This window comes from Homo sapiens, chromosome 10, assembly GCF_000001405.40.
Source record: "Homo sapiens chromosome 10, GRCh38.p14 Primary Assembly".
In the NCBI taxonomy this organism is placed as follows: Eukaryota; Metazoa; Chordata; class Mammalia; order Primates; family Hominidae; genus Homo; species Homo sapiens.
In genome coordinates this window covers 50,772,472-50,916,650 of record NC_000010.11, presented here as the reverse complement: position 1 = coordinate 50,916,650, position 144,179 = coordinate 50,772,472, and the positions used below count along the sequence as shown (strand labels likewise).

At 37.2% G+C, this 144,179-nt stretch overlaps 1 protein-coding gene across 14 annotated transcripts, besides 1 other annotated feature; it reads left to right on the top strand.

The window, feature by feature from the left end:
- Positions 31,024 to 117,242, top strand: A1CF (APOBEC1 complementation factor). 14 transcript variants are annotated; one of them, NM_001198819.2, is made up of 15 exons: positions 31,024 to 31,070; positions 52,571 to 52,618; positions 53,670 to 53,762; positions 56,666 to 56,809; positions 65,844 to 65,986; positions 72,529 to 72,663; positions 74,659 to 74,789; positions 80,339 to 80,577; positions 88,356 to 88,520; positions 96,002 to 96,099; positions 100,372 to 100,645; positions 102,589 to 102,794; positions 105,475 to 105,611; positions 106,609 to 106,757; positions 109,771 to 117,242. In NM_001198819.2, the coding sequence occupies exons 5-15, from the start codon at positions 65,864 to 65,866 to the stop codon at positions 109,920 to 109,922; spliced, it is 1,809 nt and encodes a 602-aa protein (NP_001185748.1). In that variant the 5' UTR covers positions 31,024 to 31,070; positions 52,571 to 52,618; positions 53,670 to 53,762; positions 56,666 to 56,809; positions 65,844 to 65,863; the 3' UTR covers positions 109,923 to 117,242. The 14 variants fall into 14 exon arrangements, with proteins under 14 accessions (NP_001185748.1, NP_001185749.1, NP_001185747.1 ...); NM_001198820.2 differs by lacking the exon at positions 53,670 to 53,762 and having other exon boundaries at positions 102,613 to 102,794; NM_001198818.2 differs by lacking the exon at positions 65,844 to 65,986 and having other exon boundaries at positions 102,613 to 102,794.
- Positions 66,596 to 66,796: a silencer, noted in NCBI's record as "peak944 fragment used in MPRA reporter construct". NCBI's record gives its function as "represses an SCP1 promoter by STARR-seq MPRAs in K562 erythroleukemia cells {active_cell/tissue: K562}" and the evidence as "EXISTENCE:reporter gene assay evidence [ECO:0000049][PMID:32103011]".

The window sequence follows — 144,179 nt, the reverse complement described above, 5'->3', positions numbered from 1 at the left end:
AAGGTATCGAGGGAACCAAATCGGTCCTCCATGAGGCAGCCGTGAGTATACTGGCTGCCCACGCCCTGCAGGTGCACACCTTTCCCAAGGACTTTAGAATAAGTGGCGGTCATTCATGACATGAGAAAACACTTTCATTTCTCACTGCCATTTTTCAAGGAGAGCTATGACTGTCCTTCAAAAGTGTCTCCAACATATACTCAGAAAGGTGTGTGTGTTTGAGAATCAACATTGAGTAGAATATGACCTTTATTAAGAACAAGACTTGCAGAGTTGGCTGGAGAGAAAGAGGCCCACAATTGTTCCTTTTATAGTGGACTTGCTCTCCTATCCACCAAAGACCAGACTTCCTGCTACAATTATAAAAATAAGTTACAAAATTATAAATAAAATAAAAGGAAAATATAAACAAGAGCTATATCAACACAAAGATAATAAGTTAATTGTAGGCTAAAGTGGTTGGTAGAAAAATACACTGAACAAAATAAGTGCAAAAAAGATTATCATTAAAAAGAAAACAGGAATTGGGACAAAATTCAATATAGAGAAAGAAAAATAAAAAATTTAAACAAATAAAAGGTAATACAATATCTCAGATTAAAATGAATAGTGAAAAGGAAAATAAGTTATAAATAGAGATCAAAAAGATAATATGAATCAATAAGAAAACACTATTTTTAAAAGCTCTTTTTCAAAATAAGGTGTACCAAACAATGCAAAGCTCTAAATGGGGTATGTGTGTGTTAAATAATAGCAATACCATTCTCAGTAAAGATAAGGAAAACATAAACAACTGAAGGAGGTAGCTGGAAGCCCTCAAGAATCAAACCAATTCCTTTGTAGGAAGGTGTAGAGAGAGCAAAACAAGGACCATCTATAACATTCCAGGACAGTTATCTTTGTCAATTTTACCTAATTAAGATAATACACTGTCTCAGAAAACGTAACCCCAGAAATTAGGCAAGTATGTAGTTTTCTTATTGCTGCCTTTGTTGTTTTTGGTAGCCAAATACCTTTTCTTGAGCCCCTACTATATATACGTTAATATGAGTCTCATCATTTTCATATTGCCTGTCTTATGTAATTTCTTCAACAAAACTGGCCAGGCTTAGTGGTCCTCAAACACTATCCATACACTGTGTATTAGTTTCCTTCTGTTTCTATAAAAATGACTTAGTGGCTTAAAACAATACACATTTATTCTCTTACCATTTAGGAAGCCAGAAATCTAACATGATTCTCCCATAGCTAAAGTCAAGGCGTTGAGATAGGGCTGGCTCCTTCTTGAAGCTCTGAGAAATAAACTCTTCACTTGACTTTTCCAGCTTTTTGAGGCTGTCCTCATTTCTTGGCTCATAGGCTATATCACAATGCCTTTTCTCCTTCCACTTCCATTATCACATTGCTTCTTCTCTGATGCTAACTCTTCCTGTGTCCGTTATGATTATAAGGACCATTGTGATTACACCCAGTCACCTGGATGATCCAAGCAATGTCTGCATCTCATGATTCCTAATTTAGTCACATCTACAAAGTCTATTTTGCTGTACAAGTTGACATACACAGGTTCTGGGATCAGGATGTGGACATCTTCAGGGGCTGTTATTCAGTCTGCCAAAGACTAGTCATGTCAGAATTTCCTGAGGAGTGAATAGTTAACAATATTGCACCAATGTTAATTTTCCAATTTTTATTATTGTATTGGGATGATATAAATGGTTAACATCAGGGGAAGGTGGATGAGGTGATACATAAACTCTCTACAATTTTGGAAACATTTCTGCAAGTCTAAAATTATTTTTAAAAAACAATATAATTGAGGATATAAACAACAACAAATAATTTCCTGGGGGTTTTAAAAGATTTCCTGGCTCCTCCCAAGATTATAGAATCACATTCACCAGAAATGGAGCCTAAGATTATGCATTATAGACAAGCACATGATCCTGTTTCACAGCCAGGTACAAGAACCGCTAACTTGTTATCATGCTAGTGTTATTCAAAGTGTGGTCCACTATCAGCATCATCTGAGGTCTTATTAGAAATGCAAATTTTCTCAGGCACTACCCAGACCTACCAATCAGAATCTGTCCTAGCCACAAGGCCCAGGAATCTTGGGTTTTAACATATTGTCCAGATGAGTCTTCACACTAAACTTTGATAAGCACTGGATTACACATATTTTAAATCACAGAACACAGCTATTGCTATCTCATGTTTGAAATCTGAGGCAACTGAGGCTGTTAAATGAGATACTCAAGGTAACATGGCTAGTAAATGCCAAAACTGGAACAAAATTTCAAGTTTGATTGAATCCTTCATCAAATTGCCATTTAATTCTGATATTTCACCTTTAGGTTTTATATTAAAGTATCAAAGTCTTTCCTCAAATGAAAATATATTAGTCTGCTGGATAAATCAGTAAGACATTAAGAATTAATAAAATGACATCCATTCATTAAACATAAATAAGGTGATCTGTTACCAGCAGAGACTTGAGGGAATGAGACCCAGAACAGTCAGCTTGACAGCCAAAGCAAAATCTTATATCATAGCCCATGAATATATTGACCCAATCATATATTTCAAAAATGTCAGATCTAGTCCTTTCTTTAGTTATTTTAGTCTATAGTCTCTATATTCATATTCTCAGATATAACTTCCAAAGAATGAGACTCAGAAAATATATATCTTACATATGGAGGAGTAGCCAAGGAGACAGGTCCACATGTGTACTGGGAGAAGGAACCTATCCTCACTCCCAACCCACTCCCTGCATCTTGGGGACCAGTACATCCAAAGGCCTAGAGAGCAAAAAGAGGCATTTGGTAAGGAAACTCAAAGTAAAGAAAGAATAGGACACAAGGAAGCAACTCTATGATGTTGGCCATCATAGCAGAGTGCCACGTCTGATTGTCAAGCTACACCTGGAATCTGAGCATCTTCCTCAGTACGTCCTTCACCCGGGTCCACACTGCATAGAAAAGATGAAACTGAATGACTGACAGTTGACACCAGAAAAGAGGCAGGGCAAGAGAAGAGGAGGTAGAAATGTAAAAGCATGAAAAAAAAAAAAAGCAAGAATTTTCCCCTAGTGACATTGGCAAAAGTAGTTAACTGAAAGCGCCCTGTGGGATAGGGATTGTGAGTGGCCCACACTCACTGTGGGTTGGAAAAACTAGCGGAGAAAGAAGCAGAGCCACTTCTACGCCACCTGTGGATTCCATAGAAGTGAAAAGATAATAACTGAACCTGAAGGACTTTTCAGTTCATTTTTCTGGACTTGTGTGTGCTTATCCAGTTGATTGTAAGGATGCTTGATGAGTTGAACTACTAATCTATTTGCAAGCAGTGATGAGCTCTGAGAGAACAGTAGAGCAGGCACAAGATTGAGGGTTTGAAGACCTGAGGGAGGTTTGGTGAGAAGAAAATCAACTTGCCCTTTTCAACAAAATTGACAGACCGCTAGCAAGACTAATAAAGAAGAAAAGAGAGAAGAATCAAATAGATGCAACAAAAAATGATAAAGGGGATATCACCACCAATCCCACAGAAATACTAACTACCATCAGAGAATACTATAAACAGCTCTACACAAATAAACTAGAAAATCCAGAAGAAATGGATAAATTCGACACATACACCCTCCCAAGACTAAACCAGAAAGAAGTTGAATTTCTGAATAGACCAATAACAGGCTCTGAAATTGAGGCAATAATTAATAACTTACCAACCAAAAAAAGTCCAGGACAAGATGGATTCACAGCCGAATTCTATCAGAGGTACAAGGAGGAGCTGGTACCATTCGTTCTGAAACTATTCCAATCAGTAGAAAAAGAGGGAATCCTCCCTAACTCATTTTATGAGGCCAGCATCATCCTGATACCAAAGCCTGGCAGAGACACAACAAAAAAAGACAATTTTAGACCAATATCCCTGATGAACATCGACGCAAAAATCCTCAGTAAAATACTGGCAAACTGAATCCAGCAGCACATCAAAAATCTTATTCACCGTGATCAAGTGGGCTTCATCCCTGGGATGCAAGGCTGGTTCAACATATGCAAATCAATAAATGTAATCCAGCATATAAACAGAACCAAAGACAAAAACCACATGATTATCTCAATAGATGCAGAAAAGGCCTTTGACAAAATTCAACAACACTTCATGCTAAAAACTCTCAATAAATTAGATGTTGATGGGACGTATCTCAAAATAATAAGAGCTATCTATGACAAACCCACAACCAATATCATACTGAATGGGCAAAAACTGGAAGCATTCCCTTTGAAAACTGGCACAAGACAGGGATGCCCTCTCTCACCACTCCTATTCAACATAGTGTTGGAAGTTCTGGCCAGGGCAATCAGGCAGGAGAAGGAAATAAAGGGTATTCAATCAGGAAAAGAGGAAGTCAAATTGTCCCTGTTTGCAGATGACATGATTGTATATCCAGAAAACCCCATCATCTCAGCCCCAAATCTCCTTAAGCTGATAGGCAACTTCAGCAAAGTCTCAGGATACAAAATCAATGTGCAAAAATCACAAGCATTCTTATACACCAATAACAGACAAACAGAGAGCCAAATCAGGAATGAACTCCTATTCACAATTGCTTCAAAGAGAATAAAATACCTAGGAATCCAACTTACAAGGGATGTGAAGGACTTCTTCAAGGAGAACTACAAACCACTGCTCAATGAAATAAAAGAGGATACAAACAAATGGAAGAACATTCCATGCTCATGGGTGGGAAGAATCAATATTGTGAAAATGGCCATACTGTCCAAGGTAATTTATAGATTCAATGCCATCCCCATCAAGCTACCAATGACTTTCTTCACAGAACTGGAAAAAACTACTTTAAAGTTCATATGGAACCAAAACAGAGCCTGCATTGCCAAGTCCATCCTAAGCCAAAAGAATAAAGCTGGAGGCATCTCGCTACCTGACTTCAAACTATACTACAAAGCTACAGTAACCAAAACAGCATGGTACTGGTACCAAAACAGAGATATAGACCAATGGAACAGAACAGAGCCCTCAGAAATAATGCCACATATCTACAACTATCTAATCTTTGACAAACCTGACAAAAACAAGAAATGGGGAAAGGATTCCCTATTTAATAAATGGTGCTGGGAAAACTGACTAGCCATATGGAGAAAGCTGAAACTGGATCCCTTCCTTACACCTTATACAAAAATTAATTCAAGATGGATTAAAGACTTAAATGTTAGACCTAAAACCACAAAAACCCTAGAAGAAAACGTAGGCAATACCATTCAGGACATAGGCGTGGGCAAGGACTTCATGTCTAAAACACCAAAAGCAAGGGCAACAAAAGCCAAAATTGACAAATGGGATCTAATTAAACTAAAGAGCTTCTGCACAGCAAAAGAAACTACCATCAGAGTGAATAGGCGACCTACAGAATGGGAGAAAATTTTTGCAATCTACTCATCTGACAAAGGGCTAATATCCAGAATCTACAATGAACTCAAACAAATTTACAAGAAAAAAACAACCAACCCCATCAACAAGTGGGCGAAGGATATGAACAGACACTTCTCAAAAGAAGACATTTATGCAGCCAAAAGACACATGAAAAAATGCTCATCATCACTGGCCATCAGAGAAATGCAAATCAAAACCACAATGAGATACCATCTCACACCAGTTAGAATGGAGATCATTAAAAAGTCAGGAAACAACGGGTGCTGGAGAGGATGTGGAGAAATAGGAACACTTTTACACTGTTGGTGGGACTGTAAACTAGTTCAACCATCGTAGAAGTCAGTGTGGCGATTCCTCAGGGATCTAGAACTAGAAATGCCATTTGACCCAGCAATCCCATTACTGGGTATATACCCAAAGGATTATAAATCATGCTGCTATAAAGACACATGCACACATATGTTTATTGTGGCACTAATCACAATAGCAAAGACTTGGAACCAAGCCAAATGTCCAACAATGATAGACTGGATTAAGAAAATGTGGCACATATACACCATGGAATACTATGCAGCCATAAAAAATGATGAGTTCATGTCCTTTGTAGGTACATGGATGAAGCTGGAAACCATCATTCTCAGCAAACTATAGCAAGGACAAAAAACCAAACACTGCATGTTCTTACTCATAGGTGGGAATTGAACAATGAGAACACATGGACCCAGGAAGTAGAACATCACACACCAGGGCCTGTTTTGGGGTGGGGGCGGGGGGAGGGATAGCATTAGGAGATATACCTAATGTTAAATGACGAGTTAATGGGTGTAGCACACCAACATGGCACATGTATACATATGTAACAAACCTGCACATTGTGCACATGTACCCTAAAACTTAAAGTATAATAATAAAAAAAAATCAACTTGCCCTAAGCCTAAGAGAACTCAGTGGGTGAGCCTACACCCACACTGTGGGCCTCAAGGCCAGGCCATCCTCTTTCTGTGGACTCCATAACTTTGCTGTCTGTATTGTGTGGGAAGGTGCCTACTTCCTGCTCAGAACATTTCCAAATGCTAAGGACCCTTCAAAAGCTCATTTATTTCAGATCCTCACTTTTTCAGGCCATAAAAGCTTTTGGTATGGCGAAACCCAGTTGACTTTTGAAGGGACAAAGGTGAAGAAAATAAATCCTAGAAATGATTCTGAGCCCCGTTTGACATTGGTTCAACGATTTCCATAGTTAACATCTGAAGCTTGATTAGAATGAATTTTGAAGTGCTTTGTAAAGCATTCAAGTACTTAGTGGCTCTTGCTTAGGAATGAAGTCTGAACGCCCACAAGCAGATTGGGAGGGAGGGAAAAACATGCACTACCCTCTCTGAGCTATCCTGACATGCTGGCTGCCTTCCAGGCTACCTGATTAAATCAGGACCTAAATTTGTCACTGGCCCTTTTTCGCATCTCTGGTATAGACAGTTAATGTAAGCCCAATGCTCTGTGAATAATTTTTGTGTGAAACTTAGTGTTAGCCCATTCTATTTTCCTATCTGAATCTTGCAAATGGTGTCCTGTGATTCTAATTATTGTCAGAAGTGGGTCATGACCTAATTGTGCAGGCAAAAGAAAACTGGGAGAGGGCCAAGCAAAGGAAACAAGATTCACCTCCACGAATGACCTCTACGAAGGGCCTCACACACTTGCTACTACCAGATGCCTGCTGAAGACACAAAAAGCCAAGGAGAAATCAGAAAATAATTGAACTTATTTCTCCTCAACTGGTTTCAATTCGACATTTTTGAAATGTCATAGCTCTGCACTGATATTGAGAAGAATTCTCACCCCAGTATCATTCTAGCCACTTGAGGCCGAGAAGCTCTTTGGTCCTCAATGCCTACAGCGCTAGAGCAGGTTATATAAAAATAAAACACTCAGCTCCTGGCCTCAAGGAATATATCGTCTAGTGGAGGAAAGACAAGTAAACATATCTGTGAAACAGTGTGGTAAGTGCTATGATGGAAGTGAGCCCTGCATTGTAGGAGTGAGAAGATGGCAGCCAACCCACAATGGCATGGCCAAAGAGCAGAGAGGGAGGAAGAGAGGGAGCTGGTAGGGGAAGAACAATGAACCTCTTTATTATTTTGTGTGTGTGTTATCCAATGAGGCGTCTTTTTATTTGTTTGTTTGTTTGTTTGCGTCATTCCATATTTTCAGAAGACAGGATCAGGGAATAACTCTGTTAATGCCTCCTGGGTTTCCTATCAAAGACTAGGCCCTAAAGAAGACCTGTCTTTCCCTTAGGCATCGAGAAAAGGAAGAAGCTTGAATGAGCTGATGGCAACAGGAGTCGTTCCAAATGAGAAAAATTGTGTAAGACAGTTTATACACGTCACAAACCACCAGAGAAAAACAATGTAGAACACACAACCAGACACTACTTTCTCTAACTAAATTAACCTTATTTTGTCAAAATTTCCCGTAACCATTTTCTACGTAGCTTCTCTCCATACCCAGTGAAGTCCCTGACTCTGATGTGTCCATCTTCACAATCTCCCACCCACTCCTATCATTTTGCCTATGCTCTTGCTTGCATAACACAGTCCAGATCCTGTTTACGTCTCTCCTGGTGGTCAATAGTAACAGGCTCAGAAACTGCTCACTCCAGTGCAAACCACCAATGCTGCCAAATGAGTATTTGCAAACTATGGCTACTGCCAAATGAGTCCTCTGCTTGGTGTTTCTGCATTACCTCCATGAAAGAGCTTCTTCGACATTTGAACCCAACATCACCCTATGCAACAGCCAAACAGACATCCATGCTATTTTTCTCTCAGGGCCTGACTCAAATGCTCTTCATTTTGATTGTTGTTGCTGCTTTTAAAATTTATTTCCTAAAATTCTATAGGTACACATGGTAAATATTCAAACCGTACAAAGGATATGAAGTTAGAAAGTGTGTCTTCTTTCACCATTGAAACTCACTCATACCTCCCTGAATTTCCCAGAGGCAACAATGTATTTGGTTTCAGGGTCATTCATTGCACCTATAAGCATGAATATATATATATATATTCACACACACACACACACACATACACACACAATATGAATGCATAGATCTATCTATATATGTATATATACACACACCATATATATACACATATACATATATATGTGTGTATCTATATCAGTACATATGTATAGAATTCCCTCATCCTTCTTAGCAGCTGCATAATACTCCATTATAAAATATGTCATAATTTAATCAATACTCTACTAACAAGTTGATTAGTTCACTCTTTTGCCACTAAAAATGGTGCTAAATTATACATTCTAGCTCTAGTCAGAGAAAGCAGAGAAAGATTTTTATAATAAAGCTAATGGTGCTCAAGCTCCAGGGTCCCTCACTTATATAGGCTCATTGATATTTTTTTCTCATAACGAGGGAACAGCAAAATTATATATGGGTCAAGATACACAGAACTTAGATCAGCACCTGGATGTACTATAATTGTTCTATGACAGCAGAGTCGAAGTATATGTGTATTTTACATTTTGAATAGTGTTGCTGAATTCCAGAATCATGTCTGTAATCCATGCTGATGAAAACTCCCTTCCCTTCTTTAGAGTTTCCATGGCCTTCCATTGCCATTTCTACTAGGATATATCTCTTTAGGCCTTGTATGTTATTCAGGTACTCATCTTACCTTCTTCATGCAGTTGTAAGCACCTTGAAGTCCGCACTCAATTGTTCTGTCTCTGTATTCTACCCCGTGCCTACCAAGGTGTCTTTCTCATAGTAGACTTGTAAATATTTGTTGAGTCTGCTCGAAGTTGTTTTTGGATATGATGGATATATAGCATAATAAATCCATTAATAAAATACTTATATGGAGTGAAAAAATAGACCACTTCTACACTGCCTTAAGTACAATTTGAATTTGGATTTATCCATAAGATACCAGCTCTGCCACCTTTGCAAGTTTAATTGCTGTTCTTTCCTTCCATCATTAAAATCATGTAAAAATAGTATACAGCAGTGGCCCAAGGCCAAAGGCCTACAAAATAGTACCTAATTTGTTCTCTTCCCAAAATTTCCAGTTAATATTAAGCAACTGATAATACAGTCTAAAGATAACTTTGTGCCCAAATTTGCAAATATTAAAAATAATCAAAATCTTATTGAAGCCTAAATACACGCTGGCCACTGCTTTCTCCAGTAGAGGCAAATTTTACTTGTTAGACATAGTTAGTTCTTTACAAAAGCAGTGCCAGGTACTAAAAAGCTTTCCAATTTATGTGCAGTGTTTGCCAATCAGTTCAGAGCACTCAGCTTAAACTCATCAGAATACATAATTGTTAAAATGAATGGGATATGTAATTTCTCATTTTAAGCAATACAAAGTATAGCAATGTTGGAATCACTGCTAAAGACATAGTTTTTCCTTGATCCAAATAAAAATTCAGAGTCTCTCAGAACCCCAATTCAGCCTTATCATATATTAATCTTAGCCTTTTTGATAGTCAACTGATATTAACTTGATTCTAACTCTGCCATCCCCTCTATGCTTCCTAAAATCTCTATTTTTTTCTCTCTTATTATTCCTAGTAGTCCTCTCACTTTGATATACATCATGATCACCTGAGAAGTTAGCTAAAAACACAATTTCCCAGTCCCATCCCTACTACAGTGTCTGATCCAGTAATTTCTCAAGAATATGCTACTAAATGTATGGTCCCTGTGACATGGCCTTGACATCACCTGGAGGCTTGTTAGACACTCAGAATCTCAAGCCCCACCCCAGCCCTACTAAATTATAATCTGCAATTTTAACAACATCCTAGTAGAGTCATACACACATTAAAGTTGGAGAAGTGCTGGACTATCGCCCTCTTCCTTCCCATCTTTTTTCAGTTTGTCTCCTTGACTCCATCCCCTCTTATCTACTTAAAGACAATAGTCTTCAAATCACCTTCTCGTTTTCTTATATCTTCACTGTACCCAGTGCTTAAAATATACCAGTGAATGAGTCCAACAAAGCTCCTACCATCATGCAGTTTATGTTGTCTTTGGGAAGACAGACCACAAATAAAATCAACAAACGAAATAAAAACAGGCCATGACTGGAATAGGTTAAGAAAGAAATAAACACGGCCGGGCGCGGTGGCTCACGCCTGTAATCTCAGCACTTTGGAAGGCCGAGGTGGGCGGATCACGAGGTCAGGAGTTCGAGAGACCTGACCGTGCAGCCTGGCCAGCATGGTAAAACCCCATCTCTACTAAAAATACAAAAAAAAAAAAAAAAAAAAAATTAGCTGGGCATGGTGGCACACACCTGTAATCCCGTAATCCGAGCTACTCGGGAGGCTGAGGCAGAAGAATTGCTTGAACCCGGGAGGCGGAGGTTGCAGTGAGCAGAGATCGCGCCACTGCACTCCAGCTTGGGCAACAGTGCTAGACTCTGTCTCCAGATAAATAAATAAATACATAAATAAACACAGTAGAATAAGGTAGGTACTATTCTTATTTTACAGATAGGGAAACTAAAGTTGGAGGTCACACAATTAGTTGAGGGTCATGTAGCTGGTAAGTGGCAGAGATCCAAGTCTCTCTAATGTCAGGCCCTATGGTCTTAGTCACTCTGCTAAAAGGCCTTCATTGGAAATCCAGTTGGGATTTATCCACAGCCCCTCTCTGGTCACCTGTGAGACCTCTTCTCTTACATTCCCAGGATTTTTGAATTCTTTGCTCCCAGTTTCAGACTTTTTTGCTCTAATAAGTTTGAACATATTTCAGAAGCTCTGATCCTGGCACCACTAATACTTAGCCCATCCTGAGGCTCGTCATAGTGATAGGGAAAACAACAGTGCAAACTTTCTTTGCCACCCTAGAAGCTCCAACTACCCCCTCTTGGTTAATGAAATTAGACACTCCTGGCCATTTTGTCCATAATTTAAGAATTTCATCATCTTCTCTCTTAAAAAAGAGGAACATATCTCTCTGTATCTACAAATTACCAGTAGTTAGTGTCTTCTCATATCTTTTCCAAGAAGTAAAGCAGATAATAAAACATAAGCCCAGGGTGTAGAACAGATCTCATCTTTTCTCCCCAATCCTGAAAATGGCAACTATTCTTTTTCCAAGGTCCTAGGTTACAAAGACACTCAGTTGATACCAGTTAACATTAAACAAATATATTCCCAGAGAGCAGTGTTTAATTTTCTTATGTACTATGCTAAAATATCCACACTGAACTTTGATTCCCTGAAATGTTGATATCATTTATGTTACAACAGAAATATTCAAGTACTAGAGTATTCTAACAAATAAGTCTGATATGCTTTGTACATATTTGCTTCAAAAATATTTTATAGTTTGCCCATATGCATTTCATTTTACTATTTTATATTTTAATTTTTGTGACTACATAGTAGGTGTATATATTTATTATGCACATGAGATATTTTGATACAGGTATACAATGTGTAATAATCACATCAGGGTAAATGGGATATCCATCAAGCATTTATCCCTTGTGTTACAAATAATCTAATTATATTCCTTTAGTTAGTTTAAATGTGTAGTTAAATTATTTTTATTATAGTCATCCTGTTGTGCTATCAAATACTAGATTATATTCATTCTTTTAAACTATTTTTTTGTACCCATTAACCATTCCCACTCCCTCTCACCCGCATTCCAGCCTCTTGTAACCATCATTCTATGCTACATCTTATGAGTTTGTTTACTTTTGGCTCTCACAAATAAGTGAGAACATGTGAAGTTTGTCTTCTTATGTGTGGCTTATTTCACATAATGTAATGACCTCCAGTTCCATCCATGTTGTTGCAAATGACTGGATCTCATTCTTTTTCATAGGTGCATAGTACTCAGAATATTGTTATGTACTACATTTATTTTATTTATTTCCCATTGATGGACACTTAGGTTGCTTCCAAATCTTGCCTATTGTGCATAGTGCAGCAATATATATGGAAGTGCAGATATCGCTTTAATATACTGAATTCCTTTATTTGGAATATATACCTAGGGGTGGGATTGCTGGATCACATAGTGGCTCTATTTTTAGTTTTTTGAAGAACCTCCAAACTGTTATTTTATAGTGGTTGAACAAATTTACATTCCTACCAACAGTGTACAAGGATTCCCTTTTCTTCACATCCCCGCCAACATTTGTTATGGTCTGTCTTCTGCTTTCCACAGTGGCTGAAAAATTAATATTCCCACCGAAAGCATAGCATTCCCTTTTCTCTGCAACCTCACCAACACCTGTTATGTTTTGACTTTTAATAATAGCCACTCTTACTAGTGTCAGATAGTATGTCATTGTGGTTTTGATTTGGATTTCTCTAATGATTAGTGACATTGAGCATTTTTCATATATTTACTGGCTGCATTTATGTCTTCTTTTGAGAAGTGTCTGTTCAAGTCTTTTGCCCATTTTCTGATGGAGCTATTTGTCTTTTGTTTGTTCAATTGTTTGAGTTCCTTACAAATTCTGGATATTAGACCTTTGGTGGATGCATAATATATGAGTATTTTCTCCCTTTGTCTTTGTGTTGCCTGTTTACTCTGTTAATAGTTTCTTTTGCTATGCAGAAGCTTTTTAGTTTAATTAGATGTCACCTAATTAGATCTATTTGTTTTGTTACAATTACTTTTGGGGACTTAGTAATAAATTCTTTGCTACAGCTGATTACCAGAAGGGTATTTCCTAGGTTTTCTTCTAGGATTTTTATAGTTTTAGGTTTTATATTTAAGTCTTTAAGTATTCTTAATTTTTGTGTATGGTGAAAGGTAGAGATCCAGTTTTATTCTTCTGAATATGGCTAGCCAGCTTTCTCAGCATCATTTATTGAATAGGGAGTCATTTCCCTATTGCTTGTTATTGTCAACTTTGTTGCAGATCAGAGAGTTATAGGTGTGCAGCTTTATTTCTGAGTTCCCTATCCTATTCCATTGGTGTATGTGTCTGTTTTTGTACCAATACCTTGCTGTTTTGCAAATAACCCTATTTTCTTTATAAATTACCCAGCCTCTGGTTTTCCTTTATAGCAATACAAGTGAACAAATCCATTTCCATATCTTGGCTATTGTGAATAATTCTCCAATGGAAGTGCAGAATTTCCACTTTAATTTCTTTTGATATATACACAGAAGTGGGATTGCTGGATTACATGATAGTTCTACTTTTAATTTTTTGAGGAACCTCCATACTGTGGCTGCACCATTGGACATCCCACCACCAGTGTACAAGGATTCCTATTTCTCCACATCCTCATAAATACTTGTTTTCTTTTCTATTTTTGATAATGGTCATCTAAACAGGTGTGAAATGTTATTTCACTGTATTTTTGACTTACATATGTCCAATGATTAATGATACTGTACAACTTTTTATATACTGTTGGCTATTTGTATGTCTTCTTTGGAAAAATGTCTATTCAAGTTCTTTGCTCACTTTTAAATCATGTTTTGTTTTGCAGATTTTTTCTATTGAATTATAGAAGTTTCTTACATTTTGCATATTAACACATTACCAGACAAATTGTTTGCAGAGATTTTTTCCCGTTCTTTAGGTTGCCTTTTCACTCTAATTGTTCTTTTGTTGTACAGAAGCTTTTGGATTTGATGTGGTCTCACTTGTCGATTTTTGCTTTAGTTGCCAGTGCTTTGCTATCATATCCAAGAAATCACTGCCAAGACCAATGTCAAGAAAATTTTCCATTAGTTTTTCTTCTAAGAGTTTTATAGTTTCAGGTATTAAGTCTTCAATCCAGTTTGAGTTGATTTTGTGTATGGTAGAACATATAAGACCTATTTCATTCTTTTGCATATAGATACTCAGTTTTTCCCACAGCATTTATTGAAGAAACTATCCTTTCCCCATCACATATTCATGGCACTCTTGTCAAAGATCAGTGGATCATATACACATGAATTTACTTCTGGGCTCTCTATTCTATTTCATTTGGCTGTATGTCTTTATGCTAGTACTATACTGTTTTAATTACCATAGACTTTGTAACATAGTTTGAAATCAGGAAGTGTGATGCCTCCAGCTTTGTTCTTCAAGACAGATTTGGCTATTCACAGTCTTTTGTGGCTCGCTTGGGAAGTTTAGGATTGCTTTTTCCATTTCTATAAAAAAAATGCCATTAGGATTTTTCTGGGATATCATTGAAATCTACAGATTACTTTGAGTAGCATGGACATTTTAACATTAAGTCTTCAAAACCATGATTACAGGATGTCTTTCCATTTATTTGTGTCTTCTTCAATTTATTTCATCAATTCTTTATAGTTTTTAGTGGTTAAGTCTATTCCTATTGTTCCATTTATTATAAATTGGATTGTTTATTGATCTTTCTCACATATTTCATTGTTTGTATATAGAAATGCACATGATTTTTACATGTTAATTTTGTATTCTACAACTTTACTGAATTTGTTAATTAATTCTAATAGCTTTTTTGGTGGATTCCTTAGGCTTTTCTACATATAATATTATGTAATCTGCAGATAGACACAAAATATATTATATTTTGTGCAGATAATTACCAGAAATTTTGATGCTTATTGAATCTAGTAATCGGAAGAGATTTAGGTTTCAACAAAAGTGATAAACTTTAAAAATGTGCCTTGACACTATTAGTTTAAACAAAAAGAGAGAAAACCATCGTAGTGGACACTATGAGGTTGCCTTTCAACATTCTTTCCATCCTCTTCCCTTTGTGTGCCAGCCCATGTAGTTTTCAAATTGTATACTGATTAATCTTAATCATTATATTGTCATCCCCTCTTGCCAATAATTAAAGAAACGAGATGTAAGCCAAGCAGCTTACAGCTTTTTCCTACAGACAGAGGTTATAGGAGAATGGACCCATGAAGATCTCTGTCTTCCTCTGGACCTCTGTATAAGGATGCGAGGCCTGAACCAACCTAAGCATGAGGCTGACACATTAAACCAAGAGCATTGGATGGAAGATGAAGCCAGAAGCTCTATAGCAAAACCAAAGCCTGTGCTACTTGAGGACCTGCAGCTACCATATTTTATCAAATCTAATACACTACAAGGGTAAGATACCCCTTTATGCACCAGTAAGACAAGAAAAACACTGCCCCATGACATAATGCTTTCTTATCCCTTAGATTTTTAAAAAAACTTTCTTGCTGAAATAGCTTCTTTAGATTTATTTGGATATAGATTTTCATTACATATGCTTTCATACATAATAATAAGGAGCAGATGGAAAACAAATTTAAGGTCATCGCAAAACTTCTCACACTCAGTCTGGCTCTCCTTAGGTCTAGGTTTCTCCACATACTTTCCCTCCCTGTGCCATCAAGATGGTTGAATACACATTTTTAAAAAGAATCACACACTGCTATCTTCAGGACTTTGTTCCAAACCAGTGATAACTAATCCTTCAAATATTGATGTGCATGCCCAAGTAATAACATCATTATATTCACTATTTGGCCGATAGTGATTATAAGATGCAGTCTGAGATATTAAAATATGGAAAATGCATATCTTAGAATTGCTGAAATACAGTATGTATGCCAATAAATGTCTTTATTTTTTATTACTTCAGTGGACCCTATCCACATAAAAACATGCCCCCTGAGAGGCTACCCTGCCTCCTGTCATCATTGCTGAATTACGTCTTTAGAACCATGTTGAACAACTAGAGAGCTGGAGCCAAGGAAAGTGTTTGAGTTGAAGGATTTTGTAAGGCAACAGCGATTTGCTGTTTGGATGGCGAATTATTAGTGCAACTTTCCGCATTATTAGAAAGCAATTCTTGAAGAGGATAGAAACTGGTTGGCAGTAGATATCACAGTCATGGCCATATTACAATTCGTGGTCCAACTCACCCAAACTGAGTAATATTTGACATTACTTGTCTTAATACAAATTTAAGTTTGGTATTACTAGTTTAAAAGAAAATTTTCGAAAGTACTATGTAAGTACAGTGAGTGATGATCTGTGCTCTGGGTCATTAACAAGGGGGTGGGAGGTAGGTTTTTCATAGACTATGAGGTGTGGCAGTTAACTAGAGCTTGGAGGCTCTCTTTATAAATTAGAGAACAAGTTAAAAGTAAACATATTTCAGTTAATAATATTATTTTTACAAAAGAAATAATCTTATCTTGAAACTAAATATTCTTCAAAACCAGTTGTGTACAGCAAATGAGTTTTCAGCTTGAATCTCCTGATATTCCATAACAGTCCTCCATGAAAACAAAACATTATTTAAACTCTCAAATACATTTTGATCTCTAGAGAAGACAGAAGACAATGACAGCAGTAACAAAAAATTTTTTAGAAGGCTATGTGACAGGCACTGTGTTATGCACTTAATACAGTGTCCCATTTAATCTTCACCTATGAAGTGGGCAATTTTAATATCACCATTTTATTAAATATAAAAGAAAAAACTGAGGCTTGAAAGTACTAGAGAACTTGCCTGCAGTTCTTCTGGGAAATGCAAAGCTGTGAATCAAACCTGGTCTTTTAATACCCTACACGTATTTGCTTTCCTTTATACTTCATTACTTTTCAACATCAATTTCTAAGGTGATATAATAAAGCCAAGGACCTCTTCTAGGTCTTCTCAGGCAGATCAAAAAGGTACTTTACCCAACTCTCTCCAGTGTGTTCAGTGAGCTAATACTGCTTTAAATATATGACCTGCTCAAATTTTTTAGGTCCTCCAGCAAACTGGGATATGGGAGAAATGTTTGATAGGTGCATAACTTAGGCACTGAGTAAAGGATTGGCAACATTTAAATATTTTCTTGAAATTTGTGCTGACTTTTGGGGTCCATTTTTAATAGACAATATCTGGTTGTATATAAATATGGAGAAAGAGAAAAAGACAGAGAGAAATAATGATAGAGGTGGTTATAGGCACATGGATATAACTTTAGGGTCTTGAAAATCCATAACGTATTTCTCAATACCAATATTCATGGCCGCCTATGGGCATAAGGTTGGGCAATCCTAGGTTCAAGTTCTTGCTAACTGGCTGAGTGACCCTGGGCAAGTTACTTAACTTATCTGAGTTTAATCCCTTCATCTATCAAATAGGGAAAGCATTATTAATGCTTTCCTTTGACAACTGTTTTGAAGTTTTGGAATGGTATACGTAATGTGCCTTACACAATGTTGATACATTCTTATACTCATTCATTCATACATTTCTCCACTTAACATTCACTGAGCATCTACTACACTCCAGGCACACTTCTAAATATTAAGGATAAGGTAATAAACACTCAAACAAAATAAGATACCTACCGTTCCCCCATAAACTATATGATTTTGTGAGGGGAAACTACATTAAATTTGAAAATTATACAAATATATGTAAAAGTACAACTGAGATAAGTGTGCCTGGATGCAGCAACTAAGGGGACTGAAAGAGCTCCCAATAGCCACAGCTGAAACAATTTGAATAATGAAAGTATTATTGGGTTATAACCCGAAGTGTAAAATAAATATTCATGAGTCAACACTGATTTAAATAAATAATTAAATAAATAAATAGGGGCAAAGAGACAAATCTCCCATGCAGAAGAATTCCAAATAATATATGCAGATACTATACCCAAAAGGAGAATGAACATAACTTTCCACTTCTTAGATGTGGGCTATGCAGAGCGACTTCCTTTCAAAGAGTACAATGTGGAAAGGGAAAGGAAAGAGTAATTTTTCAATGGAGAAACCTGACAAACACTATTTCATCTAGATGATCAAAGTCAACATCAACAGCCATATATCACGTTGCTAGAATATACCCTTGATAGAATGTCATAAAGGCAGCATTTTACACCTGTGATCTTCCTACCAAAAACCTGTAACCCCAGTCTAATAATGAGAAAAACATCAGATAAATTCCAATTATGGGACATTGTGTAATATACTTGATCAGCACCCCTCAAAACTGTCAAGGTCTTCAAAAACAAAGTCTAAGAAACTGTCACAGCAAAAAGAGATCTTAAGTAGACATGATGAATAAATGTATATGGTATCCTCGATGAGACGCTATGATAGAGAATATGAAGTAAAATCTAATGAAATCTGGTTGAAGTATGGATTTTGGTTAAAAATTAATAACCATATTGCCTCATCTATGATAACATGTGTACTGTGCTAATGCTATATTAATAATAAGGGAAACAGGGTGTTGGGTATATAGAAACTGCTCTGTCTTTACAATTTTTCTGTAAATTTAAAGCTCCTGTAAAAATAATGTTTATCTTAAAGAAACAGTTGCAAAAACATCTAGAATGTACTTGTCCTACACCTTAATAAACATTCCTTCAAAAGTTAAAAAAAAAGTTCCCCCAAAGAGAGGAGTAGGGAAGTAGTAGAGCAGGCAATTGCTAGAATTGACTTTTGTATGTGTAGGTATATAAATGGCTTCCTGAGGCAGTCCTGGTGAAGCTGAGTTAAGACTCATTAAAGAGTAGCTACTGTTTTTATTCTGATAAGCTTTGTTTGTTTAATAAAAAAAAGGATCTTTGCCTCTTTATCTATAAATCTACACTACTAGAGTCACTCATTGAGTTAGCCTAGCAAAGGACCATTGCCTGATTGCCTGGGAGAGAATAAGGTATATAAGTGTGAGTTCTCTCCAAGACACCACCATTAGCCATCAGTCTACAAAGGAAATCAATGTGTATTAAATGCTTATGTGCTCAGCAAGGCAGCAATCTTTACATAGAGTATCCATCTCACTCTTTGTAGCACTCCCGAAGATAGGTATGAAAAACCCATTTTACAGATGAGGAAACTAAGGTTCAGAAATGATGTGGCTAGACCTGCCAGAGCTCAAAATTAAATCTTTGACTCCTGCTTTTTCTATACCACCTATAATAATTTGTTTATATTGTATGCCATGGAGAGCATAGACCTAATGAGATAAAATCATTTTTAAAGGCTTGCCTTGGTCACAGTTACATAAGAATATATATATAAGAATATATAAAGTTTATAGGATGATAAAAATGTCAATCGACTATTCTGCTAATTTTTTTTAAGTATAGTAAAAAATAACTCCTCTGGCATAAAGTCAGCAGTCAGATGTTTGAACTCAGAGGAACTTAGCAAAGTAGGTCTTGCTGATTTAAGTGTGCCTTTAATTGGTGCTTTGGTTGAATGTCCTTTTTGCAGCAAATGAATCCACAATAACTATCATTAACAGGAAGCTCATTTTCCAACTGAGTGAACAGAACTGGGTGAGGTTGTAAAGTGTGGTTGTTCCATTTTCAGTGGTGCTTCATTGTGTGAAGTTAATGCATTAGAAGTAATCCATGTGGACAGGCCAAAATATTTCCAGCAAAAAAATCAAGAAACATTTTGGTTGGCCAAAGCAAACACAATCTGGGATGCATTTTAAACCATGAGATGGCTTCCTCTCCAATCCTCCTACTCCAAGATTTAGATATAATAACACTGTCATGAGCTCCAAACATACATTTAAATTTATGTTTTGACACAAACTCAATGTACTGTGAGCCCTTTCACTTTCTGTTATATATCTTTGTCAGTAACAAATAAAGGACTCGCTCCTTCTTCTCTTATTACTAAATCCTTCTGAATAATGAACTAATCATATTATTGGAACTCATGTTTTACTTAAATAATTTACAGTTAACATTCATTGAATACTTACTGTACACCAGACGATAGACTAAGTGTTTTATAGAATTATCTTAATTAATCCTTAAAATACCCCCATTTTATTTAAAAAGAAAAAGCAGTTAAGAAACATGGAGAGCAGTTTCAGACATTTCAAAATGCTTTAAATAGTGGATAGAGTGTACATCATGTGAATTACATCTCAACAAAACCGTTTTAAAATAGATCTATATCTATCATCTATCTATCTATCTCTATCATCATCTATAAGTGAGATCCAGAAGAGAATATAGGGAATAGTGCAGAGGCGATAGTAAAGAGATAGCAGCTGATCATTTCTAGCACTGAATAAAGTCTAAGTTCTCTTAGAGGAAGCCCTAGATACACTCTAGTGAATCTGCAAAATAGTGAGAAAATTTTAACAGAATGTATACATTGGAAGTCCTCCTTTATCTATCCCCTCAATCCTCTTTCACAAACCACTACTAGTAAAATTTGATGTATGGGAATACATATATAACTATATATTTATGCAAATACATTATCCAGTTTGCTATGCATGTGTTTTTGCTTTCTTTTGAATTATTAAAAGGTATCATACAATAGAATTGCTGTGCAATTTTCTATTTTCCTGTAACAACAAACTATGAGGATCTTGACATGTAATTCTATATGAATTCAGTTTTTTATTTATTGTAAGGTTTTCCATTTTTAATGCTATTTAAAATAATTTGTTAATTTTTGTCAAATTCATAGAAAAATAGAGATTTTCGTGATCCTCTCAAAAACAAAACAAAACAAAAATACTCCATTTTATTTTATTTATTTATTTTTTAAATACTCCATTTTAGAGAGAAAAAAATTTAAATAATTTCATCAAGATTTCACAGCTAGTGAATAGGGGTTCTAAATTTGAAGTAAGCAGGAAATCCAGCTTGAGGGCCCAAATGCTTAGCCCCTGCACCTTCCTACCAGGTACTTAGTAGTGTTACTACTCAGCATGTCTTCCCAGTGCACTCCAGTACTGACCTCCCAGTTCAAACCTAGAACTCACCAAGTTCTAATGTCAGAATTGAAGTTTAGGAGTTTCTTATCTCAGTTCCCTATGTTCTCCTCCAAACTGATCCTTTTGCCAACCCGTATAGGTCATTTCCTTATGAGACTCAATTACCTCAATTACTGAAAGAGAGAGTCAGACTAAAAACTTTTCCAAATCTCATATTCTCTCTCTTTTCCTGTTCATTGGAACTTCTGATTTGATGGTCCACACAAAAGTTCACTCTGAGCTTCCTACTTACCAGAACTTTAACCTCATCAAGTGCACCTGCCCTCTAGGAGTCATGGTACAACAAGTTGGTAGAATCACAGTCACAGAATGAAAGAATCACAAGATCTTACCACTGGAAGGGAAGTTAATAGTTACAGGGTGCCGATGAGTACCCAGGTGATGAGGGGCAACACAAAAGCAGAGGTCAGTAGCCCCCGATGCCATTCCTTCCTAAAACCAGACTGAACTTAGCTGCACATCAAGGCATTTATACCCAAGTTCTGTTTCTTTCCCTGATTATTTTAGTAGAACAAAATGTAAGAAGGAGATTGGTGAACACTAAATAAAGATTTTAAAAATGAAAAAGAAAAGAAGGCAAGAGAACATCAACTGCCACCACCCTACCGGCAGAGAGTGAGGAAGAAAAAACATTTGCCTGCTACTTAAAATATGTCCATTCTGCTCTATGCACTGTAAAAAACATTCTTTTAAAAAAGAACAAAAAGTAAACAGTCACTCTTCAGCAGCCTTCTATATATATATATATATGTATACATATATACATATATCTATACATATGTATACATATATATAGAAGGCTGCTGAAGAGTGGCTGTCATATATATGACATATATATGACATATAGATGACATATATATGAGTATATATGTCATATATATGAGTGCTGAAGAGTGTCATATATATGTCATATATATGTCATATATATGAGTGCTGAAGTGTCATATATATGACATATATATGAGTGCTGAAGAGTAGCTGTCATATATATGTCATATATATGTCATATATGATATATATATATGATAGGTTAAAACAAATGGCAGTGAGCAACCCCAGACTTCTCTTTTTTTTGACCCAACTCTGTTCCTACACACCAAATTCAATTGGTTTAAACATCTCTTTACCAACCACTTTACTTAGCAACCTCATCACCAATAGCAGTATGTAGATTTAACTTTTTAGAATAATATTCTAGATACTACTGAGATGTCTTACTGTCAAAATTCCAATAATACCGAAATGAATATATTTTTAGTTGTCCAAGATTTTTCTTTTATAGTAACCTTTTTTAAATGAAGGCAACTTTCTATCAAATGTCTCTGAGAATAATTCTTTGACAATCTACCTTCAGAATTTGTTGCTTCTGTTTCAGAGTTGCTGTTTTAAAAATACTTATTAATTTTGTCTGTTCGTTTCTTAATTTATCACCCCTGTTTGATTACTGTCAAATTTCAAATGTAGGTTTTATAGTAGTCTGCTTCCAGCAAGTGTGTGTGTGTGTGTGTGTGTGTGTGTGTGTGTGGAGAGAGAGAGAGGGAGAGGGAGGGAGGGAGGGAGGGAGGGAGACAGGGAGAGAGAGAGAGTGTGAGAGAGAGAGAGAGAGGCAGGCTGTGTGAGGACTACTGAAGTTTGCGTAGTTCGTCCTCTGTGTGCTGGGGTTCCTCATGCTGCAGTCATAACCTACCTGGGCCCGTTTCCCACTTTTCTAGTGCCAAAAATCACTAACAAAGTGCTCTTAGTGAGGCTTTAGAGAGCAGTATGCCCAGCTCTATCATTTCACCTCTCCAAGTGATTCTCATCATCTGTAAAACAGGATCAGAAGACAGTCTTTCTAGACTTCCTTTCAATTGGAATATTCTGTGATCTAGAAAGATGTATTAGTCAGGGTGCTCCAGAGAAACAGAACCGGCAAGCTGTGTTTATATGTGTCTCTCTGTGTGCATGTGTGTGTGTAGATGTAAAATGTATATATGTATATGTGCACATATATATTTTACACACACAGCTCACTTATGGTACAAACACATAGATCATTTAATTATTTTAAAAAATATAACTTGGAGATTAATAACCCTACTTTACAAATAAGAACATTGATATTCAAAGACATTAAGACACCTTCCAAGGTCTCTTAGAGAGTCAAGGGCCAAAGCCTGTATGCTTTGCTGTACCCCAAGCTGGTTCCTGGTGTGACAATACTTTGCACAAAACATTTAACCTTATTATCTCATTTTCCTCCTCTTCTTCAAAACAGAAGAAATTGCACCCCCTGCTCTAACTACTTCCCAGAGTTGATGTAAGGATAAAATACATATAACAACGTCTTAATTTCCACAGTGATCTATGAAACTCAAAGCATGAAGCTCAAAACACTCCACAGTGTAAATACATAATGTTTTTAACCAAGCCATGCAGATGGGCTTAGACCTTGTGACAGAAAACACTATGGTTTTCAAAGCAGTGTATTTTGAGACTACATAGAATCACAGTTTCATTTTTGTTTGCTAGGATAATGGAAGAAATACAGTTAATGTTGAAGACTCCTTTTAAAACTGATTAATATAAAATTAATATAGGTGAATATTTTTATTTCTTGTTAAATAAGGGGTAGAAATGCAGTTCTATTACATGAATATATTGCATAGTGTTAAGTCCGGGCTTTTAGTGTAACCATGACCCAAAAAGTGTATATTGTACCCATTAAGTAATATTAAGTAGTAATATCTCATCTCTCATCCCCCTCCTATCTCCCCACCCTTCCAAATCTAGGTAAATATTTAACATGAATCTGTCACTAGACTAAGCACTTGCCAACACATCTCTCCTCTGAGTTTTATGGGAACTCTATGAGGTGGGTGCTATTATTATCCCCATTTCTAGATGGGAAAATAGATGCTTTGAGAGTGAGATGACTTACCTGAAAGCAGGTAATCAGTGAGTAGTTGATTCGGGATATTAAAAACCCAAGTAACTGGGCTGAAAACCCATGCTTTTTAACATTATACTCTACCAGCTTCTAATACTGACATGATTGTTGTTAAGATCCACTGAAAGTATAATGGAAACTGCAAAGCACATTTGAAAGGTTATTTTCCATTTTGCATAAGCTACAAATAACACAAATTGAGAATTCAGCTCCTCAAACATAACCTCAGTTTTGTTTGAAAGGTTAATATTCTTTTCACAAAAATCTTGCCATTAGTTTCAGATTTCTTTTTTTTCCATTTGAAAATGTATGAATGCATACAATTAGCATTTCAGTATTCCACTTTTGTTACTCTTAACTCTCAAGTTTTTCTTGTATTTATTAAGAAAATCAGAAAAAAAATGCCCTTTTTATTTTATTGATAAATGTTTTCTACTTGGATATAGAAAGTATGGATTTGACGAATTAGTCCTGATTTAAATTCTGGAAATTATAGTGGCCAGATCTAGTTTTTATTGTGAAAAAAATGAAAAAATACTGCCTAAATTGACGTAGTTAGCTTCTCAGAGTCATTCGTTAGTCATCTGTCAAATGTTTGTGTGGTGCACACACAAACACATGTGTATACTTATTTTAACTTTGCTTCCTCCAGTGTCCCCTACCTTTTGAAAAGAATATATCTCTTTTTATCAAAACTTAGTAAAATTAACTCAAAGAGATAGGTAATGACATGATCATTAAAAGAGAGGTTATGTGATAACTTTTTCTCAGGTCATTGTATAAAAGCGAGTGCAGATTTTTCTATGAGAATTTGTTTCTTTACAGTAAAGAGAATGGAGCAGATTCTAGTACAGATTAAAGACCCGATGATCTGTAATTTTCTAACATGACTAAAGGAATACACCAGATTTGGTAGCTGGATTTCTTTTTCTAAAATTGCTCTTTTACACAAAATCAGTATTTGCTTTTATGTTGGTTGAGCTAAATAATATTTCTTTTTTAAAAAAATAAGAAGACCACATTTAAAAATTCTAATTTCAAGAACACTCATTAAACAAAGGAGTAAGGATGAAAAGGAACAAGGAAAGGTGGGAGGTACTTAACTCAGGGTGAAAGGTCAGGGCCAGGCTAGCATCCCATTGTTACCATGGTTTTTAGATGTAGCCAGGGCTTTACATTAATTCTTAAGTTCTCATCAGATCCTACAATTATGTTATACTAAAACACCATTCTAATGTGCCAGGAGAAAAAGATGCAATTTCCTAAAGCACAAAATAAAGGAGAGAGAGAGAGAGAGACAGAGAGAGAGAGAGAGAGAGAGAGAGAGAGAGAGTGTGTGTGTGTGTGTGTGTGTGTGTGTGTGTGTGTGTACCTGTGTGTGTGCTTAATCAACTCAACACTAGATGGCTCCAGTTACAAAACCGATACATTTTCAAAAATCTAAAACTCTGGGATATGACATTATGCAAACAGATGAATTCTAACCCACTGAATCAAATTCTGCTGTCTTCCAAAGTCTTGCAAACATTAAGAATAGCATTGAGCATTTAGGTTTGAAATGTTATGAATCTCCAAAGGAACAGGCATAAATCCTAGAAGTTCTTATTTCACAGATCAAAACAAGAAGTTGCACTGACATCACCTCAAAGGCTACAGATCTAATCTGCTTTGCAATCATCCCACTCTGTAAATACATGGTATTCTATTATTTTCAAGTCATTTTTACATATATCAATTCCCTTGACCCTCTCAACAATCAGTGAGGTAGATCAGGGATGTAGTTATTTTCCCCATGAAAGGCAAGGACTCAGACTCAGAAAAGGGGCAGAAACTTCCTCAAGGCTAAGTAGCTCATAAGTCATAGTGTCTTGGGATTGAAGTGCTAAGGTCCCAACTCCTGGATCAGAGTACTTTCTAGTCAATAGGCAAGGAAAGAGAAGGAGGCTTTTGCACTACTCAGTGTGCCTGATGTGGCCCTTCAATTCTTTGAAATGCTCCCTTCCAGTGAATTAAACAACCCCACCCACACACCCACCAAACACTCAAAAATAGAATGTTGAATTCCAAGGACACTGAAATCAATGAAGAGATTTTTTTTTTTTTGAGATGGAGTCTTGCTCTGTTGTCCAGGCTAGGGTGCAGTGGTGCGATCTTGGCTCACTGCAACCTCCACCTCCCAGGTTCAGGTGATTCTCCTGCCTCAGCCTCCCGTGTAGCTGGGATTACAGGCACCAGCCACCATGCCTGGTTAATTTTTGTATTTTTAGTAGAGACAGGGTTTTGCTATCTTGGCCAGGCTGGTCTCGAACTCCTGACCTCATGATCCACCTGCAAGAGATATTTTTATTGAGCCAGGGCAGGGAGGATGGTGGCAGGGAAGGAAGCTTCTTATTCTTGGTAATCTTTGACTTTTAGTTATATTTTGTTTTTTTTTTAAGCTTTACGTTTTGCCTTCACCAGCAAAAATTAATGATTTTTACCTAAATGTACTCTGATAGTGAAAGCAAGATTCGTTAAAATCCATAAGCCAAATATTTCATGTATGAATGATTGATCATTGCAACCACCGAATGAGTACTTACTATGGACCTGGTATAGCCTATTTTTGTAAGTCTCTTCTTTTTTGAGCATTCTCATTTCAGCAAATAGTATCACCATCCAGCCAATGGCTGCATTCAGTAATTTGAGACTTGTCCTTTAGATGTCATGCCCTGCTCAGTTCCCATATCCTCTTGATGATTTACCTCCTACACATTTCATGGACCTTGTCTACTTTTCTCTTTTCCCAGAGCCACCACCCTAATCTTAACTACCATCACCTGCCACCTCCCCTCTTACTGGTCTCTTTTAGATGCTTTGCCTCCTTCAAGTTCAAATCACCAACTTACTTGAATATGTACAAGAGTAAAATTATTCTAAGACAACAAAAAAAAAAAAAAAAAAAGGAGAGAAGCAGGCAGTGTTATCCCATGGCAATTTATTCTCCACTCTACACCCAGAATCTACACAAATAGTCCAAGTGGCTCCCCTTCTTCAGATGCTTCCGTGACTTCCTTCCCATTGGCCCTGGATAATGCTGGGAATCTAGTGATGGCCCTTTATGAATCGTCTGACTTGGCTACCTACTCCAGTCAATTTCCCCATCATTTTCCCTCTTGCCCTTCACAACCGACCTTCTACCAGTTTTTTGAATGTGCCTAACTCATGCGAACTCAGGGCATCCCTATGAGCTATTTCCACTCACTAGAATGCCCACCTCCCATCCACACATCCTTCAGGTCTCAGCTTAAATGTCTTGTGTTCTGGAAGGCTTTCCTCAAGTACCTCCCAACCCACCCAGCCCTACACAAGGTTAGGTCCCTATGTTTTATGTTCTGTTTAGCATTCTGTACTTCTCCTTCATAACACTTATTACAACTATAATTAGTTAATCATTGGGGTATATGCTTAATGTGTGTACCTTCCATCTGGTCTGTTAACCACTGAATCCCTTAAGACTAGCACAGTATTTTCCAAACGCTTAAAATTGTGATCCACAATAAAAAATAAAGTTTACTTCATAACCAATACACACAGATAGATACATAATTAGAAAAAAAGTTTCATAAATAGTATTACCCCTTTCTTTTTTGTTTTTTGGTTTTTTTGTTTGTATTTTTTTTGAGACAGTGTCTCGCTCTGTCACCCAGGTTGGAGTGCAGTGGCCCGATCTCTGCTCACTGCAAGCTCCGCCTCCCAGGTTCGCGCCATTCTCCTGCCTCAGCCTCCCGAGTAGCTGGGATTACAGGCACCCACCACCACGCCCAGCTAATTTTTTGTATTTTTAGTAGAGACAAGGTTTCACCGTGTTAGCCAGGATGGTCTTGATCTCCTGACCTGGTGATCCGCCTGCCTCGGCCTCCCAAAGTGCTGGGATTACAGGCATGAGCCACCGCGCCTGGCCAGTATTACCCTTTCTAGATGCAATTCACTTGATATTTTCTGTTCTATTTTAATATGTTAGATACAACCCACTTTATTGATTTTATAGCCTACTAATAGACTCAAATCTCATTTTAAGTAATCACCTTTCTAATGCAACACTTAGCAGAGAGAAGTTTCTCAGTAATTGTTTGTAGAATAAAGTAATAGAAAATTCACATTTACCAGCCACTATCTAAACTGGTTTATTTTTACAAAGTAAAGGCAAATCTTGCCATCCTGGGTACAGTTAGCTCTCTTGATTAGACTGATGAGATCAAGGTCATAAATTTGATCTCATTCTGATGGATTGGTTTCTCTGTCCCAGGGCCAGAGACTTTCTCTCTAAGTACCCCTCAGAAAAAGAAAGGCTGATCCATTGTTTTTATTTTTATTCCTGATCAGTGTATTCCTATCCTTGTAACAAAATGGTTTAAAAAACAAAAGCAATAAAAATAGAAAGCAATAACCTAATAATTCATTACTACCAAATTCATTACTACCACTGGCTGTTAGGAGTAATATATGAATTGTCCTACGGAAATCATCAGATTTTGGGTTAATGCGATTGTAGTCCTGCCCTGTTGAATGCCAGGATCCATCAAATAAGCAACTGACATGTTTTTAATAACTGGTTACAATAGACTGAATGTTTGTGTTTCTCCTAAAATTAATATGTTGAAACCCTAACCCCCAATGTGATGGTATTTGGAAATAGGTCCTTTTGGAAGTAATTATGGTTAGAGTAGGTCATGAGGCTAGGTCCCTCATGACCCTCAGGACCTAGGTCCCTCATTTTAAAAATAGGTGCCCTTATTTTTAAAAAGGAGAAGACATGAGATCTCTCTTTCTGCATGCATGCACCAAGGAAGGCCATGTAAGGACATAACCAAAAAGAGGGTCCTGCTGGCACCCTGATTTTGGATTTCCAGCCTCCAGAACGATGAGAAACAAGTGTTTGTTGTTGAAGCTACCCACTGTATGGTTTTCTTTTTGTTTTCTTTTGTTTTGTTTTTAGATGAAGTCTCACTCTGTTGCCCAGGCTGGAGTGCAGTGGCATGATCTTGGCTCACTGCGAACTCCACCTCCCGGGTTCAAGTGATTCCCCTGCCTCCGCCTCCCAAGTAGCTGAGACCACAGGTGTGCACCACCATGCCCAGCTAATTTTTTTGTATTTTAGTAGGGATGGGGTTTCGCCATGTTGGACAGGATGGTCTCAATCTCCTTACCTTGTGATCCACCTGCCTCAGCCTCCCAAAGTGCTGGGATTACAGGCATGAGCCACCACACCCAGCCTTGTATGGTATTTTATTATAGTAACCTGAATGGACTGAGACTCTAGTTAATATCGTTCCTTTTACCTGTTGTGTTTTGGTGTTTCCATCAGATGCCTAAAAATCCTAGCTTTCCTTTCTTCATCTCCACTTATCACCATCTAAGCCCCTATCACAAAAAACAATAAAAGAAACCCTCTCAAAACTGTCCATCTTACAACATCAACAGTTCTTTATTGGACTGGGCAAACTCAAAGAATTCCCCACTCAATTGGGAACCATGCAACCCCAGACTGAGCTTTCACTAGGAAACCATCAGGGCTACTTTGTGAGGGAATCCCTTCCCAAGAAGGAAGTAGAGGGATGTGTCCCTCATTCAGCTATCTAGCTGGGTGGGGCATAAATGCTTTCTCTAGGTCTAACATCAGGGGAGCAATTCTGGGGTAAAACAATTGTTCCTGGGGTGTTTTTGTTAAACTCTATCATCCATTGCTATGGGAAAATGGTAAATCATTTCATGTTTGAGAACTGAAATAATTCCATGTTTGAGAACTAAAAACTGTAAGCAGAACTAGCATTCCAACAGTATCTTTTATCTCTTCTCTTACATATTCATAGATGTGCTTAATTGATGGATCTTCCTTTGCGTCTATATTATAGAAGGATTGCTTGTTTTGTGCTTTTCTATAGACAAAAATGCTCTCTTAATAGTTGGTTCCTAGAAAATTAGACTCCTTTTACTAGAACTAAAGGCAAGTAGGGGTATCCTCTAATTCTAGTTTTGGAATGTGTGGTTTCCAAGCTCTTAAACCAAAATTTACTCAAAATTAGGAAGGTTTTGGTTCTTCTTCCTTTTTTAAATGTGGGCTTTATTACCCTTAGGGATTTCTTCTGTAGACTACAGCTCTTACCAGAGAACTCAGAGTATAATGTTTGTATTTCTGAAAGCACCATTTCTCTATTTTTCAAGAAACTCAGTTACCACTGAGATTTCAGGCAATGAACAATAGCATCAGCTATCATATAACCCCAGTATGTAGCTGATTATTGTGCTTCTCACACAGTGGCCTCCTCTTAAAATCTAAATGAGCAGCTTGTATACAAAGAAGTATGCTTTCCCCAACCTGATCTGGCCTAAATCTATCTACTTTGTTATATAAATGCTTTGTGTATTTTCTGTTTGTAAGCCAGCATTTATCTACGTACTTGACCTAAAACTCCACACTTTACTCCATGTAATATAGTGATATAAAAAGTGTAAAACAAAGAAATATTCTCCTAAATTACCTTAGCTATAATATCACTTTGACATAGTAAAAAACAAAGGAAGTAACATAAAGGAAAGCTTAGGTATCCAATTGCAGTGAGTTTTTACTTTTTAAATATATCGTATAAGCCAATAAAATATCTTCAAAATAATATTTACCCCAACATTTTTACAACATTTATTTTAATTTTATAAACAAATAACAAAGATAGTTTTAGTAGATTATATCTGGGCTGTAGTGACCCAATTATCTGGTCAAAGGGCTGCATGGATGCAAGAGACAGGGTGAGTTAAAGTTTAACTCCCAGGAATTGTAAACCAAACCTAAAGCCACTGAACCTTTGGAGTTTGATATGACGATTAGAGCATAACCCGAGTGACACGTTGAATTCGCCATAATCAAGGAAACCTTTTCCGGGTGGGGATCTCTGAAATTACTCAGGTATGATCCATGTGTTTTGCTTTTTTCTATTTCAACTCTGTGAAACTGTGTATTGTGGTATCAGTGGGAATGCAGTGAAAACAGCTTTTACCCTCTTCTGTTATCGAGCCTAATTCAAAGAATTATCTAGCTTGTTTTTAGACTAATGAAACAACCAGAAAACAAAAGAATATATTGGAATTATTATATAATCTCTAAATGAGATAGCTGCCAGGATTTAATAAATTTCTGTAGACTTACCACGGAGGGTTCAAGAGTGGAGCCAATGTTGTGAGAAGTTTATTTAGCTCTAACCAGACAGCAGGGAGAGTTGTGGTTGAGTGCCTGTCCCAATCCTAGGACCCTGAGAAACAAAAATATAATTAACAAAAGAAATAGTATTAACATCACCAGCAGATTTTGAGTTCTGTGTGTGGGTCATAATTCCTATCATACTTTAGACTTCATATATTCAATTATCTCCAGAGCTACTACCACCATAAAAAAGAAAGTCTTGGTACAACTCTTGCGATTCCGCCTGCCATTATCTTGCTAACCAAAGGAATGTTTAAACTATTCACTTTTGATTCTGACCAAAAAAATATTATGGAAAATGACTGGTTTTCAGTGTGTTAAATCTGAACCTTGGAATGGCTAATTATTATATTGTTTCCACAATTTGGGCAACTGTGCTGAGGTGGATATATTTTCACATATTTTTTTTGTGTACTCCAAAAACATTATAATGGTATTTTAGCTAAAGAAAGAAATCAATCTGGACATTTACCAAAAATATCCCATTTTTACCAGAAACCCCCTAAACTCTCTGACTTTTTGTCATGATTACCTATGTAAATTCCAAGAAGAAAGGATTCCAAACTAAACAATTTTATTTACTATAGGACTTTTCAGATATGTATTGTATATCTCCAAGAAGATGAAGAACACAGCATTATTTGCACATTGTGCAGGATTAGTGTTTTATAGATCGTATTTTGGCAAATTCAGCTCTAGTTATAGTTTAGGAGCATCAAAAAATGTGTTGGTCTGCTCTGAAATTTTCTTTATAACGTGTGCTATGGAGCATGCAATGGGAGCACAGGTCTGGAAATGACAGTGATATCACTTATTTGTCAAAGCAGTAAGGTTTTGCCCTGCTAAATACAGAGAAAGAGACAAATGACTTATAAGGTTCATACTTTCTGGAATAACATTGACTCTGCCCATTTCAGACAACTCTTAACATTTTACTGTTCTATTTTACTATTTATCGATTTCAAGGGAAAAAAGAAGACAGCTGGCAAGGAAAAGAAATATTGTTGTGGGCAAACATTATAAAATGACATAATGGATATTAAAACACTATAAATACTTTGTTCTTATTTTCTACTGCACTAATGCCAAGGTGGTTTTATGTCATTTCAAATATCAACATTTCCTACACTATATTCAGTGGATGTTAATAAATGTGGCTCAAAAGAAAAGCAACTCCATTGTCAAGTAAGTTGAGGAAACAGTGTTAGAAAAGTTATAGCAGGTTTTGTTACCACATGAGTGTTTTGAGTAATAATGATAACAAGCATCTGTGAAGCACTATATTATCGGGTCTACTTCTAAGTTCTCTCCATGCATTATCTCATGTTATTCTTGGAACAACTCTATGGTGTGATACTATTATAACAGTTTATAAATGGGAAAATGGAGGCACAGACAAATTACCTAACAGGCTCAGCTACTCAGTTAGCAAGTGGCAGAGCCAGGCTCCTTTGTCTGGTAGTCTGATCCAGAGCCCAAGCACGTAACCATTATATCATACGCTCGAGCACTGGGGACTCATGACACATGCAAATATTGTCATTTATCACAACTATCTAAGAGAGTAGGCAACGTTTTGTTTCCTGGGCTTAATTTACAACAGAACATCTTCTTTCAGGAACATCTATCAATATCTCTCAAAATTGGCATTTCTCAGAATACAGAACAAGAAAGACCAAATCGCTTTTATAGCCCATGTCCAGCATTCAGAACAATCAGAATCCATTGAAATAATCACAGTTGAAAAATCTAAAGGACTTTAGAGTCTAGTCTTCCACCAAATAGGACTATGCCTATCTGAGAAACTTTTAAAATTAATTACGGAAAGAACACTAGGCTTTGTGCCTCGACACAGCTAAGTGGAAACGCCTATTGTAAAACTCCCTAGGTTTGTGACCTTGGGCATATTGTTTGACTCCACTGAATCTCAGATTCCTCAAATGTGAAATGGGGGTAAGATCTGACCCATAGTATTTTGTGAAGTTTAAATTAGATGATAAAGCAAAGGAGAGAAATGTGGTCCCCGGTACTTAAGAATTCAGCAAAAACCCCACTTCCCTTTTCATTTTCCTATTTGTAACAACCTCCAGAAAAATTTTCTAAAATTGCCCAAGTATACCTATTAGGCCTTGTTTTTCAAAACAATACTAATAAAGTTGAAATCACAAACTGTACATAAAAAATTTTGATTAATCACAAATAGTAGCACTATTCCATTTATTCAGAGAAAGACAGTCTGTAAATTTTTTTAGTATTAAAGCACACACACAGAGTATATTTTTATTTTAGAGATTATTGCTGAAGAAAACTCTTAGTTATAAAACCCCAACACCTTTTCACCCAAACCCATGGGACACCCTGACACAGTGCATGCTCATTTCATCATGGAGGCAGTTGATGTTAAAAATCTGTTTCAGTAACTGTCTTTTAAAAATTGTCATCCCTTAGAAAGCTGAGTAGTACTGTGGGTACTATTGCACAATGGTTTTCATTACCTTATGTGTCTCTAAAATGACTCAATAAGTTCAAACAAGACAGTATTGATCGACAGAGGATAAACACCATTTTATCTTATTCACAGAAACAGTAACCAGGCTCCTGCAAAGTGCAGCTCTCACAATCCAACTGCCCCCAGGAAAAGCATCTGGAAAAGGAGCAGCACTCTTGCGGTGACATTCTGTATTAGAAATCTGTATCCCATCTGCTCCTTGGCCTGATCCTGTAAAATCTGGAGAGTTATTAACAAATGTTTGCTGCTGATTCAACCAGGAAAGCTAGTTCATCATTTCATTTCATCAAATCTACTCCAACTAGGTTATCAGTTTTTTGTTGTTGATGATGGTTTGTTTGTATGAGATGGAGTATCGTTCTGTTGCCTAGGCTGGAGTGGTGGTGCAATCTCAGCTCATCACAACCTCCACCTCCTGGATTCAAGTGATTCTTGTGCCTCAGCCTCCCGAGTAGCTGGGATTACAGGCACACGCCACCATGCCAGGCTAACTTTTGTATTTTTAGTAGAGACGGGGTTTCATTATGTTGGCTAGGCTGGTCTCGAACTCCTGAACTCATGATCTGCCTGCCTCAGCCTCCCAAAGTGCTGGGATTACAGGCATGAGCCAACATGCCCGGTCTAGGTTATCAGTTTTAATGACCACTTAGAATTTTTAATTTAATAAACTAAAATTTTGTATTGAATATTTTTGATTGATGCAATCCAAAAATTAAAACATGCCCTTTTGTAAAAAATCATCGTCCTGTATAAGATATGCTGGTATCTTGAGAGCTCTAATTTGATTTCTTTTAAACATATGTAAGCTAAGATTTTTATCCTATATAGATTTATATGTGGAGTTTTATGCATATATGTATTAACAATCACATGGAGAACATTTTCCAAGTTTGTTTATTCAATAGGAATTGGTCCCTGGTAATATTAAGAGAGAAATACTAATAAGGATGTAAGATAAATCCTTCTGATTTGCACAGTTAAGTGCAATGCTCTGCTCCAGATGTAATATGACTAAAGAGAATTAACACATGACAATTTAGGCAGACAGAATGTCTAAGTGAGCAGATTGGTTTATAATTCTATAAAATCCCACCTGCAGTAGTGATGTAGTGATGCCTTCCCTCCCTCCAGCAATTAAAAACTATTCATTGTTTTAGGATGCCCAATTGATTTAAAAATCACTAGGTTTAAGTAGTAGAACTAACTACAATATCTTATTTCCATAGGATATTCTAGTTTATAAAGCTTTTCATATACAAGAACTTATAAAGATTTTTAATGGCAAATTTCTTATAGTTGATGTCAATTCAGTATGCCTAGTTTCTTCAAGGTAACTGTGTCAATATTCACCATTCCAATTGTACAAATCTGATTAACTGAAAGATGCTCCCACCTATCGTTTATAAGCCCAACTCTGTTTATGTAACACAATGATGTCCAACTTCACTGGACATTAACTAATGTACCTATCAGTTAAGAGGCTAGATGAGGCCGGGCGCAGTGGCTCACGCCTGTAATTCGAACACTATGGGAGGCCAAGGCAGGCAGATCACCTGAGGTCAGGAGTTCAAGACCAGTCTGGCTAACATGACGAAACCCCACCTCCAGAAAAATACAAAAATTAGCCAGGCATGGTGGTGGGTACCTGTAATCCCAGCTACCCAGGAGGCTGAGGCGGGAAAATCACTTGAACCCAGGAGGCGAAGGTTGCAGTGAGCCGAGATCGCACCATTGCACTCCAGCCTAGGCGACAGAGTGAGACTCCACCTCAAAAAAAAAAAAAGAGTCTAAATGAAAACAGTGAAGAGAGGACATAAAGGTCCATGTGGAAGGTGAGAGAAGAACCACCCCCATATGGGACCTAGAAGAAAACAGCCCTAAAAAGATGTAATTATAACTCAGTCCAGATGCTGTGACTAACACAGTGAAAGATATAAAGGAACAGAGGTTTATAAAATCTCCTACCTGCCTGGCAGGGGACTGGCAAAACATTGTGCACAAATGAAATTTTTTATTTCTATTGATTTTAGTATTCTATCCAGCTCTTCTACTGGGATTCTGCTTAGTGCTTATCTTTCCATCTGGGGCCTTCAGCATGAACTAAAATGTACTTTAAATTATTAGATGTAATTAAACTCTAATGCCTCTGATTATTTGAAATGGAAGTCAGAAATCAAAATCAGGTTCCATGGGGGGAAAACTGTGTTGGCACATATAGATGTTCATCTCAGGAATCCTCTTTCTAACCTTCTTTTCCGAAGATCCCTAAGAGTTCCTCGCCATTCATGTACTTACTACCAACTAATTATAATTGGCACCCTACGATGATGATAACAATGATGTTAATAAAATCTCTTACATCCTCTTACATCCTGCCACATGCCAGGCACATAGGTTAACTCATTTAATCCTCCATCACTCTATGGAATGGGTACTATTGCTACGCCATTTTTCCAATAAAGCAGCTACAGCTTAGGGACACAGAGAAATTTGCCCCAGGTCACACCACTAATAAGTGGTGCAGGAGTGAGTCCGGGCAGTCTGGCACAGGCCACCCTGTGAACAAAGGACAAATGGAACACTGGGAAGCATCAAGGCTTAGAACTGAAGAAAACTTTTGAGATCCTTTATTTGACAGAGAAAAGCAAGTTGGGTTCCCCAGCTTGGGTTTTTGTTAGAATGAGAACCCAAGAGCAGAACCTGAACCCTCTGTGGATACTTTTCCATTATACCACTTCCCACTGTAAAGCATTTCTAATTCAGCCTGATTCTCTGTGAAAATTCTGAGAGACGAATTAATAGAATCCCTATAGTTAAACAGGAATACTCCCTTCACTCCAAGTCTCACCTTCCTTGCTGTGCCCAGACTCATGGACTGACCTAGCCAGAGACTCAGTTAAAGGAGACCCATTTTGTGACTTGGAGAGACTGACAGGCCCACATCACAGAGGAAATACATGCAGACACAGACATGGATATGGTTTAGCTTTTTGTCCCCACCCAAATCTCATCTTGAATTGTAATCCTTAGGCCTGAAGGAAAGAATCTGGTGAGAAGTGATAGGATTATGGGGGTGGTTTCCCCCATGCTGTTTTCATGATAATGAGTGAATTCTCATGAGACCTGGTGGTTTTATAAGTGTTTGACTTTTCCTTCTGTACACACTACTTCTCTCCCCTGCTGTCACATAAGAAGGCCTAAGCTTGCTTCCCCTTTGCCTTCCACCATGATTGTGAGTTTCCTGAGGCCTCCCCAGCCATGCAGAACTGTGAGTCAATTAAACCTCTTTCTTTATAAATTACCCAGTCTCAGGTATTTCTTTGTAGCAGTATGAGAACAGACTAATACAGGCACCATGAACATAGTGACAGGATAAACCATGGAGGCATTGATAAAAATAAAAAGTAATTGTGATGAATGACTTGGTTGCAATTACACTCAAATTCTGTTAGTGTCTGAAGAGGACATAGCACCTCCTACCTGGAGGACATACCCTTTTCCCCATGGAAAAAATAATTGGGCTGCTAGGTCTGTGTCTGCTAAGGGAGTCCCATATTTAAACTGACCTAATTCAGAACTTTAAATTGAGACTCAGATGCTCCCAAATAGCAGCTCCACCAACCTGAATAGAGTTACTCATTTAGAATAAGAGTTTGTTCCCACAAGTTTTGTTAAAATACAAATTAGTTGGGATGCGGGGTGTGAGTGATAGGGACTAAAATCGCTTAACAGACTAGCCTGGCAAAGCCCTGTGGGAAGCAAGTTTTGATGATAGGGAAGAGAAGATGTCAAGAGCAGATGGTCCAGGGAGGAAGTGTCACAAGTAACTTGGGGGTGATATAAGGGACTTGAGTAGCAGGTATTTGTCTGATCTTTAAGGAATTAACTTATTAAAGAATTTTGTTAGTAAAGTCATTTGAGTATCACACTTGCAACATACTAATTCATCCATGTCTAGTTTTCTCATTAAATCACAGATATTTAACAGGTGCATTAACTTGAATTGACATCATGCAGCAAATGCCATTATATGGACCCTTAAGATATTTTAAGAGAAAAACCTATAATGCCTGGAAACTCTTAGTTTTCTCTGACATTTAAAAACAAGCCGTAAAATCAAATCCTTTCTATAATAATTTAGTAACTCAGAATTGCAAAGGATTTCCTAAAGCCCAATGATCCAAAGCTCTGACCTGTGATGTTGGCATAGCAGAGTGGGAGACAAATCATATGTTAAAGCAGAAGGCTCTGGATCTGGAATGCTTGGATACAAATTCTGGCTCTACCACTTGCTACAATTTAACTCTAGGCAAATTACTGAACTCTGTGACTATTTCCTCTTCTGTAAAGTCAGGGTTGTTTCAATAATTAGATCAGAAATTGTAAAGTGCTTAGAATAATACCAAGCAAGTGTGCATAAACTTTAGCCATTTAGCTATAACTCTCATCATATTTCTGTGTTGATTACAAAATGCTTTACTAGAGGAAAATAGATGAGAAAGAGGCCATGAGGTAAAAATGTACAGTGCTTTTTAAAGTAGAATGAGGTGGCTTAGAAATTAATTCTATCCCCATCACTGGCTTGTAGTAGAAATTTGAAACAGTCTCTCCCTGATTCTCTGGCAGTTTTTCTCTTTTTTTCTTTTTTTTCTTTTTGAGATGGAGTCTCACTCTGTCACCCAGGCTGGAGTGTAGTAGCGTGATCTCAGCTCACTGCAACCTCCGCTTCCCGGGTTCAAGCGATTCTCCTGCCTCAGCCTCCTGAGTAGCTGGGACTACAAGCATGTGCCACCACAACTGGCTAATTTTTTGTATTTTTGGTAGAGACAGGGTTTCACCTTGTTAGCCAGGATGGTCTCGATCTCCTGACCTCGTGATCCTCCTGCCTCAGCCTCCCAAAGTGGGGGGATTACAGGCGTGAGCCACGGCGCCCGGCCCTCTTTCAGTTTTTTCTAAGACAGAGACACTCCCTATCACAGACAGGGTCTTCTAAATTAGTAGAGAATGATTTGAAGGAAACTGGGTAATTATCAGAGGAAGTAAAAGAGAAATACAGATCCTCACACCAGAATGCAAATCTCTAAGACTTTATTATTTTCATCACTATGAAAGAAAAGATCAGTACTCAAAGCCACTTATGATGATGCATGTAAATTAGCATAAAATCAGAACAAATATAATATGGCTTTTAAAATAGAAACATAAGGCTATCTTTCCTTACAAGTGTCAGATTGCTTCTGTGCCACTGTAACACAGAGCTTTAGATGGATTTTTTAAAGCTTCACTCAGAGATCAAATGTACTCCATTAGTCAGTGATTGGCAGACTTGGTGAAAATTGAGTTTTCAACTTAAATTTCTCCAAATTGGTCTGAGGAAACCAGATGCAGCAACTAAGTTCAGAAGGTCAGAGTCTCAATAAGGTTAAAAAGAGAGGGAGAAACATAACACTAGAAGTATGAATGAATGAAATAGACCACACACAGCTCATCAGGTCTCTATAATATACCACGCAAATAATTGGTACCAGGACTATTGAATAATCAACTGCTTTTAAGCTGAAGAATATCTACATTGTATACCATGATTACCACTTTACCAATTCAAAAGACAACTTAAAAATTAAACATATATACAAAGACATTCTGCTTTTTTCATTAGGCCATGTCATTCTATAATTTCTAAATTCTGTCAACTCTCTTCCCCAGGAATCTTCTAGAAGTCAGGCATTTTGGGAATAGTTGAGTATCATAATTGAATAAAGATAGCACAACAGTCACCTGTAGTAGTCTGATCTTACAGGTACTAGAACAATAACAGCACAAAAACAGAGTTACGTGTATGTATTATTCAGTGTTCTCTAGAAGAAAACATAGTATATGTATATATAGGCAATACATTTATAAATGCATAAAACAAATATAAATTTGTGTAAGTATGCATATAAATATGTAAGTCTACACATATAAATACAAATAAAGAGATTTATTCTATGGGATTGGCTCATGCAATTATAGAAGCAGGAGTCCCAAGATTTGCAGTAAGCAAGCTGGAGATTCAGGGGAGCCCATGCATAGTTCCAGCCCAAGTCCAAAGGCTTGAGACCCAGAAAAGCAATAGTGTAAGTTCCAGTCCAGAAGCCATCAGGTTAGAGACGCAAGAAGAGCCAATATTTCAAGTCCGAAGATCAGGAAAGGCCAATGTCCCTGCTCTGTCATGCAGGCCCAGCTCCCTCTTACTCAGCTTTTATGTTTTATTCAGGTTTTCAATTGATTGGATGAGGCCCACTCACATTGCATCTGCTGTTAAAATTTTCCAAGATCTTTTTGGGGTTAAAAACCTATCATTCATCTCTCAATCTTCAGTGTTGACAAGGACAGAGCACTTATGAGTATTCCTGTTTCTGAGTTTCTGATAAGCTTGTCCAAGTGGAGCACAGGCTGGACAATTTATAAGACAGTATTGAAGTCAGAGCAATTACAAAAGGAAAGGGGTAGGTTTCTTGTGTGATGTGCTGCAAACACTGACCTCTCAGAATTTATTCGGCCCTGTGTGTATATACGTATTCATGTCTGCACATATGTGCTAGTTCACTTATACATCTATACATACACACAATCACATATACCCAAGATCTGATGGAATAGACATGAATTTGGCTTAGCCAGGGAAATTATAGAAAGAATAATGGGAATCCTAGGCATGTGGGAAATGGGAAACAAGGACAAAGGCGCCTAGGTAAAATAAAAAGCAACTGGTGTGCCTAGGAGACCTGATGGACTTGAGCATGGAATAGCTCCAGACTTGTATTGAAAGAAAATCAGGAAAGTCAAGTTACGACCAGGTCATGGCAGGCACTGAATGTCAGGTTAAGGGGCTGAACTGTTTCTTTCTAGTTAGTGATGGGTCCAGTGAAGGATTTGGGGCAGGAGAATACTAGAAGGAATATTTTAGGGAGATTGATCTTCCAGTGGTGTGCAGAACAGATATGCCATGCCTAGAGGGTAGTAAGCAGTGACATTTCTTTCACTCTACACTTTAGCTGAGCTCAGGGTAAGTCCAGTAATGGAAGATGGGGTGGGAAATAGAGCTAGGAGTGTAGAGAGGGCAACAGGTAAGGATACATATGTACCAAAAGCAGAAAACAAGTTAAGATCCAGGCTTCATGAGGTGCCTATATTGAAGATTGCTCTGGATAAAGAGACTGTTAGGACTTCAGAGTTAGAATTCATAGCAATTCACAGAACTGCTCAGGCTCTTCATTATTCACCTGACTCAACTCTCCTACATCTGCTCCTTTCTCCTAAGAGATTTCCTTGCTCTCTGTCCTTTCTCTACCCCACAGCTTTTGCTTCCTTTCCGTACATAGAACCACACAACAAGTACTAGTTTTATGCATGCAGTGGTCATATAAATATCTTATTGGCGAGTCCTCATCAAAACTGAGTTGAAACAAACCATTTGAGCCAGAATTTAGTAAGAGTCAGATTTTTTAAGGTACTTCAAGGATTTTATTTATAAATACAACTAGGAAAACATTTACTCATTAGAAATGATGAAACCATAGACAAAACAATTATTAGAGAAAATTTTGAATTATTCTTTTCTCCTGCTGTCTAATTTCTACCTTTCTCATGTAGTCTTTTTCTTTTTAATTAGATTTTTTATGTGAGTATATGGTCCATGTATTTGGCTGGTGGAATAAATTCAATTATTCTCAATTGTTTTGTTTGACCTGTCACGTGTGTAAATTAGAGCTTCAGTCAGCTGTTCTAGATGCAACTGCATATTGTTATCACCTGAGAAGCTTTAAAATCTGTCATTTCCTGGGCCCCATTCCAAACCAGCTGAATCAGAATCCTTCCGGGAGGGTAAGATGATGCCTAAGCACAGGTGATTCTACCATGAGTCCAGGCAGGGAGTCTGGTTTTTGTGCACAGCTTCTGTATGTCATGGCTATTGGCACCTGGCTCTGCTACGGCGGTTCTTAAGTGATCTTTTAATGCCGATTGGGAGTATGTTTTAATAGTGGCACAATATTTTAAGAATAAGGCTTTAAAGGAAGTTATTGCAAGTAACAGTTAAGGGATTTACTCAAACTGGACACAACCTCTGTTGGAGCAGATTACAGTGAAGTTTTGGGGGCATGGGATAAAAAAGAGGAAGGAGAGATTTAATGGAGCGAATATTATTTGCTAAAATTTAAGAACGTTTGCAGTTAAATCTCGTACTATTGCAACAAGATGTGCACAGGTGCATAGGTGAATGCTTCCTCTTCTGGTATTTCCTTGTGTCATTTATAGTTCAAGTTAAATCCTAGGGATTTAAAGTGCTTCTCATTGATATTTAAAGGGCATTTTTAACAAATGGAGAAATGTCTTTCGAAACAGATAAAATGTACCTTTATAAAATCCACTTTATGAGAATATGCTAAAAAGGAAGATGTGTTTCTATTGGATCATAAATTATACAATTTTAAACAGATTTTTATATGAAAGTAAATTGTTCCAACTATTTGAAATTACTTTTTCCTCAAACAAAACAAAAAAGATTTCTAGATGCCAGGATTGTTTTGCAAAAATGATGATCTGATGATCTGTGGGCCAGATGAATATGCTTAACTTTCCTAAGAGTTAAGGTAACATTTTTCCTTTAATGAGCCTGTATCTGATTTCTGATTTGATGTAGTTTTTTAAAAATTGAGAAAATATGCCTCCTCTACCCCTTGCATGTTTTAATGCCCTGATTTAATGCCGGTGTGTGTACATATGTGCATATACACAGATATATACATATATACACAAACACATATTAAAATTATAATAAAATAATCATTTGTTCATTTTATACCTGCTTGTTCTTTTTCTCTGATAAACTCTAAGACAGTGGTTCCTATGGTATTTTTTCTCTGATATAGTTTTTCTTTTCTCTATAGATATTTTCATTACAGTGCAATTTTTCCAGTGTCTTAGGTTTTGCTATTTTAATTTACTCTACTTAGGACTTAGAATGATTCCATATAGGATGGTATATAGATTTTAAACTTCAACAAACAGTAATCAAACATCAGCTAGCCCTACGCATCCTTGCAAAAATAACAATTTATTTAGAAAGTTGTATCAGCATTACTCCTCTACAACATTTAATATCTTGCCTTAAAAGTTCAATATACATGTCAGATGGATTCAGAAACTTCTTTAGCCATGGGTGTCACCAAAAGAGCAGGAAAGGGAACAAAAAATTAAAGAATAAAACAGAAAAAGAGAAAAAGGAAAAATGAATTATATGGTCATTTGAGGATGGAGAGTGAGAAGACCTTACTCATTCCCTGTGTGTAGCTGTGTGTAACACAACTACACATAGTTGTGTTAGCTGTCTTGAGAAGCACTTGGGGCTTTGATTACCTCCATTGCAACCTCATGAGATATTTGGTCTATAGATAATTTCTTCTTCTCTTGCTATCTACAATCCAGAAGAACTAAAGATCAGTGGAAAGAAGAATCAACACTTTAAAGAATTTAAATGGCTGGGCGAGGTGGCTCACACCTATAATCCCAGCATTTTGGGAGGCCAAGGTGAGTGAATCACTGGAGGTCAGGAGTTCGAGACCAGCCTGGCCAAAATGGCAAAACCCTGTCTCTACTAAAAATACAAAAATTAGCCAGGCATAGTGGCACACATCTGTAATCCCAGCTACTTGGGAGGCTGAGGCAGGAGAATTTCTTGAACCCAGGAGGAGAAAGTTGCAGTGAGCTGAGATCACCCCACCACACTCCAGCCTGGGTGATAGAGCGAGATTCTGTCTCAAAAAAAAAAAAAAAAAAAAAAAAAAAGGAACTTAAATATAAGAATAAAAGTAAGCATGAAAGCTGAGCCAGATCTTGCCAAATGATACATCATTTGGTAAACCATGAAGGCGCCACACTTGCCAAGGAGTAACATTTCAATGAGATATGACTCTGCATAGCAGACAGCTGGGTCCATTTGGACCATATCCACAGGGGATCAATCCTTGATGTGTCCGAGTGAAGCATCAGACAATCCACCCACACCACTCCTCGAAGGAGCTATTACAATAGCTCACTTTCATTCCGGCAAAGAGGCTAAGTTACCATAGTGCTTCAGATGCTCCAGACCATGTGTCCCTATGGAAGAGAATGGGGACCACAGCATCCCCCTCATTGGTTCATTATGGTGTCCTGTGTTCTTCACAGCAACACTTTAAGGCAGGCAGGGTAGATATAATTTCCACACCCCCTGCCTATTTTTTTTTAAGATGAGGAAACTGGAAAGAAGTAAAATTAGTAATTAGGAACACAATCTCAGCCTCCAGGCTACCTAAATTCAAATCATCTGTCTGCCACTCATTACCAGTGTAACCTTGGGCACTTTAGCCTCTCTCTACCTTGATTTATTACCCATATCATAGGAATAATAATAGCTACATCACTGAGCTTTTATGAGGATTAAATGAATTATGTTTAAAATTTTCAGAACATAGCATATGTGTTCAGTAAATGTTAGCTATGTTTATTATCCTTATTTAAAATATTTTTACATATTGCCACATAATAGGCAAAAAAATGTTATCTTGGTTTTTTGTTTTAATTTGCCTTTTCCTGATCACTAAAGATTACCATTTTTAAATCATGTTTATAAGCTATTTTGATTTCTTTAAATTGACAGTTCATTTCCTTTGCTCATTTGTCCACTGATATGTGTCTATTATTTAAAAGTAATCTGTATATTACAGATAATATTTCTCTATCTATTATATAAATAACAATTATTCTCTTCCTGTCTGTAGACTCTTTTTAACTTCATTTATTTTGCCATTACAGAAGTTTGTAATATTTTTGTAGTCAAATCTGCTAGTCTTTTCATTTATGGTTCTTAATATGCTTGGTTTAGAAGACCTTCTGTACCATGAGATTATAAAAACACTCTACTATATTTACTTCTGGAAGTTACACAATGTTTTTAAAGGTTATTTCTTTATTCCATTTAGAATGCTGGCATGTTATGAGGTGATATGCCCACTTTATTTTTTTTCTCAAATTGTTTATGATCCCCCTATGAATTTGAAATAGCACCTATTGGTGAATTCCAGTATAAACAAAACTATGGGTCCAGAGTTTTTATTTTACTCCATTAATCTGGTTCTCTATTTCTATGCTTGTTTTAATCTAAACTGTTAATTAGGGCTGTTCCAAATCATTATACACTTTCAATATATGTTGTGGCATTTATTGCACATTGTTCCTGCCCGGTGAACTATGAAATCAATTTGTCAAATTTCAGAATAATTTCATTGGACTTTAAATTAGAATTGCATTAAAGTAATAATTTGGGAAAAACTGATATTTTTACATCAGCAAAACTTCCATTTACTAAGGCCTTTAGATCTTTCAGTCAAATTTTATCATTTTTTTATATAGGTTTTAAACTTTTCTCGTTAAGTTTATTCAACTTTTATGTTTTTATTCTATTGTTTAGACCTTATTATACTTCACTTGTTATTTCTATTAAATACAGAACATTTATTTTATAATTTTCCTTGTAGTAATCTTTCATTAGTTTCAATCATATTATATAGTTGATTTACTTGTTTTTAATGAGAATAAATGATTGTGGTGTTTCATTACTAAGTATAATGTTTGTTTCATGTTTCTGAGAGATGCTCTTTATCAATTTAAGGATGTTTTGTTCTATTGTTCACTTATGAAGATTTTTTTTAAACCAATACTGGGTATTAACTTTCATTAAGTGCCATTTTTAGATTTACTGTGATGATCACGTGTTTTCTTTTTAACAGTGAAATGAATTAAACTTCGATAATCCCTAATGTTTAATAAACTTTATATTTTTGTAGTGATCCCATCTTGTTCATTGTATATTATTATTTTGGATGCTTTTTCATATGTAGTTCATATCTATACTCCTATGATACTGGTCTAGTGTTCTACTTTGTAGTATATTTTTCTCTATCAGATATGATGAGTTTGTAGATAATTTCAGAAGTTTTCTATTATTTTCTACTCTTCAAAAGGCTTTACATGGCAAAGGAATAATTTGCTTTTAAAGAGATTTATAAAACTTGCCTAATAAAACCATCTGGATCTGGTGTTATTTGGGAGGAAAACATTGAATGTTTTCAATATAGATTATGATTACTAGTTTATTCAAATTTTTAACTTATCCTTGAGATTAAAAATTCACACTTTTCTAAGGTTTTGTCCACTACATGTATATTTTTCAAATTATTGGTAAAAGTATTCTCTTTTTTAAAAGTCTATGAATCTTTGGTTATATCCAATTTTTCTCTTGTTTTGAAAATTTATTTTCTCCTTTTTACCTTGTCAGGATTGCCAGCTGAATGCTAATTTACTACTACACTCAGCTGTTACATACATTTATCAAGTCTACAAATTTGTTTTATTAATTCTACTTTTATCTTTGATTCCTTCCAATTTCTTTTTGTCCATTTCATTCTTTTCCTAGCTTCTTTAGTTGAATGCTTATTTTCAGTGTTTATTGTCTTGTAATTAATAATAAACAGACTATCGTTTACAAAAATCTAGTGTACATTTCAAAATAGCTAGAGAAAATGATTTTAATGTTTTTAGCATAAAGAAGAGACAAATGTTTAAAGTGATAGATATCCCAATTATACTTCTTTAAGCTTTACAAATTATATAAATGGATTAAATTATCACATGTACCCTCAAAATATGTTAAATCTATTATGTATTAATTAAAAAAGAAAAACAAGAATAGAAACTTGACCACATCTTCATGAAAAGTATGATATTTTCATTAACATCCATTTATTAACATAATTTTAACTTTTATATTTTATATTATGAGCAAGAGCTATATATCATAGGAAGCTAAAAATAGTCAAATAAGCAAGAATGAAGAAAACAAAAATAATTTGTTAATCCACTCACCCAGAGATAACAAATTAGCCTTGTGTAATCAAAGCATATTTGAATATAAAAATTAATACAAATGAAATCAGACCATACATTCTGTTTTGTAACCTGCCTTTTCTACTTTATTATATTTCACAAGTATCTGTCTAAATTATTATATATTCTTCTAGAACATTGATTTGATTAGCTGTACTGTATCACTGCTTATTCAAATATTTCTTTATCATTAGATATTTCAGTTGTGCCTACCTTTCATAACAATACTAATATATTCTATGAGAGGTGACAAACATGAACAGTCTTAGGACCTTAACAACTTTTCTACTAGGTAGCAAAAACAAAGATAAATGAAATAACTGGATCCATTAGTAAGGCAATATAAAAGAGCTCAAGATAATGCATTCGAAATTGAATTTTTCTCTGCATTGGAGAAACAGGAGGAGAATAACCAATGAGAAAATCACAGGTCATGGCTAAGATGAGTTAAACAAAGCAGCAAATAAAGAATAAGAATAGAATATTTCTACAGCACCTTCTATATGCCAGGTACTATGTTAGGCGCTCTCACATTCATTACCTTATTTATTCCATGCTTAAAAGAACCTTCAAGTTAGGTATCAGTATTCTTATCCTTTTTTAGACTAGAAAACTAGACCTCAGAAAAGTTAAAATCATGGTGGCAGAACTAAATTTTTTTTAACTTTTTTTTTTAAGTTCAGGGATACAAGTGCAGATTTATTACACAGGTGAACTTGTGTCATGGGGGTTTGTTGTGCAGATTATTTCATCACCCAGGTGTTAAGCCTAGTACCCACTAGTTATTTTTCCTGTTCCTCTCCTTCCTCCCACCCTGCATCCTCTGAAAGGTGCCAGTGTGTGTTGTCCCCCTCTATGTGTCCATGTGTTCCCATCATTTAGCTCCCACTTATATGTGAGAACATATGGTATTTGGTTTTCTGTTATCCTCCTCTGCAGCAGGTTCCACAATTTTAAAGATGCTTACATTTACATTTCAGTTCTGTCCCTGTGTAAGTTTGCTACAGTTAATTCAAGAACAGAACTGAAATTTCAGTGTAAGCTTGTTCTTCTTTAAAAATGTGGAAACCTACTACAGAGGAAAATTTTTGTCAATACTTACAAGTAAAATTAACATGTCCACTATGAACAACTTTTACATTTCTTTTCTTTCTTTAATTTAAGCCTTGTCTTGGCTTAAATTGACAAGTTCCAAATTAATATATGATTTTTTGCTAATGCCTGAAAAACATAGAGGAGGTTCTGGTTAGTTTTTTTTCTAGTATTGTTTTAAAAAACTAAGATGTTGCACATTGGGACTTTTTGTGATGTCTTCATGGCTATATTTTGAAATTTTATGTATACATATTCTCTATTAATTTTGCTATGGCTCATGATCCATGACCAAAGTGCATGCTACCACAAGAATTAATTTCCAAAATAGACTTAAGATCAATTGTAAATATTTTTCCAAGGTGGATATTAGAGCTTTGTATCAAGCAATGCAAAGCAATATTTACTTAGCATCATCAGGCAAATATATAGACTTCAGTCATAAATCCTTCACCAACCATTTCAGTACTATCTAGAATTTCTTTCACGTAAAATTCCCAGGAGATACTCAAGGGCTGAAATTCGTGCTAAAACCACTTGTACAACTTGCATGTTACATAAAAGTTATGTCCAGCCTACATCATGTAATGTCAAGGCACAACTAAACATTGAGGAAAGACTAGGTTCAGTTTGGAGAGGTCCCAGAGGCAAGTGAAGCCATCATGGATTTGAAATGCACGTGGAGCACCTCACTGTACGGGCCCCAGTGGCTTCTCATTCAATTATGAAAGAACACTTCTCTGCTTACCAAGTCAGAAATAGTCTTTGTCCCCATTCAGTTTCCTTATCCAATTTCTTCCGAAAAATCAAATCAAGATAGTAAACATACTATTAACAGAATGCCTTCATTTCCTAACTCTAAATTGTCTACCACGTTGCAGATATTAAATTAATATTTGCTGATCCTTTTGTTAAAGTCGAGGATAATTACTTTAATTTTTAACCAAGAAATCTTCTAACTTTAATTCTGTCTTTATCTTTTGTCTCCTTTCTGTTCCTCTCTGCCTGTCATTCACAATGACCATTTCTTTTGTTTGTATAAACTTATAGGGTGCAAGTGTAATTTTGTTATATGCCTAGATTGCAGAGTGGTCAAGACTTTTAGGGTATCCATCATCCAAATAATGTACATTGTAACCATTAAGGAATCCCTCATCATCCACCACCTTTTCACTTCATTACCCTTCCAAATCTCCATTGTCTATCATTTCACTCTCTACCTCCATGTGTACACATTATGTAGCTCCCATTTATGAATGAGAACAGATTTGTTTTTCTGTGTCTGACTTGTTTCACTTAAGAAAATAGCCTCCAGTTCCAACCAGGTTGCTGCAAAATATAAAATAAAATAAAAGAATTTCATTCTTTTTCATGGCTGAATAAAATTCTACTATACATATATAATATTATATAAAATTTTCTTTATCCAATTGTTGATGGATACTTAGGTTGATTCCATATCTTTGCCATTATGAATATTGCTGCTATAAACATATGAGTGCAGGTATGTTTTTGATATATTGATTTCTTTTCCTTTGGATAGATACCCAGTAGTGCCCAACTACGATTTCTAGTTCTGTTTTTGCCAAGCTATGCTTTCATGACTCGTTAAATGTGTTTTTCTAGTATGTACTCCTCTTACCTTTGTCTTGTATCTTCCCCAATTTACCATTTGAAAGACATTAAGAAAAAAAAAAAAACAGGCCAGGCATGTTGGATCACGCCTGTAATCCCAGCAGTCTAGGAGGCCGAGATGGGAAGACTGCTTGAGCCCAGGAGTTCGAGACCAACCTGGGCAACATAGCTAGCCCCATCTCTATTTTCTTTTAAAAACTTATATACATATATTACTCATTTTCCCTCTTTGTCTGTTTCCCTAGCTGCCAACTTATGGTCTGCTAGGGCAGTAAGACCTTCTACCATTCTCATAACTTCAGGCAAATCTAGATAACAAATCTCACTTAAAATCCTCGCTTAGTTTTCTTTCCATGACTTGGTTCTTCATGTGGGATCAGCTTTTAGGTACAAGATAAATGTGTTTCCTCTTTCTAGCTCAGGGTTATAATCAAAGAGCAGGACATACTATCCAGCTAACAGGTCTAGATTTAGAAAAGTCAGAATGTACTACACTGCCTGTGTCTCTCTTCCAACTTCCTTCTCATCTGTTTCCCTGCCAACTTCCCTGAAACTGGACCCACTGGCACCTGAGGCCAACAGGGTCGGGAACTGCAGCTCTAACTTTGCCCAATAGTGAACTATGGCAATTTCCATTGAGCAGCTGCAGCCAAGTGACGAGGTGAGCTATTCATTCCAATCCCTCTCTGCCTCTCAAGAAGGCAGAAGTCTTGAACCCCCAAGAATTTCTAGATCTTTGTTTTCTTGGTCAAATAGGCACTGATGTTGCAAATATAAAACCAGAAAGAGATAGAAAAGTGTATACAAATATCAACTTTATATTTTAATCACTCTGCACTCTGAATTTTTTTACTTTTCTTGTCTCTCTCACAAGTATGATGACATATTCATAAATGCAGAGAAACAACAAAAATCAATTTCTTATATAAAACAAATTCATTCCAGGATGGAAATTTCAGGAAGGAACTGGAAAAAGAGAAATAATAAGTATTAGGACTTTCAATTCAGATTAAATTTAATTCTGATTGACTGCAAGTCTCTGTAATTTATAAAATTGCTGATCCAAAGTTTTGCATTTCTTCTAAAAGTATCAATTAAGCACTTAGCATAATGTCAAGCTGAGCCTTCTGGGCAAACAAAGATGAGGTACAAGATAGTCCCTGTGCTCAGAAAGCTCACAGTTTAGTGAAAAAGTTAGACATGTAAGCCAATAAATACAGTCATGTGCGAAACAATACAAGGATGTACAGGTTTTTTTGAGAGGACTGAGGAGCTGACACTTGAAGGTTACCTACAGAGGTTGTCAAAGAAAGAAAGCATCACAGAGCAAAGAAGATGTTAATCAAGTCTAGAAGGATCAGTAAGGCCAATGTGGCAAAGTTAGGAGGCATGGGAAGGAAAAGAGATTCCAAGCAGAGAAACTGGAAGTGTAAGAAAGCATGGGAAGGCCAAGTGGCAGGGCATGTGAATGACACTGGAAGGGGAGTCTAGGGTCTAGTCCTGAAGGGACAATGTGTCATGCTAAGAACCTGGGACTTTATCCTTCACACAGTTGGTTTTGAAATTCTGCCTCTTGGAGTTAGAGATTGATAATTATAATAATTAAAATGATATAATAGCTAATATTTATTGGATGGTTATTAAATTCCAGAAACCATTTTAAGTATTTTAAAGGCATATTCATTATTTAGCTCCCAATATTAATATTGAATCCTCAAAGAACCCTATGATGGAATTATCATCATCCTAATTGTATTTATTTTAGTAGTAGTAGTAGTAGTAGTAATAGCAGCAGCAGCAGCAGTAGTAGTAGGAGTACCTTTGAGACAGGGTCTCATTCTGTCACCCAGGCTGGAGTGCAGTGGCCTAATCGCAGCTCACTGTAAGCTCAACCTCCCAGGCTCAGGTGATCCACCTCCCAGGTAGCATGACTACAGATGCATGACACTACACCTGGCTAAATTTTTGTATTTTTTGTTGAAATGAGCTTTTGCCATGTTACCCAGGCTGGTCTGGAACTCCTGGGCCTCCCAAATTGCTGGAATTACAGGGATGAGCCACTGCACCCGGCCCCATCGTAATTTTATATGTAAAGAAACAGGCTCAGATAGCTTCCTCTAGGGTGAAAGTGGAAGAAGAAAAGAGGAGACCTGCCGGGAGGATTGGCCAGGCACGGTGGCTCACTCCTGTAATCCCAGCACTTTCGGAGGCCAAGGCTGGCGGATCACCTGAGGCCAGGAGGTCGAGACCAGCCTGACCAACATGGAGAAACCCTATCTCTACTAAAAATACAAAATTAGCCAGGCGTAGTGGTGCCTGCCTGTAATCCCAGCTTCTCGGGAGGCTGAGGCAGGAGAATCGCTTGAACCTGGGATGCGGAGGTTGCGGTGAGCTGAGATCATGCCATTGCACTCCAGCCTGGGCAACAAGAGCAAAACTCCATCTCAAAAAAAAAGTAAAGAAAAGAGGGGACCATTTTTACATAGCAGGTTTGGTGGTGAGGATACATTTAAACCAAGTGTTCCATTGCTAATAAAAACACAGTGTCTGAGAGGACAAGAAGACTCTGATCGCCAGTTAATGGAAGCTGTAAGAACTAGAGGAAGCCCTGGCTTTCAATACTTTGTGTCCTTTGCTCATCCCATTGTTAGAAGGGATATAAAGGAGAAGGGAAGGGAAAGGGGAGGAAATTATACAAGGAGGAGTTGACATTTCATCAGGCCCTTTCTGGAGTCCTTTTGCTGTTCCTCTACTCTGCTTCTCTCCTCCAATATGAGATATTAGCAAACCTAGGGCAATGCTTCACAGGTGTTTTCTCATTTCATCTTCACAACAATATGTTGCACAGCCTGCTCATCACCCCAATTCACAAATGAGGAAATTGATGCTTAGAGACAGTATGTGAATATATGATTCTTTCCTGTAATACTAACCGTAGCCTTCCCCTCCATCCAATCTCCATCTTTTTTGACCCTTTCTGCTCTCACCCATCCTCAACTAGATAACAGTGCTGTGCCAAAAACCTGTGGATTTTCTCTACAAAAATTATGTAAGTATACTATATTTTACTTACTGTGTATTGGCATATATTAGTTGTACATATTCTGAGGGTATATGTGATATTGTGATACCTCTATACAATGTGTAATGATCAAATCAGAGTAATTGGAATATCACATCAAACATTTATTTTCTCTTTATGTTTGGAACATTATAAATCTTCTAGTTATTTTAAAATATATAATTATTGTTAACTATAATTTCCCTACTATACTATCAAATAGTAGAACTTCTGTCTCACTGTATTTTGTACCCCTTAACCAACTTCTATTCATCTCCTTCTCCCCACTACCTTTCTCAGCCTCTAGTAACCACCTTTCTACTTTTAACCTCCATGAGATCCACTTTTTGTATTCTACTTATTGATCTTATTTATTACCTCTCTCATCCCCTGTAAAACTCCATGATATTTTGGGGGATGAGAGGTTTGGTTTTATTTTTTCTCATCTACATCCCTATGTCTTGAAAATTCTTAGAAGACAGTAGATACTCAATAAATAATTTCTGAATTAATAGGTGATAAATACTCATGAAAGCTTTTCTCTATCTTTCCAAAGTCTTAATGCCTGCTCTATTTGTTTTAAATTCTATTGCTTCAATAAGATACTTTAAGAACTATTCTTTCATAATTCTGATCTGAAGAACTTACAAGGTGCTAAATTAGAAGATGTATTGCAAAGGCTTTATTTCAATTTGGCCAAGCTTTTTAATAAAAGTTTGACTTGCTTAAAAGAAATATTTATCTGGGATTCGAGTTCACTCCTTAGACTAGGTCAACACTTTGAGAGGGGGTTGTTTTTGCAAAATAAAAATTAAAGATTAAGTGTTTCTCATGACAAATTTTGAATTTTATTTCCATGCCCTGATTCCCAATGACTTGACACTATAATTGAGATATTATACAGATTTTCTCAATAACTTCAGAGTGCATTTATATGTGATCAAAAGACCTTTCTGATTTCAAGATACCTTTAATAACCTTTACTAATTATTAACCAAAACTAAAGGCAGATTTTGCAAATATAAACTTGTCATTTCAGCATGACTGTTATCTTTTTGATGGAAAAGATGAAGTTCAGCGAAGAACAAATCTACAACTTGGCCAGAAGACTGTAGACTTTGCCTTCAAAGAGGTGTAACACATACGTAAATAATCCCATCAGACCCCATCCACAGCCTCCCTGCTCTTGCAATTTAATTAAGCACAGTGAGAGGGTTTGAGAGTATCCTCACGAAAAGACAATTTTGGTAGCATTTGGGAAAAAAGCAAGAGTTAATTTTTATCTGAAAGACTAGTTTCCTTTGTAAGTCTTCAAAATGTTTTGCCTTTTGCAAAGTACAGACACTGAAGCTGGCATGTTAACTTACTAAGTTAGCAGATTCCCCCTAAAATGCAATGCCCTAAAGCTGGACAGAGGGTAGAAATAGCAAACAGAGAGCATTAACTATATGCTTCTTCAAACAATCAGTGAATGCAAACTGAATTGCCCTGAGTCAGCAGCAGGCAAGAACCATCAGAAAGGTGAAGGCAAGAATATCCATGTTTATATAAAGAGGATGACATTGTTCTGTCCCTAAAAACAGCTAACTCTTGATAATCTCATTTTTTCCTTTGATGTTCTAAATTATAATGAAAATATACTTCCTTTTTTTTTTGAAACAGAGTCTCACTCTGTTGCCCAGGCTGCAGTGCAATGGCATGATCTCAGCTTACTGCAACCTTCACCTCCCAGGTTCAAGCAATTCTCATGCTTCAGCTTCCCAAGTAGCTGGGATTACAGGCATGCACCACCACTCCTGGCTAATTTTTGCATTTTTAATAGAGACAGGGTTTCACCATGTTGGGCAGGCTGGTCTCGAACTCCTGACCTCAGGTGATCTGCCTTCCTTGGCCTCCCAAAGTGCTGGGATTACAGGCCAGAGCCACTGCACCTGGCCAAAATATCACTTTCTAAATGATGCTTATCTATTAGCTTGGGGACATTTATTTAATTCTACTACTTCAGTAGTAGAATACCCATTGCTATTACTAATAGTAGTACTATTAGTATTACTATAGTATTACTATTATTACGATTAGTATTGCTAATCATAATATATATAGTATTAGCATACTATATGCACTACTATAGTAATACTATACTAGTATACTAATAGTAGTATTATAAATACTATTAATATTACTATTGCTACTATCATAGTATTATTATAATTACTAGTAATAATTACTATTACTATTATTATGATTAGTATTACTATAATCATAATAGTAGTAATAGTAATAATTACCAGTAATTATAACAATATATTACTATTGCTACTACTATTACTATATTGGTATTACTACTATTAGTAATACTAGCACTGTCATTATTAATAGTGCTACAATTAGTAATACTAGTGTTATTAGTAATATTGGTACTAATATTGGTGCTATTAGTAATAGTAGTACTATTAATACTAATATTAGTAGGTAGTCCTAATAATATTGTTATTGTTACTAATAGTATATCTTATTACTATTCTGTTATTCAAGTAATAGTAATTTTAGTAATAGAATACCTCTACTTTAGTAATAGAATACCTATTACTATATTGTTATCATTACTACTATTAGTGATACTAGCACTGTCATTACTACTAGTGCTGCAATTAGTAATACTAGTGTTAGTAATATTGGTACTAATATTAGTGCTATCAGTAATAGTAGTACTATTAATACTAATATTAGTAGGTAGTCTTAGTAATATTGCTATTGTTAGTAATATTCTATTACTATTCTGTTATTCAAGTAATAGTAATTTTAGTAATAGAATACCTTAAAGCTGCATTTTTCAGAAACGATCACTTCAGCTTCACTTTTTTCTTTCACCCAAATTTTCACCCAGTTTCTTATATTATTAATGGTGTCTTCATTCTGAGTCTTTAAAGGACAATGTGAAGCAGTACAGGAATTCTCAACGCATATGACAGAAAATTTTCAAAAGTACCTATATTCAAATACATTCTAGTTGCATTTGATTCAGATCATTGTAAAACATATTCCTCTGTCCTGGTTGGCAGAGCACATTAAGCAGGGTGAAAACCCAGCAAAGAACCTTCCCTGAGCCACTAATAACTAGAACCCAGTGTGGCAGCCTTCACCTCTGTGTATGTGGGAACTTCCAGGGCCTCACACTCCTACAGCCTAGAACCTTCAAAATGGACATTATCTTGTTCTGGGAACTTGTGGATGTGAGCAACCATCATATTTGGAATGTGATTCAAATCATGTTCCCAAAATAGAAAATGTAGACAATGAAATGCTGAAATTATACATTTATATCTGTACACACAAACGTGAACATATGTAAACTTTCATCATTTTTTAAAATTTACAAAAGTTTTCATGTACTCTACTGAACATGTCTGTGGTATGTGATCTGGGTGTTAGCAAACCCTTCCCACGTCAAGTCAAAAGCATCCATTGTTCTTGTTTTGTTAAAATTAATGTCACATTTTTATTACATAGAGTACTTTGCATGATGACTTCTGTGTATGTGATACTGGCATATTTTGCTCTAAAAATTTATCTTTGGAGAATAAGTAGATAACTATCTTAGCTGACACACAGACTAAAACTCAATCTCTGAGAATTCTGATTTCTTATCTTAGTGGTTAGAATGAGCGACAGTGTCCTCTTCTCACGTCTGTAAGGAACATTCTTCATATTCTTTTAATAGATGTGAGCTGATCTGTTTTTGAGTATTTGGTGACATCCTGAGATAAGTGGATTCAGAATTACTAATCTGCATTATAATTGGAGAATGGGTATTGTTCATTTTTTTTTGTTTCTAAATTTCAACCAATATTGTGCATTTTTAAAAGTTTTTTTTTAAGAGCACATTTACACAGCCTTGTTTGTATGTAACTCTTAGTTGCTCTAACTTTAATGACGCATTTACAGAGAATATTTCCTAAAGATGTCCTTCATGAAAAGGAGAAGTTTGGACTTGACAACAGTAATTTACTTAATTTATCTTAAATTTGGTTTCAGTGAGCAACCCTAATTAACCTGATTTTTTGCTGATAATCACTCTCAATGGAATCAAATCACAAATCCGGGGATGGATTGAGCGGCACTCAGAAGGAAGCAGCCCTCCGCGCACTGGTCCAGCGCACAGGATATAGCTTGGTCCAGGTAGGAACTTGTGAAATCTGCTGAGACTCACCACTGAATTTGCACAGTGGTGGGAATATTGGAGGTCCTAAGATGCAAAATGGGAATGGTCAGTTACATAGCTCTTTAGAGAAATGTCCCTTTCTAAAAGAGAAGGAAATTGCAACATTTCTGTTTTGTAGATGACACTGAATGTAACCTTCTTTCTACTCTAGGTTATCAATTCAACCTTAACTTGTCACAGAATCAGTGTCCACAGTTATAGAGACTATCCCAAAAAGGCAGCTAGAATTTGCCACCCAAGGCTATGAAGTAGAACCACATTGGTGTTTCAGGAATCAGCAGAAAATAAACTACAGCAGGAACCAGGCTTAGTTTCCAGAGAGATCACTGCACACCTAAGACTTCTAGATGTGGGATCCAAGGAATGAACTTTTTGTGTCTAGCTGCTGCAGTTTGTTCTCTCAGAACACTTGCTCATCCAGTCTAGGATATGTAATACTAACTTGTCTCCATGCTTAGCATTTTGTAAAAGGAAAAAAGAAAACACCACAATCTTAAAACTGTCTATTTATAGACACTGCCTTTTAGAAATTATCTGTATATTATTATTATCTTTATGATATCTTCTTTTAGAGAACTTATGCTGCATTTAAAAAAATGTAGTGTTAGATACATATATTATCTTATTTAAAGAAAAAAATGTTGCTGTTTTTACAGTAGGACAAAGTATTTTAATTTCTCAGCTATTTTCTTTCACTCACATACTTTCCCAACTTAACCAAATCTTGAATTCAAACTACTATGAATTCAAATGTCATGTGTGATTAGCAATAAAATATGCAAGAGTGTCCTTCCATTAGATGCTCCTTTGTCAGTTGCAAAATATACATTTATTTTTTAATTAATTTTATAAATCATGGCATGCTTTGTTAGACATAGTAATAGTTATTTTCTTCATCCTAATGAAGAGCGTTAGTCTTTTTTAAGATTTCAAAAAGTTTCTATTATTTCATAGTTGACTTTTTGAAGTTTCACTTAAGTCCATGGAGATACTGACATATTAGTTTTTTTAATACTTAAAATTCAAATTATTTTAGACTCATTAAACTTTTGAAAAGAGGGTTTTCTTTCTTTTTGCAATCAACACTTCCATAGATGTTATACAATCAAGAATGTTTTTGAATCTTTTTAAAATTTTGAACTTCTTGATATTAGAAACATTTGTGCAAAGACAGTAGAAATAGAAAGCATTTCAACCCTTTCAAACAGCAATCTGTTAATATTTATATATGAGTGTTCCTTTTCTGGAACTGTATTTCTAATGACCCATAATATAAGATAGAAATATGTATAAATCTGTCAAGGGTGACATTAGCTGTAATGCATATCACAAACTTAAATGTATAAATACAAGAAAATTATTAAGTAAATTATGAATGTATAATTATTATACCCAACAAGCAGAATTTATGAAAAATAATCCTAAAACAATATAAATTATCAATTACATTTCATTCAATTCTGGATACTGGTTCTTCCTTTTCCCCCCACATGAAATTCAGGTAAAGTCTCATAACTTTTCTGGTAACGTTCAGGTAATAAAAATCCTTCATTTAAAAAAATTGATATTTTTTTCATATTGATGTTATTCCAAACTAGATTGTTTGGAATAATAGTAAAGACATAAAATCATTCAAAGTTGCAGTTATTTCCCTTTCTCAAGTATGTCAGGGTGGAGGATAATTTCTTTTCTGTTTTTCTGCACTATGTTTTCCTCTTTCAACACCAGTTTGGTAACTACAATTTCTGACTCCTGATTGAAGCAGAAGGGAGAAATAAAAGCAAAGAAAATGGTAAAGGAAAGTTTTTACTGAGCTACCTTCATTGGGCTCTCAGGCCTGACAGGTATCGAAGCTTGTGAGATTCTTTTTACGATCTTCAGACACCCAGCCTCCTGCTGGGTTCTCTTTGATATTTGAAGCAGCCCTCATGGAGAGGATGGAAGATAATCATTAATTTCTACACGTGGCCAAACTCTGATCCCCGGAAACACACATTCCCTGACCCAACAAAATCTGGAAATTGAGGTGACACAAAGCAACCACTTCTCCTTGCCAACAACAAAGCTGCAGGCCAACCCATTGTTCACAGTGAGAGATTTCAGGAGTGAGTTAGATCCACCAGCTTAGTGTGTTCCCCAAACACAAAGGCAGGGAATACACATCAAGCTGTCTAAGTGGTTTCTCCTGCTTTAGGCAAAATGACAGGCGCCTCCCAATTCCTCCCACTTAGGGGGAACTAAGAGTCACAACACAACAGCAGTCATCTCCAAATATCTTTGTGCAAATTCCAAAAACTTCTCTCAAACTCTCCAATCTCTTTTCTAAGCTTAGGGTGTTGGGTGACAGTTAACAATGGAAAAATAGTTTCCTGCTACCTTCTCATCCTGCTTGGTGCTCTAGTCACTTGGTTTCATACCTAAATCAGAGGCTAGAGTTAATGATAATTTATTACATATTTCAAAACAGCTAGAAGAGAAGATTTGAAATGTTCCCAACACAAATAAATGTTTGAGGTGAGGGATATCCTAATTACCCTGATTTGATCATTACATATTGTACGCGTGTATTAAAATATCATACATGGACTCCTTAAATGTGTACAATTATTATGCACCAATTTTAAAAGTCCAATTCCGTCTTAAAATCCTGTCACAGATGAAATAGTATTCAGTAACTAACAGTAATCATATAAAAAAATCTGAAGGACAATTGTAACACATTATTGTTAAAGCTATGAAGAAACCTTTCAAATAATTTTTTTGAAAAGAGACCCAAATAACAATGGAGATAATCTTACTCCATTTAAAAATTTTGCTCCATTGTAAGGTCAAATGTTATGATTTAAGGACATTTATCTGATAGAGAAAATAATGATATGTATAATTGAAAATGTTAACATATAAAATACTCCTAAAATATATGGCCAATCTTTATTTTACTTTGATCTTATCTATTAAATGATATTCAGAAAATGCTTATAATAAGGACCTAGACCACAAGTTAATTGTAATAATAATAATAACAAAAAATATTCTATCTGCTTTGTGTATATTAACTCATCTAGTCCTTACTATACACTGTGTGATAGCTACTATGTTTATCCCCAATTTCCTGATGAAGAAAACAAGGCACAGACAGTTTAGATAACTTGTGAGATTAAGATTCTGTTGTTATTGGCCAAAATTTTTGGTTAGACTCAGAAAACTGAGAGTTGTTATAATGTGACTTTTAAGATTGCAATTTTAGAGATCAGCATCCTAGAGCATGTGACAAACATTTTTTTGGAACCTAAACTTTGTAACATGATTCACTTTAAGTAATATTGACTAGCAGCGTGACTGTTGAATCAGAAGTGCTTCAATAATGTAGAAGCTTAATGTTCCAAAAGCTAGTTATCTATACCTAAGGCCTCTAATCAAAATGTAAATACCTATATAACTCAATCATTTTGAATGAATTAAAGAATCCCTCCTGATTTTGGCTACAGAGTGTGGAAAATTATCCAAGACTTTAAATCAGAAGGCCTGTAATCTAATCTAGTCCCTATGACATATGAGTTGTATGATCTTTAAAAAGTCCCTTAACATCTCCAGGCCATAATCTCCTGGAAGATCAGGTACGCAATACCCAACTATTTGTCCATGATTTTTGTGATTCTAGTATCTTCTGAATCTAGTCACTGGTTAGCACACTGGACTATTTGGTCGAAAGGGTAGCCTAAATATGTAGAAACACAACTTCAAACTCTTTGTAACTTAGGGAAAATCCTTTAGTCTTACTAATACTTCAGCCTTCCTACTCTGGATTATACAAAAGATCAATATGATTATCCAAAAAGAAAGAAAGAAAGGCAACATTAAGAACATCAAGTTTACTTTTTAAAAAAGTTTTTGTACAAAAATTAAGATAAAGAAACATCCTAATACAATCCAAGCAGCATACCCATAAAATGATAGTTTAGAATTTTATAGATTAGGGTTTGAAGGATTTACTTTTGCTGTATCTTTGCAGTCTCTGATATTGAATGTTGAATATTTACAGAACAAGAATTCAAAAAACAGAGGGTGATGAATTTGTGCTCTCTTATCACTAGCAGGACAAATACAGCTATCAAAAATAGAATTTTGTGAGTTACTTAATAACGTGACCCAGGCTTTTATGTAGCAACTGATGCAATAATGCCTGCTTCTAAGGGTTTGGAAATATGCTTTGTGATCTTTTTAAAATAATCAAACATCTTTGGATATTGATGACTGAAGTTTTTATCAAAGTACTGTAGAGAAAAAAGAGATATAATGTAGTACCCCACATATAGTATGTATTTAATACATACTCTTGTTGAAAATTGTATAATATTACTAAGTTAAACTTTAAGCTTCATAATTGTATTATGCCTTATAAAAATATTTTGTAAGGAAGTGTGCTGCAGTATTAACATGTGAACAGTCTTTGTCTCTGTGTAATGGAATTATGTGTGGGGATTCTTTTCTCTACTTTTTTATTCTTAACTGTACTTCCTGATTTCGAAAGCTAGCATATACTTCTTTGATAGCTAAAGACAAAAAAAATTACATTATGATGAGTCTTTCCTCAAGAATGCATTAATGATGTGGGTCATAAACTATGATATGTGATGCTCCTCTCACCTGAAATTTTCTCCTTAGAACTAGAAAAATATATTCTCATATGTGAGCATATTCAGAAAAATATACACTTCCACCCAACGTGGTGTCTGTTGACATCAAGTTTAATTCTATTGCAACTAAACCTAAATATATATTTAATAAAAATCACCCTCAGGTAGTCTTAATTTTTTAAAAATAGACTCATTATATCTAATATATATAAAATTTAAAATGTGGTGTGTATTAGCTTTGTTTATCTAGTTATCCTATTGGTAGTCTGTTTTCTAAAAATCATTACAGCACAATCAATTTTTCTGAGGTGTGATAGTCCCCTTGCTTTCGTAAACCAATGATCATCCTAAATAAACATCAATATTTTTTGTTTTGTTTTGTTTTGTTCTTCTGTTTTGCTTCCTTAGTCCCTATTATTGAGAAAAATGTATTAGTGCTGGGTCTCGGGATTATAGAGTATAAAAATGCAGTGCCTGACCTAAAGTTCATATAAAGTGGGTGAAATGAAAAAGAATGTATCTAAAATTTACAACAACATAAGGCAGCCTCAAATGAGCAATACAGCTGTGGGTACCAAAAAGATCAGCATTTTCTATATAGAGCCTTAAAATTGACAATGCTCTTTGACCTGAGGAATGAGGACAAATATTTAGACATAATGATGTTATTATAGTGAAATGTATAATTTTTTAGAAATTTAAACTTAAACATATCCTAAATATCCAATGTAATATTAATGGTCAGGCAAATTATGATCATTCTTATATTTTCAAATTATACAGTAATATAAAATTATGATTTCAAAGAATTTTCAAAGACATGGAGAAGTATTCAATTTTAACATTTAGTTAAAAATCTGAAGGCTACATATAAATTTGTGAAGAATATTTTAAAAAATTATTCACATACAGTAAAGAATATTGTAAAATAACAAAGTATAATCTCTAAGTTTTTCTTGCCTGATGCTCTTCTTCATTTTCTAAATTTTCTATAATAAATGCAGATCGTTTTTATCACAAGGAAAAAATCTCATAAGGTAGAAAAGATTTCTAAGGGTCAGTCAGGAGTTAAAAAAAAGAAAAGAAAAAAATCATGGAAAAAAACTTTATTATTAAATTTGGGTGATAGGTCCCTAGGTTCACTAGACTATTCTTTCTAATTCTACATATACATGAAATTTGTTTAATATTGATATAGTCCAATCCTTTTGTTCTGCAGTTAGAAAATAAGCCCCAGAATTACACAATTATTAATCAGGGGTCAACAAACTATGCCCCATGAACCAAATGTGGCTACAGCTTGTTTATGTAGTAATTGCAAGATATGATTTTTTTTTTACATTTTAAGCATTTTTTTTAAAAAAAAGCCTAAAATATCAACTATTTGGCCTTTTACAAAAAAAAAAAAAAATTGCTGACTCCAACTCGATTCCTTAGCCTACTGCTCTATATTAGAAGCGAATCTAGTTTTTAAAGAAAATTCTTTAATTTAGTATTTAATCTCCCTTAAAAGAAGTAGGTGCATCCCTTCTTGTGCTGCCCATTCACACCACCTCAAGCACTGGGCCCTCACTCGTTCATGTATTAATTCATTTCTTGATTCCACCACAAAGAGAGACATGTTTCTACCTTTATGAAGATTAGTCTCATAGAAAAGATAGAAAATTAACAGATAAAGAAACAAGCAAAGTAATTACAGATCATGGTAAGTGTCAAGAATGTGATAAACCAGGCTGTGTAAAAGTCAAAGCCAGGTGACCTTCTTTAGGAAAAATTACATTGAAGCTAAGACTTACCAGATGAGAGCAAACAAACTCTGCAAGGAGCCAAGTATCCCTGGGAGATGGAGCACACAGGCAGTACTCCTTAAACAAAATATTTATACAGTGCAGAACACTTTTGGGTAGTGAAGACATTAATGTGTCTTACTTTCAAAGATCTAGTGAGATTACAGCAGATAAGTCGGTGGATTTCATCTTTCCCTTCCTCTGTTAATCAGCCATGAACCTGGTGTCCTGGGAACAATCTCCTCAAACTAGGAACAAAATACAGTATTCAATTCCCACCCCTCACACTTTCCTTTATATGCATTCTCTCTTGTATGGAATTTCAATGAAATCACATGTTTTGATTCTAATTTGTTCAGTTCTTCAGCAAATACAAGCCATCAGGTACAAAGAATGGAGCTAGATCAAGTCTAATTAGAATACCGTTCCTCTTCTAAGAGTGCCCCAAATTAAGCTAACTCTCCATCTTTCCGGTTTGAGATAATGTACTTAGGTAATTTTAATTGAATGTTCCTCAAATGGCATTTTTTCCTATAAATAATACAATAAAAATAACCTGAGGGTCTCAGGTTTACTAATTGGCTTCATCTAGACTGGCTCCGAGAGGAGCAGATGGAAAAACACTGTGGCATTGACATTCTTTTTCAACCACTGCACAAAAAATCCTAGGGACAGAAATAGGAATTTGACTTCATGGCAAAATATAGCTCCTGGGTCCTACTTTTTCCTCTATTGCCTGTTTTCACCACCTGCTCACATCCCTGCTATCCAAGGACTTAGGTCATTCACCAAGTGCACGGATACCAATTCTTTAAATAGGTAGCAATAAGCATTAGAACAGGATGGGACCAGTAGATTATCACAGGCTCATGCTTCCCTAAGCTTATCACCCCAGCCACCCACAGGCCAACTTTATTTTAAAGCTCAGAAGCAGTCTTACTTCTACTAGCCAGAGATGCCATAGCGTGGTGTGAAAGACTCCAAATGAAGGAGCAGTTCTGTGAATCCCTTTGTGGAGGGGGTGTGTGCCCAACATTTGTGGGAACTTCATTATCCCAAGGAACACAGATATGTTCCAGAAGCTATTATTTCCAAATAGCAATGAATTTCTCCTCGAATAGCCTCATAGGGTGTTGACTATATATGAAGTGTTTGATATAAGATTCAAAATCTTCATAAACGACACAAGGTAGTGCTTTCCCTTAAGCTAGAAGCACAGACTTTTTCTATTTTATCAGCTTAAAAATTGGTGTGACCTCATGACCCAAATATGCAGAAGCATGAGCAGGTCTTGTGGACTTTGGACTGCGCACGCTGACAAATTCACACTTTTTCTTAAAGTGCTATTCATTTGTGAGTACTGATTGGCAACTAAAATTAAGTGACTCTTCATCTTCAGAACCTGAAAGCTTAGCATTATGAGATGCAAAAGACAGCTTTCAAACAAGCTAGGCAAAGAAGAAATTATTGAGATCACAGTTCCTTGCAATCATGAATTTGTATAGGATTTCAGCAGCTGTGATCCTTTGTAACATTGTTAAAGAAGTGCTGAGCAGGGAACCAAGATGATGTTAAATGGCACATTGTCCACATCATTAAATAACATCCAATCCCATATAGAGAGAATTATTCCACTTTCAGTTCTCTCTCAGGCTTCCAGGTGAGGAAAGTTAGTTGTTGGAGGTATGATTTAAACACCTCTTCAGGCCCTGCTAACCTTTTTAAGTCCCGAGAGCAGAACTAGAGTGCAGAGCTTTTAGTAGACAGTGTCTATGTAGAAGTTGACCATGATTTCCCTTGTTTGCAATTGTTTTTATAATCACCGACCATTTATGGGAAATGATACTGATATTCCACTTATAAGAACAATATATTTTCTTTTTGATATAAGCTTATTTAAGTAACAAAGTGAATCAATGCATAAAGTCATTAGGTAATTAACAGAATAGATGTCAATTGGACATGGAATTGAAGATACACTGATTTTTAAAATTACAATATCCTCTTAAGGCTCCAATTGACTAACTCACAAAACATCCTATGAACATTTTCCTCCATTAAACATGATATCAAAGTCAGCCTTCCTTTTACAAGCACCCTCACACCCCTACAGGACTACTGCAATCACCTAGTCAACCCTCCTACTCCTTCATAGATGAAATAATTAAAGTCAGAATAGATTTAGTGCCTTGCCAAGTCCCTCAGCTTGTCAGAAATTAAAATTCACAAGAGTGTTGTAAGGAGAAGAATGATTATACAAAATTCCTTACATGCCTCAAACCCGGTGCATTGGATGGGATTATGTTTGGCATATGTTGAACTAGGAAAAGATAGAAGAGCAATTACCCAAACCAAATGTTCTTTATTATGTCTTTATCTGCACATGGGAAGTTTTGCATAACTTAATCAGATCTAGCGGCCATAATAATAGTTAATTCAAAAAGGCAAATTGTAAGTAAACAAAAAAGTTAGATGGGCCTATTGAATAAATTACACATTCTTTAAGGATAAAAGCTCCAAACGGATTAAGGAATGACTAAAGCTGTCACCTAATTACTTCTTGAAAGGAATTTAGAGGTTCCTATAGATGGAAGCAGTGTGTCTGGGCACATGCCCAGAGCCAGAAGCGAGCATGAGCACAGCAATTCCTGGCCTCAAAAAAGGAAATAATGCTTTGCAGTCCATCATTTTGCAAACTTTGCTGGAAAAGGTAAGCAGAGGGTCTTAGAAGTGAGTTGGCATTTTACTCGTTCTCTTTTACAGAAACACACACACACACACAAATGCTTTTTGTTTTCTAATTTTGAAAAACACTCGAATAAGTTTTCTGTTTTGTAATTTTGAAAAACACTGACAAAATGTTTTCTGTTTTCTAATTTTGTCTATTTTCAAATTCAATATTCTTATGAATGACCAAAATCTTACATTATAAAAAGCTTTGCAAAACACATCATTTAAAAAAGCCTATTTGCTTTTGAATGCTTCAAACGTTGATACTGAATAATCCTTAAACATAAAGGGAAATTATTAAAAGATATTATTAAATGCATCAACTTGAAAACATAAATTACTTCTGCTTCCATAAGATAGTTAACAACTTCAAGTGAAATTGGGATTAATTTCCTTGGAAATAGACTTTCAATGGTCAATCTTCCAAAGTGAAACAGGAAGGTGACTCATAATTTACTCATAGTTGTTTCCTTAGAAGAACCATATCATACATTTTTTAAAGATAAAATGTCAGGGCTTTGTAAAAAGTGAAACCAATAAATGAAAGTCAAGAGCCAAGAGCCATTTGCATCTTTCTTCATGATTTTTGCCATAGATACATGCCACCAATATTATTTATTTAGAATTCATTAAATCTCCTGGCTAACACAGTGAAACTCCGTCTCTACTAAAAAGTACAAAAAATTAGCCAGGCATGGTTGCAGGCGCCTGTAGTCTCAGCTACTGGGGAGGCAGAGGCAGGAGAATAGCGTGAAGCCAGGAGGCGGAGCTTGCAGTGAGCTGAGATTGCGCCACTGCACTCCAGCCTGGGCGACAGAGCGAGACTCCGTCTCAAAAAAAAAAAAAAAAAAAAAAAAAGAATTCATTAAATCAACTCACTATTTTTAGTCGTTTATGTTAAAAGCAAACTTTTTCTCACATATGTAAGAAACCCACAGGTTTTGTGTGCTAATTATACTTTTTCTAATGTACATTAAAATAAATGCATAATTATTAAAATAAGAAATACTGACCTATAAACCATCTAATATCATCCTCACATATTTTGAGAAACACTAGGCTATATGATGATAAAGCTAAATTAATATTTGATAATGTTCATATCGTAGCTTTTCCTGTCTTTGTTTCTAATCTACATTTCCACAAAATTTCAACAACTCATTTAGTCTTTATACACAATTTTTATTATTCTTCCTACTTTAGGAACATTATATCTGGCATTCAAGTTGCATACATCTTGTAAAAATTGTAGAAAAATAGCCAATAGAAATAATGCCAACTTCTACAGTATATTAAGCCAAATAAATTCTGCTTTCTAAATTCCAGTCTAAAAACAGATTTTACCAACATGAAGTCACTGATTTTAACAAGATGTGAAGGTGAACAAACTATACAAAATAGATAATTATTTTATATACAATTTAGAAATGAATATTCCCTGCAGCACTGTGTGTTGTTCTCAGGCAACAAAAACTTTAGAAGAGACCAAAGGTAAAATCACATTGAAGAGGATCCTGTTGGTACCTTTTATGGCCCCATAGACTTTCCTTAAACTATCTATCACATAATGAAGGATCTAGTATATAGGTGGAATACAATAGAAATAATGTCTAATAAATACTTTTATTCAATTTCACAAATCAACAACTAGGAAAATACAGTATAGACTCATGAAACACAAGTGACACAGTCAAGAGTGATGTCCTCCATGCCTTGTTGTCAACTTTAAGAACCATGCACAGGAGTCTGATCACAGAACCACTGTTCTGGGTATGGTCCTGGTGACTGGCAAGCTGGTAAAATCTTGAAATGCTACTAAGCAAGGGTAGATTTGGCTAGGACCCAAGGGAACAGGAGCAGGAATAAATACTAACCTGGTCAATTGGAAAATGTACAGGAAAACATCTGAAACAAGTTTAGTTATGAAAAATACACAGTTTCTTCCCTCTTAGAGAGAGGGGAGAAAAAGAAACAAAGAATCAAAGAGAACCACAAAGACGATTACAAACTTGAAATATGAACTTTCCAAAGAGCCATTAAAGAAACTGAAATTACTACTCAGGAAAAAACAGGCTGAATGAGGGTTCATTAATTAATGTCCTTCCGGTTATGAATGGGCTCATTTATGGGAAACAATAACCATCTGGTGTCCATGATTGGTGAAGTTGAGCAGGAAAATAAATGTAACACACAACATGAGGATTTATGAGGCTGATAAGCCTGAGAAGAATAATCATCACAATTTTTGAGTACTATATATGCCATAAAGTTCACCAAATTGAGAATGATAGGACCTTTATTCTAGTCTTTTCTACAATAAATTAAACCAGTGTGATATTAGACAAGTTATGTATCTCTGGACTTAGTTTCCTCATCTATAAAGTTAGTATATTGTGTTAATGTAAAAATGAAGGAAAGATAATGGAACTACAAGCGTCTTCATATTTTTTCTCTGCTGTTTACTGCTTGTATGAATTTGGACATATTTTATGCCTTGGATTCCTTGCCTATAAAATGGAAGTAATAGTAGTAGCATCCTCATAGATTTGTTGAGAAGATTAAATAAATGTAAAGCACTCAGAAAAATACCTAATTCAATTGGAGATAGTTGTTGTTTTTTGCTGTCATTACTGTCATGTGCAAGTAACAGAAGCTAACTCTGACTGGCTAAGTATAAAAGAGTTTATTAAAAGGGTACTGGTTCACAGAAACTTTAGATGTGGAGAATCCAATTCAAGGGTAAGCTTTTAAGAACAAAACCCAAAACCACATCACATAATTGTCATGATAAGGAAATGTTATCTGCCATCACAGAATGCTCAACATTAAAGTTTGCACCATTTGTGGCTTTTGCATCAGAACTCAATTTTAGTAAGGGAAACCATGATTGTCCATGGTTTAGTAAAGGAAACCATGATTTTCCAATAACCATGATGGCCCCAGCTGCAAGGAAGGCTAGAAAAATCAAGTATCTGTCATTTTTAAGTTCTATAGGAGAAGGCAATTTTTGCCCAGATTCCCCAGGTATATAACAAGTTCAAACGCTCAGTGGCCAAAATTAACTCAGTTCATTCAATCTTCATGCTAAGACTTACTGCTTAGAATGATTTATTGAGGAAGGTTTTGTGGCTTTTATCCAAGGTCAAGAAGATGGTAGACAAAATCTCTTGAAGACTCAATGGCTTCATCATGAAGGACTTGAAATATCTGTGATAGGAGGAAATTTCCAAGTACTCTTGACATATAAACTGAGTAACTGGGTAGGCTCAGCATCCAATATGTAAATTAAAGCCACTGGATTTATAGTTAGAATTGTGTCCTCAATTGTTAATTTACATAGGTGAAGACTTTCCACCTATTTGTATATGACTCTAGAGAGACAACGGTTTGTAAGTCTTTGGAAAAATAAAAGTTTCCAGAGTTTAATAAACATTCTCTCATGAAAAACAAAAATCTATATTCTTTTAGTCTGAACTATTAATACATTTGTGCTGCTGGGGAGAATGCTTCCCTTGAGGAAGACATCAGCTAGGAGAGAAAAGAGCAGTTATAACTGGGCTTTATCTATTTTAAACTCCTCAACTATGAAAATAGTACCTGACATATTAGCAACCCAGAGCCCAACTGTCCTTTCTGAGTAATGGACAGCTATTCTAACCCCATGACTAATGCCCATTGCCTGTCTTAAATTGATCTGAACTTCCATTACTGGTACATTCCAAGACCAGCGGGTGGCTCACAGAGCAAATCTCCCCTACTGAGTGAACTACAGGGCATCCCTGAACTGGCCAGACTCTTTACAGTCTCAAAAAATATTCTTTGGATTTTTTTTCAAGTGTTTATAAAAAACAAAGAAAGACAATTAATATGCTTTCTTGCCCAGTTATTTCAGATTGTAAGCAGGTAAATCTTCCTATATGCATCATATGCATAAATAGTTGGATGGCATTTTTAGCAATTATAGCAATCAAGAAAGTTGAAGATATATTTAAACAGGTCAATCTGCTGGTTGCCTATTTATTTTCAAACTATCAAAGCTATTCAAAGCAGAATTTCTGGAATTACCATTTTACTATTATGAGATTAAAGTTTGGTTTCCTCAACTTGAAGGGTAAAAATACCACCCAATGTATAGTAAACTTATAATCTGTTGAATGTTACAGACATCAAAGATACATAAAAATGGGCTCAGAAGCATCATTATCACCGAAATGGAAAGAGTTTGCCCAGGGAGAAGGATGGTAATTTGGCAATTCAGGTTGAGTATCTTTTATCCAAAATGCTTAGGACCAGAAGTATTTTGGATTTCAGACGTTTTTAATTTTAGAATTTTTGCATATACATTATAAAGATATCTTGGAGTTGGGACCCAAAGTATAAACACAGAATACACTTATAATTCATATATACCTTATACACATAGCTTGAAGGTAATTTTATACAATGCTTTTAACGATTTCGTATACCCATCACATGAGGTCAGGTGTGGAATTTTCTACTTGTGGCATCATGTTGGCACTGAAAAGTTTTGAATTTTGGATTTTGGGGTTAGAAATATGAGATATGTTCTTCCAAATATTTTATGTAATAAAATGATCGGAAATTGAAAGGATTTTAAATTGCAGTAGAGAATTTGCTATTTAATGGCATGATACATTTTTTCATAAATAAGGAGTTTTTTTTTTTTTTTTGAGACAGAGTCTTGCTCTATCACCCAGGTGGGAGTGCAGTGACAACATCTCAGTTCACTGCAACCTCTACTTCCTGGGTTCAAGTGATTCTCATGCCTCAGACTCCCAAGTAGCTGGAATTACAGGCATGTGCCACCATGTCCAGCTAATTTTTGTATTTTTAGTAGAGATGGGGTTTCACCATGTTGGCCAGGCTGGTCTCGAACTCCTAGACTCAAGCCATCCACCCACCTCAGCCTCCCAAAGTGCTGGGATTACAGGCATAAGCCACCATGCCAGACCAATAAGGAATATTTTAATGTATGTATCTGTTATAAGTGGCTTCCACGTATCAAAGGAGCAAAATGCAAAAATTAAGCTGATGAACTTTGATGCCTGACTGCCTGGGTTCAAATTCTGGCTTCTCCACTTCCCAACCATGTGACCTTGGCAAATTAATTTATCTGGGCTTTGATACCTTATGTAAATGGGATAATAACTGTCCTTAACCCATGACATTAAGTAATGACAGAGCAGTATCTGACATATAGTAAATGCTATATAGGTATTTGTTTGAAAAGAAGTAAATAAATAAAACTCATTAATGTCTCTGAAAATGTCAATTGCACATTTTTAAGGTAATTCTTGGTTGAGATATAAACCACTAAATTACCAAGGTTTTGGGGTTTTTTTCTATAAGCATAAGTATTTCAATTTCTCAGATTTCTCAGTGATATCAAAGTTTTACTAATGGACAAGAATATTAGGGTAAGAAAAAAGTACAGGAACTCTCTAGGCAAAAATTTAAATATTCAATTAGATTTTAAAAATACTCAGTTGTTTGAAACAAAAAAAGTAATCCAGGCAAAGTAGAAGACTCATATGATATCTTTTTAAGTTATTATTTTTAAAAAACGTGGTATGAATTATTAGAAATAATGTGTGATCATGACCCACAGACACCACAGATATGAATTAAATACTGTGATCCAAAGAGCCTTTGTGCTAACACTTACAAAATATAATTGAGAAAGACTCAAGTTGGTGTATATGAAGATTTAACAGGGACACTACAAGCTGCTTTACTTCAATTTTAAACAACAGTCATACAAAGCAGTGTATTTAAACAACTAACATATGTCTTTTAAAAATATACATAGAAAAATATTTGAAAAGGCCTATGAAATTTTTGACAGTAACTACTTCTAAGGATGGTACAGTGATACATTGGAGAATTTTTCTTTTTACTTTACATGTCACTGTGTTTTTTCCACAACTTGTATCATTTTATAGCATGAAACTTCTTAAAATATTAGTTGTAGAAGTTAGTAGTGAACTCTTGGGCTCAAGGGATCCTTCTGCCTCAGTCAGAGTAAGTTCTATTGTTCTATAGCACTGCAGGATGACTACGTTTAACAATAATATATTATTAATATGTAGTTGTAAATAGCTAGAAGAAGGCTATTCCTTGTGTTCCCAACACAAAGAAATGATAAATGTTTGAGATGATGGATATACTAATTACCCTGATCTATTTACTCTTTAATGTGGTAAGAAGATAGATCTCTTAAGTGTTCTTACTCAATGAAATTAAAAAAGAAAAAAAAAATATTTGCCTAGCAGTTTACAAGTTTTCACAATGTTTATCTCAAGCAAGCTGCTGAAGCACAGAGTGTGGTACTATAATCCACATAAAAAGCTTTAATTTTTCTCCTTTAACCAGTCCACTATTATTACTTGTCAATGATAAATACATTCATTAATGTGAAATTATTTTGAAAAATACTCAGGGAAATTGAATTAAAGTCTTGATCATTTTCTCCTCTCCTTCACACCTGCCCTGGATTTGCAGGAAAATGGACAAAGAAAATATGGTGGCCCTCCACCTGGTTGGGATGCTGCACCCCCTGAAAGGGGCTGTGAAATTTTTATTGGAAAACTTCCCCGAGACCTTTTTGAGGATGAGCTTATACCATTATGTGAAAAAGTGAGTCCAAATTTAACATTTAATTTTTCTTATCGTTCAAGGGAAAAATACTGTTCTCTTCACTTTGCTTTCATTCTCAGCCTTCTTGGTCAGTGGCTGTTTCCATTCCAATTACCATTCCTCAATTATAGACAAAGTTTCTAGTGATTATCTCTTTATAATCACTGCCTTGACCTAGCTCTTGTCCTGTTACTGACAGCTTGAATTGCTACAATTTCTAATGACTGTCAAATCTATATCTTGTTCCCCAATCTTTCCACTGTCATGCCATCTGACTACAAACTATCCATCAACAATAACCCTACAATAACCTGTCTAAAATTAGATATTGCTCCAACTTGAAATTTTAATACAGTTTTATAAAGTACAACATTTTCATTTTAAAAGAATGTGTATGTTTGACAAGGCTCAACATGTATCTATAATCCAGAATGAAATCTCCAGGTCTGAATTTTTTGTCTACCTAAATGCATCAAGAAGATTAAGAACATGGCTTTTCAGTTAAAGGAAGAATACAAAATTAAATTTTATTTTTAATAATTTACCAAGTAGTTTTTAGCAACAAGCACATTCCTGAAAAATTTAGTAAATATAAGAATTTAGCTCTCTGCCTGAATGCCAAAATCAATTTTGTGTGTGTGTGTTAACAGCCTCAGATTCAGAACTGCACCTAATTTTACACATACAATCCCTCTTGGCATGAGGACAAATGATGAGGACTTAATTCTGTAAGAATCTTATATACTGAATCTGAAAATGAGCATCAAGAAACACCTGAAACATAGAGATGTAACATGTTCAAACTATTTCCTAATGAGCCCAGAAGAAATAGGTGTTCATTACTGAATACGTGAGGGTGGGCTAGGGTAAGGCTGAGCTGAGAAGTGACCAACCACAAATGGCATGTGCTTAATGGCACTTCTCTCCAGACATGCGCCATCATATTTATTTGGGCAACCCTTCTTAAAGCAGCCAGTGATAGTAAATTGCTCAGTCTAGATTGCTGCAGGACAGTTGTGGAGTAGAAGGGAGTATTACATGGGCAAGTAGAGTCACTATAGCCAGGGGAATAGAGTGTTCTCCTGCTCTGGAGGCCCTAGCCCTGAGTTAGTAGTATTTAGGCTAGCATTTACATTCAGCCAGCAGACAGAGAAAATGACAAGCCTCCCAGATCATCCCCTGAAACATATCTGTGTTCATTTTGATGTCATGGCTGAGGAAAAAGACTGCTAAGAAGTTAGTTTGGCGAATGAGCATTCTTGGATTTTATTTTAAACATCAATGATAGAATAGGACCAACTGGAAATTAAACTATGGAGATTTCAGAGGACAATTTAGAGGAAATGGACATATACATCAAAAAATTGCACTTTTTTTGAGACAGTGTCTTGCTCTGTTTTCCAGGCTGGAGTGCAGTGGCACAATTATGGCTCATTACAGCCTCTATTGCCTGGGCTCAAGCAATTCTCCCACCTCCGCCTTCCAAGTAGCTGGGACTACAAGCACGTGCCACCACGCTCAGCTAATTTTTGTATTTTTTGTAGACTCAGGGTGTCACCATCTTGCCCAAACTGGTTTCAAATTCCCAGGGTTAAGCAATCCACCTGCCTTGGCCTCCCAAAATGCTGGAATTACAGGTGTAAGAAACTGTACTTATGATAAAATGTGTTTTCATGTCTCTAAGATGTTCCAGATAATTATGTGATAAAAGGTCATTTGCCCTACCAAAAACACATTCTGTTAACTCAGGCTGAAATGTCACTTGTACACATTTTATTTAACTTAACTTCTCTCATGAATCAGATAACTGATCTGAACCCACATGAAAATATGCAAACCATTCCACATGGGATGCAAATGCCAAATAGTACTGGCAGGAGGCAAACTTCAGAAAGCATTGTGTGTGTGTGTGTTTGTGTGTGTATCAGCACATGCACACATACATTCAGAAGTACAAACGTATAAATATAAATGTTCTATTTCTATTACTTGCAGATCGGTAAAATTTATGAAATGAGAATGATGATGGATTTTAATGGCAACAATAGAGGATATGCATTTGTAACATTTTCAAATAAAGTGGAAGCCAAGAATGCAATCAAGCAACTTAATAATTATGAAATTAGGTAAGCTCCGCCTCTTCTAGATTAAAAGTGAAACAAACAATGCACCTGTGTCTGTTTTTCTATCAAGTTTATCTAATATGGTGTATGCCAAAAAAAAAGCCAAGCCAGAAATGAAATAGATTAGTATTTTTCCTTGGCAAAAATAAATTTGATTAAATATTTATTAATATCAATACTATATGAATACCAAACTAAGTTCTATGAGTGTTCAAAGAAACAAAACTTAATAATTTGCCTGTTTCATAAATATATATTGGGCACTGTTCAAAATATTGGGAATATATCAAGGTATAATTTCCTACTTGCAGAGCAAATATATAAGATCACTCAAAATAGTATGAAAAAATCAAACCAGGGATGGGATAAAGTTGTGTGAGAAGGTGGCTACTCTAATTTGGTGTATTTAAGAAAATACTCTCTGGCAGAGTGAAACTTAATCTGAGACTTGAATGAAAAGAGCCAGTCATGACAGTCAGACCTTGGGAAGGTTATTTCAGGAAAGGAGAGAACATCAAGTATAAAGTTCCCGAAGTGAAAACAAGCGTGATATGTTTGAGGGGCAGAAAGCAAGCCCATGTGGCCGGAGAGGGTAAAGAGAGGAGGACTGAAAGCAATACAGTTGGAGAGCTGTGCACTGTGTGAGGAAGTGTAGATGAAGTACAGAAGTCTCTGTGGTGATGAATTTGAATTTTCTTCTAATAGAAGGGAGGAAAGAGTTTTGATTACATTTATAGTTTTTTAAACATTCCTCTGCTGTTTGGTTGAGAATGTACTATAGCAGGTGAGGTTTGAAAGAGGACACCAGTTAGAAGGCTGCTGCAGTTGTCTAGATTTGGACAAGAGATGGTGGTAGTTGGATGAGGGGGTCCATGGTGGACAAGATAAGAAAGGGTGAGATCTGGGATATACACAAATCTGGCTAGAGATTGGATTTAGACTGAGAGAGAATTCAGAATTCAGGGAGGAAACCTAGGATTTTGGTCCGAGTATCTGTGAACTTGTTAGTGCCATTGCAATGGAAAAGACTGGAAGAACAGCAGAGGAAGGACCTTTTAGGGCACTTTACATTTGAGATGCACATTGAACATCCCAGGGGAGGTGTTGAGAAGGTGACTGTCTGCATTGTGGTGGAGTCAGGAGACAGGTCACAGTTGGAATATAAATTTGGGGGTCAGCTAAATATAGATAGCAATTAAGACCATGGGACTAGGGGAGAGTCCCATGTAATTGACTTTGTGCAACCAATTGCCCGTTTTGATAAACTGGAAATAAAACTGACATCATGAAATTGTCTGATTTCTAAAACCTTCACTTGGAGAGAGAACCGTCATAAATTCTTTCTTAAAGGAAGCCCTGAGCCACGTGAGAGGAAGATTAGTGCAGCAGTTAAAGAGCAATAGTTTTGGAGTCAGCCATGCTTCATTTGAGTGCCACCAAGTAACTTCACCATTCTAAGCCTCAATTTCCTCATCTATAAAATGGGGATACCATCTATTTCATAGGTTTATTGCTATAACAACTTTACAGTGCTTAACCCAGTGTTTGGAACACAGTGATAAGCCGACAAATGATAAAAAAAAAAAAATTGTATTTTAGCACAGTTCATCAATTCTAGATGCAGTTTTTTTTTTTACATCTTATCCCCTTCTGAAAGAGAACTGCACCTTAAAATGGGTAGATCTTAAATTTGATGAATGCAGAAAGAGCAGATTTACCACAATTATTTTTCTCTCACTTTCTATAGGACCAAAAGAAGTCATACATTATCCTTACAGTCTGTAAATCAATTAACTACTGGCTTATTTTATTAAAAATTCCTGGGCCGGACACAGTGACTCACGCCTGTAATCCTAGCACTTTGGGAGGCCAAGGCGGGCGGATCACCTGAGGTTGGGAGTTTGAGACCAGCCTGACCAACCTGGAGAAACCTCATCTCTACTAAAAATACAAAATTAGCAGGGCGTGGTGGCGCATGCCTGTAGTCCCAGCTACTCGGGAGGCAGGAGAATTGCTTGAACCTGGCAGGGTGGAGATTGCAGTGAGCCGAGATCACACCACTGCTCTCCAGCCTGGGCAAGAAGAGCGAAACTCTGTCTCAAAAAACAAACAAACAAACAACGCCTTAGCCACAGGAAGATCAGTTGGATTCGGCAACTACTTGTAGTCTAACCATTCAATTCCAAGGCTGGATTCTAGAAAAGAGTCTTGGAGAAAACATAAAGGAGGCTTCCCTCCCACAGGTGCCTCCATGGACCCAAAAGAGCTTTGTGTAGTATGTGGAGGATTGTTTGCAGTAGGAATCAGGAGATCTGGGGTCCAGCCCAGGTTCCTTTGGACGAATGCTTTAACCTCTTTGAGCATCACTTTTATCATTGGCACCTAAACACAGAGATGTTCTGAGCATTCACCATATGAAAGAATATATACTAAAGTGCTTTGAAAGGGCTACAAAACGCTACATTACAGTTTTATGATTTCCAGAATTGGAAGTTTCCCCCATTCCTTGGTCTTTCATGGAACCTTGACATCGTAACAGTAAGGGTTATTCCCAAAACGGTATTTGAGTTGAGATAGATATGGAATTGGCTATGTAGGGAATCAAGTGGATTTACTGTATCTACTTAACACATTGTTACCCAATAGGGCCTGTAAATACTTTTGGACAGCAGATAGGATATGAATAATGAATAAAATCAATCCACTACGGCCACTGATAATTAACAGTATCCTCTGTGAATTTTAGTGTCTTTGTCTGTGAAATAGAGATAAAAATATACCTACCTCATGAGGTGTTTTGAAAAATAAATGAGATAATATACATACATCTCAGTGCTGACACATACTAGGTGCTCTATGAATGTTTGCAGAAGGTTATGGTGGTGATGATGGAGGAGGAGAAGGGAAAAGAAAAGGAAAAATATGACAGAAATTAGGAAGAGAAAGTTACTGGCCAAAATTCCAGTCAAAGCACAGGTTGGATGCCAGAAGCAAGGTAAAGGCAGAGTGTTACCTTAAAAATTAGGGGGTAGAATAAACGGAATAAGACAAGCCAGAATAAACACCCCATAGACAACCTCACCTACTTGCACTCTGCCTTGGGTCAGTCCTGCCAGGGAAAGAACTTTTGTTGCAGAGAAGAAACCTTCAATTTGCTTTTATCCACCATTTCTCACCCACCTATCATTATATCAGCTTCTACTTCATCAGATATTCACTGATCGTCATCTAAATGTCTGGCTTCTAGAGACATTAAAGTTGTGGCCTCAGCTTTTGAAAGGAGATGGCTCTTTGTCTCCAAATAATTCCGGGAAAGGTGCCTGACAAACCACAACCATTTAAAAATAAAATATGGAATTCTAGGCTCCTCCTGCTGGTAACTGATATATGACCAGCCCCCTAACTATCAAAAATAATATAATTTCTAAATACATTAATACTGTGGAAAACAAGGTTTTGGTGTTTTCTTTTTTAAGTAAAGTTTAAAAAAAAACTTGGAAGATTATTTTTTCAACCCTTCCCTCACCTTGAGAACCACACTCCTGGCACAATTCTTACTAGACTGAGATGGACCTGTCACAGATCTGACACACGGTCCTTGGTTCTTCAGCAAAGCGTAGGAGACAGCTAGGACAGTGGCCTAACCCTGGTCAGAAAACCTGCCACACAACCAAGAGCCATTCGCTCCATGGATATCAGACCAATCGCCCACTCACCTGGCTGAGAGCTTTTATTCATGGCAAATGGGTCGTTTCTGCTAAGCATACTTCACCCATTTTTAATAACTTAGTGTTATTACAAAAGTCATATAGCCTAATATGTAACACATGGAAAACATCAAAAAGCATAAAGTAATAAAAGTTAAAACCATTTCTCCGCAACTCCATTGCCCCAAAATAACCACTATGTTGATATTTTATTGTCTTTCCAGATTTTTCTAAACATTTTTAATCAAAATGGCCTTCACATATACTTATTTTATAGCCTTTTAAAGCCTAGCAGCCAATTGTGAACTGTTTTTTTAAACCAATATATATTCTTCTACGTTACTCTTTTTAACGACTGCAGAGCGTGCAATGGTATGAATGCCTGTCTTTTGTTTACCAGTGATTCTCAATCAGGAGCAGTACTGTCCACCCAAGGGGGCATTTAGAAAGGTGGGGAGGCACTTTTGAATGATCAGATTGGTCACTATTGGCATGTAGTACGCAAGAACTAGAGATGGTAAACGTACTACAGTATGCAATGAGAAAATGTCCAATCCAAAGCCAGTAACATCTCAGTTGAGAGACATTAAACCAGTTCTTTACCGTGAGGTATTTTGCTCATTTCCAATTTGGGGGAGATTTTAAAGAGCAGTAATAAATATCCTTAAACATAAATTCTAGGGCTCACTTTTATTTTCCAGGGACATATTCCCAGAAGATACTTTATTTGGTCAAAGGTTGTGCACACTTAAGACTTTTGATACATTTTGCCAAATGTTCTCCAGAATAGTTTAATCCATGTGTACTCTGCCAGTGAAGGTGTACATACCTCAACTTGCTAAGAAGCAACTCTGTACAGTGGAAGAAACAGGAACTGAGATCCCACAGCTAGGTTTCATTCCTTAAAATCTATAACATTTTAAGCAAGTCTTTTTATTTCTTGGAGTTTCAAGTTCATCTGTAAATGGAAATAACTTCTACTCTGCCGATCTCACAGTCTTTTTGTGTGGGGCAGATAAGGTCATATGTGAAAATGTGTTCAAGTATAAAAGACTGTTTTTAACAGAGATCACATCAGAACAGCTTTTCTCTTTGGCTACAAAAGAAAAGGAATGTCAGGTGTTGCAAACTCAAGCGACTGCAGGGCCAGGCAGGTGGCTTCAGTAACCTGGGTTAGGTGTAGGGACCTCAGTGTTGGGGATGCTTCAGGGAGCGGTGAGGATTGACAACTCTTGAATCCACATCTAGCCTAAAGAAAGCAGATGCTATGCAGCCATGAAAAAGGATGAGTTCATGTCCTTTGTAGGGACATGGATGAAACTGGAAACCATCATTCTCAGCAAACTATCGCAAGGACAAAAAACCAAACACTGCATGTTCTCACTCATAGGTGGGAATTGAACAATGAGAACACTTGGACACAGGAAGGGGAACATTACACACCAGGGCCTGTTGTGGGGTGGGGGGAGGGGGGAGGGATAGCATTAGGAGATATACCTAATGCAAATGACGAGTTAATGGGTGCAGCACACCAACATGGCACATGTATACATATGTAACAAACCTGCATGTTGTGCACATGTACCCTAGAACTTAAAGTAAAATAAAATAAAAAAAGAAAGCAGATGCTACTCAGCTTCAGATAACTTTTTTGTTTGAAAATGTAGAGCACATGTTGACACATCTAATAATCTTGCAAAAGAAGCCACAACTCTCCAAAAATGGTTTCAACACTATGAACCCAAACATCCCACATCTTCAGGCAACATTTGGCCCACAGCCATACATTTTCAACCTGAATCCTACAAGGATTCTCATCAATCAAAATCCCTGCTCTTTTTGCAGAAATGGGCGCCTCTTAGGGGTTTGTGCCAGTGTGGACAACTGCCGATTATTTGTTGGGGGCATCCCAAAAACCAAAAAGAGAGAAGAAATCTTATCGGAGATGAAAAAGGTTACTGAAGGTGTTGTCGATGTCATCGTCTACCCAAGCGCTGCAGATAAAACCAAAAACCGAGGCTTTGCCTTCGTGGAGTATGAGAGTCATCGAGCAGCTGCCATGGCGAGGAGGAAACTGCTACCAGGTTAGCAATCCCCTCCTCAAAGATGAGACTTCTCTGCCTATCCTGCCTGCCTCCGCAAAGAAAATAAGCATTTTTAATTTTTTTTGGCTATCTTTCATTACGCTGTATTTTAAATTTTTTATCCTTCTTCACTGTCTCACAGTTGATTCCATTCCCTGAAGTTTTCAGACTCAGTTTTGAAAAATATTCATTCTGTGCATTGAGGCTAATTTACATGCACTAAAGAAACCCAGAACTTTAAGTACAGCAATCCTTTGATGAATAAAGAGTCTTCTTAAAATTAAGTATATCAATCACAGTTACTTTTGTGTATAGATTTTGTTACCAGGCTTATTAGAATTAGGGTATATTCTCCATTACAGTGTAGAAATAAAAACCTCAAGTGATACCTTATTCCAATGACAACTAGGTGACATACTTTCATTATGACTCCCTGTTGTCTAATAATTTCTGTCTAATTTGAGAGAAGAGAGATAAAAGCTCTCCTTAGAAAGCCACCTTTATTTGTTAGTTATTACAACCACAGGATAGATCCCATTTGGTGAATAACTATCAAATTCTCTATCCACCCCAACACTGCCTCGGTCAGATCAACTTAGGAAAATTTTTTACAGTTCTTGGCTCATTCTAAAACATTTTCTACAACTTACACAGGTTTTTAAATGAATACTAAAATAAGAGGATTTCAAAAATGACAGACTGGACACACTGGAATGAACTTTTCTCATGAAAATTATGGGAGAGCCACCAGAATTCAAAACAAAACAACCACAACAAAGATGTCTACATTTATGTTGCCTTTGTAAACACTCTTCAAAACAAACCAATACTAGATCAGCCCCCTAGATATCTTCAAAACTAGGAGACAGTTTCTGGCTTGGGGAAGATCTTTCAATAATATCTTCATGAAGGCAACTTAAAGGGAAAAAAAATGAGACAGTCCCAAAGGTTGCTGAATCTTTTAGAGAAGTAGATATTTTTAATGTTGAATCTTTCATTCACAACTTCTTCCCTCTTCACTGGCCAGCATTTGGTCAAGTCATCTAAATCACAGGTCCATAGATAGACTCACTAAGACTCCTCATGGGGGCATACCTTTTGGTGACCTGGACGTAATATTTTGCTATCTGCTTCAATTCTTCTTTCTTCTTCAACATCGACAACTGTACCATTGAAAAGTCTTTTGTATCCATCCTGTTCTTAGGCCACCACTGAAGTCTAAACACACATATTCTAAACCTTATGTAATTTTTTTCAAGATCTAATTATTCTCCCAGCTCTGCTTTCTCTTCCATGTGCCCCACCCTCCGACTTCTCCATCCTGAACATTACCACCAGATTAATGTTTCCAAAATATCCTATTATCCTTTCAACACCTTCTTGCAAATAGTAGGAATTCAATCTCTATCTATAGGCTGAATGATGTCTGTCACTAACTGGCCAGTTCAAAAATATTCATAACTCCTTGCTGTGTGTAAGAACTAAATATGTGATTTCATTATTCAATACCTTTTATTCATTTCCTGGTCTTTTATGACCATATTTGCTACCTTCTATTTCCCAATAAAAACTCTTCCTTCTATCAGGACAGACACCTCAATGACCTAGACACTTCCATGCTTATGTCTGTCTCGTTTATTCCTAATGCTATATCCTCTACTAGGAATACCTGCCCCTCCGTCACTTGTGACATTCACCCCAGCCCAGCCAGCACCTTCTTGAGAAACCTACCTCCAGTATTCCAGCCCGAATTAGTCACTTTCCTCCCTCAATGCAGGAAGCCATTCATTATCTGTAAAAACAGATATGTGAAATAATTTGGGGTGTGGGGGAGTAGGACAGTGAAAGAAGGTCCAAAACAAGTGAAAGACAGTTTCCAGGGTCAAGACAATCCAGTAATCCCAGAGAAGCTCCACCTCCTGAAAGCTTCCCTATCTCTTCAGGGAGAATGGCACATTGGCCCACCGAAGGAACTCCTTTTTCTAAGTCAAGCAGACTAGCTAGCCAGGTCCTATCAGATAAGCTTCAGAAATTTTCAAGCACTTCATTAAGCTTCCACCCACAGTCCTGACTTTTCCTTGTGGATTCTCTGTCCAGGATATGCCATAGGGAGGCTGCCTCCCCTCCCCGTCCACAACTCATATTCACTATGATCCAATGCAACCCCCTTACCTATGGCCCTTTGAGCCAGTCTCAGGTGGATTTCACTCAGCTGGATTTTAGTCAGCAACTAACTCATCAGCAAACTAACAAGATGAGGCACAGTGGTGAGTAAGCCAGCCAGAGCAAACTTCTTCACCTCTAATGAGATCTCAGAACAAAACCTATCACCCATTTGGATCACTCTACCTGTTACCCCATTGCAGACTCACCCACAACAAAGGAATTCTTTAATTGCCAACCCTTTGAGAACCTAGTTTAAAAGAACAAGGAGACTGTTGAGAAAAATGATAAGTGAAGACAACAAGAAACTTTTCTTTCTTAATTGACCCAGACTTGGAGACAGAGAGACAATAGTTGTCTAAAGGGATGTAACTGCTCCTCAGTCACTTACCTCCTCTCTAAACAGTGGCAGTTCCCCCTTGAGAAATCTCACCTTTATTGAGCTCTTTACAGAACAAAGTTGCTGCATCCCACTCAGAAACTAGAAAGGTGTTCTAAGAATGCTCTGAAGAAAAGTCCTGGCAGTGATTCTCAATGTCAGGCTGCATCAGCATCACCTGGAGGGCTTGTTATAGCACAGATTGCTAGATCCCACCGCCAGAGTTCTTGATTCAGTAGGTCTGGTGTCAGGCCAGGTAATTCGCATTTACAACAAGCTCCCAGGATGCTACTACTCCCAGGACTGCACATTTGAAAACCCATGATTTGAATCAATGATTTTCCATCCTAGGCTGCACATTGGAATTACCTGATGTTTTCAAACAATGTGAGTACCCATGTCAGCCTCTAATCAATTGAATCTGCATCACTGGAATATAAAGTTAGGGAACTGGTGTTTTAAGTTTTCCAGATGATTCTATTCTTCAGTCAAATTTTGTGATTCACAGCTAAATCTATCAGCTAATGATACTGGGTAATCATCTTCATGGCATGTAAATAGGAATACCTGGGAACTGCTCAGTCAGTAAATATTTATTAAGCATCTAGAACACATATTGCTCCCTTCTGAATGACATGAGAGATTCTAAAAATAAAAAAAAAAACATAGTACCTAACCATTGCACTCAAAGAGTGCATATTCTGAGAAAACTATACATACACAAAAACAGGAAAAATTATTAAGAGGAGAGTGTATTGTTAAATCATAATTTAAAAGTTATTAAGTCTTCTCTGCATCATCTTTTCCTGACCTCACAACAATAGTAGGTTGTAGATAAGGAAACTGATGTTAGAAAGGATATGTTTTCTAGCCAGGATGATTGTTCTGACATTTGAACTTGTCTTACTTCTAGCTCATGCTCTCAAATCACTCTGTAACACTCACTTTCACCAGAGGCCTTCACAAGGATGTTGGTGGAAATCACTGCTTCCCATATTTACTCTCATTTCTGTTCCCTTAGCCTTATGCAGCTCTTCGTGGTCCTAGGCTGAGAAGACTAAAGCTAGAGCAGTAGTACTCAACTGTGGCTGCATTTTAGAATTAACTAAGCTACTTTTAAAACTCCTGAGATCCAGCCCACTTATATCAGAATTGGGAAGGGTAGGTAGTCCAGAGGTCAGTAACGAGCTGGTAAATCTTTAACAGCCAGCTCCCAGAGGAAAAAACAAAAGCCCTGATTTGTAGCATTTGCCAGTTTCCATGGTATTAACACTCCCACTGTGGCTGATTTCAGGCTACCAATGCGACTTTAACTGGCTCACAAAATTCTGATACTTTCTTTATCTATTTATCTGTCAATGAACATTTAGGTTGATTCCATACCATGGTAATTGTGAATAATGCTTCAATAAACATGGGAATGCAGGAATCTCTTTAACATAATGATTTCATTTGGGGTGAATACATACCCAGTATGGTGATTGCGGGATCATATGGTAGCTCTATTTTTATTTTTTTGAGGAACCTGCATACTGTTTTCCATAATGGCTCTACCAACTTACATTCCCATCAACAGTATGCAAGTATTCTCATTTCTCCAAATCCTTGCCAACATCATCTTTGATCTTTTTGATAATGGCCATTCTACCAGGTGTGAGGTGATAACTCATTTTAGTTTTGATTTATATTTGCCTGATGATTAGAGATGTTAAGCATTTTTTCATATACCTGTTGGCGATTTATATTTCTTCTTTTGAGATATGTCTATTCAAATCCATTGCCCTGTTTTTGTTTTTTATTTTTGAGACGGAGTTTCACTCTTATTGCCCAGGCTAGAGTGCAATGGCATGATCTTGGCTCACTGCAACCTCTGCCTCCCGGGTTCAAGTGATTCTCCTGCCTCAGCCTCCTGAGTAGCTGGGATTACAGGCATGTGCCACCACGCCTGGCTAACTTTGTATTTTTAGTAGAGATGGGGTTTCTCCATGTTGGTCAGGCTGGTCTCGAACTACTGACCTCAGATGATCTGCCAGCCTTGGCCTCCCAAAGTGCTGGGATTACAGGTGTGAGCCACCACGCCCGGCCTTTTGCCCATTTTTAATTGGGTTATCTGTTTTCCTACTATTGATTGTTTGAGTTCTCTATATATTTGGGATATTAACTCCTTATCAAATGTATGCTTTGTAAATATTTTTTTCCCATTCCTTAGGTTATCTCTTCACTCCATTGATTGTTTCCTTTGCTGTGCGGAAAGTTTAGTTTGATGCAATCCCATTCATCTATTTTTGCTTTTGTTGTCTGTGCTTTGGGGGTTATAGCCAAAAAATAACTGCCCAGACCAATGTCAAGAAACTTTCCCTTATGTTTCTTTCTAGTAGTTTTACTGTTTCCAGTCTTACATTTAAGTCTTTATTCCATTTTAACTTGGCTTATGTGTATATTGTAAGATAAGGGTCCCATCTCATTCTTTTGCATATGGATATCCAATTTTCCTTACACCATTTGTTGAAGAGGCTGTTCCTTCTCCATTGTGTGTTCTTGGCACCTTTGTCAAAGATCAATTGGCCATAAATGTGTGGATTTACTTCTGGACTCTATTTTGTTTCATTGGCCTAAATGTCTGTTTTTATGCCAGTATCATACTATTTTGATTACTATAGCTTTGCAGTATATTTTGAGATCAAGTAGTGTGATGACCCCAGCTTTGTTCTTTTGGTTCAGATTTCTTTGGCTAGGGTCTTTTGTGGCCCCATACAAATTTTAGAATTGTATTTTCTATTTCTGTGAAAAACATCACTGGAATTTCGATAGAGACTGCATTGAATCTGTAGATTGCTCTGAGTAGCGTGGACTTTATAACAATAATAATGCCTCCAATCCATGAACATAGGATATTTTTCCATTTATTTGTTTCTTCTTTAATTTTTTATCAATATTTTACAGTTTTAAGTATACAGATCTTTCATTTTGTTGGTTAAATTTATTTCTAAGTATTTTTGGGGGGATGATACTATAAATGAGATTGTTTTCTTGATTTCTGTTTCAGTTTTCTTGATTTCTTGTTGTTAGTGTATAGAAAGGCTACTTATTTATGTATGTTAGTTTTGTATTTTACAGCTATACTGAGCTTGTTTATTAGTTACAATGGAATATTAGTCAATCTTTACAAAGAAGGAAATTCTGTCATTTGCAACAACATGGATGAAACTGGAGGACATTATATTAAGTGAAATAAGCCAGACACAGAAAGACAAATATTGCATAATCTCACTTATATGTGGAATCTAAAAAGTTGAATTCATATAAGCAGAGTGTAGAATGGTGGTTACCAGGGCTGGGGGCAGAGGTATGGAGAGATATTGGTCAAACGATACAAAGTTTCCATTAAAATGAATAATTTCTGCAAATCTATTGTATAATATGACTATAGTTAATGTATTTGTATACTTGAAAATTGGTAAGAGAGTAGATCTTAAATGTTATCACCACCAAAAAAAAGTATTGAGGTGATGCATATGTTAATTAGCTTCATTTAATCATTTTACATGTATACATGTATCAAAACATCATGTTGTATACCACAAATAGATGCAATTTTGATTGATCAATTATACCTTTAAAAAGATGGGAAGGAAAAATGCAAAAATTTAATCATCTATTTTTGCAAGTAGATAAGAACTGGCTCTAGTACATCACTGGGTGGAACCCAGGTTTCATTATTTTTTAAACCTCACCCAATATGGAGCCAAGGCTGAGAACCACTGAGCTACCAAAGCCAGAATTATGTGGGAGCCTTGGGGATCTTGGAATAATACAAACAAAAAAAGTCTATGTAAAGCATACAAGGGGAAAGGAAGAGAGTAATGAAGAAAACTATCCCCTGAAATGCAACACAGAACAAGATGGTCACAGCTAGGGTAACAAGAGCCAGCTTCTCCAGGGTCAGTTATCTCTTAAGACATGCCTATTCTTCATTTGGGTTTTAGAATGCCAGGGCCACGGATGCTTTTACTGACTGCTTTTCAAGGAATATAAAGATGCATTCTTATTGAAAATAATTGCTTCCTATGTGTAGTAATTAAACAAATAAACCCTTACCAATACTGAGAGTTCCTGATTTTGTTCTCTCAAGCTTTGTATTGCTTACGGGATAAAGTTTATTCCCAAATAACGAATAAAAAACAAACTAGATTTCCAATCAAATTTAGAACTTGGGTTGACTCTCACTCTCCTCTCATCACTTCAACAAGATCTGCACTGCGTAGGGGTATAGGAGCAGAGTCACCAAAAAACAAAACAAAACAAAACAACAACAAAAAAGGGGGAGGTGGTTAAGTAGAACAGGCCTGGGAAAGTTATCCTCTCTAAAGCTCATTTCCCATTCTGTAAAATTGGGAGTAATTCACCTCCCCACAGGGTTACTGTGAGAAGTAACTGAGATGGCACATGGGAAACAGATGGTACAGTACAAGACACTCAATAAAATGTGTTCATAGTAATACAAAAATATATGTAGCCATGGAGAACAACTACCCTTTACAGAAGAATTAAAATTCTCATTATAGACTCTTCCATTGCTTGTCATCTGTCTTCTTAATTAGGACTTTTTGAAAATGTCTCCAGATTCCCAATTTATTCATGTTGTGAAAGAGGATTAAGAGGGAACACAGCTGATCTAAGCCTTGACCAAGTGTGAGGGACAGAGAACAAATTAAGGATGCCTGAGTCCCACCCACCTTTGCCCAAACACCATTTTTTGAACATCTCAATTGTGGTACCTAGCCTAATTAACAACACAGATTCCAGCAGCAGTAAATGCTCTTCCTAGTAACCTTCTTAATGTTCTGTGGAGTCAGATTCTATATCTGGGCCCTAAATCCATAATTTTCCTATCTCCCTTGTGCTATCTTACCTTAAGTGACTACCTTCACCCAATGAGTGTTGTTCTAAGAGCCAAATGTGGCCTCTGCTGCCTCATTTCTGTTCAACCTCAAACCACGTCCTGGTTCCCTTTATAATCGATAGTTATAACAAGCCACCGGTCACACAGAACTCCCTTCTAATCAGCTACTCCACTTGGAATGTCTCTTAAGATCAACACTCACCAGTTTTAATGGTCTTCTTGCTCATTCAAGACCTCAAGGGTCAGGTCAATTTAAAAGACCATTGGTATAAATTGAGATGATGTTGTCCTGATTCCTACATAATTAATCATAATGGTGATCATTTTCAACAGGAAGAATTCAGTTATGGGGACATGGTATTGCAGTAGACTGGGCAGAGCCAGAAGTAGAAGTTGATGAAGATACAATGTCTTCAGTGAAAATCCTATATGTAAGAAATCTTATGCTGTCTACCTCTGAAGAGATGATTGAAAAGGAATTCAACAATATCAAACCAGGTAGGACATATATACAAGATTAGTTTTTCAAAACATTCTTTGTCCTGGTTTAGTCTTGGGAGGGTGTATGTGTCGAGGAATTTGTCCATTTCTTCTAGATTTCTAGTTTATTTGCATAGAGGTGTTTATAGTATTCTCTGACGGTAGTTTGTATTTCTGTGGGATCGGTGGCGATATCCCCTTTATCATTTTTTATTGTGCTTATTTGATTCTTCTCTCTTTTCTTCTTTATTAGTCTTGCTAGTGGTCTATCAATTTTGTTGATCTTTTAAAAAAAACAGCTCCTGGATTCACTGATTTTTTTGAAGGATTTTTGTGCCTCTATCTCATTCAGTTCTGCTCTGATCTTAGTTATTTCTTGCCTTCTGCTAGCTTTTGAATGTGTTTGCTCTTGCTTCTCTAGTTCTTTTAATTGTGATGTTAGGGTGTCAATTTTAGATCTTTCCTGCTTTCTCTTGTGGGCATTTAGTGCTATAAATTTCCCTCTACACATTGCTTTAAATGTGTTCCAGAGATTCTGGTATGTTATGTATGTCTTTGTTCTCATCGGTTTCAAAGAACATCTTTATTTCCACCTTCATTTCGTTGTGTACTCAGTAGTCATTCAGGAGCAGGCTGTTCAGTTTCCTTGTAGTTGAGTGGTTTGGGGTGAGTTTCTTAATCCTGAGTTCTAGTTTGATTGCACTGTGGTCTGAGAGACAGTTTGTTATAATTTCTGTTCTTTTACATTTGCTGAGGAGTGCTTTACTTCCAACTATGTGGTCAATTTTGGAATAAGTGTGATGTGGAGCTGAGAAGAATGTATATTCTGTTGATTTGGGGTGGAGAATTCTGTAGATGTCTATTAGGTCCGCTTGGTGCAGAGCTGAGTTCAATTCCTGAATATCCTTGTTAACTTTCTGTCTCGTTGATCTGTCTAATGTTGACAGTGGGGTGTTAAAGTCTCCCATTATTATTGTGTGGGAGTCTAAGTCTCTTTGTAGGTCTCTAAGGACTTGCTTTATGACTCTGGGTACTCCTGTATTGGGTGCATATATATTTAGGATAGTTAGCTCGTCTTGTTGAATTGATTCCTTTACCATTATGTAATGGCCTTCTTTGTCTCTTTTGATCTTTGTTGGTTTAAAGTCTCTTTTATCAGAGACTAGGATTGCAACCCCTGCCTTTTTTTGTTTTCCATTTGCTTGGTAGATCTTCCTCCATCCATTTACTTTGAGCCTATGTGTGTCTCTGCATGTGAGATGGGTTTCCTGAATACAGCGCACTGATGAGTCTTGACTCTTTATCCAATTTGCCAGTCTGTGTCTTTTAATTGGAGCATTTAGCCCACTTACCTTTTAAGGTTAATATTGTTATGTGTAAATTTGATCCTGTCATTATGATGTTAGCTGGTTATTTTGCTCATTAGTTGATGCAGTTTCTTCCTAGCCTGGATGGTCTTTACAATTTGGCATGTTTTTGCAGTCGCTGGTACTGGTTATTCCTTTCCATGTTTAGCGCTTCCTTCAGGAGTTCTTGTAGGGCAGGCCTGGTAGTGACAAAATCTCTCAGAATTTGCTTGTCTGTAAAGTATTTTATTTCTCCTTTGCTTATGAAGCTTAGTTTGGCTGGATATGAAATTCTGGGTTGAAAATTATTTTCTTTAAGAATGTTGAATATTGGCCCCCACTCTCTCCTGGCTTGTCGAGTTTCTGCCGAGAGATCAAAACATTCTTTAAAAGCACCTATGCTTGAGATGACTTCCCATAACTTTAAATAGAAATGCTTTTATTTAGTTCATCTCATAATTCCATGCAGACCTCTCAAACTATGTTCCTAACTTTGGATTAGAAAATCAAGCCATGTGGTCCTACAACATTTATCAATATTATAATTGCATACTTATCTATGTGATTATTTAATGAATATCTATTTTCTTCACTAAACTATAAATTTCATGAGTTTTTCCCCTCTTATTGTTTCCTCCATCTTCAGACATTTAATCTCTGGGCCTGGGGTACAATGATTGCTCAATAAATATTTACTGTAATGAAGAATGCATGCCATAACCATAGGTCTGATGCAGGGTTTCTCAGCCTCACCACTATTGATATTTTGGAACAGATCATTCTTGGCTGTGGGGGTCTGTCCAGTGGATTGTAGGATGTTTAGCAGCATCCCAGGCCTGTCTCTGTTAGATACCAGTAGCAACCTCCAAGATGTGACAACGAAAAATGCCTTCAGACATTGCAAAATATACTCTACGGGTGGGCAAAATTGCCCCCAGTTGAGAACCACTGGCCTAATGGAATACACTTGTGACATAAGTAAAAAGGTGACAATCCTAGGAAACTGATTTGAGTGAAGAGGAAGGGAAAGGAATAGAGGGAAGGTGGAAGGGGATAGTTAGTTGCTACTCATCTTGTCAATACTTTTCAGTATCAATTCTAAGCCATCAGATTGACTCCCCATCTCTTTCTTCTCCATATAGGAGCTACAACACTGAGAGAGGTAGAGCATTTCAGGAAACAATATCCAAATTACCATTTCCCAAAAACAGTTCAGAACATTAATTCTACAATCTTTTGGTGGATGTTGCTGATAAAAGGGCTCCATGGTCAAATAAGCTTGTAAACACCAGATTCTGCAAAATTAAATGAATTTCTTCATTATGGAACTTATCAAAGTCTTTTGCCTTCTAACATGCTTTGAAATTCTCCAAGAAGCGATGCAGAAATCTTCATTTTTCAAGTTTCTGAAACATGACTGCTCTTTTTTGCCATATCATTTTGTGGGATTACTGTGTCTTTAAACACACTCTGGGCAGTAGTGGCTTAGGGTTATCATAGTAGTAATATCCTTTCATAACTGAGAATTTCCCAGTCTCCTGGCAAATTATCTAGGTTGTTAATAAGGGTGGGCCATGGTGCTGTCATGTTAAAGCTGCCTAAGAATATTCACTTGCACATACTCACATCGTCTGTTTCCAACTCTGGGTGCTACTTCAGATAGAACAGAATGATAAGCTGATGATTTGCTCTGAAGGACATTCAGGAAGGATGTCACTGCTCCATTTTGAAAGATTCACCAAAGATCTTTCTCCAGCCTCAGGGACTCTGCCTTCCCTGAAATATTAGTGTGAGGGTGTGGCTCCACACCAACAGCTGTGAATCCATGACTAAGCTAGAATCTGCAAATGATGGACCACCTTACTGTGTGCCAAGCATTGCAGTGGGCACTTTCACAGCATGTGTCATTTATTCATCACAACCCTATAATACAGGTTGCTTTATTCATTCCATTACTTTCTAGATAAGAAAAACAGGACCCAGAGTAGTTAAGTAGTTTGCCCAGGTTCACACAGCTAGCAGGTCGCAGATCCTGGATTTGAACTCAGGTCTGGTAAAGGGCATGTTCTTAAAAACTTTAATACTCTCATGCCGCCTCCTTATTCCATTCACTCACTCATTCATTCAACTGTCTTTCCTTCAGTAGCTCCTACATGCCAGGCACTGTGGAAGGAACAAACAAGTATGATGTGTGCATGGAAAAAGTTTAAGAAATTCCAGAAAAATACAGCTTTGACAGACTACTCTTGGAGTGCAGAGAAGACTTGTGTTTTGAAGCGACATCTAAGCTGAGATCTGAATGTTGATGCAGTTGTAGGCATAGGAACATTATGTGTGTATAAATATTGCCCACTATTCTCCCCTCATTCCATGTTGACTTTCTACCTTCCCAGAGTGAATAATACTTCTTATTTTTATCTAATTAAAACAGCACCTTTTTTTGCCAAGGGCTAGAATGAGAAACTACTAAAAGGCTGCTTCCTTTCCTAGTCCCTGATTATCAGCTTTCCCAGTCTGCGTATTGGCATATATTAAAGAGACATGTGTGCCCGGATCCTACTAATTATCATGAAAATAATGAACATCACATATCTCTCTCTTGCTCACTCTCTCACTTTCTCTTTCTTCTTGGGACTAAAGTGTGTCCAGCGATTTCAGGGCACAGTCTGCAGCTGGTGGCACAACTCTCAGGGCTATATAATGATGTATGGCTTGTTCTTCGTGGCCCTCTGCAAAAAAAAATATGAATTTCAGAACGTGAACAACTAGCAGACATCTGCTGCATTAAGAGGGAAAAGTCAGAGCTAACTAGTTTATCTTGGAAAGTATGTACTGTGCCAAGGCTATACTTATCTAGAAAAATTTCTGGAAACAAACAGAAAAATGACTCTAAAAATTCCATTTAAAGTTTAGGTCCCTCAGAGGAACCTACATATTACCTCAAAATATTTGACCACGTATCAGTTTAACCATGATGAACTTGAATAATATTATATTGCCACTGAGAGACACAAAAGATAATTAGAACAAAAATTGAGACCTGAAGATGGTTTGTTCTTCCCCACTGTAGCCTAAGGGTATCTGCTGAATTTCCAATTATAGTCATTCTACAAAATCTGATCTTCCTACAAGAGTTTAGCAGTATTAGAATCACCTGAAGGGCATGTTAAATCACTGATTGCTTGGCCCATCATGGGTGGGTTCAAGCATTTCCATTTCTATTAAGTTTCCAGGCAAAGTGGATTCTGCTGGTCAGGGCACCACACTTCGGGAACCATGACCCTCTGATAACCTTCCCTTTGGCATGCAGGTGTGTTTCTCCTCAGGTTTATGTGTTGCTGACAAGTTGATAAGAAACACAGCAATAATTTTCCAATTCCTTGCATCATGATTTCAGAGGATCTTTTTCTTCTTTGCTAATGGATGATTGAGTAATAATGATCACTCATATTCTATGGACTCACCCTCTGCCAAATGAGGATCAATTATTAAACAAACTCCTATGCACTAAAGAAGAAACATAATAAAATAAGCCATGTGGTGAATACTATTGTAGAGAAAACCAACTTTTATGACACAGACTCTAACTTTTTAACTTGTCTGTTTTATGAGGCTAAGTTTTTAAATATCAAATTTTCCAAAACCAGATGCATCTGGAAGTTATCGTCCAACAGTGTAAGATAATTTCAGATATCTGCAAACAGAATTTCAGAAAATCTAAATTCATTATCATCTCAAATGCCACTAACTGGTGTAAATGACAGAAGTTGGGATGTGAATTAACTGATAATATTCCCTTATTCCATGTGTATTTATAGAGTAGCTCCTGTGTCCAAGGCAGTAGGCAGGAACCAGGTGAAGATGATACCAAGAAGTCTCTGAAGAGGGTCCTGTTCTCAGGGAGATAACAGACCAGTGAGCCTAGGTGGAGAATGACATTGAAATATGAACCAAGCAAAGACTGGAAAGGTGAAGGTCATCATTGGCCAACGTCTTCCTTCTCAGTTACTAAAACAAGTCATGGGATTAAGTCATGATCATCACCCCATGTGACACTGAAAGGAATGAAGAGACTATATTGGATATTCAGTTAATTATATGTCTCATGCTTCATGGTCTCAGAGAGCTTTATTTATCCTTAGCCTGGCCAGATAATTTTGCTCTGTATAACCATTGCCATAAGAAGTCAAGGGTCGACTGTTGAAGGGAGTGAAAAGAGAAGTATCACAATGTCTTTAAATTGTCCTTATGTTACAGGCCGACTATCATTCCAAAGGAAGATAATTCTTAGTCATTGAACCACGTGGGAGAGTAAAAACTCTAATTACCTTTGTTACCTTGAATCTAAGAAGATAATGAAACTTTGATAAGGACAGAAAGGACTTCCCCCTCTTCTTTTCCCTGGCATAATGTCTCATCCTATGTTGTCTCCCGGCACTCTCAAGGTACACCCAAGTGAGTGTAGGGATTAAAGAAGATAATTGGCATGCTAAACTAATAGTGGTTAAACAAATTTCCACCTTACCTTCACTCTAAGCAAAAGGTCTATTTTTAAAATTGAGTAAGGAAAAACATTTTAAAAATATAACATCCAACTATCTCGGTACAACTATCTTTTTCATTTTTATATGTTGCCATCATGTTCAGCAGTTCCCTTACATAAAAATAGATAGTTGGTTTGTTTGGGTTTTCTACACAAATAATATAAATAAACTTTGCAAATATTTGTAAAATACCAAATATATCAATTAAAATATGAAAACCTCCTTCATTCTTCCCAACTTTTCTCCCCATTCCTGAAGTAACCTCTGTTAAGAGTTTGGTCTCTATCTTTTCAGTTCACTTTCTGTATGAGTGTATTTATATTTGTGTGCACATATATATGGTTTTGGATTATTAAAAACACAAATGCTGTAATATTGTACTTACTATTTTATAACTTTTTAAAAATTAACAATAGGTCTTGGGCCAGGCACGGTGGCTCATGCCTGTAATCTCAACATTTTGGCAGGCCGAGGTAGGCAGATCACCTGAGGTCGGGAGTTCGAGACCAGCCTGACCAACATGGTGAAACTCCTTCTCTACTAAAAATACAAAATTAGCCAGGCACATGGTGATGCATGCCTGTAATCCCAGCTACTCGGGAGGCTGAGGCAGAAGAATCGCTTGAACCAGGGAGGGGTGGGTTGCGGTGAGCTGAGATCACGCCATTGCACTCTAGCCTGGGCAACAAGAGCAAAACTCCGTCTGAAAAAAAAAAATAGGTCTCTAATCTTTCCATGTAACAACATACAGGTCTATTTTCTTTATAGACTCCTTCGTGTTGGTATAAATGCAGCGGATTTAATCACTCATGAAAATAGACATTAAATTGTTTTATTTTTGCTCTTTCAACAGTAGTGTAATTGATATCCTTATGCATGATCCTTGTACATGTGTGTGAGTGTTTCTGTAAGAGACATTACTCAAAGTAGAATAGTAGATATTTACATTGTTTCCAATCTTTAGCTATCATGACAGCAAGGCAGGCAACTTATCTTTGTTCCCAGATGTTCTTTCGGAAACAACTTTCTTTTTCTTCTTTTTGTTTTTTATTTAAAGATTATTGGATAAGGATATAGAGAATCCAGTTGTAGTTCCTCTCTGTGTGCACTCTAAATCTCAGTTCCCTTGTCAGAACTGTAGTTACCTAATATTTAAATTTTTAAAAGTAATTTAAAGTTAATTACATAAGACAAAAGAGATAAAGACATTTTGCTGGGGTGAAAAGCAAAAGTAATCACCTAAATATATGTTTGTAAAATGATCAATAATTGAGTTCAACTCAATTCAACAAGTATTTTACCATGCAAAATGTACTATCTTTTACATTACATAAAATGCAAAAGAAGATGGAATTCCCACCCTTAGACACCTTGTAATCTAGGAAGTGGAAGACACAAATCCATAACAAATTATAATAAGTCAGAATATAAATTTTATTTTAAAAACTGCAAAAAAAATCTTCTGTTGAATGTTCTTGATGAGATCCTTACTTAAATATGAGGTATCCATAAAAAAAATCAAATACTCTTTGCAGCTAGATGCTAAAATATATCACTTTCAAGGCTCTCTTAATTTTGTTAATGGGGCAACCTTCACTCTATTTTACAGGTGCTGTGGAGAGGGTGAAGAAAATTCGAGACTATGCTTTTGTGCACTTCAGTAACCGAGAAGATGCAGTTGAGGCTATGAAAGCTTTAAATGGCAAGGTAAGGTAGAAGAAAGAAAAAAATATGCAGATTACATCCAAGTTTGGTGTGGATATTACATCCAAAAGCACAGTCCTGCAAGCCTGTCTCACTCCAGCCTTCTCTGACATGGCTGCCTCAGTCCATTTAAGATGTACTAAAGAGAAATGATGGAAAATACAATGGAAGTTGGAGATGTACCTAATATATCCAACTTTACCTCTATTTGTTTTTTATAATTTGGACAAGTCACTGGCCCTCAATTTCCATGGAAAGAGGAGATTTAAGTAGATTATTTCAAGATGTTTTTCACAATTCCAGTTTTCTCTCATTACTTCAAAGAGATTATCATCATTTTAGTGCAGTATTTTAGAAGCTGATGAATTAAAAACATGTCAAGATAGCTGTTATTCTGCCTTCATAGTTTGATCTTCCACTTGGAAAGCTTAGAGTCTCTCACCTTGCCAAGAGTAGGGGCTGGGGAAGCTTCTATATCCTCACTACTGAGTTGTCTACAGAAAGCAATATAATATTTATATATCAAGCCAATAAACATTTAAAACCTTCTGTAGACCACTTATCATGCTAGGATACAAAGAGAATCAAAGATGTTTGACAAAGAGTTAAAAGTTGGTTGGAGGAATAAGACAACTACACAAACTCGTGCAAAGTATAGGCAAGTAAATATCATAAAGAGAGATAAACGTGGTGAGCAAGTTCAAAGGAAGAAGTGGGCTATAAAGAATAAAACATCTTCATGGATATGAGAAGATAATATTTAAGAGAAGCCACGAAAATTGGGTATAATTTCAAAAATCAAAATATGGAAAGACAGGAAGTCTTAGAGGCACAGAATTTGAGAAGAGCAAGACAAGATTGGAGAACAGGAAAATGTGGAGTAACTTGGCTGGAACATAATGCACGTGGGACTGTGTTACCTATCGGATCTGGCATCGGTCAGGGTCCCAAAAGAAAACAAATAGCAAAGGAATTAATTACAAAAGTGCGAGTGGGGACTAGGGAAATCAAAAAAGAGTGTCAGAATTTGGGGCTCACAGCATTCTGGAGTCAAAGGTACAAGGGGCTGGAGAATTAATAGAAATCCTGAAAGGGGAGAGAATTGTGTAGAGCAGATCTCTTTGCAAGAAGTTGCTGGGTGCAGTGGCTCGCACCTGTAATCTCAGCACTTTGGGAGGCTGAGGTAGAAGGATTGCTTGAGCCCAGGAGTGCAAGACCAGCCTGGACAAGATGGCAAGACCTCATCTCTACAAAAAATTAGCCGAGCATGGTAGCATGGACTACTACAGTAGTCCCAGCTACTCCGGGGGCTGAGGTGGGAGGATCTCTTGATCCCAGGAGGCTGAGGCTGCAGTGATCTATGATTGTGCCTTTGCACTCCAGCCTGGGCAACAGAGTGAGACCCCACCATTAAGGAAAGAAAGAAAAGAGAAAAGAAAGAAGCAGTGATTTTGGTCAAAGGACACAGTCAGCCCAAGGTGACCTCTCAAAGACGGGTCCAGCAGAATAAATGCCCCGAATTCACTGTTGTCTCTTCTCCAACCTCCTACCAGTGTTCCCCATTGGCTAAATGCAATCACAATCTAGAAGGCTAAAGAGGACCCCATGTAGAACAGCTTCCCAGAGCAGAGAGCAGGCTGGAGCTGGTAGGTGGTGAATTCCATAGGCAGTGGATCCAGATGGCAAAGGGAGGATCTCTTAGCCTAGGCCCTTCAGACACTGTGGAGCCTCTTGCATATTAGCTCCTCAGGGGCCCACTCAAACTCAAAAAGTTTGAATACTGGAGGGTGGGGTGGAGAAAGTATTCACTCTGAAATACAAAAAAGAAAACTGCAAAGAAAAACTAATGCATAAATACATGTCTATAAAGAAAAGCATTATTTCATCTTCATTGATGATCACATTTAGTATCATAAAAGTGTTATTACTTGGAAAACAATTTGTAAGTTAGATTTTCTCTATATGGAAACATTCCTGAGTATACATGATGATTGCTGGGAAGGAACAGCCATCACAAATTAAATGCCAAAAATTACGTTGGAATAATTACAATTGAAACATATTCAAATTCCCAATTTTTGCAGCTAGATATTTTTAGAGTAATTATTTACACATATTATTTAGTTAAATATATATTTAATATTATATTTGACTATAATGTGGTATGGAAAAATCAAAAGTAAGTTTTCCTAGGAACTATGAAGGTTTTTGAGCATATATAGAGATATTTATATTTAATTTGTTAGATGAAGTGAGATCTTGAAATTTTTTCTACGATAATTATCACATTTACAATTTAGGAAAATTAGCCTAGTAAGAACTGACTTTTTAATACAGGTGAGAGAAACATGTCATAGAAACTAGTTATAAAGCTATTATAGTCAACCAAATGGGACAAAATAAAGTCTTGAACTTAGGTAGGAATGGAATGTAGGAGACAGCCATATGCAGAACAGTAAGGGATAAATTCAAAGGACGCAGGAACTGATTGGAGATGGGGTGAAAAAGAAGGACAAGTCATTATAAGCTTCCAATATGGTAGGTTGTTATGAAAGTCAGGAAGGGAAGCCTATTCAGAGAGAAAAATGATGAATTGAGCTTCAGAATGATTATTCATTTATTCTTTTTGTAAGTCTATGAAGTGAAAGAAATTTTACTAAGCTTGGGCTATACAGATTAATAAGATATTGTCCTAGCTCTGGAAATATCTAAACCAAATAACTAAAATACAATATTGAATTTAAAATGCTTTTGGATGGGACAAAGGAAGGCAGAACAAAATTTGTTACAAGATATCTGAATTTGCCGCAAAGAATCATTCCATGCAAAACATCTCTTGATATGGAAGTGCCTATAAGCAGAGACCTATTTGGGTCTCTCATCTTCCTCAAGACTGGACTGAAGATATAAAGAATCTTATACCCAAGTTCCTCCCCTATTTTCAGTATGCCAGGTCTACTTTTTCTAATTACATCAACATCAATATAAGATTGTTGAATATCAGCTGGATTCTGTCTGTCTCTCAGAGTATTCCATCTAACTTATTTGACACTGGCTCCTGCTACTAAAAAGTAAGGTAAATACATAATACTGGGGACAAATTGACCAAGAGGCTGAACAAAATGGTCAGGATGACCATGAAGCACAAGCTTTGTCCAGCAGACTTCAATAATCCAGGAACCACTGAGTCACTGTTGAAATCAGAGGGTAAGGGTGCACACTCAGCTGCTGTGAATGGGAATTTCTGTAGAAACACTTTACATAAAAGTGTTCTTTATATAAAACAGAGGATCTTCACATTCTTATTCAAAAACAAAGCCACAAATGCTTTCAGACAATACTTTGTTCCTTTGATAATAAATACATCAATCTATCAAGAATTTCTTGAGAGCCATCATTGTTTATTGTGTAGGCAAGCAATACATAGAAGTTAGTAGCACACGTAGATCTACATACATCCATTATCTTTGACATCTGGAGCTGTTTGCAGTCTCAGAATTTGTGTCAGAATTCTTAAGGACAGGTTTTAAGCAGTGCATGATCTGAGAACCTCAATACTACTCTCACTCCCAACTACTCCTGACCCCTGTCATCCCTGTTTATTAGCTCCCAACTGTTCAGCAGATCAAAAGGTGGCTTCACAAGGAAGAACCTGTGGCAGGCAATGCAACAGCCTCCCAGATTCCTCTTCCTTTGGTAGAGCCACAGTATGTCTCTCTTCTCCAGTGAAAACTTACTTGTGTGGCTGCTCTAAGGAGCAAGACAGTTAGCGGGCTATCAGCTGGAAGGGCCTGATTTGGCTGCCCATGCTAAATGCTAATAATTGATAAGATTTCTTTATTGGTTTCCTTTCACCTTCATCTTATTGTGCAAGGTAATGGAGATTTTATACCATCCATAACAAACCTAAATTGTCTTGTAGTTATATAATTATATAAATATGTAATTTAAAACACATATATGACCTAATAAAAATATTACATAACTTTCTGTCTCAGTGACTGTAACCAGATTGTAAATTTATAATGAATATGTCAATGGACACTGGCCAATATGTCACTGTCAAACCTGTTGGCATCTTATGCAACTTACCAACAAAATGGCTCAGAAAAAGTTCAACTGGCATACAAAACAAACCTATAAAATGACAAGATACAATCAATAAACCTACAGCAAATAGTCTAACACTTAGAAGGAGTCATGTTATTAGGGCTCAGCCACACTTGGTTATCTTCATATCATCTCGCGTTGATATTTCTTTGCTCTCTACAACAGGTGCTGGATGGTTCCCCCATTGAAGTCACCCTAGCAAAACCAGTGGACAAGGACAGTTATGTTAGGTATACCCGAGGCACAGGTGGAAGGGGCACCATGCTGCAAGGAGAGTATACCTACTCTTTGGGCCAAGTTTATGATCCCACCACAACCTACCTTGGAGCTCCTGTCTTCTATGCCCCCCAGACCTATGCAGCAATTCCCAGTCTTCATTTCCCAGCCACCAAAGGACATCTCAGCAACAGAGCCATTATCCGAGCCCCTTCTGTTAGAGGTAACACCAGTCAGATCTTGCTTTAGAGTAATCCCAAGATTTCAAATGACTCAAATTGCAGTAGCCTTAGATACATTGGATGGGTCCACTTGGAGAAAAGCACTGAAAAATTGTTTATTAAAAATCAACTATTATATCAATAGTTTTCCTTTAATAGGAATCTTTTTCACATTACAACTGGTTATTGAAAAAACGTCATCAGAACATTGTGCAAATGAGCCTAGTGCACAGATTCAAACTTTGCATGGGCCCATAAAATTTGCACAAACTAAAACCTAGTTCTATAATTGTTAGCTTCTTCTATATCACTTGTCCACCACTGTGTAGTCATCTGTGGCTCATTACAACACTTCTGGAATAGACTAGTATAGTCCAGTGGAAACCAATTACCTCAAATAGCAAAACCCTTTCAAGGCATGTGTGTATTTGATGGTGACTCAGTGGCATTGTCTTAATATGTAAATCACAAATTATTATAAATATAATCTAACAGACATATGAGATGTTCTCATCTGACCTCCTCCAGGAAATATGTTATACTTTCTTAGAAGCCAAATAATTAAGGACATTACTATATTTCTTTAATACATGGAGAACTGAACAACAAATAGAAAAAAAACCCTCAATCAGACTGCTAATAAAACAATAAATATTTCACATTTGAATCCTGTAAGAATTCTAAATGTTTGAGCAGTTTTCCAAGCTCCATTTCTTCAAGAAAGCTAGAAGATAAAGAAAGCCTTTATTCTATTTCCAAGAAACTAGCTTGTCCCTGTCTTTTTGGCTCCTTCAGATGAGTTTTTCTAGGATGTGGCTAATGCCAACTGAATCCCAGTTCTATCCTCCAAATACGACATGAATCTGGGCAATTCGATAAACTGTGCATTTAAGTCTATTCTTGGGTTTGACTTAGAAGCAAAAAGGCACATCTAGATTACTGTGGAAACAATTATCTTACTATGTTTTACTACTTTTCAGTATAACTAAATTGATCATATTAGGAGCTCTAGTCTTCAACAGCCTTAAAAGTTTCATACTCATAATTACTTGCCCCAAAATTGTAATGCAAATGAAATAATCAAGATTTCCTTTAAGGTAACTTGTCTATGTGATAATAAATTATATCATTGCAACATTATGCATTTAGAATATAAAATCACCTCATTAACCAATCCATACATTAAATACAAATTGTCAACCAGTTATGATGTCGAAAAAAAACAAACTCCACTATAAGGGAAAAAATGCCTATCTTATAACAAGAAAGGAATCAATGAATGATATTCATGGATGAAGGGTAATCAATTTAATTTTTTATCTCTATGCCACCAATATAAAATCAAAGTAGTAACATGGCAAAACAAAAATCAAAAGGAATCTATGCATGAAACTCAATGGAAATTTAAGCCTCACATTGACCGAACATCAGAGAGCATGGTGAACCTAAAAGCATGCTTTCTAAATGTTTGTTTTACAATAAGTCATTGGAAGTGGGATAATTAGGGAAGCCAGAATTTATTTCTGATATACTGATCAGTGACAGTCTCTATGCAAGACTGATTTCAAAATAAGTGGTCGCATTATGTTGGAATGTTCTAATAAATACATTCCCAGTCTTTATTAGTCTGTATAAAATATCAAGGTTACCTAAAGACAAAAATTGCAAATTTTCTATCCCAAAATTTTTAAGTTGTTTGTGTACTTATCAATAGTATTGTATTTATCAATGGCATTGTTTTCTTCTGAAGGTAGTTTTTCAAAAAAGAGAGACACCTATGTTAAACCTTACCTTATGTTGAGTTTCATTACATTAGAATCCTAGAGTCTCCCACCCATCTTCAGGGCAATAATCAACGTGAATTGGGCTAACTTTTCCATTACAGTAAGATTCAGGGTGATTTTCTGGTGGTTTGATTCAGTTTAATGCCTTCTTACGTTCCTAGAAATTTACATGAATGTACCTGTAGGGGCTGCGGGAGTGAGAGGACTGGGCGGCCGTGGCTATTTGGCATACACAGGCCTGGGTCGAGGATACCAGGTCAAAGGAGACAAAAGAGAAGACAAACTCTATGACATTTTACCTGGGATGGAGCTCACCCCAATGAATCCTGTCACATTAAAACCCCAAGGAATTAAACTCGCTCCCCAGGTAGGTAATGTTATTCCAGAAATAGTTTCTTTAAGTTGTGCCAATGAGCATCATTCACTTTTATCAAATGATTTGACTTGATCCCTACTCAAGCTATGGGTTTTTTTCTTTTAATATATAAAGCATCCAATGAATGTCACAGTCTTTGAAGGAATGCTGGGCATCTGGTGCCATTATTCTATTATAGGTCCTTTCTCTTTTTTAAAAAATCATAAAGTCTAACACCTTGAACAATATTCCACTGAAATGCAAAGAATCTGAGAGCTATTAAGAATTATCAACCCATACCCGAAATGAGGCAAAGACCCCATCTCAGAATAAATGCCTATTGTATGTGAGCCAGGTTGGCTGGCAAATGAAGAGTATTATGGCAGTGCCCTGAATAGACCATTTAGGACATCTTTTCTTGGAAATACTGTATCTAAGAGAAAACTCCACCATGATATCTGGGTGAATTATTAACTATGAGATGTCATCAGTCATACCAAATTAACTCTTCCTCCATAGTTATATTTTGGCAGTGGCATTACAGAGAGTTTTTACTGTGTTCATTTAACAGTTCTAAGTTTCCACACTTCAACATTAACCTGTGGTTTTTATTATTGGAAAATTAAAAGCTATAAAAGTTTCAATATGGAAACTGACTCCCGGGGTTAAAAATAAAACAAAACAGAGTCTATGCTAACCCTGAGACTGTTCCCTGTGGGAGTGTGATAGGTGCTGATCTCTCTGAAATACATTTTGGCTGAATAATCAGAGTTACAGTTTGTGTATCTTGAAGGAAACTTCCCTATTCCCATGACAAAGGTGGGCTTATAGCCTCACATTTATGGAAGTAGCCCTTATAATTTCAATCCAGAAGAAAACTGGTTTTCTAAAAGCTCATCTTGGGTAATTTTTTAATGGGATTTCTGGCTTTCTTTTATGCACAAATTAGCTTATCTAAGGTTTCTGCTAGCCCCACCCAGGGAATTTTAAAAAAAATGCCTATCAGACTGCTAAACAGCAATCATTTGTTCACATAAGATTTAGTAAACTTCTCTTATGCACCATGTAGTGCGCTAGGTGCTGGAGATGTAGAAGTGAATATAACAAAATCCTTATCATGAAAAATTAGATGGCAATCCAGTGGGAAAAAACTGACACGTAAACATATAATGAAATCTGGAAGTGATATGATGAAGTTTGTTCAGAAAATATAAAAGCCACTCATCCAGTTTCTCTTAGGTTAAAACCCAAAACAAAAAACCTGATTAAAGTACTGGAATACTTAGAAATATTTTAAGAAAATAAAAAATAATAGTCGCAAATTCTGTATAATAATAGTTCCGAGAGCTGCAATAGTATGAAAAGAGATCTCTTCATTTTACATTAAACTCAAGTTAGAAATTCATCATGTCTTTTATTAGTATGTGAGTAACAATCTCTATCAATTAATAAAAGTTCTTTAATTTGTGTCTGACCTTCTACAACTATGGCTTAGAAATGAAGACCATGCCACCACCAACCAACACAGATGGGGCCTAAACAATCCCAAAGTAGAGTTGTGAACTTCCAGCCAGAAGCAGAGAGACAAGCCCTTTCCTGCAAAGTCAGCAGTGAGAGCTGGTGTTCCTTCCGCCCAGGTTTGCTCACCTGGCATAAACAAGCAGGCATAATATCTACCAGCAAAAGCTCCTTTATTATTGCCCAAGAACTGTAGAGAATGCTCTGAGGATTACAAGAGATCCTACACAACAAGAGTATTAAAAAGAAAATATCAATAGAAAAAACAGTAACAATCTACAAATTAATAAACTGGAAAATATCATGCTATTGCAGCTGGGTTAGTTAGCATAAATGAGGTAAGAAACCTCAGAGACACATCCTGAGACATTGTTCTGTCTTACAGAGTTATTTTCTCAGGCTTATGCCCTGCTTTCCACAGTCTACTGAATCTGCTGACTAACGAGAGCATCAGGACCTCTGGACAACCAAAAATGGCTTCAGAATAAAGAAACTATGAATCTTTAGAAAATATTCAGTTTGGAGTAATTACAGAAGAAAAAACATGCAGGAGGATGCTAAAAAGCATATTGTCATTAAGCAAAAAAACAAACAAACAAACAAAAAAGGCAGAAATAGTGTCTTACCAAACAAATAAAAACATTGCAACTGTCAACACCCATCTAGGAACACTCGATAAATACCAAGCATTAAACTTTTTAATTCTATTTTTATGAAATTGTGAGATTAAAACCCTATGACAAATGTCACGAAATAAAAATATATTCTTAGGCTATCATCTCTAAACCATTATAAACACAGAGATTGAGAGTAATAATGAGTAAATCTATACAAATCTATACACACAGTGTTGGAGCAACAATTTTTACAAAAACAAATATTCCAAACAAATCATAAAATTAAGCTTTTGGTAAAAAGTTACAGCTAATAGACTAAACTAAAAACATATTACAGTAAATGGTGTGAAAGTGATTTTATGAACTAATAGACCTAACATTTTAAATGGAGTTCAAATTGAGTTCATCTTAAATTTTATGAGTCATTAAATCATGTGGCATTTTATGTCTTCAGATACTAGCTTGAACTCTGAAAATTAGAGTTTAAAAACCTGAAAACTTGGGAAATAATGTGAATGTGTCATTTGAGGGGGAAATAACTTTTTTTATTCTTGTAGATATTAGAAGAGATTTGTCAGAAAAATAACTGGGGACAGCCAGTGTACCAGCTGCACTCTGCTATTGGACAAGACCAAAGACAGCTATTCTTGTACAAAATAACTATTCCTGCTCTAGCCAGCCAGAATCCTGCAATGTGCGTAACTTCTCCAAATTCCTTACCATTTTAGAGCAGGATACACTTATAAATTAAATGCATTTAGTCACCATCTAAACAAGATACTGAGGTCTACTACCTACTCATTTGTCATTCAATGCAAATATTGAGATGTGTAGTTGGGATGTGCCAGCCATGAAACCAGCATATAAAGGCCCCCAAATTTCATATACACAATGAAGGTTGTGTAGTATCACCAGCCAGTGGATAACAGTCAGTAGTGTAAAATGTAATAGAAATAAAAACTATAGCCCATTCTTGGCTGGATCACTTGAGGTCGGGAGTTTGAGACCAACCTGGCCAACATGGTGAAACCCCGTCTCTACTAAAAATACAAAAATTAGCCGGATGTAGTAGCCGGTACAGGCAGGCGCCTGTAGTCATAGTTACTCAGCAGGCGCCTGTAGTCATAGTTACTCAGCAGGCTGAGGCAGGAGAATCACTTGAACCTGAGAGGTGGAGTTTGCTTAGATTGTACCACTGCACTCCAACCTGGGCAATAGAGTGAGACTCCATTTCAAACAAACAAAGCTATAGCCCATTCTTTCATCTGTGCAGTGTTTAGGTTGAAGCATATGAAACTACCATTTTATACATAATAAGACAATGGCCCATCATTTAATTTTGGACCAAAGATATGACCTCTCTGTTAGTGGATATCACCTCCTGAATTTTACCTTGAGCCTGCATTTCTATATATTTTAGGAACAATTTGTTTCACTTGTGCTTTAGAAAAGCCATGTAGTGAATTACTTGTATGTCCCAGGAATGTCATCAACCACTGATGTTCTAGATCAATTTGTAAATATTTCTACATGCAACCTATATTTAGAAGCTTTAATAGCAAACAGAATGAAAAACACCCACTCAAAATACCACCATCCAGTCATCTTACAAAGCTGATAGTGCCTTAAGTTTTCACCTGACTCAGTTGTACCAGTTTAAAAATGCCTACCCTGACTGACTTGCTTTCCAGCCACCCTTTCACACCTCCAAAGCTGAGTGCCTTTGTGGATGAAGCAAAGACGTATGCAGCCGAATACACCCTGCAGACCCTGGGCATCCCCACTGATGGAGGCGATGGCACCATGGCTACTGCTGCTGCTGCTGCTACTGCTTTCCCAGGTATGGGAAAATTGTGCCAGAAATGGCGCCCTGCAGAGAGTATTTGGGAAACCCTTTTTTGGTACCATTGAATCACAGAAATGTTTGTGTACCCTACTTACAGCAATCTGACTTGCACAACCTTGGGACCAAAAAGAGTTTCCCAAATGAGTGACTCATTAAAACACGAGGCAAGAAAATCAAGCTGGGCAGCAGAGTGGGTTCTGGTCTCGGCTCAGCTTTAAACTGCTGTGTGATCTTGAATGAGTCAGTCTCTCTGAGTCTGGTTTGTTTTGGTTTTTACTTTTAGTACGAGAGTTTGAAACTACCTATAGATATATGATGTTTATTGGAGATCTTACTGTGTGCTAGGCACTCACTTAAATGGTCAGGAAGCGTTATAATATCTTAGTAATACTCATGATACCACCAAGAGTTAGGTTCCATCAGAAAGTCTGGTATACAAATGAAGAGCCCATATACAGAAAGATTAAGTAATTTGGCCACTGGCAATTAGCTTTTCAGCAATCTTTTCTCCCTCTCCAGTCTTCAATCTACTTTTATTAATTTGATTTCAAAAAAGATTTTTTAAAGTCAAAAATTTTGTGAGAGTGAGAGACAGACAGAGATCCTTTCAATATGTGAATAATCAGGACTCAACTCAATTTATTTGTTCTATAATTTTGGTCTGGGGCATATGCTGATTGCTTAAAGCAAAGCCTATCCGTGGATCAACAATGCCTTCAGAGGTCACATTTTAAAAGATTTGTCCCCATTTGTTATGTACCCACAACAAATGGTAATAATTAAAACTGAATCCTTTAGAGATTGAAGGGGACCAGGCAAGAAAGTTGTTTAGGAAATTTTTTCTCAGCTGAAAATTTTTTATCCTTTTTTTTTTTAGTAAAAGATTATTTTTATTAAAGAAATCTGTCATTTTTTACTTCTCATTGTGTCAGCGTGTGCCACATAAGTCCAAATTAGAGCTCTAAGTAGACCTAGAAACATGATATTCTTATTGATTAATTAATTCATATATTGGCCATGCGTAGGTGTGAAAAATTTTATATTCCTCACACCCACTGCACCTGGGGCTCCTTCTCAGTAGTGTTTTTTGGTTTTGGGGTTTTTTTTCTCAAAAGTTTTGAATATATCCTCCATTCTGGCCAGTGGGGCTAACATTAATGATGTTTCACATCTGAAAGTGACCTCAATTCTGGCTTTGTTTCTCTGTAAGAACATGGAGATGCTCTGTGGTGAGTCCCTCGGAGGTTACCAAGGTAACAGCTGACATTGCAGAGGGCAAGGTCCTTCCTGGGCAGTGTGGGGCCAGCAGCCAGTGCTTGCTTTCCACATAACAGGGTGTTTACATGTCCATTTACTCAGGATGCCTGCCAGGGCTTCTCAGTTCCTAGAGAAAGTTGAGCCCCTGTCTTACAGAAAGCTGCACCCCAAAGACACCTAACAAATGTACTATTAAACTAATGAGCCACTGTCAGAATTTTAAAGTTTGCTTTCACATTGGAAAGGATTTGCTTTTACCCAAGAATGTTTTATCTTATTCTCACTTCCACTGGCTTCTGTGAGAAGTTAAAAATATTTAGGGCATGAGTGTTGTCTTGGGAATGCCTAAGAATCTGAGAGCCTCTCTTATAACTTTGCTGTGGAGTCAAGCAAAGAATAATAGGCTCCAAGGGAAGAATCAGTTTGAAACCCAAACACCCTGGCACTTAACAAATTGACCAAGTTGAAAAAGAAAATTCAAAATCCCTAAAGGTAAAATCTGTGCCACAAACACATGCATGCATGTGTGCACACACTCACACAGTTACATTACTCACTTAGTTTAGAAATACTGTTTCCAAAACCATGAAAGTAACTGTTAACACATGTCTCCTATCCTTGGAAAATGGACCAAACTTCACTAGTGCATTAATCAGCATTACTGACCAAAATGAATGCACCAAGAGTGGATTCAATTTTTGTTCAAAATAATCCAACCAGCTTCCTGCCACCACTTTCTGAGAAGCCACTAGAAAAAAATCAATGTGTCTGGGGTTGGGCAGGCTTCTACTGCACATAAACTAAATGGGGTTTAAAACAACAATGAAAAATAGGTGCCCATTTGTACTTAAGTATACTTCTCTCTTTTTCTTGCTATCTTTTACAATTTCTGGATAATCTCAGAAATACTCAGGTTTTAAACTAAAACAATACAGAGAAATAATGCTTTAGATAGTAGCTAATATGCTCTCTTCTTCAAAAGTGAATGCTCATCCACTAGACACAATGCTAACATGAAAGCGCATAGATTATTTTTTTAATTCTCAGATACTTTGGTTCTCTGAGGCGGAGAACCAGCATCAAGGCCTCTGAATACAACAAGCACAGGCTTGATGAGGGGCTTGGGAGGTAAGAAGGTGCTTTTGCCATTCATAGTTACATGTAAATATGGACAGGTTAGGCATTTGCTTTTAAGGTATTATGGAAAAGCACACTTAACCTTTACAGTATTTCTCCTACTGATCTCCCAGTCTTTACACATCTTCTTGGGTAAAGGCAAATGTTTTAAATGTTTCATTTAGGCAGGTGTGGGGTTACAGGAGAACCAGTCCCACAGATCCCCACCTCCCCACATACCATGCCCAGCCAGCCCCTCAGTCACCTTTTCTCATTTATAAATTTGGAGACCCTCAAAACGCTAAAAATCACAAGCTTTAATCAACTCAGTATCCTGTTAAGTTTCTCTTTCTTGGACCCTATCCCAAGCATCTTTAATTCTCTTAAGTATAAAGTGATTCTGACACAGGTGGTTGACCCCACTTTAGGGAACATTGTCCTAGGACTGTTTAAATATCATTGAAAATCACTGAGTCCACATATTGTGTCCTTAAGGACACTTTTTAAAACATATATATTAACTTTTAGCTTTAAGCAATATGTTAAATGTTCGTATTTCTAAAAGAAGACAAATAAGCCAAAAGGGAGCAAATGTGAATTCCTTTCATCAAGTTTTCTCTGCCTCTTCCTCCAGGATATGCTGTCCCTAATGCAACTGCACCCGTGTCTGCAGCCCAGCTCAAGCAAGCGGTAACCCTTGGACAAGACTTAGCAGCATATACAACCTATGAGGTCTACCCAACTTTTGCAGTGACTGCCCGAGGGGATGGATATGGCACCTTCTGAAGATGCTTTTTTAAATTTAAGAATAAGACACACAAAACTCTATTAAAAAAAAAAAAGAAATAAACCTCTAACTCGGTCCCCAATGATCATAAATAATATGTTTCCTAAAGAAATGCCTTTCCAGAGACTGTATAGCTTATACCAATTATAGAATCATGAAGTAAGAACGTTATTCTGAAATGAAATCAAATGTTAAAGAGCCTTTTGTTTAACAGAAAGCTGGAGAGCCACTGCCCCAAAAGTTGTTCTTCCAGTCTTCCTGAGTGTTTGGGGAGTATGTTTACAAATCCTGCCAGGGTGAAGAGAGATCTTGTAGCTGGCAAGATTTGGGAGGGATGGAGCAGACCTGGGCAGTCAGTAATAATCAAGGGAAGCCAAGTAAACTCCAGAGTCTTACCTCTGGCTCACAGCTGCTTTTGTGATACACAAAGTCACAAAGAGGAAAAGGGAAGGGAGGAGGTTGCTTTTCAAAATGCATTCACCATGGCTCACTGTGTGGGGCATGATTGCAGGCCTGAGCTCATGAAAGACTGTCCAAGATTTTGTGGTTTCAACCTCTCTTCAGCCTGAAAATTCCATCCAGTCGATTTGTCACAGATCAGGATCTTCCTGTCCCCTGCAGCCCATGGGGACTTCCTAGAAATAGATATGATATGTTGTAGATGTGGTTAAAACAAATCCAGGCCCCATTGTTTATTCAGCTCATTAGTCCACACCTATTTTTCCCTAGAACTCCTACCTTTTCCAATAATCATGCCAGCATGAAATGACCTTTTCTACTTTAAAATTTTTTGACTTGTTCATATTGCTTGATTTTCATCATCTCAGACTCATTTTTCTCCTACCTAATATCATAAAAAAGTAAATCAGATATACAGAATATCATTTATGATACTTCTTCCTTTCAGCAAATTGACTGAAAAGTCATTTTAAAGAGAGAAGTGCAGATTTGCTCTCATTTCTTTGATATTGTTGCAGTATCCACCCCACCATCTAGCAATCAGAGATGCTTATATTAACTTGGGATTAGCTTTGCATTATCTAACCCATTTATTTTAAATCTGCCAGGAAATCCTCTAACTTTCCTTCCTTTTTGTTTCAGTAAGTATCAGGCAGCTTCACCATACCTGAGTCCTTTTGTCTTGAAGCTGCCACAGAAAAATCTTACAGCAATCATTGCTGATTAGAAACTGTTTCAGACAATCAGCATGGGTGTTATTTACCAAATTCCCCCCAGAGTCCTAGGCCTCTTCTCCAGAAATATCTGATGATGAAGTGAGGGGAGGGCAACGGTGCTACAAAACACGGAACAGAGGTAAAGAGAAGGCACTACTTTCTTGCCATACTTGTAAATGATTGCTTTGTTCAAACATAAATAATCTTAAGTCCAACACCAAATACCTGTTACTCCTACATCAATCTCATTAGTGGTTTAAGACACAGTACTAGAATTTTCATTTTTTAAAATCCCTTGGCCCTTAAAAAAATTTACAGAACACAAAGGAAAACATAAACACAAAGACATGGAAAATTTTGTCAACTCCTTAATGGAATTCTGTGATCAAAAAGCAGGCCAGATTCTAATCAAAATCAGGTAAATTTTAATCACAATCAGAAGTACTTGTAACATTTCAGTTGTCCTAACTCCAATGAGATAACAAAGCCTCCAAGGCTACAGCTGAAACTCTGAAAGGCCCTGTGCTTTCTACTTTACATTTAGCGTCTAATATTTCCTAGGACAGTAGTTCCCAAAGTAGGCTGTACATTAGAATCTCCTGGAGAGCTTTTTAAATGCTAATGCCAATAACATATCTCATAAAATTTACACTAGAATTTCCTTGGATGGGTGCCTGGCATCAGTATTTTTTAATGATCCCTAGGTGATTTCAATGTGCACCTAGGTTTGGGAATTGCTATATTCTTGTATTTATACTCTATCTCTTTATTTCTTTTCCTTTTTATTTCACTTTTAGTAAATAGAAAAATGCAATTAAAAAATCATCTAAGTTAAGACAAATAGCCAAATCATATTTATCCCATAAATAGTATGAATTTAAATGTAACTTACGTAGGCTTCAAACTAACTCTAAAAATGAGAAAGTAAAACAATCTTGTCCTAAAACAATTCTTAGATCCAAATTTACACTCCCCTACAGATCTGCTTTTATTCTCAAAGACAGTGATTACATTGACATAACAAATGTCCATTGGGGCAGGCAAATTTCTACTGAGTCTAAAAAGCATTCCAAATTCTAGGAGCAAAAGTTCTGATTTTCCTTAAAATCTTTGCAAATAAACAGCAAAGGGTATTCTGGATGTCTTGTCAATGCAAATTAGGTTTGATTTAGAGAAGTTTTAAATTTAATCGCAATGAAAAGATTAGTTAATACATGAATCTTTTTATGAGAAAAAATCATTATTCTGGATAAAGTCATAATTGTTTGTTTACAATATTAAGAGCAGACACCTAAACATACAATAATACCAAAGTATTGAGAAAATTACCACTGGAACACCATCTCAAGTTATCACACCATTTACCTCTTTAGAGCCAGTTTTGTATAAGTAGGTAGAAGTGGTTTTGGTTTTTTTGCTAAAATTTTACTTTGTTTTAGTAATATCTAGGGAATACTTTGAATTCCATTAAAATACCTTCATAGAAAGTGTTAATGTGTCTACCATGCCATATGTTTATTTTTACTTTCCCCAAGTTAGGTAGATAGAGCAAGTCCTGCTACCATAAGTTTAAAATTATTAAGACAACGGGCTTTTTTAAATTGCTGGTAGAACCAAAGGCTAATTTTGCATAGGTTTATATTTTTAGACTTAAGAAATTAGCACCTATATAATACCTTCATACCTTCTGCATCACTATCAATTTTTCTGTAATTTCTTATTTGAATGCTTCCTAATTCTTTACAGAAAAAATTAAAATTTGTCACCCAACCAGGTGATAATAACAAAACAATAATTTAGGAACATCCAGTAAATTTGAATTAGTTCTCTAAATTTTGGTAATTAATAGCTTATTGATAATTAAAATCAGCCTAATGTTGCTTAAGTAGGAGGAAATTGATCAGCAATGGGATTGGGTATCTATTTTCTTTCCTATAAAAGTGCTGCCTCTTCTCAAATTGCTTTATTTCTCTCCCACTGCATTAGTATATCTAGAACAGCACCTTCAACTGCAACAAAATATAATTCTCCTAGATGACTAGGATATCCTCCAATCTGGTATCATGCCAAACAACACTATGTTTGGGGAACAGCACCCGAAATGCTGCTAAAAAGCTACCTCATGTCAAGAAAATATGGATTTCAAAAAATATCTGGCACAGTGGCCCATGCCTATAACCCCAGTACTTTGGGAGGCCAAGGCAGGAGGATTGCTGGAGGCCAGGAGTTCAAGACCAGCCTGGGCAACATGGAGAGACTCCGCCTCTACAAAAAAAAAAAAAACAAATTTAATTTAATTGGCCAGTTGTGGTGGCGTGGGCCTGTGGTCCCAGCTACTTGGGAAGCTAAGGCAGGAGGATTGCTGGAGGCCTGGAGGGCAAGGCTGCAGTGAGCCATGTTCACATCGCTGCACTCCAGCCTGGGTGACAGAGCAAGACCCTGTCTCCAAAAAAGCAAAAATAAATATCTAACAAAAAGGAACCTGTTTCCAAACCACAGTTTCTTAACTTTTTCATGATGGAATAGAAATTAAACTATAAGTATATACTGATAATAGCTGTGCAGGAAATTGGTTTTTATTTTACTTAAAAGTATTTTTTAGAAAAAATGTTATTCTGATTGCATAGATTAGCAAAATATTGCATCAATATAATGTTCCATTTTTATTAATTTTTGTTATATTCTAAATGACCGTTTTATAATTCTGTCTTGGACAACTGGGCCACAGTTAGAATCCACATAGACAGGGAGGTTCTTAGGTGTGCCATTTGTAGAATAAAGGGCAATCAAGTTAATATTCGGGGTAAATTTTCATTGCATTCTAACCTATGAAGTTTGATAAAGTATATTATTATTGAACAACTCTAACACTAAGATTTCCTAAAAGTAACTTACAACAAAAAATGAACTATGTGCTCAATATTCACATAAAGTCATGATTATTCTCTTCTTGCATTCATATAAAAGTTCCCAGGGGGAAGAAAATATATCTAAAAATTAGACTAGAAACTTGGCACTTTTTATGTATTGTAGATACACTTTCATATATTGTAAATACATCTGTTAAAGATAAAACTAAGTTTCTAACATAGCACTACAAGGAAACTTTGGATAAATATTTTTAAAAAGAAAATGTTAATAGGATAACTTAAGATTTTGTATATACTTATTGGAAGACAGGAAGAAACTAGGCAGTAAATATTCCTACCTGACGTGCAACCATTGTCAATCAGGTTTTGTTAAACTGTCAAATTTGATTTTGAAATTTTAGTTTGCCCAAATAATATCTTGAAAATGCTCTGAATTTTACTAGAACATATTCATAGAAAGTGTAATGTATCTACCAGGCTCTATGTTTGTGTTTGCCAACATTAGAAAAACAAAGTAAGTTGCGCTATAATGAGTGAAACTAAGGAAAATGAGATTTTTCTGACTCCCATTCCCTCTCTTAAAAAGTAAAATATTTAAGCTTTTTTTATTAAAGGAAAAATGGGTACAGAATACTCTATTGCCCTCCAAATGTCCAACATTTTTAAAGCCATGTTGTCCAACAATGTTTATACAGAAAATAGAATGCATAGGTTTAATATAGATAGCAATGTATATGTAGGCTCATTTGTGGGAGATTGCAAACTTTATGTGCCCCCAGTTCTCCTTGGTTTTGTAGGAAAGCTAAAAGAAAACCTTGTACTCTCACTAATAATGAAATTCATAGCCAATTTAGAAAGGGAAAATAACCTGAAAACCAAAATACCTCATTCATCTGAAGATGCCTGGAATAAAATATGGAATTCTTCTGTACCTACCTCCCCCTTACAGACTTTTCTCCTATTTTGAGAGAGAAATTCAAGAAGAAGAATACAGCTTGTTCTCTTTCCACAAATGATACTTTGTCTAAGGGAATAGGAGATACCAAGAAACAGTATCTTTAAAAAAGTAAGCTGCCCACAGGCCTTCTTGGAGAATGAAGAATATCAGCCCCATTCAGGGTTTACCAATGTCTCTCTGAGGTGACAATACATTCTGGTTTTCCAGGACAGTCCTGGCTTAGGTCTGCTGTCCTTCTATAAATATTAACAATGATCCCTCTTATTTCCAAACGTGTCCCAGTTTAGACAACAAATTATACAGTGTCTGCCCCCAACACACACACACACACCCCACCATCTTTATGGGTTGTTGTTGTTTTCTTGTTGTTTTTAATTTTGTAGAATTGGCTTTGTCTTCTCCAAAGCAGATAACAGCTTAAACTAAAGAGCCTAGCTACTTCTTTCTGACTGAGCAGGGTCATAGTAAACAGAGAAGAATGGATCACTTCCTCCTCTGAAATCTCCATCAATCCACTTTCTGTCCAACTATCTCTCTACCCAGCCTATTTTTGGTCCTAGTTTTCCTCTCATAACCCCTGGGCTGTGAGTCCTGAGTTCTGCCTTCATATGGCAGAGCAAGCTAGTCATTATTATGCCAGGTTAGGTGGTGGGGCAAGACAAAAGATAGCTCTTGGGGACACTTGCTTGGTCTGTAGAGATCCACAGGGCACTAGTAGGGTATTAGAGCATTTATTGGTTTCTTTCTTCCTTGAGTTGAGTTACTTCTATCCCAAAACAGACAGGTCTTACGTTAACCTTCACCTTAAAAAGGATATTGCCTTTTTTCCTTCTGCTTCACAAATTTGCTCCAACACTAATTCCCTTGCATTTGATTTCATCATTATGATTGTTCATCAACCATTCTTCACGAAAAATCCTCACATCACGTCATATAAAGGTTTTATTATTTTTAATGGAAAATAACATTGAGAGATTATTTTCCTTTTTCATAAAATTTCCCTTTTTCCCTCCCTCTATTCTCTTCACTAACATTGGAAATTAAACAAGTTTTACAGGCTCTATTGTTATTAACCCTCAAATCTATTCTTCAGAGAATATATGATCAGCCTGTGTTTACTATGCACCTACTCTTATACCAGAAACTGTGAATACAAATACATATATTTCCTACTTCTCTCTTTAATTGGGGCACACAGTCCCATGGTCCATTCTGCATTTTTCAAAATTGAATATAATTGCAACACCTGATAGGTTTTGCCACTTAGAATTCTGAAAATAAATCAACTCTGTTCTAAACCTTAAGTTTCCACTATTATTGCCAAACTCTGGACTGATACAATAAGCCTTTTAAAAGGTGAATTTAACACTTCACCTATTATGGTTATTTAAGTAAAATGAGTTTTCAAATATTTCCCCCAGGAGAAATATAAAGGACTATGCAAAAATAGAAGGAGAAAAAGGTTAGTTAGAGGTCCAGAAGGAGAATTAAAACATGGAATTGATAAATTCACCTACTGATTTATGATGTTAATGAGCAGGTACCTATACATTTTATTTACTTGAAAACATTTTGGCCATTAACTATTTCTGTTTTCTAAATACATTTGTGTTTATAAAATTTTAAAATCTATATCACAAGACTTAGACATGCCTTTCTTTGCAATAAAGTATATATACCTTTTTACAAATGTAAATTTTATTTTGAAACTTGGCATTTTCTTTATAATTCCTAAGATATCTTTGGGCACACAGACTACAGATAAATCTATTTAAATCAATTCATCATTATCACTGGTTTAAATATTTAATGTAACCATTGGAATTTTTATTCTTATTCCTTCAGAGAATTCTCCTTTTCTTCTATGTTTCTGACTGCAATACAGCCCGATATTGTTATTCCCTATATCTTAATGAAAAGCAAGCTGTCAGCAAAATGCATTTATAGTTTCCAGATGTTTAACAATCTCTTTCTTCTTTTCTTTTTTGTTATTATTTTTATTTATGTGAAGTTAGTTAGCTGAGGTACCAAAAAAGAGACAAAGACAGTATTAAAAAGTGTGCATAAAGCACTTATTTTTGTACTTTAGTACAATGTTTTATAGAACTTTGTGATCTATCTAAATATATTAAGTAAAATTACACCATTCACTTGTTGGGAAAATAATCTTTGGTTTGGAAGATATTAACATAATGGGCATCTTAGAATCATAAATCACATGAAATGAGAGACAATGCAATATTGTATAATTCCTGGATGATGCAATTGTTTTAATTGAATTTTCAAGTGCCATTATAAAGTTTTAAAAATTATCAATATGAGTTGGTGCCTAATTTTTTCTTTCCTAAAAATAAAATTTTTTCTTTTTGTGAGTAAATACCTGAATATTAATAATCCATAATTGCAATGTGGTTTTGACAACTTCTTTACATGATTCACATCTTCTATATAAGTTCACTCTTCTGAGATTAAATGCAACTTTTAATAATTAAATGCATTATTTTTCAATCCATAAAAAGACAAGAGAAATACTTAGCAATTAAAATATTGAGAAAACATGACTCCAGAAAGGTAAGTGGGCCCTGAAATCAACATTTGCCTGGGGGCATCTGCTGATCCCTAAGAACTAGAGCAAACTATTCCTCCAGGACCAAATCCAGCTGCCTGATGTTTGTTGGCCCTTGAGTTAAAAATGACTGTTATGTTTTTAAAAGGTTGAGCTGAGAATGTTTTTCACATTTTTGAAAGGCTGGTTTAGAGAAAAAAAAAAGGAAGAACATGTAACTAAGACCACATATGGCCCACAGAGCCTAAAATATTTACTATCTGGTCCTTGACAGTGAAAGTTTGCTAAGCTTGCCCTAAGCTAATACCACATATTTTAGCTTCTGTTACCTGTAGCACCCCACTTCTTGATGCCGAATTCTGAATTAGCTAAGACTAGGTTTGGTTGGCAGTGACAGTATTCCCAAATAGCAATAGTTTAAATAAGATAGCAATTTATTGTCTCTTACCCAAAAGTCCCAAAGGGCAGTACAATGCTGGTACTGTGCTTCACAGTTTCATGAACATAGGCTTCCTTTTGTTGCTTTACTTGAATGGTCTCGATCTCATTGCCTAAGATTTACATCCAAGTAGAAAGATAGAGAAAGGACAAAGAAAGGGAAGGGCACCCACGAGCTGTCCCTTTAGGAGAGCTACTGGAAGCTGCCACAGGACACTGTAGTTTACATCACATTGGCCAAAATTTAAGCATGTGGCCACACCTAGCTGCAAGAGAAGATGGGAAATGTAGTCTTTATCTAGGCAGGAAAAAAATTCTTTTACTATGAAAGAACGGAAGAATGAATACCAAGAGAAAACTAGCAAAGTCTGCTACAAATTCCTACATCACAGGAAGGATGTGATGTTTAAATTAAGTAGGCATATGAAAACATCTGGCGCTGGCCTTTCATGATGGGTACTTATGAATCTTGGCTCTGTATCCAACCACCTGATGGGTTCTTCTTGCCCACTGCACAGACAAAACCAATTCACTGAGACCATGACATTGCAATAAAGAGTTTAATAGACATGAAGCCAGCCATACCATGTGGGAGACAGAGTTATTACTCATCTCAATCTCCCTGAAAATTCGGAGACTAGGGTCTTTCAAGGATAGTTTGGCTGGCTAGGGAGTTTGCTTCTGAGTGGGGTTATGGGACAAATCAGAGGGAGTCAGTGGGCTTAGGTGAAGCCATAAGTAGTCAGAAATGCAAAAACCTGAAAAGACACCTCAAAAGGCCAACTTAGGTTCTACTATAGTGATGTTATTTGCAAGAGTAATTGGGGGAGTTGCAAATTTTGTGACCTACAGAATAATGGCTGGTTATCCTTTAGTGGACACCTTAGAAGAATTCAGGCTCTACACCCTCCTAATCTGGTAGTCTTTCATGAGCTTTACAAAGGCAGTTAGTTTGAGGGAAGGACCATTATTTAAACTATAAACTAAATGTCTCTCAAAGTTAGCTTGGCCAAGCCCAGGAGTAATTAAGGGCAGCTTGGAGCTTAAAGGCAAGATGGGGTTTGGTTACAACAGATCGCTTTCACTGTCAAAATTTTCTCAATGTTGTAATTTTTGCAAAGGCAATTTCAGCACTTTTACCCTGCCTTTACCAACTAAAAGGAAACAGCCAATTTACCTTAGAGTTTCTCGAAGTATTGTCACCCATTGAAAGTGTAACTGTGTAGGGAGGATCCCATTGGCCCCACTTCCTGATATTCACACAATCGTATTATCTCCTTCCTTTGTGTGCATAGTGGACCTAGTAACTCCATTCTAATGAACAGAAGATGGCAAAAGTGATCAGATATCACTTCCAAGGTTATGTTATAAAAGATTATGATTTCCACCTTGCTGGTTGTTCTTGCCTGTTCACTGTGATGAAGCTGGCTGCCATATTGTAAGCTGGGCTGTGTAAAGAGTCACATGGCAAGGAACTGAAGGTAGCCTGCAGCCAACAGTCCGTGGGGAACTGAGTCCTGCTATCAACCACATGATTGCTCTTGGAAGTGGGTCACTCCTCAGCAGAGCTTTGAGAGGACTGCAGCCCTGGCTAATACATTGAGTGGACTTTATGATAAACTTCAAAGCAGATGACCAAGCCAGCTGCACCTGGCTCCTGCCCCACAGAAACAGTGATAATAAATGTTATTTTAATCTGTTAAGCTTCAGGATAATTTTTTGTGAAGGAACTAATAACCAATATAACAGTGAAAAGCTACAAACTTACAATGAATGTGAATGTGTTTATCACCTGAGAGTCACAGCAATCGATGACTAATATAACAGTGAGAAGTTATAAAGTTACAGGAAATTCATATGTGTTTATACCTGAGAGTCACTGAAGCTGTTGTGCAAAATCAGAGAAACCAACTCAGGTTTTGAGTTTATGGATAACTGTTGCTGATGTCAATATCCAGAAGCATATGCCCAATGTTGGAGAGGATAAGAAGTTAAAGAAATGCTATGTATCTGATACAAAGTAGGTGTTTAAAAATGCTGGTTGAGTGGGAAGAAAAAAGGGAGAAAGGAACAGATGAAAGAGAGTATGGGATAGAGTGGAGGAAAATGAGAGGAAGGAAGAAAGAGAGAAAGGGAGGAAATTGAAGCAAAAGAAAAATGGAGGGGAGAGGAGAAGAGAGAGGAGAATCTGGATTTCCGAGAACTAGGAATGATATTAAGTAACAGCAAGTGGGTGGTATCTTTGACTCCCATATTTCAAGCAATTCTGAGTAAAATTTCCTTTTGATGAGCAATGTCATGATATGAACAACTTTAGATCCAAAAAAGTTGCACTAAGAAAAAAAAAATCCTCTAAGTCTGAACATTCACAAGGACCCCTGATATAGTTTCCATGAAAAGAGTGAACTCTGAAGCAAGAGTCCAGAATTCTGGCCCCAGTTCTGCCACTGTTTTATAAATACCTGATTCAGACTCTCAGACTCTATAGCAGAGACTATCAATTGAAACATGTGACTAACAGTGGTGGGCAGACTGTATTCGTCTGTTTTCACACTGCTGATAAAGACATACCTGAGACTGGGAAGAAAAAGAAGTTTAATTGGACTTACAGTTCCACATGGCTGGGGAGGCTTTAGAATCACGGTGGGAGGTGAAAGGCACTTCTTACATGGCAGCGGCAAGAGAAAATGAGGAAGAAGCAAAAGCGGAAATCCCTGATAAACCCATCAGAGCTCATGAGACTTCTTAACTATCACAATAATAGCATGGAAAAGACCAGCCCCCATGATTCAATTACCTATCCCTGGGTCCCTCCCACAACATGTGGGAATTCTGGGAGATACAATTCAAGTTAAGATTTGGATGGGGACACAACCAAACCATATCATTCTGCCCCTGGCCCCTCCAAATCCCATGGCCTCACATTTCAAAACCAACCATGCCTTCCCAACAGTCCCCCAAAGTCTTAACTCATTTCAACTTAACCCAAAAGTCCACAGTCCAAAGTCTCATCTGAAACAAGGCAAGTCCCTTCCACCTATGAGCTTATAAAATCGAAAGCAAGCTAGTTACTTCCTAGATACAATGGGAGTACAGGTATTGGTTAAATACAGCTGTTCCAAATGGGAGAAATTGGCCAAAACAAAGGGGTTACAGGGCCCATGCAAGTCCAAAATCCAGTGGGGCAGTCAAATTTTAAAACTCCAAAATGATCTCCCTTGACTCTAGGTCTCACATCCAGGTCATGCTGATGCAAGAGGTCGGTTCCCATGGTCTTGAACAGCTCCACCCCTGTGTCTTTGCAGGGTACAGCCTCTCTCCCAGCTGCTTCCACAGGCTGGCCTTAAGTGTCTGTGGCTTTTTCAGGCACACGGTGCAAGCTGTCAGTGGATCTACCATTCTGGGATCTGGAGAACAGTGGCCCTCTTCTCACAGCTCCACTAGGCAGTGCCCCAGTAGGGACTCTGTGTGGGGACTCTGACCCCACATTTCCCTTTCACACTGCCCTAGCAGAGGTTCTCCCTGAGGGCCCCACCTCTGCATCAAACTTTTGCCTGAACATGCAGGCATTTCCACACATCTTCTGAAATCTAGGCAGAGGTTCCCAAACCTCAATTCTTGACTTCTGTGCATCTGCAGGCTCAACACCACGTGGAAGCTGCTACGGTTTGAGGCTTGCACCTTCTGAAGCCAGAGCCCGAGTTGTATGTTGGCCGCTCTCGGCCTTGGCTAGAGTGGCTGGGACACAAGGAATGAGAATAGCATGGGAAAGACCAGCTCCCATGATTCAATTACCTCCCCCTGGGTCCTTCCCACAACACATGGGAATTCTGGGAGATACAATTCAAGTTGAGATTTGGGCCAGGACACAGCCAAACCATATCACAGACCAATATTGTTTCAGTAGCACACAGTCAACATATTACTACCACAAGGCCTACTTCCTTGCCACTTGCCAAATTTTCTATCCCCTCTGTATGCTCCTAACAATAATAAAATATGATAAAACACCCCAGGGAAAGCAAATATCTGGCACATGGGCAGACAGTCTCCTCTCCCATACCCTTGGCAGACATTGAGGAATGACTCATTGATCTCCTATTGGTCTAAGTCACAGCCTCAGAATCCTTTTCAGCATAGGGCTCCAGGTAGTCATTACCAATCAATCAGCATACCAATGAATGATACCACTGTAAATTTCCACTTTCCTCATCATTACATATTCAAAAAACTGAAGGTATCATTAACAAAACCACTTAATAAACAGTTTATTTTAAAAAGTGAAACCTTTCCACAACCAATACTTGAAATGTTGATCTATGGAATTAACTACAGATTTCTTAGCTTACATGGCTATATAAATATTTTCTATAGTAACTTTCTTCTATTCTCACTGTATTCTTCCCCTTTCTTAGCAGGTACAACTGTCTATCATTGCTTCAGTAAAAGTGTCTGGCTAAACATCAAACAGAGATTTCCTGCAAGGTTTTCTAGCTGTGGTTTTTCAAAAGCTTTAGGGACTGGAAGAATTTGTAGGGTATTTGAAGAAACTGAAAGGGTGGCAGAAAGTGACAAAGGCAGAGACAAACTATCATAGAAAAGCAAAGGGAGAAATGCATATCCTCATCCACAAAATATCATGGGGATGGGAAGAGAGAGAAGGTAGAGACCTCAAGAACCAAGAACATAGGGAATTCAGTTCCAACTTCCAAGCAGCACCCTCCAGAAGTAACAAAATCTCAAAGAATGGCTGCAGAACAAGTTCAAGCAGCCTTGACTATATATCCATGCCTCAAACATGGCAAGGGCTTCTCTAAGGGAATGAAAGGCACTGTAGAGACAGAGACATTGGCCTTCTCATAAATCGTCTCTATGACCCAATGATGAAGACCAAACTCTCCCTTTCCGTGGCTATATTCTGGCACTATACAGGATACTAAGGATTGCGGCAGAGTCTCAGGAATGGGAAGATGAGTCTTAGCAAGTTTTTATTTTTACCTGTCCGATAAGATGGGAGCTCAGTGAAAAATCAAGTTGAGTTGCAGAAAAATAAAGCAATGTTTTCTTTATGTTGTGTTTATGGGCTGAGACTTGCTACTCTAACACTCAAGGTCCACCTCAACATGACTCCCATTGGGCTTTTTAATCCCATGCTACCTTGCAGAGCAGCATGAGCACTGGCTTGGGAGTACTCACTATTTGATCTTGGAAAATCACTTAAACTCCCTGATTTTGTTTCTTCATCAGTTAAAGAGAAATCATAATGTCTCCCTCACAGGGTTACTGTGAGGATTCATTGAAATTATGTACATTAAAATACCTATCACAGTGCCTGACATGGTAAGCATCATATAAATAACAGTCATCATTATCACAAAAATTTGCAAATGTAGCCTAGTAGGGTTTTCACAGAAATTTTCAGGTTCATTTCTCTATGGAACAAGTAAAAATTAAAATTTCAGACTGGAAAGAAAGAAGTAACACTGTCTTTATTTAAATACAACATAATAGTCCAAATAGAAAATTCAGTGGACTCTACAATAAAGCTACTTGTATCTTATTTCTTCTTTAAGAAATAAGAATAAATTTGCTCTTAAAGAAGAAACAAAATATAAGTAGCTTTATTGTCATATTATTTATTTGTCCTATTATTTATTATCATTTGTTTGTTTATTTGTCCTATTTTTTCTTAATAAAGAACCAATAAGTGAGTTTAGCAAGGTTTCAGGGTATAAGATTAATCTACAAAAATCAATTGTATTTCTATATACTAGCAACAAACTACCCAAAGTTGAAATTTAAAAAGCAATACAACTTGCAATACCATCAAAAAATATGAAATAGGGATAAATATTTTAAAAAGATATAAAAGACTTGTGCAATGAAAACTATAAATATTACTGAGAGTAATTAAAGAAAACCCAAATAAATGGAGAGATACACCATGTTCATGGGTCAGAAGACCCAATGTTGCCAAAATGTGAATTCTCCCCAATCATAGTTTCAGTGCAACCCCAGTCAAAATTCCAGCAGATTTATTTAGAAGTTGGCAAGATGATTGCAAAATTTATATGAAAATGCATATAGGACTTGCTAACACAACTTTGAAAAGAAGAACAAAGTTTGAAGTCTTGTACTACCTGACTTCCAGAATTATTTTATAGCTAAAGTAACTAAGACATTGCAATATTAGTGTCAGGATATTAAAGCAGATCCATGGAACAAAATAGAATCCAAAGATATATATATATATATATAAATGGCCAGCTGATTTTTGACAGATGTGTAAAGTTAATTCAGTGGAGAAAACATAGTTGTTTCAACAAAGGGTGATGAAAGCAATTGAATATCTATTGGTAAAACAAAGTTTGATTCATATCTCACACCATACAGCAAAACTAACTCAAAATGCATCCTAGAAAAACATTTAAAACTTAAAACAATAAAACATCTAGAAGAAAACATAGGAAAAATATTGTTACCCTAAGATACGCAAATATTTCTTAGATATAACACCAAAAGCATGATGTATAAAAAACCAAATTGATAACTTGAACTCTATCAAAATTTAAAACTTCTGGTCTTTAAAAGAGAATGAAACAAGCCACAGACTAGGAGAAAATCTTTGCAAAGAATATATCTTATAAAGGCTGTGTATCTAGGAGATATAGAGCTCTCAACATTCAACACTAAGAGCAAAAGCCTCATTTTTAAAAATGGACAGAGATTTGAATTGACATTTCACCAAAGAAGATATATGGAGGACAAAATTACCTAAAAAGATGTTCAACGTCATTAGTCATTAGAGAAATGCAAATTAAAATCACACTCACATATCCTTATACATGTATTGGACTAGCTAAAATTAAATAGACTTGCCATAAGAAATGTTGGCAAGGTTGTAGAAGAATTGGAAGTCTTATACACTGCTCTTGGGAATGTAAAATGATACAGTGAATTTTGAGACAATTTGGCAGTGCCTTAGAAAATTAAAGGTACACTCACTGTATGATCCAGCCATTCCACTCCTGTATATTTACCCAAGATAAATGAAAGCATATTTCCATATAAAAACTTATGTATGAATGTTCCTATCAGCTTTCTCTGTAATAACCAAAATCTATCCATACAATGGAACAGGACTCATCAAGAAAAAAGAAATAAACTATTGATATGCTACAACATGGGTGAAATGGAAAATAATTATATTGGGTGAAAGAACCCAAACATAAAATAGCACATATTGTATTAATTCATTTTAAACAATTCTGGAAAATGGAAACTACCCTATAGTGACAGAAAGCAAGTCTGAGTTTTCCTGAGTTTGGAGCTGAGAAAGGTGGGGAGATTACAAAGAAACACCAGGAAGCATCTGTGGGTGACTGATATGTTCACTATCTTGAATGTGTTGACATTTTCACAGGTGCATACGTATGTCAAAGTTTATCAAATTGTGTAATTTAAATGTATACTATGTATTATATATCAATTGCTCTTCAATAACACTGGTTTTTAAAAGAGTTTAACATATTCCTATCATATAATCCAGCCATTCCATTCCTAGGTATTGATCCAAGAGAAACAAAAGCATGTATTCATATAAAGACCTGTGCATGAATGTTCATAGTGGCATTATTTGTAACAGCCAATAACTGGAATAAAACCCAAACATTCACCAACGGATGAATGAAGGAATAAACAAATTGTGGCACATTCATTCAATGGAATGCTACTCAGCAACTAAAAAGTAAACATGCTGCAACATGGATGAATGTTAAAATAAGTATGTTGTATACAACAGAAGCCAAACAAAGGAGAGTAGATACTGCATGATTCCATTTATATTATATTCTAGAATATGCAAGTGAATGTAGAGTGAGACAACACAGGTTGTGGTTGTTTGGGGAGAGGGGCAAAGCAGCACTGGGAAACTTTCCAGGGTGATAGATTTGTTCATCATCTTGACTGTGATGATGGTTTTGTGAGAATAGACATGTCAAAACTTATCAAATGTTATAATTTAATTTCTGTAATTTATTTGTGCAATTTATTGCATGTCAATAATACCTCAATAGAAAAACAAAAAACAAAATGAGCATAAAGTAGCAAAAGCAGTAAATACTTTCTGGGTATAAGAAAGCACTGGCTCAGCTAAATTGCTGTCTACCCTTCAGCAAGTCCTCTATCACCTCCAGACCCCCACTTCTGATTCTGTCATGTGAAAATCAGCTTGATGCTCTTTCATACTTGTTCCACTTCTAATAGGCTATGCTACCATTTTTAATCATTGACATCAAGGTTCTTCAAAAGACTTTAAAGAGCTTGCCTGTGAGCTTCCTTAAGAACCTTCAAAATTCATTAACTGAAGAGACATGGCTCCCCGTCCACATCTCTGGGTCCCCAGGGAAGGAACCACATGCTTCCCAACTTGTGCAGGATCTCAGAACAAGTGCCCCAGGTAGCAAAGTGTTTTATAAGGAGACCTGACTCACTCTTTTCTTGGTAGCTCCTATAGGTCTGCAATTCTGCCACCAACATCCCACAAATAACCTACAATTTTAGTGAGAATACAACCAGGGAGAGTTTAATTTGAAAGACGATGATCCTTCCTGCCTTTCCAAAGGCAGTGGGTATAGTTGAAGGCAATATTAGCCTATATATTCCATCTAACTGTTATGAAAATTTAAACTTCTATGTTTAAGAGTGTGTACCCACTATGCATGTGTATGGTTACATTATAACTTATTAGTACTCAGAGTGAGCTCTCTTTGCTTGCTTTTTCTAACAAGAGCTGGGATAAATCATAACCCTTGACTTGTTTTACTGATTTCCTGTTAGAGGCTGTGGACTTTATTGTTAGCCTAATGTTTCTCTGCTAAGTGCCTTGGGACTCATAATCCAACCACAGTCCCATCCCTGAATCAAAATCATGAGATAAAATATTCATGAGATAAAACACCCAATCAAATGTCAGTGTGAAGGCCAGAATATTTTATGGCTTGTCACTAGACAGAGCTTAGGAGAGAGGCAGAACCAGATAATGATTCATACCATCTGCTTCTGCATAGTAGAAATTTCCTAAAGGTACATAATTTTGATGTGGCTCTAAAGTGCCTGGCTCAATGCCAAGGACCAACTGGGGAGTTCAGTGACCTGAGTTCTAGGTCCAGATTTACAACCAATTTAACCTGTGTTTTGGTCAAACCATGTAAGCTGCCTGGGTGGTCAGGCTCCTCCTTTGTAAAAGGACATAAAGGACTCCTACACTCCCTTCCCTTAAGGAACTAGTTGGGTGACCCAAATGAGTGAAGCACACCTGTAAGACTCCAGGGAGTAGGACACAGTTGTCTCAACTCTGATCATTCTGAAGAGTGCACCCTTTGCCTTGATGCATCCAAGTACAATGAATACTGAGAAAAATAAAATGTGTGCAAAATAAAACTTGCCTATAACCACAGTTTTTAAACTCTGGCCTCGAAGATTGCCAAAGTCTATTCTATTCCTAAAAACCTAAGACTGTCCAAGCCAAAGTGCACTGGATAGTATGTGTACAGTAGCTTAGATCAAGTATGACATCCAGTGGCCTATTTGGCTAATGACACCTAGAGACTTTGAAGGAATCTGGGGAATTCTGATCTCTTTGGCATTTAATCTTGCAGAAAAAATTTCAATTGAAGAAAGGGAACTGGAACTAACCAGTACTCTCCCCTGGGTTGCAGGAACTGTAAGAGGAATTTTTGCCATTTATTCTACCCACACCTCACAGTAACTATGCAACCAATATTATTAACTATCAAAATGGACAAGAAAACAGAAAGAGACATAGAGATGAACTAACTTGCTTAACTATCTTACCAACCTTGCAAATAAGAATTTCTGAATACCATCTGACTCCTGAAAACATGCTGCACCCATCATTCCAAGACTTCAGAGAACATGTTTCCAAGTTTCTATTTTACAAATGTGGAAATTAACCTGAGGAAGGATAAGTGATACCCAAAACATAGCTACTTAAGGACACAGATGAGGCTGGAACCCAAGGCTTGCAGAAGATCTACCAATTAATTATGAGATCCAATATATCACAGAAAAGTCTTTACCTCCAAACAAGGCCCATAAAACACAGACTATGCGGAGGAGGAGCCAAGATGGCCAAATAGGAACAGCTCCAGTCTACAGCTCCCAGAGTAAGCGACGCAGAAGATGGGTGATTTCTGCATTTCCAACTGAGGTACCGGGTTCATCTCACTGGGGAATGTCGGAAAGTGGTTGCAGGATAGTGGGTGCAGCGCACCAAGCGTGAGCCAAAGCAGGGCGAGGCATCACCTCACCTGGGAAGCGCAAGGGGTCAGGGAATTCCCTATCCTAGTCAAAGAAAGGGGTGACAGACAGCACCTGGAAAATCGTATCACTCCCACCCTAATACCGTGCTTTTCCAACAGTCTTAGCAAACAGCACACCAGGAGATAATATCCCGTGCCTGGCTCAGAGGGTCCTACACCCATGGAGCCTCACTTACTGCTAGTACAGCAGTCTGAGATCAAACTGCAAGGCAGCAGTGAGGCTGGGGGAGGGGCGCCCGCCACTGCCCAGGCTTGAGTAGGTAAACAAAGCTGCCAGGAAGCTTGAACAGGGTGGAGCCCACCACAGCTCAAGGAGGCCTACCTGCCTCTGTAGACTCCACCTTTGGGGGCAGGGCATGGCCAAACAAAAGGCAGCAGAAACCTCTGCAGACTTAAATGTCCCTGTCTGACAGCTTTGAAGGGAGCAGCAGTTCTCCCAGTATGCAGCTGGAGATCTGAGAACGGACAGGCTGCCTCCTCAAGCGGGTCCCTGACCCCTGAGTAGCCTAACTGGGAGGCACCCCTCAGTAGGGGCAGAATGACACCTCACACGGCCGGGTACTCCTCTGGGACAAAACATCCACAGGAATGATCAGGCAGCAACATTTGCTGTTCAACAATATCCGCTGTTCGGCAGCCTCTGCTGCTGACACCCAGGCAAACACGGTCTGGAGTGGACCTCTAGCAAACTCCAACAGACCTGCAGCTGAGGGTCCTGTTAGAAGGAAAACTAACAAACAGAAAGGACATCCACACCAAAACCCCATCTGTATGTCACCATCATCAAAGACCAAAGATAGACAAAACCACAAAGATGGGGAAAAAACAGAGCAGAAAAACTGGAAACTCTAAAAATCAGAGCACCTCTGATTTTTAAAAGGAACACAGCTCCTCACCAGCAACGGAACAAAGCAGGACGGAGAATGACTTCGACGAGTTGAGAGAAGAAAGCTTCAGACAATCAAGCTACTCCGAGCTAAAGGAGGAAGTTTGAACCCATGGCAAAGAAGTTAAAAACCTTGAAAAAAAATTAGACAAATGGCTAACTAGAATAACCAATGCAGAGAAGTCCTTAAAGGACCCGATGGAGCTGAAAACCACGGCACGAGAACGATGTGATGAATGCACAAGCCTCAGTAGCTGATTCGATCAACTGGAAGAATGGGTATCAGCGATGGAAGATCAAATGAATGAAATGAAGTGAGAAGAGAAGTTTAGAGAAAAATGAATAAAAAGAAATGAATAAAGTCTCCAAGAAATATGGGACTATGTGAAAAGACCAAATCTATGTCTGATTGGTGTACCTGAAAGTGACGGGGAGAATGGAACCAAGTTGGAAAACACTCTGCAGGATATTATCCAGGAGAACTTCCCCAATCTAGCAAGGCAGGCCAACATTCAAATTCAGGAAATACAGAGAACGCCACAGAGATACTCCTCGAGAAGAGGAACTCCAAGACACGTAATTGTCAGATTCACCAAAGTTGAAATGAAGGAAAAAATGTTAATGGCAGCCAGAGAGAAAGGTCCAGTTACGCACAAAGGGAAGCCCATCAGACCAACAGCAGATCTCTCGGCAGAAACTCTACAAGCCAGAAGAGAGTGGGGGCCAATATTCAACATTCTTAAAGAATTTTCAACCCAGAATTTCATATCCAGCCAAACTAACCTTCATAAGTGAAGGAGAAATAAAATACTTTACAGACAAGCAAATGCTGAGAGATTTTGTCACCACCAGGCCTGCACTAAAAGAGCTCCTGAAGGAAGCACTAAACATGGAAAGGAACAACCAGTACCAGCCACTGCAAAAACATGCCAAATTGTAAAGACCATCCAGGCTAGGAAGAAACTGCATCAACTAATGAGCAAAATAACCAGCTAACATCATAATGACAGGATCAAATTCACACATAACAATATTAACCTTAAACGTAAATGGGATAAATGCTCCAATTAAAGGATACAGACTGGCAAATTGGATAAAGAGTCAAGACCCATCAGTGTGCTGTATTCAGGAAACCCATCTCACATGCAGAGACACACATAGGCTCAAAATAAAGGGATGGAGGAAGATCTACCAAGCAAATGGAAAACAAAAAAAGGCAGGGGTTGCAATCCTAGTCTCTGATAAAACAGACTTTGAACCAACAAAGATCGAAAGAGACAAAGAAGGCCATTACATAATGGTAAAGGGATCAATTCAACAAGACGAGCTAACTACCCTAAATATATATGCACCCAATACAGGAGCATCCAGATTCATAAAGCAAGTCCTTAGAGACCTACAAAGAGACTTTGACTCCCACACAATAATAACGGGAGACATTAACACCCCACTGTCAACATTAGACAGATCAACGAGACAGAAAGTTAACAAGGATATCCAGGAATTGAACTCAGCTCTGCACCAAGTGGACCTAACAGACATCTACAGAACTCTCCACCCCAAAGCAACAGAATATACATTCTTTTCAGCACCACACCACACCTATTCCAAAATTGACCACATAGTTGGAAGTAAAGCACTCCTCAGCAAATGTGAAAGAACAGAAATTATAACAAACTGTCTCTCAGACCACAGTGCAATCAAACTAGAACTCAGGATTAAGAAACTCACTCAAAACTGCTCAACTACATGGAAACTGAACAACCTGCTCCTGAATGACTACTGGGTACATAACGAAATGAAGGCAGAAATAAAGATGTTCTTTGAAACCAACAAGAACAAAAACAACATACCAGAATCTCTGGGACACATTCAAAGCAGTGTGTAGAGGGAAATTTATAGCACTAAATGCCCACAAGAGAAAGCAGGAAAGATCTAAAATTGACACCCTAACATCACAATTAAAAGAACTAGAGAAGCAAGAGCAAACACATTCAAAAGCTAGCAGAAGGCAAGAAATAATTAAGATCAGAGCAGAACTGAAGGAAATAGAGACACAAAAAACCCTTCAAAAGAATCAGTGAATCCAGGAGCTGGTTTTTTGAAAAGATCAACAAAATTGATAGACCACTAGCAGGACTAATAAAGAAGAAAAGAGAGAAGAATCAAATAGAAACAATGAAAAATGATAAAGAGGATATCACCACCGATCCCACAGAAATACTACCATCAGAGAATACTATAAACAACTCTATGCAAATAAACTAGAAAATCTAGAAGAAATGGATAAATTCCTCGACACATACACCCTCCCAGGACTAAACCAGGAAGAACTTGAATCTCTGAATAGACCAATAACAGGCTCTGAAATTGAGGTAAAAATTAATAGCTAACCAACCAAAAAAAGTCCAGGACCAGATGGATTCACAGCGGAATTCTATCAGAGGTAGAAGGAGGAGCTGGTACCATTCCTTCTGAAACTACTCCAATCAATAGAAAAAGAGGGAATCCTCCCTAATTCATTTTATGAGGCCAGCATCATCCTGATACCAAAGCCTGGCAGAGACACAACAAAAAAAGACAATTTCAGACCAATATCCCTGATGAACATCGATGCAAAAATCCTCAATAAAATACTAGCAAACCAAATCCAGCAGCACATCAAAAAGCTTATCCACCATGGTCAAGTGGGCTTCATCCCTAGGATGCAAGGCTGGTTCAACATATACAAATCAATAAACGTAATCCAGCATATAAACAGAACCAAAGACAAAAACCACATGATTATCTCAATAGATGCAGAAAAGGCCTTTGACAAAATTCAACAACGCTTCATGCTAAAAACTCTCAATAAATTATGTATTGATGGGATGTATCTCAAAATAGTAAGAGCTATCTATGACAAACCCACAGCCAATATCATGATGAATGGGCAAAAACTGGAAGAATTCCCTTTGAAAACTGGCAGAAGAAAGGGATGCCCTCTCTCACCACTCCTATTCAACATAGTGTTGGAAGTTCTGGCCAGGGCAATCAGGCAGGAGAAGGAAATAAAGGGTATTCAATTAGGAAAAGAGGAAGTCAAATTGTCCCTGTTTGCAGATGACATGATTGTATATCCAGAAAACCCCATCATCTCAGCTCAAAATCTCCTTAAGCTGATAGGCAACTTCAGCAAAGTCTCAGGATACAAAATCAATGTGCAAAAATCACAAGCACTCTTATACGCCAATAACAGACAGAGAGCCAAATCAGGAGTGAACTCCCATTCACAATTACTTCAAAGAGAATAAAATACCTAGGAATCCAACTGGCAAGGGACATGAAGGACCTTTTCAAGGAGAACTACAAACCACTGCTCAATGAAATAAAAGGGGATACAAACAAATAGAAGAACATTCCATGCTCATGGGTAGGAAGAATCAATATTGTGAAAACGGCCATACTGCCCAAGGTAATTTATAGATTCAATGTCATCCCCATCAAGCTACCAATGACTTTCTTCACAGAATTGGAAAAAACTACTTTAAAGTTCATATGGTACCAAAAAGAGCCTGCATTGCCAAGTCAATCCTAAGCCAAAAGAACAAAGCTGGAGGCATCACACTATCTGACTTCAAACTATACTACAAGGCTACAGTAACCAAAACAGCATGGTACTGGTACCAAAACAGAGATATAGACCAATGGAACAGAACAGAGCCCTCAGAAATAATGCCACTTGTTTACAACTATCTGATCTTTGACAAACCTGACAAAAACAAGAAATGGGGAAAGGATTCCCTATTTAATAAATGGTGCTGGGAAAACTGGCTAGCCATATGGAGAAAGCTGAAACTGGATCCCTTCCTTACACCTTATACAAAAATTAATTCAAGATGGATTAAAGACTTAAATATTAGACCTAAAACCATAAAAACCCTAGAAGAAAACCTAGGCAACACCATTCAGGACATAGGCATGGGCAAGGACTTCATGTCTGAAACACCAAAATCAATGGCAACAAAAGCCAAAATTGATAAATGGGATCTAATTAAACTAAAGAGCTTCTGCACAGCAAAAGAAACTACCATCAGAGTGAACAGGCAACCTACAGAATGGAAGAAAATTTTTGCAGTCTACTCATCTGACAAAGGGCTATTATCTAGAATCTACAATGAACTCAAACAAATTTACAAGAAAAAAAAAACAACCCCATCAAAAGTGGGTGAAGGATATGAACAGACACTTCTCAAAAGAAGACATTTATGCGGCCAAAAGACACATGAAAAAATGCTCATCATCACTGGCCATCAGAGAAACGCAAATCAAAACCACAATGAGATACTATCTCACACCAGTTAAAATGGTGATCATTAAAAAGTCAGGAAACAACAGGTGCTGGAGAGGATGTGGAGAAATAGGAACAGTTTTACACTGTTGGTGGGACTGTAAACTAGTTCAACCATTGTGGAAGTCAGTGTGGCGATTCTTCAGGGATCTAGAACTAGAAATACCATTTGACCCAGCCATCCCATTACTGGGTATATACCCAAAGGATTATAAATCATGCTGCTATAAAGACACATGCACACATATGTTTATTGCAGCACTATTCACAATAGCAAAGACTTGGAACCAACCCAAATGTCCAACAGTGATAGACTGGATTAAGAAAATGTGGCACATATACACCATGGAATACTATGCAGCCATAAAAATTATGAGTTCACATCCTTTGTAGGGACATGGATGAAACTGGAAACCATCATTCTCAGCAAACTATCGCAAGGACAAAAAAACAAACACCGCATGTTCTCACTCATAGGTGGTAATTGAACAATGAGAACACATGGACACAGGAAGGGGAACATCACACATCGGGTCTGTTTTGGGGTGGGGGATGGGGGAGGGATAGCATTAGGAGATATACCTAACGTAAATGACAAGTTAATGGGTGCAGCACACCAACATGGCACATGTATACATATGTAACAAACCTGCACGTTGTGCACATGTACCCTAAAACTCGAAGTATTAAACACACACACACACACACACAAAGACTATGCTCACAAAGACCCTTTGCCTTACTTCAGAAAAAGAGGTAGAGCTACTATTAAGCCCCTACCCTGACAATTGGGAAACTAGAAATGAGCCTATTATAAAGAATTGGCAGCAGAAAAGGGACTAAAGAAGAATTAATAATTTTAAAAAAATCTCTTGAATGTGTGTAGTGCTATTAGCACTGGGGCAAAAAGCCTGATGCACTTTAAGTTCCAAAGTCTTTGCCCTGTACAACCTTGCATAATAACTAATGTCCACAATGATGACACTGGGCCATTAAGGGAGACTGAATTATTCTTACAGTTCTATATTTAATCAAGTAAGGAAATATGTAATCTAATTTGGAAATCTTTAAGATTCAAAATAATGAGAGTTAACATTTTGTGTGCAGCTAAATATCTTATCTTGAAGACAGACTTTCATTTGCCACATTCTTAAACCCTTGAGTGTGGTCTATAGAAGTAGTCAGAAGTCATCTCCCATCTGGCCCAAAATTCTTCTCCCATTATTCTTTGGTTTATGCCACAAATATAAGTGCACTATTCCCAGATAAGGACTATATTCAATATCCACAGCCAGCCTGTTTTGCCATGACAAAACCTGGTCCCTTTCAGTTCAGTCTCAGAACAGAGTCACGTTCAAGAAGCAGTTTATAAGGAATTCAAATTTTTACTTACATTTCCCAAATGACTGAAAGGAATTCAAATATAAAGTCCGGAGTAACCTTGGTAAAGGTGTCATCTCGCCTTTGTCCACTTCCCTCACGTACTGCATCTTCTCTGGGATTTTCAGTAAATGTTTTTTCTGCTCCCCTACCAATAAGGCTTTTCTTCCACCTGAAATTTCTCCCCAATATCCACCTCCTTTTTTTGTCTCCTTTATCTTCTTAGCCATTCCCATTTGTCAAAAGTTAACTCCTACTTTAGAGTTTAATTCAAATACAATAAAATCTCCTTTTAAAGGAATTCTTCAATCCTATCACTGAAACTGAATTCCTTCTCCTACTACATTACAATGACTTCTTTAGTTCACATCCAAGAGTAACAGGTAGACTTAAAGAAAAGATAAGAACAGGCTCTAGAGCCATCAATCCTATTTTATTTGTTTAGTTACCATTTATTATGCCCCTTCTGTATGCCACACATGTTGCATGCATTTTGCATGTGTTAACTCTTTAAGTCTCACTGCTTGCCTATGACATAATTACCATAAACCTCATGCTTTAAGATATGATAACTATAGTTTAAAGAAATTAAGTACCTTGCCAATAATCACATAGCCAATGAGTGGCATAACCAAGTTTCAAATCCAGAAATGCTGACTCCAGAGCTGAGGTTATTAACCAGTGGGGTGGCCATGGAGGAGTGCCACTCAGACTTCCTTTAAGAGAACCTGCCACAGTGAGCATAGTTGGATCTGCCACATTGTTCATACTGTTACAGTAGGTAACTAGTCAGACATGAGCAGGGCAGGAGAAAGCTCCCACTACTCCCACACACACCAAAAATGTTACACCACTATCACGTGATGATCAGGAAGTTGTTAGCTGTCTCTCTAAAATAATAATTGATCACAGCTGGTGCCAGGGAAAGGCAGACTCCCAATAGATAGAAACACTGAATCTGGTGATCAGCAGCTTCCCAACAAGATCTCAGGAGTTGGGTGAGTGGGCTGAAGCATGTGCATTAAGAGGCAAATGGTAGAGTTTAACTGGTATATGACTTTCTAGGATCCTTCTATCGGAAAGAGAAGAACACCTTAAGTGAGCATGCATCCAACTCCAATAAACACACTGCACATGCTCATTTCCCAAGTGCTAGCAGGTCACTGCACATGTGGACAGCCCAACCCAAGAGAAGAATCAGTGGAGAAGGGACACAAGACCCCAGAAGAATGCCAACGTACAAAACTCCAAGTCAAAAGGTCAAACCACACACCTGATCTCCGAAGTTGCCCAGTTGGCCTGCTTCTTACTTCCTTTCATTCCTGCTTTAAAACTTGCCTCGGTCTCTCCTTCTGCCTTATGCCCCTCAGTCAAATTCTTTCTTCTGAGGAGGTGAAAATTGAGGCTGCTGCTGGCCCATATGGATTTGCCAGTAACAATAACAAGATCATACTTTCCCTGGGTTACCCCCCAAAAATGACTAAGCACAGCACAAGGACAAGAGCTGAGCCATTATTGCCCAACACAAGATCCCTTTAACAAGCATTCTTTGCTGAGGAACTACTCGCCAGCCTGACTAATGCTTTCTCAAGACTGCAGTGTAGTGTGAGGATCTTCCTCTTCAATCATGCCTTCCTCCATCTCTCCTTTCACAAATACCATATCTGCACTGCAGTCTGAAGGTTCACCAAACTGTTTCTGCTCCTTTCCCCTTTACCCTAAGTAGGTGTTTTTCCATTAAATCTCTAGCACGCCTGAGCCCATCTCAGCTTCTGCTCCTTGAAAGACACAGGTGGTACCATAAGTGGTCCAGGAAAACAGGTAATATAATGGGGTTACAGGACTGGCTCACTCACCACCCATTTGGCAAGAAGGACTGCATCCCAAATAGAATATCAAGTACAGATAGTCCCTGGCACAGGTGACAGGCCAACTGCTGAAGTTTTCATTGATGTTGACCTGGGAAGATGCCCTAGTCACAGTTCAATGATTCAGTGGGAACAGCTCAATGATTTGGGCATTTGAAAGATATCTGGGACCTACACATGCAAAGACAGCAGAGCTGGTAAATAGTTATCAAGTTATTATAATGCTTCACAGGGATATCATGTGAAAGTGAGGATGACTGGCAACCAGCTACAAGCTAAGTGAGGAAACCATGGAGCCTCTTTGTTAATTTATCTCTTACAATAAAAAAGAAGACATGGCCAAGGAGCAGATTCAGAACTTAATAGTTAGAAATGCAGAACTCCAGAGACATTTAAATACACAGCCAAAGTAGGTCAGTTATACTAAGGCCAGGACTCTGGTTAGGAAAAGATGGAACCCTAGAATATGGGATGGGGATATCTGAGTGGATGGCCACAAGGATTTTGGCTCTGGAGACTATCCAGACCTTGCAGAGGTGGCCCACTGCACCACAGTAAGAACCAGCACTTCACTTATGTGGAAGACACTGCAGAAGCTTTAACTCCACAAGGCAACAGGTAACTTCCAAAAGACATGCTCCCATCTCCTCTTCTTACTCCCACACCACCCCAGTGGGTACGATTATATCCAACATAACCCAGCTCAGGACACACTGGGCTTCATAAGAGGGAAAGGATTATATATACTTCAAAGGAATGGCAAGAATTACCTAATAGGTACACACAGGAGCTGGGATTGGATTGGATTGGGCTTTGGCTTGATCAAGAGGCCAAAGCATAAGATTGGAAAAAGAAGGATTCATGGACTTGAAGGCACTTTCTTGAGATGTAGGATTTAATGCTCTGGGAAGGGTCCCTGGGCAAGGGGCAAACTTACTACTGAGTGGGATACTAGTTTCCCATTGTTGATGTAACACATTACCACAACCTTAATAGCTTAATACAACACAAATTATGTAACTTACAGTTGCGGAGATCAGAAGATTGAAATAGGTCTTACTGGGCTGAAATGAAGGTGTTGGCAAGCTGCATACCTTCTGGAGACTCTAAGGGAGAACCTGTTTCTTCATCTTCTTTGGTGTCTAGAGCCTGCTTATTATGTTCTTTGGTTCATGGCCCCTTCATCCATCTTCAAAATCAAGTGTAGCATCTTCAAATTTCTCTTCCTCTCTAACCATCCTACTTCTGTTTTTCACTTACAGGGACCCTTGTTGTTATAATGGGATACTGGGATACACCTGAATAATACAGGATAATCTCCCTATCCCAAGATCCTTGATTTATCCCTACCTGCAAAGTTCATTTTGCCATGTAAAATAATATGTTCACAAGTTCTGGGGATTAGGATATAGACACCTTTAGGGGGAGGGGGCATTATTCTGCCTACCTCAGGTAACTTTTTGGAACCGTAAAAAGCAAAAGCCCACACTGATTGAAGCAGAAATACTTAGATTTTCCTGGAATATGGAAAATACCTGGAGACTTTGGAGATTATTGGATATATGATTTGAGTTGATATTAACTCCTGGAAATATCATCAAAGCATCATCATTATCACCTGTTAAAGTGGAGCTTATCGTGTATCAAGTAATAAATGGGAACTGGCTAAAGTCTGGCTTACTGGGGCCCCACCAGGTCCACAAACCCGCCTAATGCTCACTGCTATTCACCTGAGCCAGTGTTGTTGAACAACAGTCTCCCCAAAGAAATAAAATAAAAGCCCAATGCCTGGTGGTCCTCTTTGTTTCTAGAGAGAGAATATTCCACTCCTACTGGCCACTGCTCTGGCCAGTCTACAGGATGCGATACAAGCCGGCCTGCCACTGGGGCCATATGAGCCTGCAGAACCCCGTGGTGTGGGAGGGATCGGGGATAGGATGAGATGCATTGCGGAGTGTATGGCAAACCCTAAGGGGACATTTACACCACAGGCCTGTGGGTATCTAGCCAAGCCATATCATCCACAGTGAAGAAACAGCTCCCAGCTCATTACGGGGCCCTGCTATTGATGAAATGCCTGACACCTGCTTCTCAAATTGTCTGAACCCACAGCCCCTCTGTTAAACTGAATCACTTGTTCCAGCCTCCCTCCTCCTGGAGCTGAGAGATAGTCCAGGGGAGGCCAGGCTAGAAGCCTAGCTCAGGACCACCACACACTAACACACGCAGCAGCCCCTCCACACCAACAGTGTACCTCACCTCAACCCTCTACCAGAGTGAGCTCCTTCCCCATCGAGTACAGGGTGTGGTGTTTAAATGATTTCCTCCAAAACCGAGAGGGGTTTTCTGGAGGAGCTTCACTCTAGGAGTATATTTTTCCTTCTACCACGCTCCTCAACTCCTAAAGCAAGTAGATCTATGGCCCATTTGCCCTGGAATCTCAAGAGCTTTGCCCCTTGCTCTCAGGTCCCTGGCGCAGTTGTTCACTATTCTCCCATTCTATGCCATTTTACGAAAATCCTTCCTCCAAGTTCACCACCCTCTCAAGGCCACAGCAGCTTACAGGCAGATTCTGAACATGGAGGATTGCACAATCATCTTGAAAGTGAACATCATCCACAGCTCACTTCTAGCCACAGAGTTCTATAGCTTCCCCTGGAAAGAGAAGAAGAATAAGGAAAGATCTTCTAACTTGGGAACCCTAAAGGGAAGAGAGGGGCCAAAAAGCCTACACTAGCACCTAAATTCAAACCAAACATACAATTGGGATGAAAAGATACAATTATTTTCATAATGTTCCATAATAAGATTTCTAATCCAAAGTCTAAGCTTTCTTCCTATCTCCTCAAACTTTTTCATCCCCCTTTTGTAAGTCCACAATTTGAAGAATTGAAGCCAGGGAGCAGGACAAATGAATTCTACAACATGAGGCAGACACTCAAGTTTCCTCTACATACTTCATAAATCTTGTCATCTGCTTTCCTAGCTCTGCTTCATAGTTGTCTTTGTGGGGTTTTATAGACCCATAATACTTTGGAATAAGAGAATGAAATATCCAGGATCTCATCTGGTACTCAGTTCAGCCCAAAGACATAAGATACACTATTTCCTGTTGATATGTGGAGAAACTGAGCCACCGAGGCACAGAGAGTGAGGGACACAGCCAGGATTCAAAGAGCCCACCTTGTCCTGTCCCCTATCCTGAAGGGAAGCTCTCAACCAACTTTCAGATACAAAGAACCCAAACAGTCATCTTAAAAAATTAGCTCTGGGCAAGTGACCTTCTAGAGTTGCCCGTTCTTTAATATTTGTTTCTTATTGGTAAGGTACAAAATCTGTGATCTCTTCAAGAGAGAGGCTTTGGAAGTTGAATCCCAGATAACTGAGTCATAAATTCTGCTTTCATGGCTAAGAAACCCAAAGCTTAGGAGAGACCTAGAGGTGACATATCTTATCCAAATTAAGAATTCCTTGCAGACATTCTTTCTCTCCAAGTATCCCTCAAAACAGGGCCAACTTTAGGAGTAGTAAATGGCTGTGTTTTTGAGGAGTGACACACAAAGACCACTCATCACAAACAGGATACAATTTCCAACATTCAAAGGAACAAATCACTTGCTTCTCCAAGAACCTTTAAAATGTCTCTATCCGAGGGAAATGTCAACTGAAAAGGGGGGCTCTTGTGACTCTCCTTGTCAAGCAGATGATCTTGACCTCAACCACGTGAAAACCAAAATGACCTATTGAGAGGCCACATAATTCAGTGGGAATAGCATGAGCTTAGAAGTCAGGCAGGCCTGGGTTTTAATTCTAGCACTGCCGTTTTCTAACTATATGCTTTGTACAGGTTGCTTCAACTGTCTCAACTCCTACGACCTCCTTTGTAAAACAGGAATAACATCACAAGGCTGTAAGGAGGTGTAGTCAGTTAACATGGCTGAAGCCCCTAGCACAGTATCTGGCACCTGAGAGACCAGTATTAGGAACACATTAAAATAAACAGGCCATGTTCAACAAAATGTAAGAAACACTGAATTAGACAAACTTAAACAGGTTTCTTGCCTTCAGAGCTCCTGGAAACCTGTGTTGTCCTAATGTGCATGGTAAATCTTCAAGAGAGGGACTATTATAGCAATTCCCAAACATATTGGATCATAGATCTTTTTTCATGGCACTAACATAAACACTGCTGAAAAAACCAATTTGGAGCAAAACCTAATAGACCCTTAATGGACATTAATTTCCTCCTTTCTTCTCTCACCCAGACTTCTTTACCTCCTAAAACTAACATACAAATAAGACACGTTGGTCTTTGTGACTTCAGCGACATCAGAAGTGTACGTTTGGGTTTTGATATTTTAACCTTAAACTCTATCATTTAAAATAGTAGTTTTATGAAAGGAAACAGCCAGGCACTGTGGCTTAAGCCTGTCATCCCAGCTACTTCGGAGGCTGAGGCAGGAGAATGACTTGAGCCCAGGAATTTGAGGCTACAGTGAGCTATGATGACACCACCGCACTCCAATCTGGGCGACAGAATAAGACTGCGAGACCTATTTCTAAAAAACAAACACCCCCAACCCCCAAAAAAGGAAAACAAATGATTTAACGTGTATTGACAAGATACTTATGAATGACTGTTATTTATACTGAATTTTTAAAGATGGCTTTGAGAACCTCTCCAAAGAGCTCAATCAAAGCACTATAATTAAGTTCAGGCAAATTATGAGATTAAAATATATGGCCTTAAATAACAAGCAAAACATTTTCCTTCATTGTCATCTGGCCTACCTTTACAGTCTTTGCATTATTTCCTGTCCGATTCAGTAGATGGCACTGCAGATTGAACATAGAGAAAATCCCATAGAGTTGCTGTGCATTCATCCTTGGGTGAATACTGATTTGTTTTGTTTTGCTAACCCTCTCTAGTTTCGATGTTGTTGATCTGCCAAGAGGGGAACTTGTGTATTTTGTGGGAGTGGGATGGGGTAAAGTAGTGTAAGTAATGATTTTCTGCCCCTACTGGAAACTCTCCCTGTGCCTCCTAACCCCTTGAAAATTGGCATTTATAGAATTCCCTAGCTCAAGAAGGCCAAACACAGGACTATCATTTGACCACCGATGCAGACCCGGCCCATATCAGACAGTGCTAATCACCACCCCAGGCCCGTGACCAGACAGTGCTGATCAATCATAGCCACTTTTCCACTGGAGCCAAACAACATTTCTCAATTATTTTCAATACACTTTTCCAAGCAACTACTATAAATCCCACAACAAAGGCACAACGATGCAATCTATTTCTAATACCTGCCGGAGAGTTCAGAGTTTTTTCAAGAGCAAATCCTTGATAATACTCAAAGTTGTTAAGAAATGTATCCAAGCTTATCAGATGATTTTTGACAGAACCAGGACAAGAATTCAGGACTCTTGACTCTCGCAGAAGAGTTTATATTCCACCCTGACTTAATGCCCTACTGCTAAGAGTCAGACTGCTGAAGTACAGCCCCTGAGGACCAAGTTCAGATAGCCGAGTACAAAAGGTTTGTCTGGACTCTGGTGGCCCCACTCATCATTGGAGATGGGGAGGGGAAGAACAGGCAGAAATTAAACCCAAAAACAGTTGATGGGGTCCTGTACTATTTGTGCAGGCCAATTTTGCGCTGGCCCAAGATAATCCTGCTCCATGGACCCAGAAGGGCATAGCCCTCCAGTTGCTCCTCCTTCAGGGCTGTCCACCTTCAGTTGCAAAGAATTTTTATCCATTGTTTTTTTATAAGGCAATCGGGTATCAACTATGAGTCAAATGGCAGGTCCCTTCATTAATATTGCATTTCCAGGGACAGCTTTTTCAGCTTCTGATTTTGTGGTCTAAACGTGTTTTGGGGAAAAAAACAGGGAGAAGCTCTTAAACTATATCCTGTGACTTTTTTTCCCCGAAAACTACTGATGATGTCAGAATGAGCATTTTCAGTGGGTTTGGGGGCATTTCTAGATGAGGTTCAGTCATAATTTTAAATATCATGCACCCAAAAGTGGTATTGCCTCCCTCAGTCTCATTCCTGTTTTTCTTCTAGCAGTTGAAACTCTTAAAGGCACTGCTATTCTCCAGTCAACTCAGATTTGAAATCTGTCATTTTGAAATCCCCCCTTTCCTTTACCCTGTTTCCACCAATCATACTAATTCTTGTCTGTTCTGCATCTACCCCCTTTTTTTAATGTCAGTGAAATATTTCAAGCCAATACAAAAGGTCAAAATAATAATCTAATGGACACCCACGTACTCATCAAGTTCTGTCAAATGTTTGCATTTTGCCAAACTCCGTGGTATTTTTTTAATAAAAGTCATGTTGACAATTAAAGGCCTTGCAAATCCATCCCTGATTCCATTTATTTATTGCTTTAGCTAGCAAATATTTATCAGTCATTACTAAGTGCTAAGCCCTATTCTAGGATTGGATGCACATCAGTAAATGAAAGAAAGCCCCTACTTTCCTGGAGCTTACATGGCCCAGAAGTTACCTCCATCCCAAATTTGGTATAAGTGGTTTCACACACATTTTCTCATTCATTCCATTTCATGTCCCAAAACAGTATACACTATTATCATGCATGTTTTCAAACTTTATCTAAAGAGCACTTTATTAACATGTAGTACATATGCTTCTGCCACTTACCTTTTTGCTTCACATGTTGATAATTATTTTGAGAGCTGTAGCTCCAGTTCATATATGTTAACTACAGTGTTCCATTGTGTAGAACACCATTCCCTGTTGAGGAACATTTAGGTTATTTTGCAATTTTCATAAATAAAAAACATTCTGTAATGAATAAGTCCCTCTCCCCAGGATTATATTTATATGGCCTCTTTCCCACTCATTACACTTGCCAATGCCTTGTTCCTAAGAGGAGTTCAGCCAGTATGTGCTCTCTTGAATATTCTTCTAGAGTTGACCAGAAGTTTATTAGTGGACCACTCTATCTTTCAGAGAGAGTGGAGATTCCTCTCCTATCTTCAGAAAAGAATTTACATAATACAAGGATAAGAAAAAACTATCCCCATTACTAAGAGATACGGTTTTATTGGAAGAAGCATAAATAAGGTTAATTGGAGCAAAATGCCCTTTGTCTTCTTTGGCACAAACTTCCTTGAGTCCAGCACTCCTTTATTCTTCTTATCAGTATAGTAGTAATATCTGCAATGGTCTTTCTCAACCCTGACTGCCCATTAGAAGCCCTGGGAAAACTTTAAAAAGCCTGACCCTCAGTCACTCATCATACCAATCAATTGAGAATGTCTGGAGTGGGCTCAAACATTAGTACATTTTTTAAAGTTCCTCAGATATCTGTAACATGCAGCCAAGGTTGAGAACCATGGAGCTAGGGCAGGAGTGATCCTCAAATTATGGGCCCCAGCATGCTGCTGTGTGCCGAGCTCTCTG

Coding starts and splice junctions, on each gene's coding strand:
- A1CF (XM_011539729.4), top strand. CDS start 65,864: ATGGAAGCAGTGTGTCTGGGCACATGCCCAGAGCCAGAAGCGAGCATG. Junction 65,987..72,528: donor TGCAAACTTTGCTGGAAAAG/GTAAGCAGAGGG, acceptor CTGGATTTGCAG/GAAAATGGACAAAGAAAATA. Junction 96,100..100,371: donor TGAAAGCTTTAAATGGCAAG/GTAAGGTAGAAG, acceptor TCTCTACAACAG/GTGCTGGATGGTTCCCCCAT.